Genomic DNA, 142,638 nt, shown 5'->3' with positions numbered 1-142,638 from the left:
CTATGTGACTGTCTGTGCTGAGCCCATGTGCCATTGTTACTGGCAGATGGAGCTGGAGACGGCCCAGTCCCAGAGCTCTCTGGTGGGCCAGCAGAACGAGCTGCTGCGGGAGCGGCTGGAGAGCATGAGCGACTACCCGTGCTAAGGAGGGAGAGGGTGGAGCTGCAGGCACAGGTGCGCCTGCTCACGCAGCAGGTGGAGGAGGCCCAGGAGGACAACCGACACCTGCGCCAAGGTGAGACGCGACCGCCAACAGCATGTCCCCTCTTCCTGGCTGGATGCAGTTCAGAGGTAGCTCTGGCACAGATGCAGTTAAGAGTTCGGGCACGCCGCCACTGTCTCTGAGAAAGTAATCTGCATCGACCAGAGAGGGTGCTGGAGCATCTACTCAGGATTACGGCACCAGAGGTGAACTTAGACAAGGAAGTTAAAATGTCAAATCTGCTTAAAGCTAGGCTTTGCAGCTCAATTCTTTCTTTTTCTTATTGCTTTACAATGTTACTGGAACTTTCAAGTCTAAGATGACACAGCTGGAGTCTGTCTTAAGTATTTAGTTTGTTTGTTGTTTTTCCATGCCTCCATGTGAAGCTTTTCACAGTCGCTTGCACAGATATTGGTCCACAAGGGGCAAACTGGGACAGGGCACGACTCCCCCCTTTAAAAAAACAAAACAAAAGAAAAAAAGCTCCTTTTGGATGCACATTGCCTGTCAATGCTGGGCTTCTTGGCTGTGTTTGCAGCCCAACACTAGTCCTGGGAAAGGGAGCGAAGGCAGGAGGAGGGGGTCCGGGGGCCCGAGGGGCCACTGGAGAGAAACACAGAGGCCCCTTCTCTGGCGAGGGCCCTGAGCCAAGGCCACCCTCCCCTCCGAGGGGCACAATGCTCTTCCTGTCCGCAGAGAGCCGGAGGGGATCAGTAGGCACATCAACACTGGCAGCGTGGTTCATTAAGCAGAAGACACAGAGCGCCCAGCACAATGACCACCCTCTGCCTCCCCCTCCCTCTCGCTCTGGGACCCACTGGACCTGAGATGACCAAACACTCACGACTCCTCATACCTCACTAATTACATATTATTCAACACTGTAACGGAGGCCTCCTGTTGTTTGTGTCCGGAGTCTTGCCGTGCAGGCGTGCATTTTTCACATTTCTGCATGTCCTCCGGTGCAGTGCATATCTATTTTACAGGTTACTCCCGCTGTTCTCCCAAATGCATGTACCATCACATCCCACTCTGAATCATGCACCACATTCTCAAGTGTGTGTGTGAAGGGCTACAGCTCCCAGTCACAGGGGTCGGGGATGGTCTGGGGACTTGGGTTGTGTTGTGGATGTGCTGATGGGTGTGTTGTGTTGTGGATGTGCTGATGGGATGTGCTGATGGGTTGTGGATGTGCTGTTGTGTGTGCTGTGTTGTGGTTGTGTTGTGGATGTGCTGTGTTGTGGTTGTGTTGTGGATGTGCTGATGGGTGTGCTGTGTTGTGGTTGTGTTGTGGATGTGCTGATGGGTGTGCTGTGTTGTGGTTGTGTTGTGGATGTGCTGATGGGTGTGCTGTGTTGTGGTTGTGTTGTGGATGTGCTGATGGGTGTGCTGTGTTGTGGTTGTGTTGTGGATGTGCTGATGGGTGTGCTGTGTTGTGGTTGTGTTGTGGATGTGCTGTGTTGTGGATGTGCTGATGGGTGTGCTGTGTGGTTGTGTTGTGGATGTGCTGATGGGTGTGCTGTGTTGTGGTTGTGTTGTGGATGTGCTGATGGGTGTGCTGTGTTGTGGATGTGCTGATGGGTGTGCTGTGTTGTGGTTGGTGTTGTGGATGTGCTGATGGGTGTGCTGTGTTGTGGTTGTGTTGTGGTTGTGGATGTGCTGTGTTGTGTTGTTGTGCTGATGGATGTGCTGATGGGTGTGCTGTGTTGTGGTTGTGGTTGTGGATGTGCTGATGGGTGTGCTGTGTTGTGGATGTGCTGTGGGTGTGCTGTGTGTGTTGTGGATGTGCTGATGGGTGTGCTGTGTTGTGGTTGTGTTGTGGATGTGCTGATGGGTTGTGGTTGTGTTGATGGGTGTGCTGTTGTGTTGTGGTTGTGTTGTGGATGCTGATGGCTGCTGGTTGTGGTTGTGTTGTGGGTTGTGTTGTGGATGTGCTGATGTGGTGTGTTGTGGATGTGCTGATGTGTGCTGTGTTGTGGATGTGCTGATGGGTGTGCTGTGTTGTGGATGTGCTGATGGGTGTGCTGTGTTGTGGTTGTGTTGTGGATGTGCTGATGGGTGTGCTGTGTTGTGGATGTGCTGATGGGTGTGCTGTGTTGTGGATGTGCTGATGGGTGTGCTGTGTTGTGGTTGTGTTGTGGATGTGCTGATGGGTGTGCTGTGTTGTGGTTGTGTTGTGGATGTGCTGTGGGTGTGTTTTGTGTGTGTGGATGTGCTGATGGGTGTGCTGTGTTGTGGTTGTGTTGTGGATGTGCTGATGGGTGTGCTGTGTTGTGGTTGTGTTGTGTTGTGGATGTGCTGTGTTGTGGTTGTGTTGTGGATGTGCTGATGGGTGTGCTGTGTTGTGGTTGTGTTGTGGATGTGCTGTGTTGTGGTTGTGTTGTGGATGTGCTGTTGGTTGTGTTGTGTTGTGGATGTGCTGATGGGTGTGCTGATGGGTGTGCTGTGTTGTGTTGTGTTGTGGATGTGCTGTGGGATGTGCTGATGGGTGTGCTGATGGGTGTGCTGTGTTGTGGATGTGCTGATGGGTGTGCTGTGTTGTGGATGTTGTGTTGTGGATGTGCTGTGTTGTGGTTGTGTTGTGGATGTGCTGATGGGTGTGCTGATGGGTGTGCTGTGTTGTGGTTGTGTTGTGGATGTGCTGATGGGTGTGCTGTTGTGGTTGTGTTGGATGTGCTGATGGGTGTGCTGTGTTGTGGATGTGCTGATGGGTGTGCTGTGTTGTGGTTGTGTTGTGGATGTGCTGTGTTTGTGCTGTGTTGTGGATGTGCTGATGGGTGTGCTGTGTTGTGGTTGTGTTGTGGATGTGCTGATGGGTGTGCTGTGTTGTGGTTGTGTTGTGGATGTGCTGATGGGTGTGCTGTGTTGTGGTTGTGTTGTGGATGTGCTGATGGGTGTGCTGTGTTGTGGTTGTGTTGTGGATGTGCTGATGTGTGGTTGTGTTGTGGATGTGCTGATGGGTGTGCTGTGTTGTGGTTGTGTTGTGGATGTGCTGATGGGTGTGCTGTGTTGTGGTTGTGTTGTGGATGTGCTGATGGGTGTGTGTGCTGTGTTGTGGCTGTTTGTTGGATGTGCTGATGGGTGTGCTGTGTTGTGGTTGTGTTGTGGATGTGCTGATGGGTGGCTGTGTTGTGGTTGTGTTGTGGATGTGCTGATGGGTGTGCTGTGTTGTGGTTGTGTTGTGGATGTGCTGATGGGTGTGCTGTGTGTGTGTTGTGTTGTGGATGTTGTGCTGATGGGTGTGCTGTGTTGCTGATGGATGTGCTGATGGGTGTGCTGTGTTGTGGATTTGTGTTGTGGATGTGCTGATGGGTGTGCTGTGTTGTGGTTGTGTTGTGGATGTGCTGATGGGTGTGCTGTGTTGTGGATGTGCTGATGGGTGTGCTGTGTTGTGGATGTGCTGATGGGTGTGCTGATGGGTGTGCTGATGGGTGTGCTGTGTTGTGGATGTGCTGATGGGTGTGCTGTGTTGTGGTTGTGTTGTGGATGTGCTGATGGGTGTGCTGTGTTGTGGTTGTGTTGTGGATGTGCTGATGGGTGTGCTGTGTTGTGGATGTGCTGATGGATGTGCTGTGTTGTGGTTGTGTTGTGGATGTGCTGATGGGTGTGCTGTGTTGTGGTTGTGTTGTGGATGTGCTGATGGGTGTGCTGTGTTGTGGTTGTGTTGTGGATGTGCTGATGGGTGTGCTGTGTTGTGGTTGTGTTGTGGATGTGCTGATGGGTGTGTTGTGTTGTGGATGTGCTGATGGGTGTGCTGTGTGTTGTGGTTGTGTTGTGGATGTGCTGATGGGTGTGCTGTGTTGTGGTTGTGTTGTGGATGTGTTGTGGATGTGCTGATGGGTGTGTTGTGTTGTGGATGTGCTGATGGGTGTGCTGTGTTGTGGTTGTGTTGTGGATGTGCTGATGGGTGTGCTGTGTTGTGGTTGTGTTGTGGATGTGCTGATGGGTGTGGTTGTGTTGTGGATGTGCTGTGTTTGTGTTGTGTTGTGGATGTGCTGATGGGTGTGCTGTGTTGTGGTTGTGTTGTGGCTGTGTTGTGGCTGTGTTGTGGATGTGTGATGGGTGTGCTGTGTTGTGGTTGTGTTGTGGATGTGCTGTGGGTGTTGTGGCTGTGTTGTGGCTGTGTTGTGGCTGTGTTGTGGTTGTGTTGTGGATGTGCTGATGGGTGTGCTGTGTTGTGGTTGTGTTGTGGATGTGCTGATGGGTGTGCTGTGTTGTGGATGTGCTGATGGGTGTGCTGTGTTGTGGATTTGTATTGTGTTGTGCTGATGGGTGTGCTGTGTTGTGGATGTGCTGATGGGTGTGCTGTGTTGTGGTTGTGTTGTGGATGTGCTGATGGCTGGATGTGTTGTGGTTGTGTTTGTGGATGTGCTGTGGGTAACAATGTTAGCTGTGCTGTGTTGTGGTTGTGTTGTGGATGTGCTGATGGGTGTGCTGTGTTGTGGTTGTGTTGTGGATGTGCTGATGGGTGTGCTGTGTTGTGGTTGTGTTTGGTTGTGTTGTGGCTGTGTTGTGGCTGTGTTGTGGCTGTGTTGTGGATGTGCTGATGGGTGTGCTGTGTTGTGCCGTGCAGCTCTCAGCCAGCCGTCGGCGGAGCAGCTGGCCCTGTGCACGGAGCTCAGGAGGCTGGAGGCGGCCAAGAGGCTGCAGGAGGAGGAGCACGATAGCCAGAGGCAGGTGCTGCACGCCCAGCTGCAGCAGGAGGTCAGTCACCTCGCACACACACACACACTCACACACACACACTCTTACACACACTCTTACACACACACACACACACACACTCACATACACACTCTCACACACTCACACTCACACACTCTCACACACTCTCACACACACTCACACTCACATACACACTCACACTCACACTCACACACACGCTCCCCCAGAGCCTGCTTCAGGATGTGACCTCATGACTGGAGTGCTTGGGTAATGATGCTGATGATGACGACCCTGGCGTTGTTGTTGTTGTTGTTGTTGTTGTTCTTCTTCTTCTTCTTCTTCTTCTTCTTCTTCTTCTTCTTCTTCCTGGTGAGTGTGTGGAGTGTTTAAGTGGCGCTGGGCTGTGCTACAGGTGGAGCGTGTGGCCCAGCTGAAGAGCCAGCTGCTGGAGTGTGAGGAGAGGAGCCAGTGGATGGCCACCCACGCCGAGGACATCAAGATGCAGCTGCGCCAAGCTCAGCTAGGTACACGGGTACCCTGGGGGGGGAGCGCGTTGGCCGTCACTGGGCTCAGTGGGAATCCACTTGTAGTTAGTCTGTAGCAATCAGTTGTGAAATCCTCTTGTAGTTATCAGATTTCATCTTTAATTCCATCTAGAGGTCTACTAGAGTTTCTTTGCAAAGAAACATCTGTCTTTTGGTGGCGGGCCATTGACCCTTCCTGCATCCTCAACCTCTCTTTTTCCCTCCTTTTCACTCTGTTCCCCCTCTCCCCTCCATCCTGTCTTTGCACGGTGTGATGTGTGTGTGTGTGTGTGTGTGCATCCGGTCCAGCCTTGGAGAATGAGGTTCTCCGTAATCCCAAGCCGTTCCTGGTGGACCGCACGGTGCTGGAGCTGAATGCTGACCGGCTGCTTCCCCCCGACATGTATGTAGACAGGGACGTGCTGCGGGCGCAGGCGGGCGGGGGTGTGCGGGGGGGCGGCTGGCGGGACCGCAGCGTCTCTCCGGACTCGGACCTGGAGCTGGTGGCTGGGGCCAAGGCCCGCATCCGCGAGCTGGAGAAGGAGGCGGAGACCCTGGAGGAAGCCTACCGCAGCTACCAGCAGAGGGCGCTACATGCCGCCGTCTCCCACGCGCTTCCACAGAGAGCCCAGTCGCCCACGCGGCACAAGCCCACCGCGCTCCACCACCAACACGCCAAGGCCCTGTCACTGGCGCACCAACGGGTGACCTTCGCCTCTGACCTGCCGGCCCCACGAGTCGACGTGCGTCCCCCAGTCAGAGAGTCGGACCTGCAGCCCGTCAGCTACGGCCGAGCCCCACTAGCGGGAGAGGTGACCCCTCCGCAGCAGAGCCTCTCTCCCGCACCTCGACGCCTCTCCTCCACACCGGTCTCCATCGCTAAACATCAGCCAAGACGAGAACTGCTGGAAGGTACTGACCCACAACAGAGTTGATTCACTCATAACCCCTACAACACAGTCATCAGTCATGTGTTGGATACATGACATTACAGGGGAGATTCATGATGAATAGAGAAAAGCCTTTCTTACATTACACAGTTGCATCATGACATTACAGTGACACTAACAGTGAAGTGGATTGTATTGGATGTTGTTCTTCATCCCAATAAATCAGTTGTAATATATTAGATATCACACTTCTCAGGTCAATGTTTTAGATTCTTAAGCAAGACTTTGACCTCTTAGTTACTTCTGTTTACTCCATGTGGTTCTACAGTACTCTGCCATTGGACGGTTTGTTTGAGTATGTGTGTAACCTGTCTGTCCTGTGCCGTATGGGCGGGCCCACACAGAGGCTTTGCCAGTGCCCCTGGCCGGCAGCACGTCCCCAACCCGGCAGCTGTCCCCCATCCCAGCAGCAGTCCGGCGGTCAGGGGACTTCAGTCCCATGCTCAGTGACCCCAGCAGCCCCCAGCTTAAGAGCACCAGCCACCAGCACTCCAGGTACCCTCCACACAATCAGTCCACTCACTGTGTCCTGTCATCTGAACACTGGGTCCTCTCATCTGGACAGGGTATTGATGCTCACTGGGTCCTCTCATCTGGACAGGGTATTGATGTGTTTGATTGATCACTGTATTCTTTCCCTTAGTCCCCCAAATGTTGCTCAAGAGGTCTCAAGTTCAGAGTCCTCTTCTCCACAACCTGCAGAAATAGCCATTGATGACCTGACCGAACCTTCACCAGGTAAAACCTCCACCCACTTTTGGCCTGAAACGTAACCAAACCAGTGACCCTGAGGGTCATTTTAGCTGCTGACCCATCCTAGCCCTACTCCCAAATTACAGACCATGGAACTGTATGCTTGCTCAGTCTGTCTGTGGATTTATACTGTACTTTGTTTGCTGCAACTAAATTCTATTTTGTTCAATCTGGAACTATCATACTTAGAAGAACCTGTTGGTGATTCTAAAGTGAGAATGATATGACATACCAGGCACTGATGCTGTCTGTTTAGATACAGACTACAGATGCATTGCCATTCTGTATTTGTTGTTTCTGTGGTTGGCATTCTGTTCTGCCTGAAACAGGTCTGTGGTGCTCTTGCCATCGACAAACAAGCCCAGGGCCGGGGCCAATGCACTGCAATGTCTAATACTTATGCAATTTACTGTGTAAAAGGCTTCTTCAGTCATTTTTTGACAATGTTAGGGAAATCATACAAGCACTATTCAAGCTTTCTGTCTTGTAATGCATTTGATACAAATGTGCGATGAAAACAGTATTGGCATGTAGCCTCTCCAGACTATTTGCCAAAATGATCTCAAATGAAATGCCCTTGAGTTGCTTCCCACCACTCTGTGAGGCGTCTGTTTTTAATTAACATGCAACTGATCAATAAAAATGTCCTTTCACCCTCCACTGAGAAGCCCACAATGGCAGAGGTGATTATGTATGCGGCGCGGGTGCGCTGCACTCTAGGCTGCACTGAAAGAGCCTCTTTGTGCCTTTTTTTCTTCTACTTCTTCCTTTCTGTCTATCTCTCTCTCCCCCCTCTCTCTCCCCTCTCTCCCCTCTCTCTCCCTCTCTCTCAATCTCTCTCTCCTCAATCTGTCTTTCTCTCTCACCTTCTTTCACTCTCCCCTCTCCCTCCCTCTCTCTCTCTCTCTCTCTCTCTCTCTCTCTCTCTCTCTCTCTCTCAGAGCCCAGTCACATTCCAGAGCTTCTCCAAGAGGAGGGCATCCGTGTCAGTGAGGAGGCCCCTGAGGGGCACGACGCCTCCCCCCCTGTACCCACCCAGCCCAGTGAGTGCCCCCAGTCCTACACATGTGCCCCTCATCCTGCATCCTGCCCACGGTCTCTATAGTAGTCTTACCCAAATTCCTGGACGTTGGGTTTGTGACCTGTTCATCAGCTACGCCACTGACACCACTGGTTACCTGTCGGACCCACAGGTGCAGCTCAGGCCAATGTGGAGGCAGCCAGACAGGAGGAGGAGGAGGAGGAGGAGGAGCTGCGCTGGGAGATGGGGAGGAAGAGGCGAGAGGAAGAGGAGGCAGAGGGAGCAACGCCAGGCCCAGGAGAGGGAGCTAAGGGAGCTGGAGAGACTAGAACAGGAGAGGGTGTGTGTGTGTGTGTGTGTGTAGGAGGGTGGGTGTCGGGGAGTCCCGAAGAGTATTGCCAGACAGCAAACATCCCTGCACCACTAACCACAGCACCACCGCTGTCTCCTCCCCTCTTGCCCCTTTATCTCCAGCTCCTGCAGGAGGCGCAGTATGAGAGCCAAGAGGCGGAGGTGGAGCGAGGAGGTGCAGAGAAGAGGGGCCAGGGGCAGGAGGTGGAGGGCCTTTCCCAGGAAGAGCAGAGGGAGCAGGTGGAGGCCAGCCAACAGCTGGAGCCCGAGAGGGGCCCTGCGTCTGACCCGGCCGACCCGCTGCAGACTTACATGAGGATGGTCATGCAGGGAGGAGAGAGTGAGCGTCAACAGGTGCACGCACGCATACACACACGGACTCACACACACACACACACACACACACAGAGCACTAAATCTCACATTTCTCCATGCCACTGGCTGCTTCCCCTTTAGCGGAGGAGAGTGAGTGGATAGTTTGTGGGGTTTGTCTGGTGCAGCTGTCTGTTCAGTGGAGTGAATGTGTGAAATGGATTTTACAGAGTCCAAAGAAGGAGGAGGCTGAGCGCAGAAGCCCAGAGCTGGACATCTTATCTGATAAAGACAACAGGTAACACACAGTCTGCAAGGCCTGGGAAAATGGGGTGGGTGGGTGTTGGGGTACAGATTGTGTGTCTGTGTTCATGTCTGTATGCAGATCTGACTAAAGGTTCAGTGGAAGTTCTGATGACAATCAAACTAAACATCTACTCAGGATACTGTATGTTTGTCAAACTTCTCAAAATGTTAATTTTTTTTGTAGTGTTACTGCTTTCTCACATGAAGAGGCAGATGAAGACTTCTGGTGAAATGGAACTCCATGAACTACATGAACTACATGATGCAGTTTACAAATCATTTGAAAAATATTTTTGTACACTTGTTTATATTTGTTCAGCTTTCAGATTGTATGGCGTGTTTTGGTTTATGTCAATAAAGTGACTTTGGATCAAATCTGTTTGTATCTGTATTTTCTACAATGCAATACGATGCCATACAATGTAATCTTCCTGAGATTTGAAATGCTTTCAGTTGGGGGAAAGGTGTAGAGCTGGCAAAAGGAAAACATGAACACATGGAAGATGTCTGAATTTAGTGGCTTTATTTTCATGTCATAAAAACAAGTACCAGGCTGGTTGGCAAATGTCCAATGGTATCACTTGCAAAATAAGATAGTGGACATAGTTGCCTTTCTGTGAGGGAGTGGAAGATGGTGGACATAGTTGCCTTTCTGTGAGGGAGTGTGGGAGATGTCCTCCAGACTCACTGGGCAGTGGGAAGCTTTTTAAAATAATTTTTTGATTAGTTGCTTGATTAGGTTGTTCTCTTTAAATGTTCCGCATCATGTTTTTGTCCTTTAAAGCTCAAAAACACTTAAATAATGAAGATACACTCATACGCAACTACACATTTGAGACTACCCCTTCCCAATATTCATAAAAGATTAAAACACAATTTGGTCAAAGATTAAATCAAAGTCCAGAGGACTAAACAATCACTGTACATGGTAGTATCCATGTAACATTCTGGGCCAGATTGCCTCATTTGTCTCAATTAAACTAGGAGTAAACTTTGTAATAACCAATGGATGCCATCATAGAAATTAATTTGATAACAAAGTACTGTTTTACATCAATATAATACATGTAATTAAAAGTAAAAATCTCAAGAAAGCCCTCAACATTTTTAGAAAATAAGGATACACTATTGGGTTAAAAATCAGTACTATACAAGAGTCATAATGATGAAATCAACAATAAAAAATATGACTTCAAGTCAGCTATAACTAGTATACCTTTGACATATAATGGATTATTTGTCATTGTTAACAATAATAAAGGGAAAGATGAGGACTTGGGCACACACTGCCTACCATAGATGTCAGTACAAATGACTACACATCACCTGTATTACTGCAAAAACACTTGTTTCCTTCATGCAATAAAGAGTAAACATCAGAACAATAGCATCCCTGTAAATCTCCTCTAGCTAGCAGAAAACAGATAGTACATCAGTCATTTTGTCAGTTAACAATTGCCCATCAAAAGCATACTGAAATGCAATCGAGGATTTTTTTTTTTTTTTTTTTTTTCATTTTTTTTTTTTTTCAGTAAAAAAACACTACATAAACAAAAAATACTGACGTCATATATCTTAACATTGTCATGTCCATAAAATGGTCCACAACCTGACTTTCAGCTCACCTAGGTCTGGCTGCAGGTGTCAACATTCTCACATTTCTTAAAAGCACCTTCTCTATTTTTTCCATTCTTATTTGTTTCGTTCAGGCTTATTACGCAACTCTCTGGAAGGAAGACATAGTGTCACAGCTGCGTAGGACATTTCATCTAAATTAGTAACAGTTTCAGTGCAACCAGTCAATCTAACCACATGACTGCAGCTTGATGTCCTTCCAAAATGCAAATCCTCTCCATCTCAGCTACCCAGTGGAACTGCTCAGATTGGCAATGGCAAAGTGGTCAATGCTACTATTTTTTGTTATTTCCAATAATTTGGTCAGTGTGGAAAGCTTTATTCTTCCATAGTGGTTTCCTGTGAACTACAATTGGATTTTTTATTATGGTTTTGATGACTTTATTTTTCTTAAAAAGCTATGGTGCTATAGCTACATTGCTTTCAGACTACAGTAATGTAGTATATGAGCAAAGTATTAATCTATAGTTAAAAATTATTCTACATGAGCTCACATCAGTACACCTGAGGTAGTTTTTTCTTCTTCAGGGGATCAGTCATTCACATAATTTCCCTCAGGGCTAAACGATGGAACTGTGAAATTTGACTTGGGCTGCCTACTGTCAAAGGAAACTGTCGATGCAGGAAACTTGCATTATAATTATGCATTCAGTGGAAGCCCCAAAATACTATCTTCTTTTCAGTATGTTTTGTTTTTGTGCAGCAAGGCAACAGAGGGTGTGTCCTAGGAAGCCAAACACATACATATTCATACACAGCAGTGGAGAGCCATGCTGGGCATGCTGTGTGGCCCACCACTGCCCACAGACACAATATTTAGAGAGCCAAGACCAAACATATCAAAGTGTTTGTGCAAGTTCAAACACCCCCACATTGCACTAGTTTGTTTTGTTCATCTGTGATTTAGTAAGGCGTACAGTATGATGTACTATGTATCATAATCAAAATGGCATCTTTGACAAGGGAACAAATTATTCTGTATTCCCTCGTTAATGGGCTAACTGGTCTGCCCTATAACCTAACTGCTCCCGATAGAACAAGTAGTGCAATGTTTCAAGCTTCTCTAGCAATGACTGGCTAGAGTTATAGACAGGGCTACAGCAAAAGTAAGAAAAGAACAGAGTGTCCCAACAGATATATTTCAACATGATGAAAAGCAAAACAATGTTTGAAATGGTTTATCAAACAAAGAGTTCCAACAAACTGCTCTGAGAGTTAGTGCAGAAGCGACACGAATGCATTAGTTTGTTAGGAGCCAGGTTAGTGCTGTGCTGTGTTGTACTGTGTGTAGACAGTAGGCAGATATTTGGAGCAGTGTTTTCTCCTGGTCCGACCCCTAGGAGCTGGCCTTGGCAGTGGGGTTGTGAGGGGTTGGGGTGGGGGCTGGGGCCGTGCTGTGTAATCCTTAAGAGTAGGAATTGAGGCATTCCTTTGAGCGCGACTGGATGTCTTGCAGCTCCCGCTCTTCCTTCATTTTGATGTCTTGGTACGCATGCATATGACTTGCGTCCTTAAGGTAGGCCCAATTTGCTGCGAGAATCATGAGGAAGTGGATCTGGAAAAGAAGGGTGAGGTGGATGGCCAGTGAGCATGTCAGAGATGCAAAGCAAGCTACACGAGTGTGGCTATGTCACAACAACAAACAGTTAAACACAGGAGACACCTGCCCTGTATACAACTGAACAACTTTATCATCATTATTAATATTATACAACAAAACACTTCTAGGTCAGGGACATGTTAGAAGCAGTGAGGAAAGGGAAAGGCAGTGAGGGAGTTGAAGGGGGATTCTGCAGAGCATGCAAGCTGTGAAATGGATGTTAGTAACATAACATGGAGGAGAGAGTGGCATTCATGTGTGGCTCCTGTCCTGTCAATGCTCAATCTCAAAGAGACTGAACACAATAATAAAAAAGACCATTGGTATTTTGTACACAAAGCATGTTTATTTTGTATAGAAAGAGAAAATAATAACTACAGTCTCAAAATCTTAGGAAAAAATTAAATATTCATGAAATATGTAATATCAGTATTCATAAACATTAAGGAATTGAGGAAAATAAGCATGCAGGCTCTGTGTTAAAACAAAATAATTTGAGCACTTGGCACAATTGAATGGAAATTTCTGGATGAGTAAAAAGAAAATGATGGAACAAAACATGAACCTATCATCAGCTGAGGCAATCAAGGCAGAATAAGGTCCCATAAAAATGGCATTAGAATAGAGGGGAGACTATTCTCATATAGTATACACTTGGCACTGGCCCAAACCTTCACCACTGTGAAGGAATGTCTGTTTTTCTGCTTTTAACTTGTTTTATACTATATTGTAAAAGCATTGCTCTTGGTTTTAAGGTAGTTTTACCATAATACTGACGACTGTAATACTTAATACTTAACCAGCTTCAAAAAATAGTAATGGCACAAGATGGGAGGAACGTAAACATTTATGGGGAAAGGCACTGTGCCACGGCAGGCTGGGTCTCAGAGCACAAATTTACACTAGGAACAAAGAACTCTTTTCCCAAAACTTAGGAAACACTACTACCAAATGTTGACATATACACTGAAGCCTAAAAAACAACCTTCCGAAGGACTCCTGATTATCACTCTCCCTTATCCTTCCATAGATGTTGTATGCTATTTCTTTTTCCTCTCTTTATGTATTCTAGAAATGGAAAAAAAAACTTTCCTCATCCTAGTGGTTGTACTCCAGAATGGGAAAGAACACCATTTTTCCTAATCCCACCCTTAAGACAACGCTAACAAGGGGGTCCCTCCAGCCAAACCTGTCCCTGGGTCTAAAACACTAAAGAATGCATACAATCTGCTATTTACACATTATGTCAATAGAAATGGAACACGGTTTTCTCTCTATTTTCTTTTTTTTTTTTTTTTAGTCCGTATTGTCAGTGGCTGCTTTCTCTACTCAGTGCAGTGGCATAAACTGTACTGTGCTCTTAAAACTTAGTGCAGCAGTCTTCTCGACTCTTAAACTTCAACACAGCAAAGTTATAAGTGGTAGCCATCATGTAGATCAGCTGGTGGAAGAGAACAGAATAAAATGGAGTGAGACAACAATCTGGAGACTGGGAAGCCACCCCCATACTCACTGCTGCACACACCTACGCTGACTAGCAGCTCCTTGCAGCTTTTTTGGGGCCTTTTCCTAATTCATATCCTGATTACATATGAGATGTATATTTATACAAGTATGATTGCGAGACATGAATAAAAACACATCATATCGTATCGTATCGTTAAGATTGAAAGGTTGAGGTTTTGAACACTGATTGAGAAGATGTTCATGTGAAGCAATGAGGGTGAAAAGACACCATGCTCAAAATCTAATGCAAGGGACAGAATTAGTAGAGAAAGGCATACTGTATGTCCTGTAAGATAACAAACACATATTCATGAGCCACCTGTGGATAGGAAATAATAAGATCTGCATCCTTCCTGTGGCAAGGGCAAAATGAGAATGATAGCATCTGTGATGTACAAAGGCCACGGCCACTGAATGAGGACACGTCACCTCACTCCTGTCTGTTCATTTAAAAAGTGAGGCAGTGGCCTTGAAGCAGATGGTGTGCAGCGAATGACATTGCTAATGAGGAGAGGTAAGTCTGCACTCTGTCTCACTGCATGGGAAATGGACTCAGGTGGGGGAGCACTTCACATTGCGTTCTAGATAGACACCAGGTAAATGGGATTCACTGATTAGAGACAATGAGGGTCGAGGGAAACTTACCAGAGCAATGACGGTGGCTCCTGCTCCAGCGCAAGCTACAATGTACAGGTGGTAGGACAGGTAGAACTGAGAGGAGAAACAGACAGATCAGATCCTTACTATTCCAACAGAGGACTTGTACACATCACTGATAAGGATGCTGCCTGCCATTTAGATTCCGTTTCACTAAAGGTTGTTGGTATTTGTGCCCTCTACCACCCCACACCTTCATCTACAGTAGAGTTGAATTTCTACATACCTCACTGGTATTACAGATGTCGCTTAGTGTGATCCCACAAGCCTTTCCTGGAGTTGCATTCCATGGAATAATTCCTTCAGAGAAAAAAAGAACAAGTTAGTATCACAATAGTAATTGACAGCAGACCCAATACAAAGCTTGACAAACTATTACACTCTCATTCCATTGATAATCCATAAAGAGGTAATTAATGGGCCACCGAACAGTAAGGCTCACTCATCTAAAATTAACATTTCACAGAGAAACACAGTCCCTCTCTTTAGCCTTACCATACTGTCGGACGTCAACACAGATGGAGTCCACAGAGGTAAGGTTGGCCACAGGTGACCTCATGGCTGCACAGGTGGACCACATGTTGTAGAAGAGGAACACGGGAACTGCCGAGAACCCAAACACCCCAAGCCAGGCCACGCCCAGGATGTAAGTAAGGAACACAAACTGCAACAACCAGCAAAGACAAACCCCATTAGAACCAGCAGAGACCCACCCCATTAGAACCAGCAGAGACCAACCCCATTAGAACCAGCAGAGACCAACCCCATTAGAACCATTAGAACCAGCAGAGACCAACCCCATTAGAACCAGTAGAGACCAACCCCATTAGAACCAGCAGAGACCAACCCCATTAGAACCAGCAGAAACACAGCTGAGTGGTCCAGGTCTCAACTTTAAATGTGTATGAAGAACATAACTGCGTTCAACTGGTCATTGAGCGCATGTGCCACAAGCCAGTGGTGTAGCATGGGGCTGGAGTGAGGGGAACCCACCATTCCACTGATGCAGCGGCCACAGATGGTGGTCTTGAACTCGCTGTGCAGCTCCTTGACGGCACTGGTGGTGTAGAAGCCCTCGGCCAGCAGGATGATCCCGTACAGGAAGAAAAAGGAGGCGATGCCATAGATGACGTACTGCATGAGCTGGATTCTGTAGCACAGTGAGAGCCAAACACGTCCCATTCAATTAACCTGATCTGAATACACTAAAAAATAAATGAAATAAAAAAATAAAAATATACTGAAAATACCCAGTATCAGTGGGTTTGTGTTACAGGAGTGTCAGTGTGACCTTAGTGTTTGACTCGTGACTCACTTGCTGAGAGGCTGAAAGTGAGAGATAAGTGTGTTTGTAAATTACAAGCAGATGTCAAAGGGACTGACAAATGCATGACCCAACTCCAGAGGCGTTGAGAAGTGCAAACCCAAACAAGTCAAGAATAGATACTCGCTGATGTATTTCTTGTGGAGGATCTGTTTAATGGAAAACGACACTGTTCAGCCTTGTAAAATAAACAGTGCTCTAATGAAGCGTCTCCAAAGGGCCTTAAAGAATCCACATTATGTCACTTGCTAGATGACAACTAGAATTCCTTGAAGACACCCATTTTAGGAAATGTATTTTTTTTCCGACATAGGCAGTAGGAATCACCATCTTATCATAGAAAAGATGAAATCTGACCCACTCAATGCAGAGATAACTAAACACAATGTAAAGACAATGTAAAGACAACTGATTACATAATGAAAGATAAATTAGTCCATTGTCTACCCAAGCCCCGTCCCTGTAACTCGCTGTGTATGCTCATACTCACACATCTGTGAGCATGGCGTGGTCGCTGGTGATCTTGGAGAAGTGGTTCTCCAGGATGGTGACGGTGCCAGTGAGGGCCACATGGCCGCAGCCACAGAAGAGGGCCACTCCTGAGAAGCAGAGGATGGTGGCCACCAGAGAGGCGTACGGGACGCCGCCCAGACACTTGATACAGCACTCAAAGCAACCTGCACACAGAACACAGCCCAGGGAGGAGCTCAGTTAATCATGTTCTCCACACACACACTCATACACACACACACACACACACACACACACACACACACACACACACACACACACACACTCTTAAAACGAATGTGTTGTCCCTATCTGGACACAGAAATGTGTTAAAAATGCGTTGCTTTCAATGCAAGTTGTGTTATTTTCAACACATATTGGGTAACAAATAAAAAAAGGAAACAACACAAACTGTGTTGTCCCTATCTGGACACAGAGATGTGTTAAAAACAACACAAGTTGTGTTGTTTTCAACACATTAGTTTTAAGAGTGCACACACACACACACACACACACACACACACACACACACACACACACACACACACACACACACACACATCAAAAATATTAAACCATACTATCAAAGATATTAAACCATACTACTACTATCTATGAAACCATACAATACAAGTATTTTCAGGGGCTTGACAAATAAGTTTTATCTGCTGTCCAAACATATTTGCTGTAAAATTGCTTGATATGCTATAGGACAGCAGTAAACACACATCATAGTGTTTCCTTCCTGACAGCATGAGCTGAGTGATTGTTTTAGGGAACGATGAGAAGAAAAACCTCTCACTGACCGCTTTTAGATGTGTGGACACAGATGAATGCTTGGAATGCCCCGCTTAAAACAGTGGCTATTCCCCTTTCTCCTTAGACAACATTTATAACAATGACCATCAGTGACCCGCACAGACAGTACAGATCAGCTATTCAGTGTGACTTAACAAGTCTCAGCTAAGCATCTCAGCTAAGCATTACAAAACATGACATATGATACATTCTGATATGTTCCAGGGAGCAATGAACTCAGAAAACAACAGAGCAGTGGTGGACAGTGAGTTACAACACAAATCACAGCCTGCGCTAGGTTGGTGCAAAACATTAAAAACTTGTGATTTTACTGAGAAACAAATTACACTAGAATGGCCTTTGGGTGAAAGATAGGACTTTGCAAAACAGAGCACAAACAATGTTGTTCACAGCACAGCATAAGGGAATCCTTTGCCTAAGCCAGGGCAGCTTACACCCATTTCTGTGAGCCATCCCCACACTGGAGGCAAGTGGGAAGTGCAGTCCTGTGGGCTAGCCTGTGATGGCTGCTGAGCTTTGCTGTCTGTCAGCTGAATAAAAGCACACTAACGGGAGCCAGGCAGGTCAGGGGGACGAGTGCCAGCCAGCCCCCTAATGGAAATCAATGCCAATTCATAATGGATAAATTAACTGACCCAGATGGGCAAAGCCCAGTGTCTTGCTTCAATGTATATTACTCTAGAGCATAGTGTGTGACGATGTATGCAGTTTACATAGACATCAGCAGGTCTAAAATCATCTGTCTTTATAGAATCTATAATGTCCACAACTATAAACACAAAGAATTCAAATTCCCTGTATGTTCAGCAGAGACATTCAACCTGAGAGTTCTGAATCTACTCTTGTTCTGCATGCCAGTGTGTGAAGTGAGAGAACAGATATCAACAGAACAGCTTATCTAAATTAAAGCCCCTTGAGCGCAGCTGAAATCCTGAAAGTTCGATTGTGCTCTTTCTCTTTGGGAGACAAAGGAAATTAAAACATATATTAACAGCCGAATGCGCCTTTGAATGGAGTCACTGTCAGAAAGTTCATGCCGACCTTTTGTGTGGTACAGACACATAAAAACATTTTTGTCCCTGGGCTGGTGAATAGCAGTTGCCATGGTAGCACGTTAACCACAATTCAGTGAGTGTGCCCGCGGCTGAGTCCATTACACTACCCACATTTTACACAAACAGACACTCTCACACACACACGCACACAAGAGGACAGACAGCCAGAGAGAGAGAAAGAGAGAGAGAGAGAGAGAGAGAGAGCGGACACAGGTTGGGCAGCACTTTGTGTCAGGAAATTGAACACAGCCACACTAAATGGAAAGCTCCGAGCGGATGGCTGCTCTACATGGAGCTCAGTCCGAGCGAGCCAGTCACTCATCTCAGGGGAAATATGCTCACTGTCACTCTGTGCTTTACACACAGTCTGTCCTCCAGAAGAAACCCCCACTATGTGATTACACACCCTCATGGCTAAAACCAAAGTGGGAGTCCAACCCTGAGGCTGTGGCCACTGTGTATTTAGAGGCTTAATCAATGCCACTGCTTCCACATAGATGAGTAGTGAATAACAGGGATCAGTGCCTGCACCATGTTCACAACTTCTCACTCTCTGCTGGGACATCCATCCCCCTCTCTTCATATACATGCCTCCCCTCCAGGACAGGCTCTGGTTTAGCTCACGTGAGACCTCAGACCTTGGAGAACCTGGGTTTGGGATTTTATCCAAGTAAGACCTCCTGCCACAGAGGAGGTTCAGCTGTGGATGTCATCACCGATCATGCTCCTCAGACGAAACCCAGCTTCAAAAGCCACTCTAATCGTCTGGAGGTGCCACCCTTTCCCCCCAGTGTCCCCTGTATATTGGCCTGTGTTGCGCTCGTTGAGTCCCTATCCAGACCTCTGGGCGTGTTGTACTTCTCAGGTTAAACCAAGAGAGCGCGGCGCTCACTGAACTCTTGATCCCATCCTGTTTTACTTTTAACACACTGATGGTATTACACAGGCGGCACGTGCAGCAGAAATCCCACCTTGTTAAAACCGAGTGGCGAACAAAGATCTTTATTCTCCAGCTCTGGGGTTGAAGTGGCGCTGAGGCTCAGCTAACGTGTTGTCTTAAATAACTCTTTAAAACCCGCACCGCTGTTTGTTCAGCTGGAGAGGAGACGTGGGAGCCAACACTATGTGCAACGCCGGGGCCCAAGCACATATTTGAGCCACTCATCACGCGAACCAGCACAACTCCTTCACAAGGCACATGGAGTTAACACAGTTATACAGTTAACTCAGCGGCTTTCCACTGCTTTCACAAGAATTACGGCCCCCGCTGAGTAGCATGTTCTCATTCTGCAGGCCCAGGTAACAGTGACTGGGGATTGTGGAGAGCCAAGAACCACAGGCAGTCACCTGATGTGTGGGAGTCCAGAGAGAAGGAAAGCACATGGCCATACTTACTCAGAGGGTTACAGTGCCATCCGAGTGGATTAGGGAGATTCATTATGAGAGACTGTCACTACTAAGAAGAGAGGTGGTGACAATTCTTGGGACCTTCATTTGAAAGTTCTGTAAATAGATGGTTGAAATGACTGAATGGGCGATGACATTTATTTGCAAAACTTTTGGCCACACCCATGATGTGAGACAACACCAGCCATGTAGGCTTTTTAAGCACACACACGCCCCTTTATAAAAGGACCAAATAATATCAATTCTACTCCAAAAAGAGCAGGCACCAAAGATGACGACTAAACCTCATAAACACACAGATAATCAATGGACCATTGATTGATAAAGCACTAAGGATGCCTGAGGATGTGTCTGAGGTGATGACAACACCTAGTATATTGGCTTTCAATACCCAATGGATTTCACCACCACAAACTGTATGGGTTCTCCCCATCCCCACATGAACCTGTAGATTCATATTTATTTATACCACAGTGGCTCATTCATCTCCTTTGTTAGCAAGGCAGCTTTCTGTTCTGCAGCTGTGTCTCGAGCGATGTCTCGAGTTATTTGCCATGCAGATAACATGGCCACACACACGTATGCACACATCGTAGAAAACACAGTACGCAGAGAGAGAGGACTGCCGCAGGGCAAACCACAAGCGCTAAATGAAAATCACATTGGCAATGTTTCCCTTGATGACTTTCACATGCTCTTGCGCCCTGATGGATCCCCTGGCTGAAGCACAGACAAAACCCCCCTTTCACTCAGACTTCTCCTCCTGCACTGGGGAGCGAGGCGGGCAGAGGCATAATGACCGCGGCCAGCTGCAGAGACACACTGCCAAACTGTCGTCCTCTCATTACTGAGAGTCATAGCATAACTGCACCACACTAAAGGAGAGGAAGACAGTAAGGATGCTTCTCAATGGACACAAAGCGTCCAGTGTGCAAGCTGGGCGTTTGGTCAAGCCGGGGTCTCGGTGGGGAGAGCTATTCAGAGAAGCGGTGACCCAGGCGAGCGGTCTTCCGCTCTCTTATGCAAAGCTGGAGCAGAGGGCATCCTGCCCCTCACACACACACACACACACACACACTCACACACACACCCCAGCACACCCCACCACATCCCATCATATCCCAACACTCACTTCACACTCCAGCAGCTTCCTCTTGGCCTATTTACTGATCATATCTGTTCTCTCTGAAATGACTCTCTCACACACACAATTTTCATACACACACACATACTCACAGAGAGAGAGAGAGAGAGAGGGAGAGAGAGAATAATATCCAATTATTACAGCGGGTGAAATCTAGTGTTTAGGACGGATTACCAAAGGGCTTGTTGTAAATGACATCAGTTCTGGGTAAGTAAGGCAATCCCCAGGAGTCTCTAATCTCTACTATTGGCTCTAATACAGTATAGTGTCCACCTTTCTCTGCCAAACCTGATCAACGTGCCATTTCATGCAATCACACACACACACGCACACGCACACGCACACACACACGCACACACACACACACACACACACACACACACACACACATACGCACACACACACACACACACACACACACACACACACACGCACACACACTAAAGATAAACAGACACATAGCAGCCAGGAAATTACAGCAACTCAGTGGAAGAGTGAATGTGAGTCACAGAAAGTCCTCCCCAACAGAGTGACCCCTCATGACACCCCACATCCACATCACCGCCCACTCCAGTCCACTCCATCCCGCTGCAGCCACAGCTTCTTCCCTCTCTCTCTCTCTCTCCCTGTCTTCCCTCCCTCCCTCCAGACTACCTCCTAGCATGTGACTCCAGTCTGTCAACAGCACACAGCCTCCAGCCAGATGGGTCCCGTCTGAAGAGCCACGGGAACCACTTCAAACAGGCACACGCTCTCCTCCCTGGGCTTCTCCCAATTAGAGGCAGCTCTTTAACAATAACAGAGACTGAGGCAGGAGCCCTGATGAGGCGCCTTTGTTACAGTGTCTACAAATAGACACCGAGACATATGGGAGGTGATGTGTCTTTCACACAGCATCATTGCTCACTGTGAGTGATTACAGGTAATTATGGTCTGTATGGAGTATATGATTTTCCATCTTCCATTTCTCCTGGGTAATTGTGGCGTGCTTCTGAGGCAGGTAATCATGAAGGACTGTCTCCATCAGCAGCATGTTGCACGCACCTAATGTGGGCTTTCTGTCTGTCAAACAAGCCATGCAATGGTTTACATGAGGAAGTGAAGAATTCTCCTCTCTCTCTCTCACACGCACACATGCACACACATGCACACTCTCTCTTACACATGCTGAAACACACACACACACACACACACACACACACACACACACACACACATACACAGTGTGCTTGTCATTATTTGGGAAAGTCATCTCCATGATAATACTAACTACTAGTTATTGAAAAGTGATCTGTATATTCTGTAGCACCCCTACTGAGTCAGTGCACAGCAGAAGTGAGTTAAGACCTGGCCGTTTCCAACTTCCACTCAGGGAAACTCTTCTACTGATGAGGAGGAGGCGTTGTGTGCTAGCAAAACAAGAGCCTGGTGTGGCAGCTAAATTTCTTTCCAAAAATGTAGCTGCATGTGCTATTTGCCTGCTCTAGCTTGTGTATCAGCCTTCCATTTCATGAAAACATATGAAACATACAGTATTAGTTAGTATTTCATGATTATTGTAAAGCATTCAGCAAAAAAGGGAAAATTACATTGATGTCCACCACAGACACGCAGAGAAACCTATCCCCTGTCACTGTGTGTGGATGAGACATGACCCACATCAAGGATGTGACCGAGGATGTGACCTCTCTCCCAAGCACCTTGACCCAGGCATTGATCTTGCTGCACTGTCTGCATCATCCACCCCAACACAGCCACGCAGCCATCCTGTCTGCAATGCATCCCACAACAACAGCAGATGTTTTCTGTTGAAGTTCAGGACCAAAGCAGGCAGTTTTACTCCCGGGGCATGCGGCCAAGGCGCCGTTTACGAGATGCATTCTCATTTTCCGCTGCTCTCCTTTGCCCAGTGTGGTGGGAACTGTTATCAACAAAACAATCTAATTACACCATCTCTGACCTAAGCACCAACTCTTGCTCCATTTTTAGCATTGAGCAGGGTCATTTTATATAGCACAGCAGGAGCACAACAAGGCAGTATTTCTGTTGTCATAACTGTCTACTCCCCTTGGCTGCACTACAGAGTGTGTTATCCTGCACAGGTGAGGTGTGAGGAGTGGAAGTGTCCAGTGGGCTGCGGCCATGACCCCTCTCACACAAAGGCGCTGACAGACAGGACACGTCTGCCTCTGCTGTCCGCCCTGAGCGCCAGATCTCATCAGTCCAGGAGCGTCAGCCAAAAACATCCCAGGTGTCCTGTGTGCCAAAGTCCAGACTCCACAGCCCCCCATGTGATTGCTGGAAAAGCTCCGCTGCTCTCGCCCATGATATCATCAACAACAAAAGCACCACCAGCTGTGGTGAATGTCACCTCTAAAAAACAACACCTCCCCCCTCCCTCTTCCAAGGGAGACAATAGAAAGTCAAAGAAATCAATGGGCTCCTGGAGCAGTGGAGACTGATTGGCTACTGTGTGCTTGTGCTGTGTGCGAGTGTGCTCGCCAGGAGGTGGGGGTGGGATGAGGGACTGCCGCTGCTTCTGACCGATTAATCCCGAGTGGCATGTCTCCGTGCTGATGATGTGCTTGTCTTTGTGTTGATCTCTCTCAACATCAACATGGCTTTAATATCAAACAACTCCCACCCCGCCTCAACCACTGTCCACTCACTGGCCATCACCATCACTATCATCACGCTTCTCACTGCAAGACCCCACTGTGCACTAGGCATTAATAGCATCACTGGCAGCAGTGGGGGTGTAAATATGGATAATAACCAGGACTGGGACATCAGCAGGGACACCATACAAAAGTGAATCTTGCAGCGACCCATGTTCCCCCTGCACCCGAGAGCCGGGGCGAAGAGAGTGAGCGAGCGACAGTGAACACATGGCACACATCCCGCTCGGCTCACCAGCCAACAACAAATCCCACATGGAGCACGGAATCCCCAGTCCACCCCCCGCGCGTCCCCACACTCCGAGCAAATCAAAGACTCATGCCCACTAGTCCACACAAGTACAACAATTACACGCCAACGAGCGCCCTATCCATCCCACGGACTCCTCTCACACGCTACAGACAAAAGAGTGATGCTGGAGTGAGTCTGCTCTATCTGAAAGCCACATGACCGAATAGCTACTCGTCCGAGTGGAGGCTAGCCCTCTATTGTGTGGCACGAACCACAGCAGTCTCAAGTAGTTTAAAGCCTTAGTAAACAAGAGGGTGGAAAGCCCCCCTTGGGGCTCACTGGTACCTTTGTTGTCCTGGCTCTGCTCTAGGTTCTCCTCTGATGTAGTTTCCATGGCTGTTTTTATCCCATCCAACAAAAATGCTTCCCCCTTCTGCAACTGCAAACACTTTTCTCTTTACTGTCTGCCTGTGTCCCTACCTCTCTCCCCACACTCTCCTTCTCCCTCCCCTCCCTCTCCTCCCCTCCTCTCTCTCCCTCTCTCTCTCCCTCTCTTTCTCCAGTGGCCCTGATAAACTAAAACAGAGCTCCTATGCACTATATAGCCCAATTCTTTTCCATGGTGCTGATCTTGTCATATTGGGTTTTGGTCAGCTTTCTCATCCTCACAGCACCCTCCAGGCTCCAACTCGAGCCATCTGTCACTTGCAATCAACGTTTTGAAGGGGAAAATATTTTTTTAGCCAAATGGATTTGTTTTATTATTTAATCTCATTATTGTACATTTACATTTTCCACAGCATCCCAAGACTCTTGCAGGGTAAAAATCACTTGATCCGCACTCCCACGGCAACAAAGCCTCCGTCTCCCCCCTCAGCGTTCCCCACTCGGGGCACTCCCCACTCTGAGAAGCCTTCGGTTCTCTCACTCTGTCTTGAGAGGAGTCACACCATGAATGACAATCAGAGGCGGCCACTTAAGAATGGAGTCATTCCATCAGTGGAGGGGATGTGTGTGGGAGACAGGGCAGGGCCGACAGGGGGTCTGAAAGCCCCCTCTATGCGCTGTGTGTTGTGAGGGTCCTGGGGTGGCGGGGGTGGCGGGGGGGGGGGTTGTATGCCACCACACAATCACTGGCTTCTCTTTCCCAGCGCTGCACAAAGAGTGGAGGGGGGAGGGCAGGCGGCGACTGCGGTGGCTGCTTCTTATTCTGATTTGCACCATATGCCCCTTGCTCCCGCAGCATACATTAGCATCCACTGACCACTGCCTCCCCCCATCTGCTGACCGCCCCCCTGAGAGAGAGAGAGAGAGAGGAAAAGACACAAGACAAGGGGGAAGATCCTGTCTCACAAAAACAAACAAATGTGTGTGTGTGTGTGTGTGTGTGTGCGCGCGCGTGTGCGTGTGTGTGTGCTTGTGTGTGTGTGTGTGTGTGTGTGTGTGTGTGTGTGTGTGTGTGTGTGTGTGTGTGTGAGGTGAGTGTCTTTCCATTTATGACTGTGTCTGTCTGTCTGTGAGTTTGCGTGTATTTACTTGTGTGTGAGGGAAGGAACAGACTAAAACAAAGGACAAAGAAAAGACAGACAGAGAAGTGGAAAAAGAGAAGCAAGAAAGCGAACAAAAAAAACAAGGCACGCCAAAGAGAGAGAGAGAGAGAGAGAGACAAACATCTACACAGAGAGAGGGGAGAGAGAGAGAGAGAGAGAGAGAGAGAGAGAGAAAGAGAAACATCTACACAGAGAGAGGGGAGAGAGAGAGAGAGAGAGAGAGAGACAAACATCTACACAGAGAGAGAGAGAGAGAGAGAGAGAGAGAGAGAGAGAGAAAGAGACAAACATCTACACAGAGAGAGGGAGAGAGAGAGAGAGAGAGAGAGAGAGAGAGAAAGAGAAACATCTACACAGAGAGAGGGAGAGAGAGAGAGAGAGAGAGAGAGAGAGAGAGAAAGAGACAAACATCTACACAGAGAGAGAGAGAGAGAGAGAGAGAGAGAAAGAGAAACATCTACACAGAGAGAGGGAGAGAGAGAGAGAGAGAGAGAGAGAGAGAGACAAACATCTACACAGAGAGGGAGAGAGAGAGAGAGAGAGAGAGAAAGAGAGAGAGACAAACATCTACACAGAGAGAGGGAGAGAGAGAGAGAGAGAGAGAGAGAGAGAGAGAGAGGCCGTGGAGGCATACTAATGAGAGTGTGGGTTTCAGTGGGAAGCAGTGGGGTACTGGGGACTTCTCACGGATATGAAACCACAGACAGGACAAAAGCAACAGGGAGGGCCTGAGGCTCCAGCCACCCCTGCACACACGCACATGCACACACATCTCTACTTTTTACATGCACACACATCTCTACTTTATTTTCAGTTTGTTGCTTATAAGCAAAGCCCTATAGGGTTACATTGTAGCCTACACATGCAGTTGCATTGCTTTGCTTATTTCTTCTAAATATGGAATATGTGCACAAAGTGACATCATTCCTAGAGAATTCGTAGTGAGTGTCGGATTTGCTCTTACTTAGCACAATGAAACTAAATACTTGTCCAGTTCAATGGATTGTAAGAATTCAAGTAAAGACATGTAAGTGACGATAACTCTCTCATCGTTCACGGGAGTTACTGAAAGCACTGAGTTACTGTCTGTTCACAGGGGACTCAATATTTGTCTTCCTTTTCCATTTTAAGGGACAAGGATTTATGGAGAATGGAAGAATGAAAAAGCGTATGCAGACGTATTTGATGTTCTTTAGAAATCTTCTGGACGCTCCTGAAGTCGATTTTTCATATTGTCCTGCTTCCTACAAAGGGCCATAGCTATTTATCATTCAGGGGTGCTGGACAGAGAAAAAAGGGTCACTCACTAGACTTTGACACTGATGCTAAGCACACCACCCTCAAGAGGCAGTACAAGATAGCAGTTGAAGTTTTATGCTATTTTATGCCTTTTATTTACCACTGTTTGCATCCAAAACACTCCTCACTTTCACGGGAAACACATTTTCTTGTGGCATATCCCGAGGCTCTCAGTTCAAACGTCCATTCAGAGAAGACAGCAGAGAAGTTGCCACCAGCTCGCACTGCAGGGCCCATTCAGAGGGTTTCCCATTAGTGAAGGGGTTCCAGCCCCCTTGTCAGGGCTAAAGTCTGAATGATGATGAAGCACAGTAGAATGCAGGGAGTGGCACTGGGGGGTTGGTCATTATGCCGAGAGACTCGGCCTGAATAGCCTGTGAGCGCTCGCTCACCCGTGAAGACCTGTGGCCTGTCTGTCCTATAGAAACGATGGCTGTTCTCATGGGCATCACTTAGCCTATAGCCCTGAAGCCTATACTCTCCAATCACTGGCAGGGGCATTGCCCTCCTCAGGCAAACTCCTTCAGTCACTCAAAGAGACGAGAGAGCAAAGGAAAGAAAGAGTTCGACGGAGATTCCCACCAGACTGCTGGGGATGGAGATGCCATGGAGGAGAGGAGAAAGAGGGGAATAAAAAATGTCTGGTGATGAAGTTCATCCAAGGTTTAGTGAATGCATTTGGAAGGAACATTCATTAGTCCTGGATGAGAACATGAGAGACATTGTGTTCCTAATGTTTCCTTAAAGAGAAAGCCAGTGGATCGCATAATGAAATGGCTACAAATACTAACTGGACCAAGTTGAACCTAGTAGCTACTAATATAAAACTCTTGTTTTCAGCACTTAAAACATGTACATTACATTACATTACATTACATTTGGCTGGAGCTTTTTAGCCAAAGCGACTAACAACATAGTAAACAGTTTAAGTTTTAGAGCAGTTCTCAACAATTTTAGGACAATTTAAAAACATTAGAGTACAGTAAGAATAAGTGCAGCCTACATGTATCAACCTAATATGCACATTAACCTGATGAAGACATAATTCCTGTAAGCTTAGCTTATGTGATACTCTGCTAAGCCCATGTGCATTAAGCATCCTCTGGTATACATGGCCGATGTGATGTCCCAACATCCTATTGTGGAAAACCTTAGTTTTCACCATTGCGTCAATACTCCAGATAAAACAATGTATTTACCGATTGGGTTGACCTAGTTCATATTATTTACTACGCACACTACATTTCTGAGAGTACCATTGATATTTTATTGATTTACACATCCAACAGTGGGCCAACAGTTTCATACCTCTACTGACCTAGTTACAGTAATAGTGATGTGAGAAAAGCACCAAAGCGACTGAGAAAAACTGTAACAAAAGCTTGAGGATGACATTACTGCATGATGATAATGATGTATCTAGGTGTCAAACGATTGTGTTGAGGATTGATCTGGAGAAATTATTGTGTTTTCAGGCTCAATGGCATATCAAACATTAGAGCTATTTTGAGAAGTCCACAATCTCAACTAAATGACATCAACTTTAGATAGATAGATAGATAGATAGATAGATAGATAGATAGATAGATAGATAGATAGATAGATAGATAGATAGATAGATAGATAGATAGATAGATACTTTATTGATCCCCAGGGGAAATTCAAGATTTTTTTTATATGCAACAGGCTCATTCTGAAGTTTCAGCTCTCTGCAAGCAGCAATGAAGTTTGTTTTGGTTGACATTGTCAAAATAAGCCATCTAAATATGTATACGTCAAATACAAGCCATGTGTTTCTAAACTCAGTCAGCCAGTTATTCTTTGAGGTGAATATGGGAGAAAGGGACCTCTGGCAGACAAAGAGCACCGTAGGACTCTGTAACTTTTTCCTCAAGGAAATTCTGGCTTTTTTACTGCTAACAATGAGACTGAGAGCCCATTAAAAAACAGCCAACCTCGTTCATTAGACAGTAATCCATGGGGAGAGAGGAGGAGCCCAAAGGGTCCGTCCAGTAATGGGACAGTTCCTGCTCCTCTGCAGCATGTCACATGAAGAGGAATGGGGTCAGGAACCAGGCTAGCCTGCCTCTGACCATCAAAACAACAGACCATTATGATTTGAAATATTTGCTATGTCTCTAAATTCAGAGTGCTCAAATGGGCCAAGACAGCAAAGTTATTTACCATTCCTCACATGACACTCTCTAGCTTTCTACACTTTCCACTTGTACTATCAAACAGGCCAAGATGAGGGTATGGAATATATTTCACTACTCTCCTTTAAAGAAAGACAGGGGAAAAAGAATGAATCACACAATGTTTTTTTCATGTCACTATTCTGGAGGACAGCATTGACACAATAAAGCACTCTGCTGAGGCTCAAACAGCGCAGATGTCAAGATACCACTATGTCCACCTTGTGAATGGTTATACCATGAATATACCATGGATCCGAATCACAAGTTATGTAAGAAGCTACAGCCATTACGGCTAATGTAAACAGCACGTCAAATAAATCATTGCCACCCCTTGCAAAGAATGTCTTTGCTAAAAGAGGTCAGTAGCAAGCACTGGATTTCACTGAAAATAATCCCTTTGGTTTTCTGGTTTGATTTCGGACGCACATCATTCCTTAAAATGCTTCAGGAGGGCTTTGTTCAGATTTAAGACAAACCCTCAGCGACCCGTAATTGCTGCTGTTCGACCACGTAATCTCCAGCGCCTCTGACTCAGCACATCTGTAATTGCATGTTTGCGTTGGTGTGTGTCGTTACACGTCTGGAAGGAAAACGCAGCACTCTGGGTGCACTGGCAGCTCTGGTTCGGTGCTCATGTGATTTCACACTCCCAGCACTTGGCATCTCTGCAGGGACTGAGCTCCTGGCTGAGATGGGGCTGGGGAGAAGAGAGAGGAGAGGAGGAGGAGGAGGAGGAGGAAGAGTAGGAGGAGACAGGAGAGAGGACTGAACCCCAGATGCTTCATATTACCCGGCTTCCTGTTTCACCATGGAAATTACCACCAGTCTGTGGCAGATCTGATGAAGCTCAGCGGTGAAGGGGGATGAAGCAGGCAGGGTTCCCCGTGTCATGACCCAAGTAATGAGGGCCAAATCATTTAAGGAGAACACTGCAGCGTTCACTAGACTTTTTTCTACAATGGGCTAATTGCTAATTACCACATGTTTGTGTTTTTAAGCCTTGTGATCTGAGCTCCTGCTATTTCTGCTCTGAGGTTACATGGAACATTCTGGATTTTAGATTCTGGATCTGGATTGAAATTCTTGACTGCAATCTTTAGAATATGGTTTTTAAAAGTGGAGGCAGGGAGGGCATTTAACTGCTCTCGGGTTTGGCACTGGGGTCTTTAGTCTCCTTGTGGTGAACCACATTTATCAAATACCACTCACAGAAAAGGGATGTGAGGGTTTTCCAACTCAGTTGATCATGTTTATGCTATAGGTTTACTGAGGCATGTGAAGAATTCAGATGATTATAGTTTTGACAAAAGTTTTGACAAAACCACTGACATATTGCTCACATGAGCATTCTGTATGAAGTGAATTCATATGCAAACTGGGAGAAGGTGGGATCTGCGCCAGTTTAGGCCCAGAGACATGCAGCGCTAGCTGCCATCTGGAAGGAGATCTCCCTTCAAACGAGCGCTGCAGAGAGATTTTCCACTCCACAGGTGGCTACAGGAATGAGACTCTTGCTTGTCCAATAAACTCTACTATATATTTTCTCCCATTTTCTGCCTGTAATCTGTACAGTTGTTTCCATAAAAGCGAAGTTAAGAGATTTGCTAATCCAATCAGTTTATCTTGCACTGCCGAGACATTCATGTAAACAGTTCACTCTAGATTTATTTCTCCTCAGAGTTCAGTAACAAAAGGAAATCATCAACACTAGTCTTAAATCAGATCAGATATTAAGAAAAGGAACAAAACCTACAGATGTTAATTGCTCTATTATCTTTGCATTACTGGCATAGTAAAACATTCTACATAATCAAAATGTGATATTGAGATGCATGAGACTTCTGAGATGGATCTTAGAAGATCAGGGGAATCTTTGCAGTGGTGTCATTCCAAAGGTTATGGCTGAAGCCTTGAAATAGGCTAAAGCTTTGGGAAGCGACAGTTGAAGATGAAGTTACGGTTCTGGCCTCTGTGAGTGAAGCTTCTCTCATGCTGGATGCATAGCCTGGACAGAGACTACTGCAGATTCTGCCATCAACACACTTTATAAGACTTCTATTGACAGTTCCATTAATAAACTACCTATAGCACCATAAGCTTGCATGGACTGAGAGTCTCATGATCATATCAATTAATGAAAACAAGGCATTCGACATCTATCGCCTTGTAGTACTCATAGGCGTTTTTGCTGTTACTCTCACAATGAGTTTCAATGGTGGGGTTTTACAGTTAGTTTTAAAAGGCTAATTCTACATCATCTAAGCACTGATAAGCTCTTAAAATTAGATGGTATTTTGAACCCATCATCCTTCCACTAGACTGAACTTGTACGTCTTAATTCATGTAAATTTGCTCTTGGCAAATTCATACACAAACTTGACACCGTTGTTCAACCATGTGAATAGCATCGAACTTGAGAAACCAACTGTGTCACAGGCATGAATATGCATGACCACTAACAGCTGCCCCATTGAATTGATTATAAATGGGGGTGAATTGAATAGCTAACTCCTGCATTGTGTGGCTATGTATGAACACGGAAGGAGTGGTGTGTTCACAGCGTAGCCTCAAGAGATTCACAGTTGGCAATGTGCATGTTGGTTGCATTTGCCTGTGGGTGAACTTTACATTTGATTCAAAAGGGGTACCAGAATGCTGAAGGCAAATTCTCCAGCAGTAAAAAACAGACTTTGACCTTTCACCCATCTGACAGGTTTTTGAAATGAACAATGTCAAATGAATGAGAAAGGAATGGCCACTGCCATGTGCTGTGTAACACTGTTCAGATGATCACCCTACAGACAACATCTTCTGAGGTGGTAGTGTGAATGGAAACATCTGTGTGAGTATCTCCTGATCCCTCACCCTTTGCCCTGTACCCACACGAGTGTGTGTGAGACCACAGCCCAGCCGAGCTGGAGAGCACAAAGAGTGTCAGACCGCGCAGGACTCTAGCCCAGTGAGTTTCCCATGACCACAGGTTCACACAGCTCCAGCTGCAGAGCGACCTCTCTTTGAGCTGACGCATCAGCAGCTCTTTTGTTCTGGCGCCGATACTGCCAACCTCTCACCCCTGACCCCCAGAGTTTAGTCTGCCTGCTCCGTCTGTCTATACGTCCAGCCCTGTGATCAGCAGCAGTCTGGCGCAACAGAGCCTCACTCCCTCCTCCAGCCTGCTGAGAGCTCTTCACAGGCTCCGCAGACAAAAGAGAAGTGACAATTCATCCTCAGCACCATGACAACACAAGGGCTAACTACTAATGCCAATCCTCAATGTGCACTGACATCTATATGGTGAGGATGCAGCATGGTGATTCATAGTAATGATTCAACCTGAACTTGGCTTTCTGTACACACTGAGGCAGATAAAGAAAACATGTATGTATTAAATACCATTTCATTACAGTGCCATTTAATGTGGGATCAGCAGGGAACACCTTAAGTGACTTAATACTAAAGATAAATAAACCTGAGAATATTATGCTGGAATCCAGCACTAATACTGATCAAATGTTGAATCTGATCTTGTAGCCTCAGTTTATGATTGACATGTATGGAATGTTAAATGTGTGATGTAAATGTATGAAGTACTTTAGGATGGTATGGAAAATACAACACATACTGCTTTCTATGGTCATGCTCACGGATAAGCTTTTCTGCCCATCACGGAACAGTCAGTTTCGAGCTGTGTCCTAAAATTAGCTCCATTTTTGGTTTTGACAGTGATCACAGTAATGTGTCCTGAAGCCATGCTAGTTCCAATTAGATACACTTCCATCTCATCCTGAATTATGGACTAAATTATAATGCAGGGGCTACCAAAAATGGCAAATGACTGAAGAGATGCATTAATCAGTGTATCTCTGACCATAATATGGGTTGTGGATTTGATTTTCCAAACACCATACATATGAATAATAAACTTCAAACTAGTTTTTAAAAGCCAAAAATGTAGTCCATTTCAGGGTTGAAGCAAATGGTTCCTGCTTGAGAGTAAACTGATTCAGTTAATGAATTGGTGGAGGGAAACTCTGAATCACTCTCTGGCTTGCACTTGCGGGAGAACCATGATTCATGCATGGGGTGGTTTAACAAAACTAGCAGAATTGGCACTCAACATGCACTTATGTGTGTCATGTCAGACTTATGTTGCTCTAACCCGTATGAGATTCTGTTTCAGCCGAGGCTCTTCAGTCAGTTTATTTACTAACTATTCATTTTCACTGACTACAGGTCAGTAGTTACAATGCTTTATAAGACCTTACAGTGGTTTGGAGAGCTCTCAGCAGAATTCTCAAGTGTGAGTAAATGAAGTTGTTTTAGCCAAATGGAGCATCCGAGATCTTAGCTTGCCTTGAGGTGGTTTCTGTCTATTATTCTGTCTGTTGGAGTGCCATAGACATTCCAGCAGTTGTGGATGTGTTATATTATTTGTCTGTTGAGAACCCAACAGGCTGAACATAGCTGACTAACAACTGTTCAGGGTGGCTTCCAGCACAACACATGGCCAGCCCTATACATACAGCATATACACACTGCGTAGCTGTATAGAATGGCAACAGATGGACTTCACTAAACAATTTCTCAGAGTGCTGTAAGCTGGGATATGGATGATTCACGTGTTCCGTTTGTTTCTGCAGTCCAGTATATTGAGGACGGTTTTCCCACAATCTGTCCTTTAAATGGCCAACACAGAAGGATTAAGCAATTACATACACCATACTCCTGAGAGTGATGGGAAATTTTGCCTTTTTGTTTAACTGCGGTGTCTCCATTCCCAAGAAGCCCAAGCTGCACTCTCCCCCGACACACTGGCTATTGGGTTTCCTGCAGCTGTCGCTCCATCCATAGAGAACCTCAACTATTCCACAAATTCTCATCTGTTGGTCTCTTTTGCTGTTATGCCTATTATACTGTCATTCACGTGTGCACAGTTGATCGTATAAAGAGAGGATAGTGTAAGTGGGAATTATCATCAAACAAGAGCCAGAACTCCATCCCATCAGGGAAAACCTGCACAGCACTGTGACCAACATGGTCAATGCCGTTGGAAAACAAATTCCACAGTCACATGCGTTTGAATCACCATGACCTGAGTGAAGATGAATCATGAACACACCATGCACAATTCCCAAGACAGGCGCAAACTGCTGAAAGATGTTCACCACATATTAAGAAAGGCATTTTAAGTGGCTATGTAAAATGATGCAGCTGGAAGATCTTTGATATGTTACAGGTGTTGAATTTAAACAAATTATTAATTTGGTTTGAGGTCTCAAATAATGTGATTAAGTTGCTTCCTGAAAGTTTGTGCATGCTATGTAGATGACTGGTCCTCCAAGTTTGTATCTCCATTTATACCTGAAGACAAGAAATGTGCAAGTTGTTAACATACAACTAATGCTTCTGTTATTTTTTTATCTCCAACATCCCCATAAACTTCCAAGTGAATGAGTTTGGATTGATGTACAGTAGTGGGACTGTTTATGCAGTCAGTACTCTTGCAGTGTCTCTCTGGGGAGGCGCAAATGCTTCTGTGTTCTGTCTCAGCAGAAGTAGTGGCAACAGCAGCTCCAGATGAACTGGGCACAAAGAGCTATCTGTGAAGTGGTGAATGTGCTTCACAGGCAAGTTGCCAAGAGCTGCATCCTACTGATGCCTTTTAAAGCAACTTTAAGCCTACGCTCTCACATCGCAGAGGCGGCCTAATCACAATAGCACACATTTACACACACACACACACACACACACACAGAGAGAGAGAGAAAGAGAGAGAGAGAGAGAGAGCCCATACACACATACATCTCCACTCCCTCCTTAAACACTATATAGTCATTGTTGAATCACTCGCAGTATAGAATAGCTTCAGAGGGGCATTTCAGCCCAATCTGAGTGTAGAAATCAGTTTAGAGCGAAGCAAATTGGGGATGCGGGCTAATGAGCGATACTCTACACAGGGTCACAGAAATCACATTAACAGCCAAGAACTGCTTTCAACCTGGCCAACAGAAACAGCAGGAGGGCTCATACTGATACAAGCACTGGCGGCGGCCTGTTCAAGGCTACATTCCATAAGAAATAAGGATGAGCTCTCCTTGAACTTCAGCACAGAAAAAAACTCATATCTACAGAAAGCCTCAACTGACATCAAAAACATTCATATTTATTGTGTTTTTGTTTTTAATTAGCCACCTCCAGCATATTTACACTTGGAAGCCAGGGCCTGTTACCTGAGCATCCAAAAGCAGACATGACTGCACCACTGATGTGCATGCTTTAAGGAGGAATAGAAACTAAATGGAGGTCAAAGCCTCAAACCAAAATGGAGAAAGGCATCTTGGTGTTTCCTTCACTGAGGTGACGTGACGTGATCCCACCCCCACCTCCCAGCTGACAAGCACTAATCCTCTGGACAAGATCCTGGGCTGGGCCATGGGGTGCGGCTCCTGCTTTACAGCGCACGGTCATGTCATCCCCCAGCGCTGACATGGTCCACAGTCCTGCCATTTCCATCTGAGCGTCAAACACGCCTACAGCCACTCACCCAACCCGTGGCCTTGAGGAATAAAGCAAGTTCATGAACTACATCAGATGTCAACATTTACATTTACAAGATGACAATGGACATACTGTATGACCTGTTAAATGCCATAGCCCGGTTAAGTAGAAATAATAAGGTCAATCTGGAAAAACAGATTGATTTTTCTCATCGATAAGGCCTCTCTACAATTCACTCAGAATGAGTGTTAAGCAGTAAGTGGAGTTTCGGTGTCATGGAAAATGTGTGCTGCTCAGACTTGTGTAATTTGATTTGGTCAGAAACAGAGCATGGGCTTCTGCTTAGTGCGGACGCAAATATGTGTGGACTGCCCTGTTCCATCTGCACGTAAAATCCATTATTTCACTCCCGCGGAAACACATCCTCTGCAAAACAAAACACGCAAATGTGGTACTCATAAACTCATGTTCAGAGGTGATGTTATGAATCTGTCTCATCTATGTTTTGTAATGTAATTGCTCCAACTCAAGAAAACCATAACCAAAGCCTTCACAGTCTGTGTTGTGTTACTTAAATTCAACAACTTAATCAATGTGACACGCTTTCAACACCATACAGCCCAAGATTGATAACTTGATTACTTGGCTGAAAGATGTATTTTGATCTACTTCCATGGCGACCAACTATTTTTCCATTAAAAATTAATGATCAGTGCACTCATGCCACATTCACACCCAGTCCACATTTCCATCCTCACATCATCACCATGCCATCATCAGGCAGTGTAACAATCTCCTAACGAGGACGACCTCCAAAAATGCAGGCGGTGAAACAACCCCACCACCACCACCACCACCACCACCACCACCCCTACCGGCCCCCGTCTGCTAACCCCCAATCTGGCCTCCCCAGCCTGGGCCTCTCAATGGCCCTTTTAATGAAAGTGAGGGGAATTGGCCATGCTTGAGCAAGCACTCCCACTAAGGAACTATTCCTATCATTTCATGTCACAATTAACAATGTCTCTCTTTGTCAGCACAGCACTTATTGAGCCACAAATGAATATGGCCATTTTTCCAGAGCCCTAATGGAGGTGGCGGGCCACTGGGGCAAGAGAATGGAGAATAGGTGTGAAAGAGAGCAAGAGAAAAAAAAGGGAAAGTGGAGGTAGCAGAGGAGCAGACTGTGCAGGAGGTGAAGTGGACTGGATGAGTGAGAGTGTGAAAGAGGTACTCACAGAAGCACAAGAGGAACTAGAAAAGGGTAAAGAGCTGAGGGGGTGAGCTCCAATAGGCTCCCTCATTTCCATCACATCTCCAAAAGGTCTTGTCTGCAGTTTAATTGCTGACGGGGTCCATTCAGATCTTGTGCCAAACGGAAACAGAATGGGAGTAGGGACAGCCTGATTATAAATCAAATACCCAATTAACACAAACGTGGCTTTGTTGGTTGAAGAAATTGAATTCATACATTCAGAGATTTTCTCTGAAGTCTCTTAGCCTAGGACTAGGCTTGATCCATGTACCAGCATCATAACTGGTACTTAAAATGGCAAAGCAGTGGGTAACATGACAAGCCATAAAGCAAAATCAAACTAAACTGTACAGAGTGACATCACCATTGATCACCAAGATGTATTGGATTGTTGACATCCCTGCCTCTGACACACAACATTTCAGTAGTCCCAGTAGAGGCCTCTAACTCAAGAACCCCAGGAAGTGAAAACCCCAAAGCAGTCACATCCTCTGAGTTTCAGCTGACCGTTGCTCATTGCCCAACAGCTGTGTTCTCCAACAAATGACCTTTGCCTGTGTGACCCACACACAGTTGCAGAGGAACCATTATCACATGTCATGTGTTGCTGTTGCTATTGCAAACAGTTCATCAAGGTTCCAATGTCCGCCACATCCACACTGTTTCCTCTCAAGGTCTCTTTCTACATTGAAGGCCAAAAGGCCTCCAGTGACCCTCAGCACACTGTCAAAACAAATGCCCTACATTAAGAGTTTATCCATATCTGTGACTGATTGTGATCAGAGAACAAATTAATTATTTAAACAATAAGCTTGTCAAAGACAAATGTTAGTCTACCACAATAAACAATATCCTAACATCTGGTTAGATACGCTCAAAAACCATGAGAAAAACATTTTACACAAAGTTATTGTCGAGGCTAAATCTAAACAATCTAAATTGACTATGACTCATATAAGATTATCAAATCACAAAAATAATTCTCAGTTAATTTAAACTTCTGTTTTCCTGAATCAAATAATTCATAATGTCTCCAGATGAAAAATGATTTCCATGGATCAGTCAGTGCTATAAACAATGCTGAACATTTTTTTAATGGTTGGAATAAACCATTCCTGGAGTCAGAGATGAACAAAACTTTCCAGCAGCAGCTGAATGCACTGAAAACCCTGTTGAAAACTGACTGTAAACATAAAAGGTATTTTGAGAGGAAGAGTTCCAGAGTTTCCATCAGGAAAAACAATTTCTCTCTCCTTGGTTATCAAGGTCTGGGTTTAAGAGAACATAGCAAAACTATTCACAGTCCTATCCATAATTCGCAGAATTTGATTATTCTAACTCTCATAGTCACAAGACAGCCCTAACTCCTGCTACAATATGATTCAATTGTGTCATTGAGAGATAAATTGATAGGCTTGTAATTGTTTCAGCTTAGCCTTCAAGAACTTCAGAGTATTTTTAGAAGAAGTAAGCATTAAGGCTATTCATTAATCACAGACCTTCCTAAATCAACAACTTTGCTTGACACAATTTTGTAAATAGCATGGGTTGTATAGATGGGGTCTATAGTTCATCATCACAAAGCACATCTCCGTACATTTACACTGTGGGAAAATGGGAGTTGATGAGTGAGCAGGAGAACCCTCTGATGCTATCTGAGCAGGCAGGCCTCCAAAGCTGAACCTGTGCCTGATACTTCAAAAACACCAGTGCTCTGCAGGCTGATGGGTGTTTAGCGTCAAACTCTAGTTGTGATGGCTGGAGGTGTAGCTGCATGGAGCTAGGCCATTCCCATGTGGGCCAAATGAACAAATCAATCCCCACCACAGCCAAAGACAATTCGTACTTCTTTATTAGACATTTCTGAACAAGAGCACCAGTTTGCATGCGGCAGGCAGTCACAAATTGCTGCGAGGCATCCTGTCTAAACTTGGATCCACTGCCCCATGACACACACAAAACAATCCTGCAGTAATTTGAAACAGAATGCTGAGACACTATTTCCCATTAAACATGAAAGGGGGACATAAACCACATCTGCTTAGAAATGCTTGCCTTGGCTATCAGTTTAATCCTGAAACTACTCAGCAATACACGAGAACAGCATATTATCACTCAAGTTTCTCACTTGGAAACTTGCTCGCTTGCAGTGCAAGACACAAGTTGCCAAAAGATCAACAAGAATTTAAATTCAAGTCAAAATGAAATGGTCGCTGGTAGGAATTCTTTAATGGACTATTTGCATGTCTTTGAGTGTGAACAATAGACAATGGTCAATAGCATTTCAGCTCTGCATCTTTAAAGATGCGTGTCCACTGGCAACAACTCATGTTTTTTTTTTCCAGACTCTTCCCAACTTGCCATTGACTGAACTCACTTCTACATTAACAACGACTGACGAACTGCGCAAAGAAGTGAGGGCTAAATTAAGAGTACAAAGCCAGCACTGTGGGGGCCTTCAGAAGATCAATGAATGCTCGCACACATGCTCACACTGACAGTATTCTAGTCCTCTGTCAGCTGCAACCACCCATTTACACGGTCCCCACCAAAGCCAAGACATATGCTTCAGTTAAATCCACAAAAAGACAGTCCCCAGACTGTGACAGGATATAAAAGATAGCACAATATTAAGAAAAACACAGTTGAGTTCATATGTGAATATCTTCAATGAGGGGTTTGTATTCAACCTATATAGTTCAAGGGACAGGAACGAGTATCTACTCAGGGGTCTGGTGGAGGAGACAGCAGAGAGGTTCCCAACATGTGTACCCTGGTCCATCCCATCTGGCAAACAGGCTCAAAGTGCCTCAAAGCCCATAAGTCTGCTGGGAGCATTTAAGAAGTGATGAACATCCGTGGCATCAGCCCCTTGTTGCTCACATAGCGCCCTGAGGGTGGGGTACAGATAGGCAACACTTACATGGGCTGTGCCTCACAGTGCTCAGAGCTTCACAACAGGATCAGGCAGGCAACACTGTGGCATTTCTAACCTTCACTTTAACATCCAGCACCAGCACCCAGCTCAAGTTAAAAGGCAGTTATATTGAAGGCAGAATATTGTCAAACAAATTTCACTATATCAGAACATCAGAGACTACCCACTGTCATCAAAGATTTACCTACAAACACCTCAATTACCTGTAAACACCTCAATGCAAATGTCTTTGAATAATAAACGGTTTTATGTAAGAACATCGTTGTGAGAAAGATCTAGAAAGATTGGTCTGAGTGACATGCAGGGTAACTAAGCTTATTATAACACAGAGACACTAGCTATATCGACCTGAAATAGCCCCGACAGAACTTTGTCTGAGACAAAAGCGCGACTCAACAATAGCAATGGAAGACTGGAACCCTACAAACTGACCCCCGTACCAGTGAGCAAACCAACAGTATTGCCGTCTGACAGTAGGTAAATCCTTTTAGACTTAACTCTAATCGCGTTGTCTGAGTTACTCCATGCCTACCCGAAGCAAAACCAGGTCAGATAAAAATAAACTTTCTATAAAAGTTGTACACCGTTTCATAGTTTTCACATTAAAGCTGTCAATCTTGTCAATATTTACTTAGACGCTACTAAAGCAACTCTACGACGAACAGCACTATTGTAGCTGACAGTGAAACAATTTCGAACAGCAGTTCAGAAAAGTACCATTACCAGCGACACTTACCCATTGTTCTTCTCTCCCAAACTTCCCGAGGTTGGAGAATGTGTACAAGTTCAGCTTATGGGGATGTTGCGTCCAGGGATGCACAGCAAACGCTAAACTAGACCACTGAGTCGCTGCGCCTTGTCCCGTTTGGAGATGGGGTGGGTGACGTCACCACCAGGGATTACTGCTGGTAGGATGGGGCGCATTTGGCCCCTCGTTCCGTATTCAAGCAGAGGAAGCAAAAAGTTTGATAGGCATTCAGCACAATATACTTTGTACCGCAAACACTTATCCTGCAAGAAATAAAACTTCCGGTGGAGATAACAAGTGACCACGGAGGGTGATGTTGAGCAACAAAGCTGAGGAAAACGTTTTTGTCTTATTCTGGGGCTGTTAGAAACGATAGCCTAGCTGTTATAACCTACCTCAATATTATTTTTGAGGGTCTCAACGTTTGTTTAGTTTTCTCTATATTATGAAGTGGATTTCTACTCACAAAAAACGTAAAATGAGGTTTATGGCATCTCTTCAAACATAGCCTATAGTAGAAGACAGTTGATATTAAAAAGCCTAGAATAAATTCCCACCCATGTAGTATGATTCATCGTGGGAGATTTTGTTTTGCCTTACACAGAATGATTTTAGATTCTGCCAGCAATGTTTGTGTCACACTGTTTATACCCCAAAAGTGGAGGTGAACTCCCACCATATCTGAATTCCACCCACGTAGGGCTGTGGGGCCGGGATAAAGGGCCAACAACACCCTGCTCCAGACAGACAGAGACTGTGGATGGATTATGTCATGCTTTTAGATGTACTAGCTAGAGACTTGTTTTAATGAATATATTGCTGAATATGAGGTAATGTTCTGTTTCTGAACCATGAATGCATGAGGTGATGTTTTGTTTCAGAACCAAAATATAATTTTTCTGAACCCTGTTGAGAAACTAAAACCAGAACAGAAACACTGTCATGGTCTCATAATCTCAACTGTCATAATTGTCTTATTAGGCACTAGGAAATGTTATACCACATCTGGTTTAAAGACAAAAAATGTCTGATTCACTTGAGACTGATCTGACTCAAGACTGATCAGACTGATCTGACTTTTGTCACTTGGACAGTGAAATCTAACTGTGGAGATCATCTTTCCACATGTAACTGCTTTCATGAAACTTTCACTTCCTCCAGAACGATGTAAGGAAAGTTATGGTTTTACTCTGAATCCCAGAGAAAAGTAAGACGGTTATAATTAGAGGCTGCTCGGAGCGAGGTGCTGAGAAGCCTGCTTTATGTGAGGGGAATGCTTGAGTAGGCCCAGGACGTATCCATGGAGATGTGGACAGCTCATTTTAATTAGACCCACTCAGAGACTTCAACAAGTAGCCAAGTCCCAGAGAAAATCAAACATGTTACTTATATGGACTTCTGCATGATGAATGCCGCTGTAATCTAGGTTGAAGACGTTGTTGTGTCACTTTATGTGAAAAGACTGCTGATATTATTGTAACAAACACAAATTAGTAGTATAACACTGTAAAGTAGGATGTGTTGACAATCAATAGTGTTGTAAGAGCAACCTTGCTTGTAAAAGCATTTGTCCTGTTGTTGTGGTTGTTAGTCAGGACCCCCATAAACTGGAACAGTATAGCTTCTGGAACAGACAGATCACTGAAAAAAGCCATCTTGTGAAGATCACCAGTCAATTCAAAAATAAAATATGTACAAGAAGAAAAGCTGTATAGAAGACAAATGCATGAATTGGAAAAAGGTTCAGTACATGCTTGGTTTAACCCAAACGAAGGCCAGTTTAATTGGCATGCTGATCCCATACTCCAAATGAAAGAAGTCAGCTAAGACCAAGTTGCCATTGTGGCAGGAGTTTTCTCCTCTGAATAGGTGGTCTGCAGTGTGTGGAGTGGCTACAAGCAAGCCGTGGCTGGAGCAGAGAGTTATGCTGTTTAAATATGGTTACTGACATACAATCTGAAAGACTGAAACAGTGGTTGTGCATTTGGTAGCATGTGGCGTGCAGAACAACAGCTGACCTACTGTTGTTATACTGAGTTGTTCTGCTTTCAGCTCTGTATTGATAAATGGTGACGGGGGGAGGTCACACATCAATTTCCAGTTTGAATGAAATGTGCAGATACTAGACATAAGCGTAGCGGTATGAGTAGACTTACAGACCAGCCAAAGGGATGTCACAGTTGGTGGAGACCCACTGGCACCACTAGCTAGGTTTTCTCAGGCACAGAAATCTGGTCTGTTATAGCCAACACATATTGTGAAATAAAACATATTTTATTTTTTAAAACAATGTTTTTATGTTTAAAAAGGAACATCTTTTCCATTGGAAGGTTTTCTCCTCATTGGAAGGACACTCCTCATGGACACCCAGTTGTAAAGGCACATTCACATAGCCAAAACAACAGACATTGTGGCTCCACATGTATGGGTGGACCTTGGTTACATGCCTCTGCTGGCAGCGTGACCTTAGTGCTGATTTACATCAGAGTGCCCTTTCTAGAGATGTGGCTCCTCATTATCACCCAGACCTCTTCATCACCTCCACACTGACACATTCAGCTGATGACTCCTCTTGCCTTTTCAACTGTGGATCATGGAACACTCATTATTACCAAGATAAATAGCAAAGTTCACTGATATCATGGACAGTAGGTCTACAATCTCCCCGTTTTTATGAAAATCACCCATTTCATGTCCGGATATTATAGGAATAGAGAATGCAGATAAAGGACATACATGGATTGGTCATTTTAGAGTGTAGCGTTGTACATGCAGCATGAGAGGAGCGTCACTATGAAACAGTGGAAAGAAAACTTTGACCTAGTTTTGAAGTCAACATTATGAGGGAGACTCGCAAGCATAAACATCTGTTATATAATTTTAGATCCTATGGAAAGGCAGAATTTCCACCATAGTTTTACTACTTACAGTTTGTGCAAGTCTAGAGAATATATACTGCATCCACTCATAAAAATAACATGCATCCAAAGATAGAAACACTATGGAAATAAATGTTTTTGTCTATTCAGCATCTGGAGCAATGTAAAATGTTGTGTCTCTGGTGGAAGATACCAATCGGATACGCAGGATTGTTTACATTGCTTACAAATATATTTTGAACAAGATAACATATTGTGGCGCATGACATTACATCAGCCCTATATACACCGATCTTTGAGCCCAAATCATTCTGTCCCCTAACTCTGAAGAGAAGTGTCTGCTATGACATCGCTGCTTCTCTGTGCCTCAGCCTTTGGTCCCCTGTAAAGTGAAGAATGTGTGAAGCTGTGTGTTTAAACAGTGTAAAAGAAAAATGTGGATGAATCTGTCCTGTAAATGAGAACAAAAGAGACATTGTTATATCTGATGATGCGATATCCAGACAACCCCCTGATATTCATCTCAGCGCAATACCAGTGTGTCTCATAATTATAAACATACTATACAGAATTCAATATGTGTGAATAACAGTGCATAGAGATAGGAACAGCACTGGCCACATTCTGAATTCTGAACTGGAAAGTCAAAGCTGTTTCCTTCTGAAAGAAAATCAGGGGGGAAATGAAGTTCCTCCAAATATTGGGCATGGATTGCAATGGCTTCACCAGAGCAAGATGATGGGAGAATTTCCAGTTTGCTTCGGGAAACAACTTCTTCAGCATGAATGGCAACCCAGAGCGTCCCGAGGAGGCGGTAACGTTGGTGAGGAGGTCAGGGGAAGAGCCTTGACTGTGGAGCAGAGCAGAGTAGTAGAACACTGCTCATGTAATCTACCACAGCCATGCCCCCAGGGAGAGGAGCACACAAAATGGCCTCATGGAAAGAGGGGATGAGAGGTGGGGGCGAAGGAACAAGAGAGGAAGCAATATCTGCATTTATCTCTGCAAAGCCCCAAGTTACAGAGGGGAATATGAAAGCAGGAGTTTAATGAAGTCTGAGGATGAGCTTGGATTGTTCCAGAGTTTATGAGATGGTAGTACTGTGGGCTGGTTATTCTGCTGGTCATCAGAGAAGGCCAATACAAACATTATTTTCTTGACCATGAAAAATTGCAAGACCCACAGCCACCACTACAAAATCAACAGTTAAGCTAATAACAACAATTGCAGCAATTGCTCTGTAAGCCTTTTGAAAGGGATGCATGTGAAGTGGCATTGAACATTTCAGTTTTGCATGTGGCTGCCCTGCTGAACAGGCTGTTGCAGGTCCTCTCTCTCTCACACACACACACACACACACACACACACACACACACACACACACACACACACACACACACACACAGTTTGGCCAGACCACCTGGGCTGCACACTGCCCAAAATCTCTGAGGGCGAACTGTGACAAATGGAACTGGAGTGCATGAGATCCAGTAAGGGGACTAGGGTGAGAACAGAGCCAGGCAGTAAGCGATGTGACAGCAGAACACATCCTGTCACATCTGATGCCACCTCATTTCTTTGTTGTACTAGTTTTCGGGAATATGGAAGACGTGTCCAGTGGTTTCATTCAAAAAGTATCTGACAGCCTTATTTTTAAGCACAAAGAATGGATAACCAATGAGACAGAGGCATGTGACTGTGACAAAGCTACAGTAATTGGGTCACGGTAGCGCCACCAAGCTCCAGAGGAGATAGTGGATCATGAACAGCAAGGAGGGCTTGATTCACTTTTGGGGAATGCACAGAGAGAGGGCCGGCCACTCATACTGAGAATGAAAAAGAAAAGAAATATCCGAGATGTTAGCAAGTCAATTGTTTGTAGAAAGTAAAAAAGTGCATCTTGTGTATGTGGGATTCCTTCAAATGCCCCTGAGACATAAGCATTGACAGCTGTGAACGTCACAATAATGTTGCCTGGCATTCATGAGAACATATTTGTTGTGTTGACTGACATGTCTCCCATCAGTCTAAGGGCCTGAAAATCCACTGAGCGCAGAGAGCCCACAAGCTCACATGATAACACCTGCCATTGTGGTTGAGATTCATGGAAGGCCTAGACGTAGACATCTGAAATATTAAGTAAAGTTGCATAATCAAATGTCAAGGCAATTATGAGAATAAAATAAAGTCAGACAGTCATGCAGTTGAAACAGAGGATTAACTTATTTTACTAAGTACATTTAGTAAATTGAATGCCCACATGTAACCTAGGTCGTCCTTTATGCAGTAGTTTTCAAGTCTGGAAATAGCCTGAAAGAGACGTAATTCTGTAATACAGCCTAGATAATTGCTTCTTAATTGCACAAATATTTTCAATATGAATACTTCTTGGAGATTATCATCTGAATAATTTTTCCATGTTTCCATCAAATTCCTTGGGTAATATATGAAAGTTGAACACAGTTGCTTCCTGCACATTTTTCAAGACTTTACTGCCATCTAGTGATTACAAATAACATCAACACACAGTCTTGTTTTTTCTGTGTAGGCTATGGAAAGACTTTTGACAGACTGCTATAAAACATGTTGTTTTTTCATTTTCATTTCATTAAATATTTTCATTGGAAAAGCCTGATGATAATGTTGTTGTCATAGGTTTGGTTTTGAGAATGACCATTTTCCAAGCTAACATTTTGCCTATTTAAAACAGTGCATAGGTGATATACCAGTACCAGCCTGCTAGCTACAGTATGTATGGAGAGTGTCTGAATCATTCTGCACATCATATAAGACATTCTTCCAATAAAGCTGACAAGATCATCATTCCTGGGCAGGAATAAGATTTCCAATAAAACCTATACTTTTATCCCGCACACATCCTGAATTTCATGTGACCCTGAGGAAATGTGAAGCGCTTGCGCTTATTGCCAACAAGTGAGAGTGATTTTTTTCTACTTTAAATGTTGCAATTCAGGACTGGCATTTATCTTGAGCTTGGCTGCAACGGCTGGGGACAGATTAATAAACATGCACTTTTACCACACCTCAGGGAAATCATGAGCATATTGGCATGTGGAGGACTTGCGCTCTGTGAATGGTATCACCTCCATGCAGCTGCTCTCCCTGTGTGTCAATCCCTACTCTCTTGGGTCTTTTGGCCTGTGAGCAGGGAAGATGGGCTGGCCTCGAGTGAGTTTGTGGTCAGCACCGGACTGTGGGAACAGCAGAATTTTGACACAGTGCCTCAGTACCCCCGCCTGAATAACCATGCAGAGATTCAGTGATCTTGTTCTAAAATGGAATAGGCTTGCCATTTTCATTTTAAAAATACATGTATGTATGATTCAGGTGTGATTCTATTCTAATAGACAGTACATAATACACAAAACATTTTGTGTCTTGTGATGATGTTAAAAACGTAGACCTAATGCGTGTGTGTGTGTGTGTGTGTGTGTGTGTGTGTGTGTGTGTGTGTGTGTGTGTGTGTGTGTGTGTGTGTGTGTGTGTGTGTGTGTGTGTAGTCATTTAGATTGATTCATGGATAGATTGATTGATTTATGTAATGCTTTTTAAATGGTTTCTTCATTTATTCATATTCACTATCCTCAGTCAGCACTGGGACATTCATTACAGTCTTGGAGAATGAGGATAACAAACACTTGATCATGTGGGTATTATGTTCAGGCCAGCCTGTCTCACCTCTTCCTCCTCCTCCCTCACCTGGACACTGCCTGGTCCAGCTGTCTCCCCCCTCTCTGGCTCTGCACTAGTGACCGCATGGCTCAGCACGGGCCCATCCTCCCACCCACACAGCTTATCGGCGAGATGGATGATAGTCTACAGCAGGTGTCACCATGGCTCTGAGATCTCGCCATAAAGCAAGAAGAATATTGTTACCATCCACTCAATACTATAACACTCATCCAGCACCACAAGGCTCATAAAGTGCTTGGAGATCTTTTATGAAAATAAAAGTGCAACATGAGTAAGCTATTTACCAGACCATTTTCCAGTCAGTCTCTTATCCTACCAGAACTCATAACTTTGCAAATTGGCTAAAAAATATCTTAAGTGGGCTTACTTCATGCATCATACTGACAACATTGGTCTGCCAAATGCTGGGTCCCACTCTCCCTGTCTTAATGCAGTTGTACAGTATGAGCTCATAATTATGCATTTACTCAACATTTCATTCCACAGTGGCTTCATTCCAGAACACTTGTGTTTTATTAGGTTTAATTACAGCACATTGCTCACATGGCGCCTTTAAATGAATTCAGACTGACATTTCCTTTGTGGGACATTGTTGTCAGGTGATTAGTATCTCAATATGTAATTCAAAAAATGATTTCCCTTTGTTCTGGTATCATCTCTTATTATGCGTTTTTCAAAAAAGATCTTTAACCCATTCGCGCTGGATGCTGCATGACGCAACATTGACCCTCCCGCTGGATGCTGCGTAGCGCAGCATGCTTTTTATTTCATGTTTGTAGGTGCTACAGAGGCTTAGATATTAAATTTTGGTAGAAGTTGACAATTTTTAGTATGTTTTCAGAAAACCCTCAGGAAATAAGGTTATTTAGTCTAGAATGCCATAGTGGGTTAAGCCTATGGCATGCTAAATGGGTTAAGCCTTTTGTTTTTAATAATAATTACAATAATGTATCATGTTGCTAAAGAAATAATACAAAAAGTTTTTCTCTTCCAACAACACTGCACCCAATGGGCCCAATAATGTCAATATGAAAAATGTTCCCATTATGTATTGTTTCAGCCCTGCAAAATGCTTCAGAGTCTGTCACTGTCAAATTCAATTACGACATTTTCACAATTCGCCGAAAGAGGCATTCATATTTATCTGAGTATTGAACGATTGGCACAGGTTAACTGGAATGGCCTACATCTCACGGCAGTCAAAACAGAAGGGGGAAATAAATCCTGATTCTTTTCCAGCTTTATGAAAGATTCATCAGCTTGTCTCATTTGAGAGTATCTCACACTTCTGTCTCCTTTGCAAAACACTCTCACTGAAAATGAGACTCTTATCTAGAGCAAGGGAGTGTGCAATATAGCCCAAATGAATCCTATCTTGTTGCGCTGGGCTCCTGACTGGTGGTGACACTGACTCCATCTTGTCTGAGAACAATCGGCTTCATCTGCACTCTGGACATCTGTTCCTGGACCTGCTGCTGTTCTATTTCTAACGCCTGCTTCAGTCCAGGAGTAATCTCACGCCTGCATCTCACACACATGGTGGACGTGATGGCAAACAGCCATACCAGACATAAAACCACGTCACTTGGAGTCACATCAGGAGTCGAGCGAAGCTCTATGTGTGGAGTGCTGCGTGAGACAACACTATTTAGGGGAATGTTATTGTCTTGGCCCACCGTGATTGTCTTTAAGGTTAAGTTCTGGCGGCACTGGGGGTGTGATGCATTAGAGTGAAAGTGCGCCATGCTGTCTTGGCTTTGTGCACCACATGGCACTCCTTTTGTTCCCTCATTGTCAGGTGCCAGTATGTCATCGTTTCCTCTCCGGGCTGAGTTTAATTAGAAAACAGAAACACATCAGGCTGCCAACAGGGAATGATGAATGTGTTCATCACAAAGACTGGGTAACACCACTCTCACTCTCCACAGCAAAGGGCAAAAAGCCTGCACAGAGAAGAGTGTGTGTCTGTGTGTCTTGTCTTTATGTGTGTGTGTGTGTGTGTGTGTGTGTGTGTGTGTAGTTACATTGAATAGGTTATATGTTGAATGAACTCATACTGCTGTATTCAGTATTTAATATTTTCTCAAAATGGCCTTTTTATACAGAGTTGTATATAATAATATCATATACATATACTATCAATTATGAATGACATCATGTAAAAAAAGGATGATTTGAAGTTTAAGAAAAAAAAAGCCTATTCCAAACGCAGTTCCTGTACCTTTTCCTGCCACCTTAAAGTGGATAAAAGCAAGTGGAGGTTCTTTTTTAGGTCACTGCTCTTTACGTCCTGTGTATCTCCCTTAGGAGACTCAAAAATCACAGAGGTAGCCATGCTTGTGTCCAGAAAAGCCTCTTCCAGCTTTATAGAGCGACAGAGAGGAGAGTACAGCTTATCCCTCAAAGTCCCAGCTAAGACCTGTATGTATGAGGACAGGATGTATAAAACAAATGCTATATTGATTTGTCCTCTACTACAACATTACTGCTTGCATTATTAATAACTCAAGAGAAGCTCACTTTCTTGCAACCCTGTAGTTCTTTTAGTGAACAAATGTGTTTTGAGTGACTCTGGATGGTTAGGTTTTTAAGCTCTGGGAACATGCACATGTTTCCCAGGTCACTGATAAATTATACAAAATTGCTGTTCTTGTCTAACTTTCGAATATCTATTACTTGCCATCCTTAAAATACGAAAGTATTTTACACACATTTGCAAAACCAAAACAATATGGTTTTGAGCATATCGGCTGAAATGGTTGCATGGCAACCACCAAATGTCAAGCTGCATAGTGATTTTGGTCTGGTTTGGTCCCCAAAAACCAGAGACTCTGGGACTTATCATTGATAACAGTACTACAAGGCTTTTGGCCCACATCCAATGCCATTGGCCAGTAACTCACTCTCTATATAACACGTATAACTCTCTCTATATATAACATGACTTCTATACATGAAGGTGTATAAGCGCAAAATACTGGAAGTCTGCTCAAAAGTGAGGATTAGGTCTACTCTACGGTTTTAGTTATAGATAAATAGAGATAAATCTGGTCCATCAGATATGTAAAGATATTGTGAATCTATTGGAAAGTCTTACCATCATCCTTGTAAAGAATTATTTTGACTATAAGTTGACCAATTACTAAACTAAATTTCTCCAATTTAGTCTACAATTTATTTGTATTCAGGAGCTCTTTCCTGACAGTATGTTGAAGACAACCCAATTTCTCAGACATGAGATATTTGTTAGCCATGCATCACAGACAAAAAAGACATTCCTCCACTTGTGTAGATCTTGCTTGCTGCTTTCATTGGCTCCAGTTAATTGTGCTCACCAGCTGGAGCACACTCGGCTCTGAGGATCCATTTGTCATCAGAGGAGCGCAGAGCACCAATCCGCTTATCAATGTGTGTCTTGGTGATGTTGCCATGGAAACGCTGTTTACAGCCAGGCAGTGTTCTATAAACGGTAGTGAAATGATATTGGTGCCAGGCCTATGTGCGGTAAAGGATGGAATTCATAGCTCGCAAATGCAATTTGGTGTAACCTACTCACAGCATATGTGTAGTGTTATTTAACAAAGGACACGCCAAAAATGGTGTGTTAATGGCAAAAACGGCAAATGGAAAAAATTGCAAAAATGGCGTGTCAAAATATGACAGTGTTAATTATATACCATTGTCTATGGGCAAATAATTAACACTGTCATATTTTGATGTCTTCATATGGATTGATGTACTGTGGGGAATGAGAGCACCACTGCCCTTTCAGCAATCGGGAAAATATAAAAGCCATTGAAAGCTAGGAGGGCTGGGGAGTGTCTGGGAGACAGCCAATTTAGATAGAGGCAAATGAGAAATTAAAGTTGACCTTGTGCTAGAAGACTATTAACGTGGCGCACAAATTGTCAAAATTAAAGAGTTTGAAATGCCATTATTTCCCACTTCTTTCCTGACATTGTGGATTTCTCTGGTCCATTATTCAAATCACAGCTCTCTCTCCACCCCCCTCTTTCTCTCTCTCTATCTACATTACTGGCACTGGAAAAATATTGTCGTCATTATAATTGTTAGATTTCACAGAAGGTCCCTGACCTTTCCACAGCTGGATTTTTTTTTTTACCAGTTTGAGGTAACACTTCACAGATGGATAACCTTAGAGCAATGAGTCTCACCTAAAGAAAAGGACTAGTATTTTGCAAAGATGCTTTTGAAAGTAGAGATTCTGACATGTGGGACAATGAACTGTGCAATGAATACCTAAATATGACCACAACACAATGAAAAAATTTATGTGAAAATGATTCACTGTCATTCACTGTCACTTACCTGTTTATTTAGTTGACCTACATTTAATAGGGCAGCCGTGGCCTACTGGTTAGCGCTTCAGACTTGTAACCAGTTCGAACCCCGACCAGTAGGCACGGCTGAAGTGCCCTTGAGCAAGGCACCTAACCCCTCACTACTCACCGAGCGCCGCTGTTTGTTGCAAGCAGCTCACTGCGCTGGGATTAGTGTGTGCTTCACCTCACTGTGTGTTCACTGTGTGCTGAGTGTGTTTCACTAATTCATGGATTGGGATAAATGCAGAGACCAAATTTCCCTCACGGGATCAAAAGAGTATATATACTTATACCAGGCTTGTGCAAAATTCCAGAATTGAATTGAAACTGGCTCTTAAATTCCATTCTTGAATTTCACATGCATTTCAATTAAGGTAGCAAACAGGAAGCAGAATTGCAATTCGAATTGTGCACAACCCTGACTTATACTTATACTCATACTTAATCAGTAGTGTAGTATTATAGCACAGAGCCACTTGAGTCAAGCAAACTTAGGAGTATGTTAAAGATAACATACTAAAAGTTTAAAATATACACCCAAAATAATTTCAAAATCAAATGTTGAAATTGTGCTTTATTTACTGTACAGTACTGTGGGCTATTCTTACATAATGCTCTAAATTGCACAATATTTTCAGAGGAATATATATTGCCATAGAAAAAGGAAAATTAAAAAAATGTTGGTGGAATCCTCATACCCTCACCTCTCTCTCTCTCTCTCTCTCTCTCTCAGCCTCTCTCCTCTCTCTCCCACACACCCGTTACAGCAGTCACTCTTCAGTCACAGCACCAAAATGCGTTTGATGTGCCCAGAAATGCAGAACCTTTTCCTAGAATATGCAATGAACAAAATATATGGTCAGGTCTTTTAAGAAAGACAGTAATAATTTATAATAACCAAAAACCAGAAAATATATCCTAAAATGCCTCTAGCAGTTTTCTAAGAAATGTGTAGAAAAACAGAGTGTTCACATAAAAGCCTAAGCTTTAAGATTCTTTGAAGGGTTATTTTAAGTTCAGTCTTCAAGCACATTGTGAAACATTTCAGATTTACAAGCAATTGTCTGTTATATAGTGAAGCAGCACTAATTCTCTCTCCCATTTTTACCTTTAGGGCCAGTCCTCCTATGGTAATTTCTTCAAGAGTAGGCTATAAATAAAGATATTAAAGGAAAATTTAGCACTTTGAGTCCCTTTTCTGGTTTGTTTTGGATGAACTACAGTGGTGGACACCGAAATTTTGATGATTGGTCCTGTCTCGACTTTTCTGACTCTTTTGACTCGCCTTTGACTAGTCAGAGTGGCTGCCTACAGGCATGCTCAAACATGTCCTAAAACAACCCTTTAACGTTCGTTTTCAAAACTGTGCAACTCACCGAGTGGTTAGTGGTGTTCGTTGATTATTAAATATATCGGCGCAATGTATGATTTCCAGCCGTCTTATTTGCTATAGTGGAACTATTTTTTCAGACACCTCACAACCGCGTATAAACTTCCGCTCAATATTTGAGCCTGAAGCATAGAGGGTGGCGCAGTAATATCAACGTGCAATGAGTCTTCCAACAGAAATCAATGAGATTTTACAAAATGGCAAATAAAACACGACAGAAACTGTACTTCGCTACGCTACTTGTTTTGGAACATCAACGAACACCACTAACCACTCGGTGAGTTGCAGTTTTGAAAACAAATGTTAAGGGTTGTTTTAGGACATGTTTGAGCATGCCTGTAGGCAGCCACTCTGACTAGTCAAAGGCGATTCAAAACAAGTCAGAAAAGTCGAGATAGGACCAATCGTCAAAATTTCGGTGTCCACCACTCTAGTTCATCCAAAACAAACCAGAAAAGGGACTCAAAGTGCTAAATACCGGAATTTTCCTTTAATAGGTAAGGCTTCCTTTTACAATCCCCTAATTACTATTTACTAGTAACTACTACATAGTTTATTGTACATTACTGGACAATTAACACAGGTAACATGAAGGTATACAGAGAAACATGAAATACTTGGAAACATCTCTCAACTATTACCAATAAATTATATAGCATTATTGGGTACCGACTACAGGTAATATGTACATAAATACAGGGAAACTACAGTGCAATACCATTAAAAAACCTCCACTATTACCTATCAACTCAACTAAGAGCCACATAGTTGTGAGTCGTTTAGGATGATAGTTACCCCTCAGTTCCGGTTACAATTGCAATCCAAGGTTTATGTTGGTAACAGCCCAAGTTTAATCATGTTCAACCTAACAATTAAGATAGAACTTTATAATGAGTTCATTTAATTTAGCAACATCTACAAGAAAAAATCCATCAAGGTACATCTGGGTCATTGTTTTGCAGATGTTCTTACAATTGAGTAACTTTGTATACTGTTTCCATACTGTCTTACCTGGGTTTTTCCATATCATCTGTTAGAGAAGTTTCCCTTTCCAATGCAATCAACACAAACTTTTATCATGTATATTACCAAGTTTTACCAAGTGCAAGTATCAAGTAAACATGACAATTGTCTGATTAAATAACGTGAAACTGTGATGTAAAAGGAAGCCATGTGTGTTTCTGTAGTAATCTGCTATCTACCATTCCTAACAGTGTACTCTCTTACATTCAGTCCAACAAACAGTCAGAGACAGTGTTTTTGATTGTTTATTTGTTTAATAATTAAATGTAAAAGAGTAGACAATAGACAATAGGCTATGGTAAGTTGGTGATTTAATTACAGGATAAGTGTGTATATTGATAGGGGGGCGGAGCAAGAGATTACGGACTTGTCTCATGAGCTGATGGATGAGATCAATACGCTGACAGACAAGTTACCTGATAGACATGGGACTCTGTGGTGGCCCTCATGAGGTTCAGATGCACCACTTCCACATGCACACAGGAAGCACCAGGAGAACCGTCCTAGAGGAATCTGCCTCCTAAGCCACCAGTGGTGTAAAAATGACCCTGTAGACTTATATCATTGTGGGAGGACAAATAACTTCTGTTCATTTCTGAATCTAGACAACATGGCATTCATACTTCTGAAAGGGTGAGGAGAACATTGAATGAATGGAGCCCGATCAGCTCAGCAAAGTTTTGGGGTGTTTCCATGGCAACCCTTATCTATCTTTTTTCAGCAGTTAAATTTGTTTCATTCTTGCACTGCTGTGATAATTCAGTCAATTAAGTCGACGACAGTTCAAACTCACAACTATAATGCTGGGAAGAAATTAACAAAGCTTGTTTTGTTATGGGAGCAGTAATCATCTCAATCTCTGTGCAGGTGCTAGGCCTGCAGTTGTGAATGCTGGTATCTTGGCTTCTCGTTCTCTTAAGTGATCTTTTATGTTCCACTCTAGCAAAAGGCTATGATCTCCTGCAGTTCACATAATGAGAAAAGTATAAACTAATTTCAATATTTCAGTTTTATGTTGTACAACATGCAGTGGTATACTCTCAATTTAACTACTGTACAATTCAGTGTATGCCTGAGCATCTGCTGGCATCCTGTTCTTCGAGTCTTCTGTGGTTACCCTGTTAATACAATTTTTTCATATAGATTATATATAGCAAAAAATTATCAACCCTGCAGCATGAGCTGGCTCGTTGTTTGAGAGTTCCCCTCTCTTCCTTGAAATAGCCTGACAGCAACTATCAAGGGAGGAATTTCCCGGCTTCCTCTGACAGACCGATGCGGATGTAACAATCAGTTGCATCAGCCAACATAGCTCACTGCTGGGAATCACTCTCTGAAATCACACAGAATGAGACAGGTACGTTTGGAATTTCCACTGAAAACTGCTTATTGTCTATTGAATCACAGTGTCGACCAGATGTCGCATTCACCAGAGCGCCCTCTTAGAGGAATTACAATAATTGATTTCTGATGGCCACCACCGTTATTAATCATGACATGCTTCCAGGCTTGTCTAGGAAGAGACAAAGTACACAGCGGCTAAGTGATCAGAATTATGTTCCATCTGAGATCTCCTCTTTCATTATGTTGACAGCTGCTTCAGTTCGGCGACATTTCTTACTGAGCCCATCCGCCTTCGGTGTGCAGACATTGACCAAAGCAGTCTTAAGTCTCAGTCTGAATTACTAAACAGATGCCTTGACTCAGACACACAAAGAAACCAGACAGCATGTGTGGGTGCACTGGAACACAGGAGTGCAAATGTCAATAGAAACCAATAGGTGCCCTGCAAGGATTCCTATGGTCCCTTGGCTGTCCCATGGTATTTGTGTCCACAGTGGACACTCTGACAAGGCCAGGTCGAGCATCTCTGTCTCCAGAGCGCGAATCTCATGAATGTTGAGCGCATCTGTCTGGGCTGGAGTTGCTGAGCAGCCATGGAGAAAGTGCCGGTGCCTCAGTGAGGGGAAGGAGAGGGGAGAGGAGGGGGAGTCTTTGATTGACAAGCGAGTTCTACAGGAGACTCATATCTTTTCCTACTGACCCTCCCTCAGGCGCTGGGTAGGGTTACTCACCCAGAGTGCAATGACGGCATACGCTTCCAGCTGCCACCCCACATGTGGGCAAACACAATGTGAGACATCCTGAAAAGGGAGACTTCTGATGAGGATGTAGGGGAGAAGAGCTTGCTAGATGGTGGGAGACTTCTGATGAGGATGTAGGGGAGAAGGGCTTGCTAGATGGTGGGAGACTTCTGATGAGGATGTAGGGGAGAAGGGCTTGCTAGATGGTGGTCATTAAAGGCATGCTATTATACACAGCTTCACTGGAGAGTTATGTAATGACAACGACATTTGTTGGCCCATTCAAATGCCATCAACAGCAAGTGGGATGCGTCATCTTTGTTGCCCAGGCGATTCATATTATCCGCTGCAGCTGACCACAAGAGGCAAAGCCTCCTGCCTCCTCCTCACATTAGAATCGTTGGAATGAAGAGAGGCAGGTGGAGGAGAATCGTTAAGCAGGATGAAAATGCAGGCGATCGATGGTGCAATGGATACCCCCCACCCCCAACATTTGATTTGGCCAGCTCCACTGCACATGAGCATCGGTGGGGCTCAGTCTTGCAGAACCCGACATGTTTCCAGGTGAGCTCATCCGCTCTGGGTTTATCGTGCCTCTGCTCCTCCATCCCCCGGGACCGAGGAGGGAGATCAATAGAACAGAAGCTTCCTCTGACTGGGGAAATGAATTAGGGCTTTCAACAGGTGGCTGCCTCAAGTATGTTTCACTCCCGAGATCATGTCTTGTTGGTTTAAAGTCACACCAATCAAGTGGCTATTTCCCACTGTGAAAGATTGTTGCCCCTTGACCACCCACCTGTCTGAGCATCACACAGCAGATCCTTATATTAACCAGGCTGACACCTTTCAGGCCTCCTCTGACAGTAATTTCTTCACCTCAGAGATTCAAGGGAGAGAGCGGAGTTCCTCTGTAGGCTCAGCTGTGAAGATGGTCGTCACAGACATACAGTGCTGCTTGGAAGTATTTGAACCCCTTGAGCTGTTTGGAGTTTTCTGTTGTTTTATCATGATTTTTTATTATTTTATCATCACCAGTGTTTAAATATGAACTGCGTGTGTATACTTGCAAATGCATAGACTTGTTTAGAGGAAATTGTGTGAGAAGGCAAAAAATCATGAAACATGGAATTAATGTATGTACAAAAGTAAGTGAACCCCCAGCTGCATTGGTAAAGTCAAGTAGGTAATTGATTAATGTAAAGCATTTGGGTACTGAAATTTAAGCATACTAATGAAACAGATGTCCTTTGGAAAGGGTTTGAGCAGCCATGATAGAGGGAGGACATACGGAAGAGAGTAGTGACAGCCCATCGGTCTGGGGAAAGCTACAAGACCCTCTCTAAAAGCCCTTCGGTCTGGGGAAAGCTGCAACACCCTCTCTAAAAGCCCATCGGTCTGGGGAAAGCTACAAGACCCTCTCTAAAAGATTCCACCTCTATTTTTCCACTGTAAGAGAAATTTATTTGCAAATGGAGGGCATTCAACATCACAGCAACATTTCTTAGAAGTGGATGCCCATCAGAAGTATGACCATGATGCACCTGAAAGATAATAAATAGGTAAAAGCCAACCCACACATCATCTCTAGAGAGTTACAGACCTCGATGGCAGCATCTGGAATAAATCTACATGCATCTACAATCAGACGAAACTGGGACAGATACAACGTTCATGGGAGGGTTGCTAGAAGGAAGCCTCTGCTCTCAAGAAAGAACCAAACTGCTCGATTCAACTTTCAGAGGCCTTCTGGAAGTCCTGGACAGGTAAGTCCAAAATAGAATTATCTGGTCACAATCCAAATCGTCTTGTTTGGAGGAAAGCCAATACTGTATCAAGAAATACCCCCTCTCAACAGAAGCATGGTGGTGGAAATGTGGAGGTGGGGATGCTTTTCTGTCTTCAGAAAACCATGAATTCTCAGGCCTATCAACAAATTATTGATCTGAACCTCATGTCAGTCAGGGAGATGAAGGAGGAAATAGATTTTACAACAGAACAATAAGCATTTAAGCAAAATGACCAATGAATGGCTTTAGATAAAGACAATTCATTGGCCTAGTCAAAGTCCAGACATCAATGTTTTGGCTAGATCTGAAGCGAGCAGTACACAGGCCAGGTATCTCTCCAACCTCTCTCGACTGGCTCAGTTCTGCAAGGAGAAGTGGGCGAAAAGTCCCAGAACCAGATGTGAGAAACTGGTTAATGGACACAGAAGACGTCTGGTTGAAGTAGTGGTGCAAAATGACACGCTACAAAAAATTAACTACATGGGTTCACATACTTTTGCACATGTCATATTTGGACATTCTAAACCATTTTTGTTGAATTTATAATGAAAATATATCATTTATATTATATATCAGGTCAGCTCATTTATATTATATATCAGGTCAGCTTTACAAATTGGGGTTTGGATGTGCATTAAATAAGGTTATTTTAATATTTTTGCAAAAAACAACTGACTATGTCTGAGGTTTCAGAAACTTTCAAGGAGCACGACAAAGGGCTTTTCATAGCAGTTCCACAAAAGGTGAGCACCCTTTACGGTCTTCATTAACAAACAGCCAGACCCAGCATTGGACTGCTTTATGTTTCTTACTTTAATTACCCAGAGTCTGAAGATCTCAGATTTTCATTTTCCCCAAATGAATTATCAAAGTGCATCTCATAACATCCTACAGTTGAAAAGAGGTTGGCCATCTGTTTTGATTTGCTCAGAATGGGTGGAAAGGGTGAGTTTGAGAGCAATTACAAAAGAGAGGTCTATTTTCATGACAGAGAATAATAAGGACACATCATATCCAGTATGACATGGAAGGCCAACTCTCAGCTTTAATTACCATACCCCTGGTTCAAATGTCATCACTCATGCCTTTAATGACCACCTAAGCCAGGTCTTCTAGATGTTAAGGTTTTAAGGCCAATTTTAGCTGTCTACTGGGAAACTATGGATTCAAAGACGACTCCAACCCTTTCCCTCAGCCCTCCACAGCCTCATCACCCAGTTGTATCTGTGTATTTAATGAGAAGGGAGATTTCTTTGTGTCTGACTCGAGAGAACACACACTCTGTATAGGTGACTTCACGGAGGTGTGAAAATGATCTCTTCTCAGATGAGGGAGGTGATTAAAGATTTTAGGCTATATATTCTTAACAGAAACACTAATCTGTCTTTTAAACATCAACTCAATTCCACGATAAATTTAAACGAATCTTCCTGACGTGTTATACTTTAGCCTAAATAATAATAAAAAACACGGAGAGAGAAAGATACATACTGTGGAATGTGAATTGTGGTTGCTCCAAATATGAACTACAGCGGCAACTAACTTTAAACATGGGCCAGTAACACGGCCCATCTGTTGAATGGGTGTGAAAGTGTCCATCCAAACTGAAATCGACGAAACCGTGGACGTGCACACAGATGTCAAACTGAGAGTATAAATGATGGAGGGACTTTTTCTGAGTTTAGTGCGCCAGTCGGCGCGCAGTCACTTGAAGCGCTCAGCGCCCAAAGGTGATGTAAGTTAAATACCATGTTGATGCCAATTAAATGTTTTCGTGCAACCACAACCACAACATCCAAAAATTCTCTCTGGTTCACCTTCATAATTATATGTGAACCGGCTAATCAGTCTGTGACCGTTGGGTAGAGCCGGTTGCGTCGTTTGGGTTTGGGATTAATTTTAGGGTGATGACTGGTAACGACATCCATGTCTGTCAGCATCCCTGATCTCGCATCAGCTCGGCAACCTTTCAGCATTTTCAATCATGTGATCAGCAATACCGTTTCCAGGGCAACCATGGGTGCCAAATATATTCCGAAAGGCATGCTGGTGTGGCTTTGTTTGTTGTATTAATATACAGTGGACAATTTTCCCATTATGTTTATTTTGTGGGGATTATTTTAAGACCCTATAACTGATTGATAAAGCTAAATAAATAAAACCAGAGATGAGCACAGTTCATAAACACGTAATTAAATTGCATTTGTCACTTCATTGTTTATTCATAGCAATATGTATAGTGACATCTATGTTGGAGCTGTTATTTGGTTTCAAATATTCCAAACAGACTATGATAGATTATACCGTGATTTATGTTACAGTTGCACACGAACTAGGCAATGCTATTACGTAGGCAGTATTACGTTTCTTTCTCAATATTTATTATGTTGTTTTTTAAGAAGAGGAATGCTTTTAGACTGATTATTCTGACTACTTACGCACAGACAACTACACTCTAAGAGTTGTATTGGTTTGCCTACAAATGGTGGGCTAATGTAGGATATGTCAGTTAGCAGTGATATGGGCTATAGATGTACGAGGGTGAAATTATACAACTGAGCGTTTCCCTTTTGGCTTTTTGCTGGTGCGTAAATAGTGAAAAAAGTAAAAAAAATCAAACTTGTTGCAATCTAAATTTTCCTCTTTAAATTCCACATCTTTGTGGTTCATTTCTCACATTGAAAACCTACTCACGTCTTCCACTTTGGAACGGTTGCGCTTGCGCGCATTGGAACCTGGAGCTCTCCAAAGAAGGGTATTAGAAAGGTTCGACTTGCCGGTGCCAACGTAAGATTTGACACCAATGGTTAACTTAACATACGTCAATCTGGTCCCGCCTACACCGTGCATGACGTTCCCTACGCCTTTAGGCAAGTCTAACCATTCCATTGCCAACCGCTGCCCGAGTGTTGATTCCGAACCGAGCGCATCTTCAGCTCCAACCCTTTTACGGGTAGAATTTCCATTACTTGAAGTCTTTTTCAATACTGTCGTCCCTGCTATGCATTTCCAGTCGGTGGGAAACACTGAATAACGATTTTACGCCTACTGGCACATTGCAGGTTACTTTGTTGCCTTGCCAACTACGCGTTCCGGACATAATTAATATTTGGTAGTAACAAGTCACCAGATGTTTTGGCATACATCGCCCACAGTTCAACTGGGTCGGGGAATCTGTGCTCCACCAAATTAAACAATGTCTCTATGGATTGGAATACATGTCATCTATTTTCTCTTCTCCACAAAAACATCTTGCGCTTTGGTGAGAAAAAAAGCTGTCGTAGGTTTTACCACCATTTCCATATGGAAGAAATAAATAAGTGATTACATATCTACACCAAGAGGAATGAGTCGCCTTTTTACAAACATCTTTACGGCCTTAATTGCATCTTTAATTGGGACGGTCAACTACAGGTATGTAGCCTACCGTATGGTTACATACCACGGGGGTCATTGTGTTTACTAAATTGTACTTGGGAAAAGTTATGAGGGATGTTTGCTGTATTACTGCATTAAAAAAAGTCTCCTTTCACATATTGCAAGAACATCAAAAACGTGTAAACTCCAGTTGTATGAAATCATGCACGGTAACATTTACTTTAAATGGAAACATCACATGGCGTTCGCGGCAATTTTATCGCTAGTCGCTACAAACTGATATTGTCAAAATAGGCAGCCGTTTTTCTGTCATATGTTGTTGCATTGTTTTGCACCCAGTGGCATGTTGCGAGGCTGTGATTCGTGAAATGACATTGGAGAAACGCATTCATCAAAGGACAGTGAAGCATGTTTTCCATTCATATCGTTATTACCAATTACTTCAGTTTTAAACTGAACAGAAATGATATCTGCTGGACCACTTTAAATTTCAATTCAACCACTATGTCAGGCTCAATAGTTCAATTCTTCGTTGTATAACTTAATATTGGCAAAGTATAGCCTAAGACGACGTCAGACGTTTATCCGGAGGGCCAGTAATCATGACACAGTTACATCAAGGTGGGCGTTGTCAAGGCAATAACATATGTAAAAAATTGTACGTGAGAGGGAGGGGGAGAAAGTGCAAGGTATCTATTAGCCACAATCAAACTTCCTGTTGTTACTCTGTTCTACTGTCTACTAATTATATTGTCTGTCATTGAAAGCAATATATCTTATGTTAATATGTTGTAACATGCACTTGCTTCATCTTATCCTTTTCCTTTCTTAGGATGACAGATGCAAAGGAGTATGACTCCAGATCCTCAGGAAGAGGCTCAACTAAGCTGATGTCCCCATCTGACTTCTTGGATAAACTGATGGGCAGAACATCAGGTTATGATGCTAGGATCAGACCCAATTTTAAAGGTATGCCAAATGATCACAGCCCACAAGTTAATTGCACTAGCAGACCATTTTTGGGGAAAAACCCTGTGAGGACCCATCAGATGAATTTCTCCTCTTTGCTTCATGATGATGGACTTCATGCCTTGTGTTTTTTTTACCATTTAAATGTGTGTGAATGTCATTGAGCTGCAAAAAGATTAATAATCCACTTAATTGCTACCAGCCACTTATTGATTAACTCCAACATTGGCAAACATCTTATCTGCGATCTCATCTATCCCTTAGCGGCCTCCTCTCTGCACTATATTTTCACAACACAGGCTGACTAGCACATCAACATTGACATTTAATAATTCACTAGAAAATATGCCATGCATTACACTCCTGTCAAGGCACAGGAACACAGAAGGCACAAAGGATGTTACGAGCACAGACTGCGGGCTGTGAGGCTTCAGACCTCTGGTGGGTTAAGGCTTCTTGTGGGTTTCAATACAGAGATGAGAGGGAGAGAGAGAGAGATAGAGAGAAAGAGAGAGAGAGAGAGAGTCAGCATTACCAAAGTTGAGAGCTGACTCTCTGTGAAACAAGCAACGGGCACTTGACCTCCTAGTCATATCGACAGGAGACTAAGGGTCAAATGAGCACAGAGCCAGAGTGAACTCGGCCAGAGCAGGCCCCCACAAACAGAGCACAGTAAACACACTGTCAGATTGGTCAACAGCAGCGCAGGGTGCTGTGACTGCCTGTGCTGGACCACAGCTCTCTTTTCTTATGAGGGAGAGGGAGGAAAAAAGGCATGCAGACAGCGTCTGAAAGAGACGCTAGTTGAAAGGACCTCAAGTTTCTTTTTGTGCAGGCTGGCATTCTGAAAAAGCGAGAGATGAAAACGCATACGCTATTCTTATCAGCAAAGGAGGCTTGGTAGAGTTGGATTTGACACTGTTAAGTGATAAGAACTAATGGATTATTTTAACGGCTTCAGTATAGGTTTCTAACAGAAGAGTGGTTGCTTACAATGCTTTCGGTGTGGAAATATACAGTACCAGAGCTGAATACCGAGGTGCCAATTTAATGACACACATGTATATCTTGTCAGTGTAACATCATGCACACTCTTAGAATGTAGTAGTAGGTACGGATATAGTGACTAGATATCACTTTCTAGGAGCAAGAGATAAAGCATGAATTTCTTGAGTTACCATTTTTTCCCCCTTTTAACATGATGCTCATTCACCCACCCTACCTTTCTCTTCAACATTACAGCTCTGACCTACATTGATCCACCTGGTTTCTCGTGTGGGCAGTATTTCACTGCAACTGCTGTTGAGTGGCATTGCTTCACAGCTCCGATGAATATTAGCAACACCAAGTCCCATGCAATATTGATAGAGCATGTAGAAGAGCAGTGAACTCACAAGTAGACATCACACACTGCAGGGATTGCAGCTGCTTTAATCGCTGAAAATGGTCTCTGCAGACTTGAACATCACACTTCACAAGAAACTGATTAAACAAAGTAAGAAAGGATTTAGCGCTGCTTACGAGAAGTGTATCCAACTATAAGGCCCTTTAAGGCCCTGTCTTTTCTCTGCTGACTCTGTGATGGACTCCCACTGAGAACATAGCAAAGTGACATTCAGAAACAGACTGTCCTATACAGTACTTAGGAGCTTTACATTAGTATTGTGAGAACTGGCTCATTTGTTCAGCCTAGAGTCCATCTGATTCCTGTCTGATTACACATTTAGATTGACATTATTCTGCTATGTGTTTCAGGGATGAAGGGATGATTTTCTGTTTTCTTTAAGACTAGATGTTCCTGTTAGCAACATTGAGCTGTAGGAGTGATGTTATTCTTGACCAATGATTGATGATGACAGATGATGCTTATATACAGGTTTAGGTAACATTTTGCAGACTGCTCCTACTGAAATGCTTCAATAGTGCAATGGAAAGGTCTTTAAATGGAAATCTGCCATTATAATGTGAAAAATGTTAGTCATGTCTCAAAGTGTTAATCTCATAATTAAATAAGATTAGTTTGAAGATTACATAAATGAGAAGATCTCCTATCTTTATTCAATGTCATTGTTTAAGACTCAGACTGCTTTTTCTTGGTGTATTCTGTGTAAAGCATTTTGTGATCGTGCGATGGCTTACTATAACTCTTTGATCACAAAACAAAATACCATGATCAACCAAATGGACACTCAGGTGTGAAGTATTCAGCCTGCCTGTGTCCATCCAATCATTGCTACATCCATGCCCCTTTAATTGAACTAATTACCCAAACACTTGATGGATTGTTGGCTCCAAGCTATGCCTATGCAATGTATTTGTCAATAATGTGTCAACCAATTGAGAACACACACATCAGTGTGCTAGTGATGGGGGAAAGTGTTGAATGATTATGTTATTGATTTACCTTTGTGGAAAGACATCACAACAGGAAAGTATTGTTTGCTCTCAAATATCTCATTTACCCAAGCAATAGATTTTTATGGTACTGATTAACTTAAATATGTTTACCCATTGTGTTTTACTAAATGTATCTTTATTCAACTGCAAAACTATGTTATGTTATATTATCATCTCACTCTCATTCCATTTCACAGGTCCTCCTGTAAATGTTACATGCAATATTTTTATCAACAGTTTCGGCTCTGTCACAGAGACCACAATGGTAAGTCCACAGACATCTTGACCTCTCTGCCTCACTGAAAGATATGCCCATGTGTGATTTATCGCCCAACCTGCAGGTCCCCCAGTAAATGTTACCTGCAACATATTTATCAACAGCTTTGGCTCAATAGCTGAAACCACAATGGTGAGTTGGGTAATGCGAGACGCTGCACCATGTCCAGCCTTGCTTCCTACTCTTCCATCAGCCATCAGACAGCATTTTCCCCCCCCAAATACAACTGAGTGAATGTAATCCTGAAAGTCTATTGGCAGGACTAGGACCCATTAAGAGCCCATTTGATGGCATAACTTTCCAACAGTACTTAAGGCAAAATCTAATTGAAATTCCCAGTGCGCTGCAAGAGCATGTGTTAAATTAGTTTTGTTTTAATAATTCAGAGAATGCCAATGAATGATTCACTTTAATTGCATCCAATGCCAGAGGGCATGATGGCTGTAGGCTTGTGATCCAAACAGATTGATTGGTGCAGTGCCTGGATGTAGTCAACTGCTAAAGGGGTAAACAATTTTAGACCTTCTATTCAGCTTAGCGGTTTCATAAGAGATATAACTGAATGTGTGCGATCAACTACACTTCAACAAATACAAATTAAGCGGAGGGATTTAGAAGTCTAATTTTTTACATTTTTTTATTAGTCAATATCAACCCAAGTATAAAGCAATAAATTGCCCATATAGCTTTCAGTGCTGGCTCAGCACAATATGGAACTGCCAATAAACTTATTTATATAAATAACAATGTAAAATCCTGTTTACTTTAAAGGTACTCTCTGTAAATGATCATGTAGTTTTATCATGTGCCATTCATCTGAATTGTGTTTGAAATATTTCAATCATTTACTTTCTACAGTCACAACCAGCAGATTGATATACTGGCTTTATGATGTAGAACACATACAGCATTTGCCACAACTGTTTATCAGCCTAATGGACTTTATTGTTCTGCCATCAGTGCCCAGAGTTGGCCTTTAGGCTGAACAGCATATCTGCTACTGCTTATGCCATGCATGATTCAATACTAACTGCATCTCAAAATGTAAACCATACCCAGTGGCTTACATCTGCCATTCACCCAGCATTGTCTAGTGTGATCATGAGGCAAATAAACAACAACTTAACAGTGGAGATAACAAGAGAAGCATGTTCTCATAGATCTACTCCAGCATATATACATCCAGAGTATAGAATAGAATATAACAGACATATTCATCAGTTATGAATTGGAAGATTTTGCTCTGCTCATTGTTCAGGGATATCCTCAAACTTTTAAAACGTTTTTTTCTTCAAATTGAACCCCTGGAGTAATTACTTCACCTGTCCCTTCCCTGAACATTAAGTGCTGTTATATTACCAATGGCCCTCAGTGAAGGATCACAACCATTTTCATACTAACCAAAACATGATCACTTTAGATGTCAAGGGAAAGGATTCTCATTGGCACTTTCTCTGCAGGACTACAGAGTAAACATCTTCTTGCGTCAGAATTGGAATGACCCACGGCTCGCCTACAGCGAGTTTCCAGACTCCTCCCTGGACCTAGACCCTTCCATGTTGGACTCGATTTGGAAGCCTGATCTATTCTTTGCCAATGAGAAGGGTGCGAATTTCCATGATGTTACCACTGACAACAAACTTCTGAGAATCTTCAAAGATGGAACGGTCCTTTACAGTATCAGGTTTGTACAGGGTTGATTTTAAACCAACTTAAAAAGATTCTTAAACACAGGGTGATAACATATGGTATTTGGTATTTGATGAAGTTACATGCAGTGTATTGTGAGCAGGAAAATGATGACCAATTAGTACAAATGATTTCGTTTGTGCTCAAATGATGATAGGGACATCAAATATAGCCCAGCTTTCCACTCAATTCTGTGAGTATTTTCAAGGTAATTATTTCAGAGAATCAGTCCTAATGGATGTCTGTCTGGAGTGTGCGGTTGTGTATCTCTGAGTCATGCTAATTTATCAATGAAAACCCACTTAAAAATCACTCAAAACACAGAGCAACCCTTCGAAGAACCCAGTAATGATTGAAATCCAGTGATGTACCACATTAAGTGAGTCTGTGGTCTATACTATTGGTGTGGTAACACTCCAGGACCTGATTTATCATGCAACATGATTTTGATCTGTGACCATCATTTCCACATTGCCACATTGCCTTCCTTCACACACACACACACACACACAGTATGTCTAAATGCATTTTATTGCCATTCTATTCTGCTTATATTGTTGGCATGGTGAAATTGGAATTGGCCTAGTTTTTATAAATACTCTCCATTTTCAATAACTCACCAGAATGCCACAGCCTAAAACCATCAAATGCATTTCCACTTCTATCTATTCCTTTCCATTTCCCACCCCCACAAATTCGTTTCTATACTGTAGTATCTCGAAGACACAAATGAATGAAGGCAGCTCAGACATAGGCTAGGCACTTTTATCTATGGTGTATCTGCAGGGCTGACTTAAAGAGATGACTGTGTACCCAGGTGTGGTCTGTCAAGCGGCGGGTAAAAGTGGCGAGGAGACGTGGTTAGCTGCGCTCTCGCTTCATCAAAGGGCTGGGAGTGAGCGGCAGGGCCTCCGAGTACAGCATCTCACAGACAATAACGGGGCGCTAATGAAAGTGTGATAAGCCCTGGCTGAGGGGAGCCCTACACTCTGTGTGGGAGGACCCTTCAGAGACAGAGATGGCGAAAATATGAGGCCAATAACGGGGCTGTGCTCACCGTGCGCTGAGAGGCACAGGCTCATGTGTGAACACTCCAGATCAGCCCTCTTCCTCTGGGAGGAATAGCAGTCCTCTCTACCAGGTTGTATATTAATGCAACCAAAAATGATTAACAAACACCCTTAGTGCACACGATGAGCACTGGCCAGATAGCCATTCTAATCCTGTCCCAGTAAATGAGATATTTAGTTGGGCAGAGAAACTGGCTCGTTTTTCTTGGACCTAATTACAATTTTTTTTATATCTCATGCTGGTTGTTTCTATTCATTGCTGCTTTGCTCAGATGTGGGTTAATGAATTATTTGCTTTATCGCAGGCTGACTTTAATCCTGTCTTGTCCAATGGATTTGAAAAACTTCCCTATGGATGTGCAGACATGCACCATGCAGCTGGAAAGCTGTAAGTACCATCTCCTTGACGGCCATTTTTACTTTGGAAAAAAAGTGTCATTAAATGGATGTATCCATTGTTCAATGTGATGGTTTGCAGTTGGCTACACCATGAACGACTTGATATTTGAATGGAAGGATGATAGTCCTGTGCAGGTTGCAGATGGTCTGACCCTACCACAGTTCATCTTAAAAGATGAAAAAGAACTGGGATACTGCACCAAACATTACAACACAGGTGAGTGCTGTATTTTGGTTCAGTGCAAAAGGCTAGAAGTAATACTTCACAGTAGGGCACTTTGGCAAAAAGCACTAGATGAAAAGACGATAAAATCTTCATGAGGCCTCAGTATTCATTCATGATAACAGATAGTCCAGATCAATAAACAATGTGTTGTGTTCTCAATAGTCCAACTTATTTATCCATCAATGCACACATGGAACTCTAGGAAAAGTAAACCATCTTACATATTGATTCAACTAAAATAGTTTTTAGTTTTGCCGGCCACATATAGTTCTGTATTATCATAAAATTGTCCGAAATTATATCCACCTCGAGCAGTTCCTATTCCAATTTCTGTGTGCCCCCCCCCCAGGTAAATTCACCTGCATTGAGGTGAACTTCCATCTGGAGAGACAGATGGGCTACTACCTGATCCAGATGTACATTCCCAGTCTTCTCATCGTCATCCTGTCCTGGGTGTCCTTCTGGATCAACATGGACGCCGCACCTGCCAGAGTGGCACTGGGCATCACCACAGTGCTCACCATGACAACACAGAGTTCAGGCTCGCGCGCATCTCTGCCAAAAGTAAGATTCTCTCTGAAAAAATAAATAGGCGTACTGTCATAAACCTGTAGTTTCTCAGTTTTAGCTTCTGTACTGCACAATGTTCTGTCTTTGTCATGTGTGCATGTACCCAATACATATACTTTTATATAATATTACCTCTAGAGGGGAAAACAAAGCATCTGTACCAACACCTAATTCCCCTATGATGAAACAGACTATCCCATTCCAAATAATACATTCCCAAAACAAATCAAAGTCACATACATTCAATGATAATAATATTTCATGGACCATGTTTGTGTAGCTTCTCTCCTGTTGATGAATGGGGTAATGCATTGTAGCTCATTATTTTGTATTCCGTGTTGTGGCAAAGCACCTCTTCTGACACATAGCTGGCTCATATTCCTGGGGATAGGGAATTGTTCCTCACATCTTTGAGTCTTCAGGAGCACATGCAGAGTGAGTCATCCAGCGATGCTCAATCAAGCCTCCCCCTCATTGGACGGCATATGACCCACGAGCGCCATGCAGAGCCGGCATGAAAGAAAGGCACACTGTTAAATATTTAGAGAGGCCTCTCACAGCACAAGTTCTCAAACAACAAAAGCTCAATATGCAGGAAGTGTACTTAACAGACTCGGCTGTTTTTCCCTCTCTCTCCTCACAATGCAAATGATCTGTCGCCTGGCAAGACACAAGAGCTGTCTTTGTGAGATGAAATGATGGGTGCTCAGAGCTGGAGGCTTTGTCTCCCTTTTTATCAGACAGTGAGCTAGATAAAGACCCACAGCGCCAGATCTACCTAGAGCTTTGAATCATGCACCGAGGCTAGCTAATTAGTTTACCCTTGAACTTGTAATGTACCCATGTTTGGTCCCTGTAATCATTCAATCTGATATGAACATTATCATTGTGAACTGGAGGCAGTCATTATCCCAACAATTCCTAATTGTGATTATTCATTTGTAATAGCCAGAATCACACACAGGAATTAATAGGAGACTGTGGGGGGGTTTCTGTGGGGGAAATGCTGTTTTTGGGGGTTGATGGAGGTGTATTTTCAAAAATAACATCTATTATTGGTCCATGTCCTATAGTGATCACTCTTGTTCAAGCAAAACATGTTCCACATGATTTGATGTACATTTAGAGAGCCATAATTGAATATTATTCTGATATAATTTGCATTTTAATGGACTACTTGGTAATGTAAAGGTCTACCTGCTAATATGAGATACTGTAATGAAATTCATGATTTTATAATTATGAATAATACAATATGCATGATACAATACAACCTTATACATGACACATGCCAAAAAATGATTGATGTGTCTATTAAAACATAGATGTTTCCTCTGATTCTGGTGTATAAGATATAGAGGTAGCCTAATCTAAAATACTGGATGACTTAAAAAAAAAACATGACTTGATATCCTGAAGTGATGTTAAGTGACAGAAAAATAATAAGCACAATTTAGAATGAAATACAGTGTCTGTGGTGTCCCCTGTTCATTATTGCACATTTCTGTCTTCTCTTTATTGGCAGGTCTCCTATGTGAAGGCCATAGATATCTGGATGGCGGTGTGCCTCTTGTTCGTATTTGCTGCCCTGCTGGAGTATGCAGGAGTAAACTTTGTCTCCCGGCAACAGAAGGAGTTTCTGCGCTTAAAGCGAAGACAGAGAAGAAACAAGGTTGCACCAGTTACTTTCTACATTTAAGCTGCAGAAGTAGAAATGCACAGAAGTTTCTTGAAAGAGCTGTCTCGTCTTGTCACTCAGAGAGAAATAGTATGTGAGAATAGCTTCCTTGTCAGGGAAATGTGGATTTGGCAGGTGCTCAATTGGTTGTTGTTCAAGAAGGAAGTCAACCGTAGCAAGCTAAAAGGATTAGCATTATTGCTACAGACAGAGAGGCATTAGCTTCATCACACACAATTTATGCAACAAGAAGTCTGTACCTTAATGATTATGTATTTCTCTAAAGTCCTACACATTGTTAGAATTTCTGACAAATCTGTTCTCCTTTGATGCCATGTGACATCATTGTCCTTACAGACACAATTGCATAGGACTTGTGGTATCAACTATATAGGCCCACCAATTAAACACAGCCATACAGTAGTAGTGAGCATGAGACACACTTGCCAAAACGCATGCTGCTACCTCAGGCCACTCTGCATGTTAGCTCAGTTAATGAGGGCCTTTCAGCTGTGTGCCCAGAGCCCATTCTCATCAGCCTCAGTGTGAGGGCCACAACACCTGAGACACAGGCCAGTTAATTGAAAATTAAAGACTTGGCTGCTGGCAACTCATTACGGGGAAATGTGGGTACCGTGGAAGTTCATGTTGGAATGTGCTGTTGTTCATAAATTAAAATCGCATGCCTCTCAGTGATAACTGAGAATGTGAAATGGTGTTTTAGTTTCATGTTATGGAACTCTTTTTTTTCTACCTGTTGCCACTGTTTAGTTTGTCTGCATGGGATCAGTAATGTTATCTAATGTTTTTATCTTGACTTTCCAGGATGACGAGGGTCGTTTGAACTTTTCGGGCTACACCATGGGCCCCTGTCTGCAGATGAAGGATGGTAACGCCATCAAAAGTGCGACGCCGAATGCAGTGCAGGTGGGCCCCACACAGCGGGAGACGGATATCATAAAGAAGAAGTTTGTGGACAGGGCCAAGAGGATTGACACGGTGTCTCGAGCTGCCTTTCCCCTCGCCTTCCTCATTTTCAACATCTTTTACTGGATTACGTACAAAATCATCAGACATGAGGACGTCCACAAAAAGTAGCGCTACCAACCAAGGGGATCTGCCAAAAAAGGTAGCGGCTATTGGTTGTCAGTTTCTCTAGGGGGAGGATCGTGTCTGGGACAGGTCGCCAGTGGACCTCTACATAGAGGGGAGCAGTGATGTGAAATTTGTTTTCTCTCTGGGATAACAAATCTGGGTTTAGCTTTCTGAAGAAATGGACAGAGTCCCACACAGTGCAGTGTTTCTGATGAGATGTGATAAGCGTTCAGGAGCCATGGTCTCCAGGATGGTTAAACTGTTTCAACTACTGATGGGCCAAATGTTGTGTGAGATCACCACCATTGTATTATTATTGCATTGAAATGACCAACATTCCGAGAGTTTGTATGAGCAAAACCTAAGATCAGGAAGGTTTGCTTTTTAACGTGAGGTTTCCTATAGTGGATGACTACACCGTTTTCTACAGCTGCACAACAACTGTTTTTACAGACTGATCAGTAAGGCCTAATTTGTCCATTCACAATAGTGAAATACTGCTGTCATTTCTATTAGAAACCTAAAGCCTTAGATATTATAACGCAAGATCAAACTGTATGCTTCCTTCCTGATTTTGTCTTACAGAATGTATTTATTTTTTAAATGTATTTATTATTATTTAATATATGTATTTATTTACTATTTGTCTATTTATTTATGTGCTCATTCATTCATTCATTCATTTATGCACTTTCTTTAAGTTGCACTGTTTGAGCACAATTTCGTGTAATAGTAAACAAAGCTTCCAATATCTCTGGGTTGTATGAATGTTGACGTTCAACAGAGTGTGAGATGTGAATCTATGATAAAATCACACTAAAGGCTTCTGTTTCACTGATTCTTTTCTATCCACGAAAGTAAACTAGCCACTTGTTTTGTCTGCTTTTTGGCATGTGCTGAAATGCTACCATATACGTAAACACCAAGTCAATTAGAATATTCACAAACCTGTCAGCGGCATTGGACAGTTGTACAACAACACCACAGAACAATTTTATAAAAAGGATATCGCTCTGAAAGAAATAAGCAAGAATAACATCACACTATACAGTAATAGTATTGTCACCACCTTTAAGGGACGAAACTAAAAAGGCTTGATCAGGAGATTGGATTGTTACAGAGATCGTCACAGCATGTATGGTTCACAGAGGTACTTTCCATTTCAAAGTTGAATCATTTTACTTTTGAAATTATATTGATAGTAATGTTGAGTATGTGCATAGCAACTATTTAAGTGTCTCTGAGAAGGCAACCTGCAGAGGACGAGTTAAAGAAAACCTGAGGTATCTCAATAAATTGAGTTAATAATCCAGGAATAAATGTATGTTAATAAACTCTCAGACAAATAAGTTTAATGACCTGCGATTTCAGATGCTTAATTTTGCTACAGATATTCAAGAATTGGTAAAGAATCCTTGTGTTCAAACACAGCCATCAGCACCACGATCTGACTGGCTGGAAAGAAAGTGAGAGATGGTCAAACTGCCTGCTGTCTGATCCTCTTACCTGGCCAATGAATCTCGCCTCGCTGGCGTATGGGGCTGCTGGGGGTCAGCACAAGTGACATGGACGTGAGGCGACATGGAGAGAAGGCTAATATTGGATAATGGGCTTCACAGCTGGCCACAGTGATCCAGCAGCAGGGAGCATTTACCTGCATGGACACCACCTGAATGGAAAATGCCAGAATGGCTTCAGCGAGACGAGACAGCGATTCTGTCAGACACACACAGAACAAGATAACTGGTAACTCCTCCAAAGTGGGCCCCTGCAGTAATTACACATCAGTGGCCTCTTTGGGTTTTCTCTTTTTTTTTAACCTTCTCTCGTAGGCTACTGCTTTTTTCTGTTTAAAGTTCTATTCCAGATACCTCATTCTACTTGTATAAGGCTACACCAAGCAAACTAAATCCAAATGATGTTTACTCACTCTAATGTAGACCAAAATGTGTTGTATTTTTCCCTCTTATGCCGTATAGTTGATCAATAAAAAATATATTGAAATGAACCAAAAGGTATATTTCCTTACCTGTGCCTATCTTCATTCTGCAAGTCTGAAGACCATAGTACAATTATATCACATGCAAAAGACAATACAGTTATGCTTTAGATGTATATATGGCAGCATAGAAGTTTGCTGTCAAACTGTACATACCACCAGTATTCTCTTTAATACCTTAAAAGAAAAAGGATATGCACATATCCTAATCCTAAACAAGGTTTCTGTTAGCAAGGTTTCTTGCTAAAGGACAAATGAAAAGAGCAGTAATGTTTCTCATATGTAAGGCTAAAAGGCTAATACATGCTTAAAAGGCTATTACAATCCTCAAGAGGACATGAAGGTATGTTTCCCAAGGAGAGAAACCTACATGACAAAGCATCATTTTAACAAGGTCAAGTTCATCCTCATATGTGCAGACATGCTATTTCAGAGGGAAAGCACACAGTACTTGTCATGCTTGCCCTTTACAAATGCCTCTTTTCAATTTATTAGGTATGTGGTCAATATCTAGAAGAAATACATATAAAGTCAAATTAGGGAGTTTTAGGTGTGCATAATATTAAAACCATCTTATTTAGACTAAATTTTATATGAAGTAAAAATTCTTTCACTTATTTCAATTCTCAGCATCAACACACTAAGCTCTTCTTGCTTATTTGAAAAGCACACTTGTGTTTTAAATGAGTTTGACCTATAGGCCTACTGCCATCAAAAGAGACATTCAACTAAGCTTAAAGAGTCAGTGACCCAGAGACTACAACTGTATCCATAGAGACTACTTCTATACCACTGCTTATGTCACTCAGCATCTGTGTTACTCATAAGCTGCTGGATACATTTTTATTCATGTTCACCACTGCTTCTGCTAAATGAACATGGGCAAGGTTGCTTTGCCGTAGCTTTGGCTCAGCAGCAAAAATAGTACCCTACATGCATTACATTAAATATTCCTTAGGTAAAAAGAAAAGCACAGCAAGTTGAGCAGCAATGAGAGCAACGACCACCTTACAAAAATAAAACAATAAAGAGGTCTGAGTAAGCAGACACAGGCTGTGAAACAGCTCTTTTCTGCAGATAAGAAATAATACATTTATGTCAGTAAGTAAGTTCCCTGATATTACTGAAACTATTTTTGTGGATGGTTCCTGCAATTTAGACAGTCTGCTCAAATGTAAAGGAAAATAGCACATCAATGCAATGAAAAATGGATGGATGCGTGAAAAAAGATGACGTAGTAGTAACAATCTCAGAACGCTGCTGAAGAGGTTCTAATGCATGGCTATTTTGTTTGTTCTACAAAAGAAAGCCTTTTGTACATGAAGTTCCTGAGGCGTCATGTGAAATGCTTGAACCAGTGGAACAACAAGCAAGCAATGCTGAGATAACATCGGTTTCTGAGATAACATTTATATCTATAAACTAATATAAACTTTAACTCAAAACTGTCTAAATGGCCCAGCCCAACAGAGGCAGACCATTAAGTCTGGAAAAAATGATAATGAAGGCATTTCACACTTAAGTTTGGTTGGTGCTGGCATCGGAGTGCCATAGCTAGACTATATTTAGTGATGTCTTTAGCATGCACAGTATTATTCAAGGTCTCCCCAATATGCTGTGAGGTCTGATTGTAGTGTTCATGTTCAAATGGACCCAGCCCATTTCCATCTGACCAGTGTTTCAGAGCCCAATGGGGCCCATTACCTGACAGAGGCATTGGCAGTGTGCTGGCGACGGAGGAGGGAGTTTATCTCCGACAGGACCAAGTGGCACAGACAGATGGAGACACAGCAGCTCCTGGCTTAGTCGCAACACAGCCTCACACACACACACACACACACCAAAACGCAACACAGCCTCACACACACACACACACACACACCCTGGGCTAACTTCTCAAAGCAGGGGCCAAAACCACATATGAAAGAACACCCACCCACACAAACATTCATACACATTCAGACTCACACACACACACACACACACACACACACACACACACACACTCATGTGCACACACACAAAACACACACACACACACACACCTCTCCTACATTCTCCTTGCACTACTTTTTCATCACACAACACAAGTATAATTGTATAGGAAAAAGCATTATTGATGAGATGCGCTTTAGCAACACCATAACCACCATCAAAGGCAGATTGCCTTTTCTACCACAGGTGTTGAGCCAGAAGCATATTGCTGATGAAAATCATTGAAATGTGGATCCAGAACATCTTCCAGAGAGAGAGAGAAGGGCCTGAGACAAAGCACAGAGCACCAAAGCTTTATTCTAAAACACAAGGCAGAGACAAAGGAGCTAGCGCTGCTTATGAAAGGAACAGTGGCGTTCCCAGAGGGCTTCACACAAACACACACAAGCCATCTGCAGATGCCAGAGGGCTGGGGCGAGGGAGTGTGGCTGACGAATGTCACCAAAATGTTAGAGGTGTGAACCCCATGAGAAGTTCATCAGAGGGGGCGACAACAGCAGTGCATTAGTCTGGCTCCCCAGGGGCGGCCTGTCTGCAGAGAGCTCTTCCAGGTGAATGTCACCACCGCAAACATCCCCCCCCACCAGGTTGGACGGAGTACCAGGAGAATACCCAGCATTCACTCAAGATCACATGAAGGGGCCAAAGAGACTTTTCTGAAAGGATTCGGACAAACAGCACCACAGTGGCTGAGCTCTCTCTCTCTCTCTCTACTGCGTCCCAGTTAAACGGAGTAAAAGTGCTGCCGTGTGGAGTACAGGACAGTTCATGCCGTTGTTTGTGTGAGAAACCTCAAAATCATCAGTAAGAGGGCGACACTATGAAGCGAATACAGATCTGGCCTCTGATCCCAGGAGCACGTCTACGTCCACCTGCTTCTGAACCTGAAGCACACTCTCGACCAACGAGCAATAGCGCTCCATCACCACAAGGGGGCCCACCCTCCTCTTGCTCCCCTCAATGTCCCTGTGCCACTCCTCTCGCCGTCTCTGGAGCTCGTCCACCGCTGGCGGAGCCGGGGCTGGGGCTGCTCCTTCTCCTCCTGGCCCCCCGCTGCTCCCCCTCCTCTGGCAGGCAGTGAGGAGGCTGGACAGTCCATCCCTCAGGGCCAGCGCCTCATTCTCCAGGGAGCAGCCCACATCCTGAGCCCGCACCCCTGATCGGTCCTTCCTCAGGGGCTGGATGTGGTAGGAGGCTGGGAGGAAGTCACACAGAGAGTGCAGAAATCTGAGCAGAGCAAACTGGCCTCTGGAGGGAGAGAGGAAGGAGATAGAAAAGCAGGCACAGCACACCCGCAGTTAGAAAGGCAATCTAGAGAGGATTGCATCAGATGCAGTCACTGGTGCTGTACTGACTTCTTGGGATGTATTTCAGAACCAGACCAGATATTTTTTTAAGAAATATTCTATAACACTCTCACTGTACCAGATCACTCAATTAGAAAGTTGCACCTGCAATAGATGACCAGTTCTCCCAAGAAGGGGCTCGTCTGTTGCCAGTGAAAGACCAGAGCAGCAGATGGTCCTGCTGGGTTGGACAGAAGGTACTGGGGACTTCTCTCCACTTTCTCACACCCCAATGCTTCCTGCAACCACTGGCTCACATCACACAGGGTGTGGTCTGGGGAGTAGATCTGGAAGGACCATGAGTCCAAGAATGCCAAGAGGCTTAGAAGGTCCTCTCTAGATTCATCTAAAACACAAAATAAGACATCATGCACTGTAATTGTTGTTTTTGCTATAGTATTGCTATAAAGATATTAGTTTTCCCCCATTTGGTCATGAAAAAACAGCACAGAATCCAATGTTCATACAACTGGTACAAGTAGTAAGCTTCCCTATTTCATAAAGATGGTAACAGCACTTACGCCACAGTTAGGGGCATGCCTCAACAAGACATCCCACTTGTATGTACATGTAAATGTAAATGTAAATGTGCAGTGTGCTGCTATACCTCTGTGGGCTGCAGCGTGCAGCGGGCTGGGCTGGAACACGTCTGTCATGCTGAGGGAGATCTGTCCACACTGGAGTCCCTTTGGACCCTGGGGCCTGACACAAGCTGGTGACACCTCTTTGAGGACGTAATGGAGCATGACAGGGCATTTGACAGGACCACAGGTCAGAAGAGGGGTCAGCTCACAGACGGCGGTCAGCGCCAGCTTCTTCAGCATGCCTCCACCGCCACTCCAGCTGCTGCCCTCCGCCTGGTCCGGCCTCCTCCTCTTGGCCACAGGCTCGGGAGGAGACGAGGGGTGGGTGGCAGGGACCCAGTGGGCACGACTCTGGGTCTGGATAACTGTGGCAGCCTGGCCCTGAGCGGTCTCCAGTAGTAGGGAGATGGAGGCACTCTCAAGCAATCTGGCAAAAATAAACATCCAAAAGTCTTTAGCACAGTTAAGTAGTACATAAGCTTTCCAACAGGCTGCCTGATGCTGGAGAGCTCCTCCATCACAACACGGGTAAAGGTGAAACTGACACGGTCCTCAGCGTTAGTGGAGAGTCACAGTGAGACTTGCTGGTCCTCATCACATGACAAGCTCCCGACAGCTCAGGACGCCTCTTGATGTGATTGCGGAGGCAAAGCAAGGCAGGACTATGATTGTACCACAGCTGAAGCCTCAAAAGAATTCAGAAATAAAGAAATAAATACAAGAGCTCTGAGGGGAGACACTGTTGCCATGGCAACGAGGTGGGCATGCTGTAGTAGAGCCTTTTTTGGGATATTTTTTTTTTGCCTTGAAGACAGCCTTCATTTATATGTTCACATCCACGTGAAGTGGCCACAAACTTGCCATGAGAGATATTTGTGCATCTCTAAATAAGGTTTACCCACTTCCAGCAAAAACATCAATAATTTTGACTGATAATTGTAAAATCAGCGGAAACTAATTTAGTTTTGTCTTGATGGCCTGTTCATCCACTCTACACAGGTGATTAAACAAAGCCCATTGCACATTATACATACATTACATTCTTTCAATATCTATATTAAATAAAAAACATAGTCAACTAAACTGTAAAAGAATATGTGTGCGGTTCATTATGGAACAGGGGAGCTATGCTCTCATTAGTTTTTTTCAAATGGATAACATCAAAGTGTAGTAAAGAACAAATGAAAAGTTTTGTAAAAACATCAAAACAGTCCGTAAGCACATTGCTGATGATTACTGTCTGCTGCTGGAAGCATTTCCAACAATAGACAAAAGTATTTCTAATTCTATAAAAGAAACAAAAGAAACTTTAAAATCTTTGAAAATTTTACTTCTCTCATATAACACCTCTTGCAGGATAGAATCACACTAACTCTGTCCAACTCTGTTGGCAGAAGAACAAGCAACTCTGTTGCTGTCAAAGAAGCAGTCAGAAGTCTCCAGCCCCTTCTAAAATGTGAATGCTTTCTGACCTCAAGCAGAAGGCGACAGCAGAGCCGAAGAGCCGAAAAACTGACAGCTGGCGGATAACATTGATAGGAGCCACGCATGATTGGACACAATTAGCAGAGTCTGTATCATTATCACAGAGTCAAGGCCAGTGTTCTGGTACAGATCAAGCTAATGATTCACACTGTTTGCTAAACGGAGAGAAAATGGAGTCGAGTCAAGCTAATTACTACCAAGTGATTTGGAATGAGACATTCCACAAGGCTTCTAGCTCAGGCTTAATTTGATATTTGGCCCGCAATGCTCATAAAGAATGGAAAACAGGCTGCAAGATCTGAGCCTTGTCTGATTGGGGTGTAAACATTAGAAACAAAAAGAGTGTGTGTGTGTGTGTGTGTGTGTGTGTGTGTGTGAGTGAGAGAAAGAGAGAGAGAGAAAGAGAGAGAGAGAAAGATCATTAGAGGACAAGGAACCTACATGGCATCTTCTTTTGTTAAGAGCACTCCTACAACCAGGCAGTCTTCAATGACTCGGTGCCAGAGTTTCTCCACCAGAAAGGGCTGCTGCTCTGACTCAGGCTGCATCCTCTCCTCCTGCAGCGCCTCCTCTCCCTCATCAGCATCTTCCCACAGCGACACCAAACCTTCCTATGCCCCCCCACACACACACACATACAGACACACACACGTCCAATACAGCACTACATATGCCATGCTCAGCAAATCACAGCCCATAAAAGCTATGTGTTTTCAAGTGAACAAAAAAACTGACATTTTATATGCCTTAGACAGAATACTGCTGTGCTGAACAGAATTGTAATGTTGCCCAGGGTGGAACAAAGAATGAGGAGTTTAAAAAAAGGTTGCGAAACATATTGGAACATGAGACATGAAAGAGCAGGTTCACTGAAGAGCAACCTAACCTGTTCTGTCTTTGATATGATGTGCTCTCTTCCAGACACCAAATCTGCCAGAGCATCAGTGGACTGCAGAAGCACCCTCTCTTTGACATCAACATCTCTCTGAAGGTCTTGGAGCAAGGTCAGGCCACTCTAAGGATCAAAGAAAAACACAGGGCAGGTGTGTGGGAAAAGGCATGCACTGGGTAGAGGTTTCAACACTGCTGAGGGGACTTTGAACAGAAAGAGTGAAAACCTTACTCTATTAATCATGATCTAATGGAACATGTTTGCTTTACATTGTTTTGTTGCTCTATGGGCCGTAATAAATTATGATCCTTTACATATACATTTACATACAGGTGTGGCTTTTGACGAATTGTTATGAACTATACATTACATTATAGTTCACTTTTAAAATATGTAGAAATGACCTGATAGAACTCGACAGAGCTTACCTGTAGTCTGGATTCTAATGCTTGTATGGTGCAAAGGTAGTTTCCTTGAGCAGCATCTGAAGTTTCAGATTCCTCACTGATCTCGCCACGGCCACACTAAACACAGAATGCACTCACATTAGCATTCAGCAGGGAAAACAATAGAAAGAGACGGCTTAGAGCAATCTAAACTCACAGAGTACATTGTGCCACAGAGGTCTGTCATAATGAAGTTTGTTACGGTGTCAGCGTGATTCTGGTCATGAAACACCAGGAGGATCTGGTCAGTCCCATAGCCAACAAAGTCATCAATGAGTACTGAACTCACGCCAGACCAGCAGGCCGCAACCTGAGGAAAACAACCCATAAAAACACAATCATCCATAACTGGTACTAATACCATGACCGGTTTATACGTCAGCATTTTTTTTTGTTGAGAGGAAAGGCAGTGGAGGTAGGACAGTGAGTTGTCATTTTTTTGGGCACAGTTCTTAGGAGTGCAGGTGTGCATTACAAGGTTTTCACTAAATGTCTTCAGAAGGTACACTCAGCGGATGTGTTCATAATAGCAAAAACACTTTGCTACATCTGTGGTTATACCCAAGTGCGTTAGAGTGCATCCAAAACAAACAAGTGCAAAAAGTCTACTAAAAGGTACTGTGCAATTTTCCATTCGAGGTTAGGGTTAGTAAAAAAACATTCACAAAAGGTTTTGGAGTCCATTCTTCAAATACACAGTGTTATATACAAGAAAGAAAAAAAAAAAAACATAATGCTCTTATCAAGTACCTTTTGACTCGTCAAACTTCACAGTTACTCATTTAGCAGACGCTTTTATCCAAAGTGACTTACAAAATGAGGAATAACATTCAAGTTTCACTGCAAAGGAGACCTTAGGTAAAAACACATATGAATGGGCCAAAGGTTCCATCGACTTCACTACTAACTTGACCACAATTGCACATGAAATAAGACAACAGAGATTCATAATCGTAAAAAGTAGTGCAAGCTGTGCAACAGTACCTGAAATGTGTCTTTCCAAACAGCACACACATTTCCTTGGTTGAAAGAGACAACGAACACTAGCCCACTGTTCCCAATGGTGGCCATCTTGATGCATTCAGGTTCTTCAAATGGCAATTGGCAGACTTCTTTGAGTTTTCCATTCTCAAAACAGACCAACTGTTTTTTATTTGTGGCTACCACCATGTTCACTTTCATGTGCCCTTTGACCTCCTCTGCAGAAACCACCAGAGAACACTGTACGACAGAACTGTATGTATTTGGAATAATGCATGTTCCGTTGATCACCTTTCCATCCTCAACTGAGTAACCAACTATTTTGTTATCTTTACAAACACTGATTTGACCATTCACTTCTTCCTTTGAATGTATTTGTGAGCCTAATACAATCACATCACTGCATAACTCTCCCAAAAAAACAACAGACATCTGAACAGCAATACTTCTGACTTTGCTGGTCTGTGCTGATGCATAATGTACTATGTTCTCATGTGTCCATAGAACAGTGGGGCCTTGGAATATTGTGACACCATCTTGCAGTTCATACTGGGAGTTAAATTCCACATGGAGCTCTGCTTTAGTAGGGCTTGTCAATGTGATGAGTTTATACTTGTAACAAGACAATTTTGGCTTCCATAGTCTTAGCAAAAGGCAAGGCACCACAATTTTCTTTCTCACATCTAAAGCTGTGGAGCAACAAACTACATCTACATCTGCAGAGCTGTCCTTGTATATAGGTGTGTCACCATGCCGTGACGTAAAACAGTTTGTTTCCTTTGTGAATGACAACCTCAGACATGTGAGCTCTGATTTCTTCCGACTGTCGCCATCTTGATGGGAGTTTCTGCACCGAAATGAAAGGATGTCACCATTAAAGGTGATCAGCTTTGTGTATTGCTTTCCTTGAGTCATCACAAGTCTTAAAAGAGCCAACAGCAGTTCCACTGATTGGCCATCTTTGTGTGATCCACCATCTGAAAGAGACAGTACTTATGTTTAAGAATTGATACCATTAAAGAGTAGATGTGATTGCTAGGAAATCTCGTCAGAATATATGCACTTGTTTTGGTTTGTTTCCCATTGATTTCGTAGGCTACGTGTTTTTTAGGTCAGTGTTTTTCAAACGTTTTTGTGCCACGGCACACTTTTGACATTTAAAATGTCCCACGGCACACTAACATCCTGTTTGAATAAAAAATAAACATACTATAGATTAAAATTTCAAATAATACACAGATATGGCCTTATTATGGCTTCTATGCAAGACCTGCTCAATAAAACAAGCGCCCTCTGTTTCATTTCTAGGTGATTATATCTAATTTAATTGTTGTTATGAACTGGATATGTAATGATTCTGTGAATACTGGATATGGGGCCCCCGTTGTACAATGCCTGCATACCACAAATAGTGCAATCATACAATCAATGAGAGCATGTGGTTATAAATTCTTTGATGCAACAGTTGCTTTTCTGGACCAGTGAGTGACATTTGGGTAATTTTCTGCGGAACACCTGATGATCTCTCACGGCACACTAGTGTGCCCCGGCACAGTGGTTGAAAAACACTGTTTTAGGTCATTAGACGAGGGTGATGATTAGCTAACTTGTGAACCACTGGCAAGGGATGGAGGCGAACAGTTTTCAGTAATGGGGAATGGGATGTCCAGATAAAGAAATTGGGAAACAGACGTGGTGACATGCTAGTATGCAGCAACCATAGACTGTAGCCTATATATAGTCTATGGCAGCAACTATCTTATTAGCCATCACGATTTTAGCTTGTTAGCTAGTTAGCTATGTGCTCATGCAGTTATAGTGTATGCAACGAGGTTAACACACATTAATGTAAACGTAATAGCCATATTTAAAACAAAACTCACCAGAGCCAAGTTGTGATTTCTAGTTACTGAAACTCTTCTACGTGATCGTACTACGCTGTAACATACGTACTACAACTTAGTAGTACTAACTTAATTTCCATCACAAGCGACAGAGCTCTACCACTCAAAGCAGCGCGCCACAATCTGTCAGTGGGCTGAACTTTTTTACTGTGGGCTGAGCCGAAAGTGCTTTGTGGGTGAAAATCCAGATTCTCCAACATAAATATAGAAGCTAGGTCTAGCACACGGAGAATTGCCTAGTAGCAGTTGTACTACAATAGCCGCTCACATCAATTACATGGTTTTTATTTATTTATTTGTTTATTAACTTAAGTTAACAAGGTTTTCACTGAGTGTTTTTTCTCCGGCTTTAACGTTAACTGATTCACTTTTAGAGTTCCACTTTGGTTATTAGTGGACGCTGAATTTGATGTGCAAAGGGAAGAAATAAGGAACTTGCTCTAGTTTCAAACAGACCGCTTTAACTAAATACAAGCAAACGTTACTTGTGACAGTCAGTTCAAGCAACAAACATGGCGGAAGTGGGTCAGCCTGAATCAGAGCAGGTAGCGAACGTTAGCCTGACAACTCAAACTCATCATTAAGATATGTCTCCGTAAATAGTGTGATAAATATTCTCTTTTGTTAACAGAATGAAAGCAAGATCGAAGAGACGAGACAAAGGTTCAAGAGTGAATATGTTCAAGGTAAGAACGTTTGCCAGCTGGACTTGCTTGCTAGCTAACGGTAGCTAGCTAGCTAGCTAGTATATCTTACCTGTCACTGATGTTTTGACAAAGTGTGTACTAATTTCACAGGCTTTACGATGCAAGTACCGTAACGTTACAGTAGAATGCACAATTTCATCGTGAACCTTGAGTGACTAATGTAATGTTACACCTGACATTGTGTTCACGCTTGTGGACTTTGAAACTGTTTGCGTTTGTCTGAAATATCAGCTAAGTTGACAGAACTAGGAGCCCTTATTAAAATAACACCTGACATACATTACAAGAAAGTCTAGGTACAGGTTAGGTCACGTTAACATTGCTTTATCAGAATGTCATCACCCATGTGCAGTCACTCAGAGGGGCAAAGGCCAGAGGGTTCTAATATCAGATTTATTGCTCAAATAGTTTTATATGTGGGTCTTTTTCTATGTTCTTCCAGATTCGTCAGACAAATATGATTCCAGAGATGTGGAGCGACTCATGAAGGATGATAGTTGGGTTGAAGCCTATTTGACATGGCGACAGAATGTTGTAGACGACGCACTGAAAATGATTGATGAAAGTTTTCAGTGGCGAAAAGAATACACCCTGAATGGTTGGTTTTACTTATAAGTAAATAAATGTGGGTCAGATCATGAACGTATTTGTATGGCAATTACCTAATCATGCATTCAAAATAATCGTGGCTCATTAGGTGAAGATGATCTGTTTTATTTTAATATAGTAACTTGAGCTGTAAGACTTTGGTTTGTATGTCTAGTGTAGTTTTGAAAACACAAGGCATGATTTTCTGACAGCAGAACATTCTGCCTACATTTGCCCTTGGGTGATTTCTTGTTTTTCTCACAGAGAGCATCAGTTCCTGGATTTCCCCAGTTCTCTTTGACTCTGTGTTCCTTTCAGAGCCCTATGTGTTATTCTAAGCCACAGAATCCATTTCTGAGCTGTGTAAATGAACTAATGACTACACTGACTGACCTGTGTACGAAGTGTAACAGATGTGGTACACTTAACAATGATGTATTTTTGGGTGCATAACCTGAATTTGCCTTTTCCCTCTTAATAGACCTCACGGAAAGTAGTGTTCCCAAGTGGATGTTTGAGAGTGGTGCTGTCTTCCTCCATGGCTATGACAAAGAGGGCAACAAACTGTGTATGTATTTCACTGTCATATTGTAGATATTTGACTTGACTTATTGAAGTTAAATACCTCACCCTTTAAACATGTTGCTTTCATTCATAACCTATACGATTGTGTATGATCTTATTAATTTTAGGGCAAAAGTGGATTCTTGTTTTGTTTTCTTGGGCACCGTTGAGAAACTCATTGCTTAGGGGTGTTGCTCTTTTTGTATGAAGTAGGATGACTCCTTGCAGAGAGACTGCTACACAAAATGTCATAATTTTAAGAACATGCCTTGCCACTGTAACCACAAGCTTGCTCTTGAGATTTGGATATTAATTTCTGTAACGTCATTGGCGCACAAGGCTGGTAAAATGTCTAAAGAGATTATTTTTGAAAGGATGAGATTGCTGGCCCTACTTAATTCTTTGTGTCTGTTGTATTTCCTAGTCTGGTTCAAGGTCAAGCTTCATGTGAAAGATGCAAAGACATTCCAGGATAAGAAGAAGTATGTGGCCTTCTGGCTGGAGCGCTATGCCAAGCGTGAGCCAGGGATGCCTCTTACTGTGGTGTTCGACATGACGGAGTCAGGCCTTAGCAACATTGTAAGCCAGCATTTCAATAATTGCTTCCATGCTTTTGGGTGTGTGTGCTTCCCTTATTTACATTACAGCATCCACAAAACATTGATTAGTTGCCAACCACTGAATTAATCACCAACTATTTTGATAATCGATTAAATGGCTTGAGTAACTTTTTATGTAAAGATGGGTTAAGGTTTATTCTAACTTCTTATGTTGATATATATTTTGCCTCAATACATACTGACATTTTTAACTAATTGAAATTAATAAAAAAATAAATAATGGACAGATTAATTGACTATGAAAAGTATTATTTGCAGCTCCAATGGATATACTTGGATATAACTGTGCTCAGGACAATGTTAAATAATTGACAATTATATACATTAATGTTTGTGTTTGACGTCTATATAGGCAAAATTGACATAATGCTTTGATTCACATCATTTTTGCTTTGAGACAATGACGGGATTCTGCAGTGTCTAAATTGCAGTACACACATGTTCAGTGTGTCGCCAAGAACAAATAGCTTTTCTGGAGTTTTCAACTTCTCTATCTCTGTTTCCATCGCTATCTCTGCCTTTGTCTTTCTCCCTCTTTCTGTCTCCTACACATACACATAGATCATATTCTCCAAACCCATTTCTCCCAGAAAATTATTCCCAAATTGGAAGCGAGAACGTTAAAGAGACTTACCTTTTTTCTTTATTTGCCAGTGTATTAGTTTATTGGGCTAATTATTTAGTAGTCCAATAAAAACAATGTTTTCTTTTGAACATTTGACTATTTGAATATTTTTTGGGCTCATTTTTAGACTATTTAATACTTTTTTTACCATTTGACTATGTACTCACTATTGTACATGTGTAAATACATATAACTAGTATTTATTATCATGCCTTTGTGTGCCCTTATTGGCTGGGCTGTGCATCCTAATATCTCTCGCTGTTTGAATGCAGGCTTGAAAGGATTGTTGTTGTTCAATGGTTTAACACGTTGGAGATTAAAGTGACCTTTAAATCCGTTTGGTCAATCCAACTTGCCTGTCTAATCCATAAACTGACTTGTTTCAGTTCCTCCTCCCTACAGGAGCAAACCTTTTCTCCTTCTCGTTTGTCAGGACCTAGTCACACTTTGTTTATTTGCTTTTCTCTCTTCCTATCTCTTTCATTCTCTTCTCTTTTCATCTTTTCTTCTTTGTGTCAGTCTCTGTCCATGTCTCTACTGTCTCATCCACTTTGAAATGGCCTACTTAAGAAAAGCAGGCACAGTGAAAAAAAAAATCACCATTCTAATCATACTATGGACTAGTATGGAATGAACAGATTAGTAGACATCTGTAAAATCTTTTTAAGATGCATAATACACATGGATCCTTCTTCCGTGACTTAATTTTTTAAAATCTTTTTTTGTGCAAAACTAAATTTGGTCTCTTTTTACATAAATCTTGCTTATTGTCTCTAGATTTTAACTGCTTCTTGAAACTGTCTTGTCTCTAGATTGATAACAGTTTTAATTTTTATAACAGTTTATTGATGAAATATGTTGAAATATGTGTCTTGTTCTTCACTGAAAACATGTAAAGGAGGATTTTGCAGGTAACTCTTAGGTTTTTTTTTCTCTGATGAATTTGGGCTCTAGTTCTGGACTCTGACTCTGTCTTTACCACATTTCTGTGTTTGCATGATTACATAGCATGCCTCTCTCTGGTTTAGGTGTCTACACACATACTTTATGTGTTTTGGGGATAATATGTGTTCTCCACAAGTTACCAGAGGAAAAAAAGTTATTGTTTTACAGGATAGCCATGAAAAATGATAGGATACACAGTGAGAAGTTGCTCATTCACCATTTATATAATTTAGTTATTGGGATCGATCTATATTTGTGCCCAAACTGGTTGTTTTTAAGCATTTTTGACATTTGATGGTGATATGGAGAACACATTTGTAGCAACAGCCTACAGAGATCATGGTTGCTTATTCTCTGCAGTAAACAAGGAGATTGTGTAACACCTTTAGTAAATGAATGACTCAGTATAGCAACATGTATCTCTTGTTTGGATCTTGCATGGTGTGCTTACTTGGCAGTGGAGACATTTTTATTTTACTGACAAACTGGTATTCCTGGAGCTGAGGAGAGAGCGGGTGGCCGGAAGTAAAAAATGGATTAACAACAGTGCACTGCAGAACTTGTGACAAAGTTTCAGTCTTTATGAAGTGGGTCATTTCCCAGCTTGGGGCAGTAAATATCTCAGCCTGTGCAAAGGCTGTGCCTGAGCTTATGAAATTCTGAAATTTATGAAATGTATGGTTGAACTCTGCTTTGAGCCTGTGTATGTGATTCATGCCACTCATCTCCTCTCTCTCTCCCTCTCTGTCTCCTCTCTGTCCCCTCTCTGTCTCTCTCTCTCTCTCTCTCTCTCTCTCTCTCTGTCTCTGTCTCTGTCTCTGTCTCTGTCTCTGTCTTCAGGATATGGAGTTTGTGAAATATATCATTAATTGCTTCAAAGTATTCTACCCAAAATTCCTCTGTAAGTACATTCCTAATTGTAAGTCTATAAATATTTTTTTTCTTCTCCAATTAACAAAAGCCAATTCAGTTCACTTCTGTGTCTCCCAGAAAATAGTTGCTGAACAGATCCCACTCAACTGGCCTATTTAGTTTGTCATACATACTATATGTGAGCACATAGGGGCACTCAATGTTCGAGTACTCCTTTATGAGCTGTATGATCTGCTTAAGTCGATAACTATTTTAAGAATAGAGTTGTTTTAAACAGTTGGTCTTTTGACACAAGCTGTAATCTATAATTGATTTCTTTGTGACTGCTCATATTTCAGCCAAGATGATCATGTACGAGATGCCTTGGATCATGAATGGTGAGTATTTCTTTCCTCAGGCACAGTAGTTTGTTGTCATTAGCGTAATAGACTGATTCTATCAGCCAAGTCGGCCGTCTCCATCAACCTCTTGTTTGTTGTCCCCATGCTAGCTGCCTGGAAGATTGTGAAGACATGGCTTGGACCAGAGGCTATCAGCAAACTGAAGTTTGTTAACAAAAGTGAGATGCAGACCTACATCAGCCCAGAACACCTTCCCCCGCACATGGGAGGAACGGTACGTACTAATGGTGTTGTTTTGAGGAAACACCTCAAACAGGAGACCTGTACTAGTCTGAACATGTTTGCTGATAAGAAATGACATAACATTTAGATTGTCTGTGTGTAGCAATGTGGGTGCTCTGACTGATAATGTCATTTTAGCAACGATTCAGCATATAGATGTTTGATAAGAGAAGTAGTATGGTGCTGGTTTTTCAGGATTCCTTCCAGTACACCTATCCTCCCCTGCCTGACGATGACTTCCAGTCTCCTGTCTCTGAGAACGGACCAATTGTCAGCGAGGATGAGAGTGAGTGTAAGGACCCAGAAGTGGACTGTAAGGAGAGCTTGGAGTCCAGCTACAGCTCAGAGGTGGTCGCCAAGCCCAGAAAGGTATGATAGTACTGGAACAGACACATACACGGCCAAAAACAGTATGTGGTGTTGAATTGTAAACAACAGCAAAAAAACAAAAACATTTTCACCTCCCTTTCAAAACGTACAGTGTTTGCAGTTTGTTAAAAAGCCCTTGATTCTCTGATTACACCTCTCAGGGTCATTTGTCAGATTCTTGTCCTGAGCCAGCCACTAGTATCCTCATTAGTCATTAATGTATGGTAAAGCGCCCACAGTGTGCTGAATAATTTATTAATAACAGCACTAGCCTCACTATCGTTCCTGATTATATGAAGGCACAGTGTGCAGGGTTTTGTGAGGTTGTCTCTACTCCTTTGATGTTTTATTTATTTATATTTGGTCCATATATTTTGTTCTTGGAGATTACACCTGTTTAGTTCCTCTGAGGAAGGACTGAATTAGCTGGTGCTAAAGCTCTGATTGGGCAGCAGGGCTCCTATTGTCTGCTCTGTAAGGCTTAATCCGTAGCACTGTACCTGCTTATCCAGCCATATCCCCCAGAGACGTGCATTTTCTCACGACCTCAGGATTGTGAAGGTGCCTTAAAGCCCAGAGCGGAGTCTTGTCCCATGCTTTAGAGGAAGTCATTTTATCAAGGGTGGTCCAGTATCTTTTAAAAAACGGTCTGTGGCCCCTGCCTACAAGACTCCTTTTATGTCCATTTCGTGGCTTGTGTTTGACCTTGCTTGTAGCTGGGGTGCTATGCTCTGTGGGAGCCTGTTATTCTGTACTCTGGGGCGGTCTCGTCTGGTGGGCTCAGAATCCCTGAGGAGAGGATGGTGTGATTGCAGCCTGCAGTTCAGTTCTTGGCTCACACCCGTCCACATCTGACGCTGGTCACACAGTCCTGCTATCATTAGCCAGGGTCCTGACCAATCCGCAGGCAGGGCACCGGCACACTGTGCTCATTCACCCGCTCCGTGTTGTGATTCAGGCGAGCTGTTTGAACTCCTGACACCGCTCAAACAAAGGTGGATCTGGCATGATGCAAGTAGCTGCAGTAAGGCTCACACCACGAGTAGTAAGTGCGTCAAAGAGGCCAGAAATCATTCATTTGCAGTCTGTGCCAACGCTTCTGTGGCGAGCAGTGGCATTACTGTTGCCGGCGGTTTGCCAGTTGCTGTCTTGGGCATCGTGAATGTTAGAAGTTTAAGTGCAGGCAACCACATTAGACTAGATGTGCATCAGTTCTGAGAAGTATTTGAACTTGAGCTCCAAACTTGTGTTCCTTTTACTGTGTGTGTGTGTGGGGGGGGGGGGGGGGGCGTGTGGGAAATCACAAAATCACAAAAATGAATGAAAAGTGTCCAAAACTGTTGTGTTTACTGTTGCTGAATGTGTTGCATGAGTTAGTTGTCAATAGCTACTTGGATTACACTTTGGGAGGTATGGTTTTAAGCAAGTGAGGCCCACTAGCATCAGGGGTTGGCAGCAGGGTAGCCTGTGTGAATTTTCATGCTCTCCCTGCCCACAATGTAAAGCTATGGTTGGACGTCACAGATGTGAACATCTTGGAACAGATGTGGTAAAGCTAAAAGTTCCAAGGGAGAGCAGAAGGAGAGCTACGTGCCTGGGAGAGGGACATGTGGCATGAGTGGCATGTGGATTTGGTCTGCTACATCATTGTTAAGTAAATAGCAAAGACATCTTGTTTCACTTTTAAACAACCAGTCATTTCATTTCATCTCAATCCAGAAACACCAGTATCTCTGACAAACAACTAGGCTATGTACCGCTTCAGATTCCACCAAAAAGTGTGTGTGTGTGTGTGTGTGTGTGTGTATACATACAGTGCAGTGCTTACTTTCTCTGCTGCAACAGAGGTGGGAATCATAATGCTATTGCCACCTGAGGCTACTGAGGCTTTCCACTGGCCAACTAATTTCCTGTCTTTCTTTTTTGAACCAAGGGCTGGTGGTGGTAAGACATTGTGCGTGGTTAAGGTGCTGCGCAAGGAGCTGTTTGTCCGGATGCTCTGTCCCGTCTCTGACGACGGGCCTAAACTGTCACACACTGTTCCCAGAAACTCCTCCTCCAGGCTGCCCTGTGCCTCAAAACTGTGTTCTTGGCGCTCAAATAGTCTGCTCTCAGTAGTAGTTCTTACTTTGTCATGTTGTTTTTCAAATGACTACCTGATGTGATTTAGTTTTGTATTTTTTTTAATCAAAATTAACATGCATTTCTATAAGAGAGTGCAGACCTAACAAAATGCTCACTGGTTTTGGCCCAACATGTCATTCTGGAGTGCTCTGTAGAGGATATTTATAGCCTACTAGGGGCTCACCTAGTCTTTAGCCAATGTGGCTAATTGGCCTAACAGCAAGGATGACGTTATCAACTGTTGTTACCTCACTCTATCTTCTTAAGTGTACCTTTGCCATAGTCTACATTTTAACAAGCCAGTCTGATCCATTAATGAATGGTTAATTCATTTCAGAAAAAAATATATGAAAAAGACAAATTTAACCTGTTGAACTTTTTTTTAATGCTTTATTAATTTTTAGAAGCTAGTTATAAGCAGTGTTTATGAAACAGAGGCATTGTGAAATCTCAGGGCCACTTTATCTAGTCACTCCATCAGCCCATGCTGCATTGTTCTGTTGCCTAATGAACATGTCAACATACTTACATATTCAAAAGACTGCGGCTGCTACTAAAGACACACTCCTAATCAGAAGGGTTCTTATAAGAAGGGTTAAGGTTGATTTTAAGATAATCAAAACACAATTATTGCGCTTTTTTTGACCATACAGCTCAAGTATTTGGTTCTTTCATTTCATATAATGGTTGCATTGCCGAGTCATTTTGCAGATGGATCTCTCCATATCTTTTTCTGTATTTTTCCATATGGTGTAACATTTTGAAGTGGCCATGACTACAACACTACAATATATTAGGTGTCATTGAGGCCTGGTGCTTCAAGTGCAATGTCATCATGCCGTTAAGAATCACTCCCTATGCCTTTCTCCAACCCTGAATCTTGAACTTGGACATCAGCCTGAGAGCCACTTATCTGACTAAAAATGGTCTACATTTCAGAAGAGACTGCTTTTTTCATGGGTTGCACTTGAGTATCTAAGGATTTTCTATTCATTCATGCTAGTATTGCAATCACAGATATGTGAGCATTTCTCTAGTTAATAAGTCATCTTTATCTCTGATGAGTCCTTATTGTCTTTACACTAACATTGTTATTCAGGTGACTTTTATCAAGTACTGTAACTTTTCTTGGCACACTCAGACAGCGAGTCATATTGAATGGATGGGTCAAATTGGGTTCATACTGTAGGTTGTTTTGCCAAAGCCAATAAATCTTTCTGTGTGCAGAGTTGAGCAGATACAGTATCACTGTACTGCCTGATATAAACAGATACATTGTGCCTGGACTGCTCACATGTTAAGACTGTAATTGATTTTACTAATGCATTATCGTTCATTTCACTTGATTTCTATTGATCAATAAAACACATTTCAAGAACAAAATGGGCTCTCTATTTCTTTATTATTAACACATACAAAACATTTGACACACATTTAATTTACACCAACCATCTGACTTCGTGATGTTTTCACAATGATCACGTGCAGTCACCTTTGACCTCCTCTGGGTTTCATGTCTGTTTTTCCATTCTCCCCCCCAGCTGCTTGTAGCAGCTTGAGTCCAGAAGGCTGGTTTCACTGATAAACAAATGGGTGTCCGCATGCTGTGCCCACTGACCGGTGGTTACGTGGCGTCTCATTTTGCAGACCTTGCACAAAGCATGTGGGTTCTCAGCAGTTTTGGGTGGTCACCTAATGTGCCAGTGTATGTGGGTGATGTGGATATGAGGCGGAAGTTTCTGGAAGGGTTTCTGGAGCGGTCAGCATTTACTTTCTGCAAAGCCAAAACAGATTGTACTGAGAATGGTGCGGGTTGTCATGAGACTTGAGTTGGCTAATTTGAGGTCCTTATATTCTGTTGGGCTAAGTTGAGAGCAATATTTCAGCTGGCCTCCGCTGACAGACAGAAACCACTAGTGGACGCCTCACATTATGGAAGTTTTTTTTTAATTAATAAGCGCAATCCCATAGAAGTAATTCTGGCTGTTTCCTCTAGCTTCTAGTCACATGTTCTATATTTAGTTCCTGTGAAATAAAGGAAGTCAATTTGCTGATTTGGGATTGTGCTTGTGCTTAGTTTGACCTAGAAGGGCTTTGACCTTTTGACAAATGGCCCAGATTGGCTTTCATTTAAAAAAAAAAAAAAAAAAAATGTCTCCCTCTAGATCATCTGTCTCTTACCTTGTTGCTCTTTTTTTGGCCATAGGTGAATTTCTCTGAGGACAGCTTGAAGCCTGATGAACTGGACAAAGGGGATGGGTATGGTCGACTGAAAGGAATTCGGAAGCCTCTGACCACATTTAAAGGCACACTACTGCATATCAGGTAGGCCTATAGTATGGAGCTGATGGAAATTCTCCCCTTCTATGGCTTCCTCCAGTCAGAAATCCAAGTAAACTGAATTCAAGAAATGAACCATTTCTGCTAGAACGAAAAGATTGGGTTGTTTATGACCTCTTTCACAACTACAGTAGGTAAATTGCCAGACAACACTGACTTCCAGTTTGTAATCTGGAGCACAGTAATTATTCAAAGGGGCAGACTCATTTTCCCAAGCCCTATTTGGAAGTCTGCCTGTGGAAGTGGAGGCTCTCATTTTGATGTTTCCTCAGCTGACTTAAGGCCATGATTAAAAGCGATAAACTGATTGTGCCTATCCTTAGTCCACAAGGAAGTTTTTCAGTAAAGGATGCAAGGAAGGAAATGGGTTGGAAGAGCCTTTGATGGTTCATTGTTATCGTCAGGGGTGTTCTTTTCCTCCCCTGTGTAGAGACGGCAGAACTCCCTATGACCTCAGGCATTTGCTCCTGTGCTGTACTGTGCTGTGCAGATCACAGTGAAGCCCTCCAGAATTCAGAGCCAGGGAACAACAACTGGAGACGCTGGGCAGGAATCTTAATCCTTTAGGAGGGTTTAGTGCTTTTAAGGAGTAATTGCAGTCACACTCTGTACTGTACTGATATTGTGTTGGTGGAATCTGAAGCGGTACATAGCCTAGTTGTTTATCAGGGATACTGGTGTTTCTGGATTGAGATGAAATGAAATGACATTGGTCGTTTAAAAGTGAAATGGCCTTGATCTAAAGAGGCCAGAGCAAATTGACATGCCTTTTTGGTGGGCAGGTTAAAAAAATTAAACATGCCGTTATGATCATGTGGAACCTTACCACACAGTGTCCTGGCTAAGCTTCTCTAGTCTGTTACTGCAGATTCTGGGTTGACCATTTAATGTCATTCTGTGTAAACATCAAATTTACAACCCTTAAGAAGTTTGTTTGAATTTTTATCAAGTTGTGATTTTTCTTTGTTTTTAGTCCAGCGGAAGAATTGAGCTTTGGCTCCAAAGAATCTGAGAAGAAATGCCTCATTATCCTCAACAACATTACGAAAACCCAGGTGGCTTTCAAGGTAAATGGAACACAGCCCTTATCTATGTTCTGCATGGTTCTAGTAAGAACAATAGGAAGTGTCTGTGACTGATAGAATGTGCTTTCTGCAGGTTCGGACTACAGCACCAGAGAAATACCGCGTGAAGCCCAGCAACAGTAGCTGTGAACCCGGAGCCTCCATGGATATCGTGGTGTCCTTGCATGGAGGTACTGTGCAGCGCAGCACTTATCTGGGCTCTCTCTCACACACTTCCCAGATGTTTCCACCACAAAGACTCTTGGGTGATCAAAAAAAAGTCTTGTCTGTTAACTCTGGGGAAAGTGCTGACAAAGTGCAGCTTTCTCTCTGTTTTTCCCTGACATACATATTTTAGCAGTGATAAAATAATCATCCGTTATCTCCCCAAAACTGTGCCTTCAGAAATCTCTGGGAGGAGTAAATAAAGAGGTTCTGGGGAGGCAGTCAGACAGCGGGCTATCGTCCTGTGAGGCTGCAGCCCCCAAAGGTTTTTCCCTTCAACCAATTTCCTGCAGGCCAGTGTGGGCGTCTCATGCAAAGACTTTTAGCGATAAGACGTTCAAAGGCCTCCATGCGTTGAAGTGTTAGTCAAAGCTCAAGATGTGCCAAGGCTAGCTTAAAAAAAATAATAAAAAAATGGCAATATTCCAAAAATTTGTCTCCTCGGCTATTCAACCTGATTAATTCATTTCTGCTCAGAAAGAGCAGGCCAATCTGTCGCCTCAATCCTCTCAATCAGTTATTCCCTGAGTGGATAAGAAGCAGGTTGTGCTGCTGTGGTGGTGACAGGCGCGTGATGTGCTCTCGGCAGGTTTCCAGGCGTCACCACAGGACCGGTTCCTGGTCATGGCCGCTGAGATGGAGCAGAGCGCCGGGACTGGTTCCCCAGAGCTCGCCCAGTTCTGGAAGGAGGTTCCTAAAGCCAAAGTAATGGAGCACAGGTGAGTGTGCTGTGAAAAATCCATCGATGAGACGCCTGTGTGACGCCGCCCTGTCTCAAATTGGTGATGAGGCCATGATGTGAAGTGTCTTGACCTTTGGTATTGTCATGTCTTCCCCCACCAGACTGCGCTGTCATGTTCTGGAGAGTGTTAAACCAATCCTCAGCTCAGCAAGTGAGAGTCCACTGGCTTCAGGCACCAATGGGCATCAGGACCTCCAAACTACAGTAAGTCCCCTGCAAATGGTGCTCATGATGGATTCAGTTCTGTAGTTTGACTGATACAGTGTACTGTGTGTACAGTGCATAGGGGCCGCAGACAGTTTGTCCAACGACCCACATGCACTGAATTCAAGCCACAGTACACTGAAGACAGTAAAGCATGGTGGTGCACAATTCATGTTATCGCACACCAGAAATCATCAGTTTCAATACATCAAAATATTTGAAGAGGTCATGTTGTCTTATGCTGAAGAGGAAATGCCTTTGAAATGGGTGTTTCAACAAGACAATGACCCAAAACACACCAGTAAGCGAGCAAAGTATTGGTTCCAGACTATAAAGATTGGCGTTATGGAGTGGCCAGCCCGATCCCCAGACCTCAATCCTATAGAAAACTTGTGAGGTGACATCAAAAATGCTGTTTCTGAGGCAAAACCCAGAAATGCAGAGGAATTGTGGAATGTAGTTCAATCGTCCATGCACTCCATGCAACACAAATGTGAAGCAATTCTCAGAAATAATGGTAATACAACTAGATATTAGTGCAGTGATTCAAAGTAAAGCAACATTTTAAGACATTTTTCAATTTATACAGTAAATGTTAAAGTTTGTAAAGAAAAATGCAAACACTGCAATTTTTTTTAACAGTGCCAGAACCTTTTTCTTCACTTTCTGTAAAGATATAACACAAACTTGATCAATTTTGGTCATGTTTTGATTTGAAATTGAATGTGCAGTGTTCCCAATGCATTGATATTATGGAATTAAGGATTTTGAGCTTCATTCAATATTTTAAAACGCACTGCTCTTATTCTGCACATACTGTAACTGTATATGCATGGTCTTGATGTCCTTTTTCATTTAGAGATGCGGTTTAGAACAGACCATTGTTTTCTTTCCCTGAGTGAGATGAAGTGTTCATGTGTCCACGCATGTGGGGCTGATTCCTCCGTCCTCTCTCTGCAGCTCGTACGGCTCATGGCCATTAATTCCAGGCTGGAGCAGAAGCTGGACTCGTGTCTCTCGACCCAGAGGCTTCTGACGGTCCTGGTTTCGGTCCTGATGGCTTTCAGCTTCTCCACCATGTACTTAATATGGACCTCCTATTCTTAGCCTCTTCAGACTCCTCTTTTTGACCCTACTCATAGAATCCTTTGGCCACTTCTTTGACCAAAGGAAACTTCTTATGAAACACAATGACCAAAACAAGAAAAGGTTTTTCCATGGAGAAACTTTCCCACTGTTGCGAGTGAATCATGTGGGACTCATGTGGTAATCATGTGGTCAGGATCTGCTCTCTCAGAGAACTGTGTTTGAGATGAACAAAGGTGTAAGAGCCATAGAGGATGACCATGTGGTTTCAAAATGTAGGTATTTTTATTACTCATGATGAAATAAATATATAATTTATACTAGATGTCCTATAGATAATGTGGAGATTAACTTTAACTGATTATGTGTACAGTATGTCATTATAATATACTGTGTATATGCAACATCAAAACAATTAAACAGTTTTGTTACATCTGTAATTTTTTTTTGTGACAAACATTTAATTTAACCATATTGTTATGCTCAAAACTGCCTCATTCATTCATTCATTCATTTATTCATTCATTCATTCGACCAGTTTCTCATGCCAGTTTCCTGTTTAAATGCACATCTACTCTCTGTCCGGCCATGGTGAGCGTTCTGGCCCTCTCCGCCAGAGTGACCTGCTCTCTCCGGAGGCTCCTTAGATGCTGATAAGGAATGGAGCTCCTCATCACAGACCAGGTCAATAATTAGAACACCAAGGGAAATGTGCCCCGACGTCTCCTCTCGCACTCACCCCACAAGACTGGCAAGACACTGGGTGTTTTCTGACTGCCCTCATGTCTATTTGTTTAATTACCCAGCATGCAACTATAAATATCAGAGCAATTACTGCTGTGTTAGATATGTGAGCGGAATCCAATCAGAGGGCTCAGCAGGAGGTCAGGGTATCTATGAAGAGATCCGGCTCAGAGTGGTCATGCACAGGGCCACTGGCCACGGGGGAACCGCACACAGGCAGACATACATGAGTAGTGAACAAGCAGGCAGACATCATACATGAGTAGTGAACAAGCAGGCAGACATCATACATGTGAAGTGAACAAGCAGGCAGACATCATACATGAGTAGTGAACAAGCAGGCAGACATCATACATGTGTAGTGAACAAGCAGGCAGACATCATACATGTGAAGTGAACAAGCAGGGGGTTAAAGTGAGGCTGTGCAGTGTATTGGTACCTTATTGGTAAGACTTTGTAGCTTATGGCAGGTCATGCATGCTTTTGTGTTATTTGTATCAGTTCCTCTGCTATAGACCCAAAGGTTTCCAGTCAAAACTGGCAGTGAAAGTTTCTCCTCCTTTCGTTAATGGTTTTGGCTTGGGCTTTTGTTTTTTTTGCAAATAAGTGCATCCAGGTGAAAAGTGTGCATTATTTGCTGTTAGCGCTCATTGAAAAGCAGTGCTGCTGCTTGAGTGCTAAGTGCTGCTGTATTTGGCAGTGAATGGATGGAAGTGAAATGTTAGGCCTCATGGGGGGATGTAATGTAAAAGCTTTAGTTGGGAGGATGTGAGGCTAGCTCTAAAGTGCTACCAGGCCATGGGGTGGCAGGCTGATGGTTGGAACCCAGCCCAACTTGAGCTGATATTGCTGGGCATGAGACTATAACTACTGTGGGTGCTTACTGCGTCACTTCAAATGGCTCATTGACTGTTGGAGCATAGAGGAGCTATGATTTGATTGGCCCTATCGTTAATTACAGCGAGATGCTCTGTACCAGTGCTCACATGCCAGTGATCTGCAACCACTAAATCAACTGGACATCGAACCCAGATGAAGTGAAGCAGAGATCAGGGCATTTCTGTATGGAGGGGAAGCATGTTTGTGTCAGAGGTTAATGATTTACCTTCAGGAACAAATTGGGAAAAGGAATCAATGAGGGTTGGTGAGTTACAAATAATTCCACCGCTACTCCACAATTGCTTTTGAGGACAATACAGCAGAGAACAGCTTCCATGTTGTATGGAGGGCAGTTCTCTATTTACCTGATTCTGACCTGGCCTTATTTACAGAACCTGTCAGATCCTTTTGCATCACATTTGGCTGCATTCAGTCTGTATCTTTAATTACTCTTTTTAATTTAGACTGGTCCTTAAATGCCACAGCCTCTAGTAAAATGCCTTGACAGCTGTCACTGTACCCATTGCCTCTGTCTTTGTTTTGTTGTACTAAAGTCCAATGCCAAAGCTGTTACAGCTTCAAGTCAGAAACACTTAAACCGTTAGACCTGATCCAGGGCCATGGCATGATCTGTCCATACCCATTAACATCCCCTTGGATGGCGCCAGACGACTGGTTTCACTCAATCCACTGAAACTGATGAAATTGATGCATTTGTATTGTGCCAGGTAGGATGAAGATTACAAAAACAACTTTTTTTTGTAAACATTTGGTATGGTAGAAAACAATGTGTGCCTGCATGTGTGTGCATGTGTCTTTATGTGTGTGTGTGTGTGTGTGCGTAGTGTACAGTCACTAAATGTACACATCAATTCATTTATTGAATGGCTCCCCTTGAACAGAATTCCACGAAACTTGGCATGCATTCAGAGGGTGTCATAATGATCCTACCTCCAATTTCATGCAGTTTTGACCATATCAGCCAGAGATGTATGCGATTACAACACCTGTTTTTTGCTAGCTAGGTGGGGCTATACATCAATACATCAAATCAGTGGTTATGGGATGGGTTGACATGTCCCCTTGAGACCAACATTCAAAAAAGGGTCATCCTAGGCCCTACAGTTCTTAAGATATTCACAGAAAACTGTGTCTGCTCTACCCTCCTTTTGGGGGTCCGGTGCGGTGGATGGACAACGGATCAAAAATACGGAAAAAAAAAACTCTTAAACTCTAAAAAAAGTTATATAAAATAGTGCTGACTGGTTTTTATTTGAGTATTCATTATCTGAAGCATATTTTAATGAAGAGTGGCCTTGGTGTTTTGGGGTTATGTTGTTTTACAATATTTAGTTCGGTAACACAACACACATTTGCCTAGTTGCATCAATACAAACTCATAAGCAATAATTTAACTTAAAAATGCAGTGTCTTGAGATTGAAAGAATGATCAAATTCAAATGTAAACTCATGGCATCTTAGGTGTTCATCCATGATGCTGGTGTTACTATGCTCCCTAGTGGTAACTGTGATATGTACATCTTACAATTAAAAAACATACAGTGCATGCATATGCATGCACTGTATGTTTTTTAATTGTAAGATGTATATATATATAGATATACATATATATATATATATATTTTTTAGAGAGAGTGGTAATGTATTAGTTTACAAACCAGGGACTGGGGTTGCAAATTAGCCAATTGGATAGAAACATTTTATGCAACACATATCATATTGTTATGGCTTTGACTGTGATAATTATGTATGTAATAATGGGTGCTGCATTGTCCCTGACAAATAAACTAATAAATAAACATATAACGTCTTTTACCTGCATATAATGTGTTTTTTTACATGTCTTTTAAACAAACAGTGTTAAAAGTGGACAAATGATGAAACAATATCACTTTAATGCTTCTTAACATGAAATTGTGAAGTATTTGGGGAGTTCAAACACATATAGTACATAATCTACAGTACATACTATCATTAAAATATTCAGAGAATCTGAAGAAAAATATTGGATGGCTGTGGTCTTTTGGACCTCAAATGGCACTGCATTAAAATGAGACCTGTTTCTGTAAAGAAAATCATTGTATCACATTCACATCACATGAATGAAGAAATAGTAAACATTTTTATTTTCAACATTTGATCTATGTCTATGTCTTTTTTGCTGCTAAATATGGGATTTACGAGACTTGCATATTATCATATTCTGTTTTTATTTGCATTTTACACAACGTCCCAACTTTTTCTGATTTGGAGTTGTAAATTATTTTTTTCCTTTCCTTTTATGTTCTCCCACCTACATCTTGTGAAAAGGTGGCTGACAGGAGGGCATGTGACAGGTCCTGCAGGTTATAAATGCCATTACAGTAAAGTCACTAATGACTCGAGAAAAAATTAAATGCTGCTGCCAGTGGTCTGTTTGAGCAGATTCACTACAGCACTGTTGGTGGGGGCAATGTCCACAGGCTGTTTGCCTACTTTGTTCTTGGCCTTGTGGTCAGCTCCATGGTCCAGCAGAGTCTTGACAAGCTCAGGATTAGACAGCTGGGCAGCAATGTGCAGTGGAGAGTCTCCGTCCTTACTGCAGTTAACACTGGCACCTGTAGAGACACAGTTGTTGTTGCCAGAAATCATGGGGATGTACACAGACCTCAGAATGATTTTGGTGATAATAATGTACAGGTAGATCACAACAACATATCAGAATGTGATTTGGTTGTATTCCTGATAGGTGTGTGTGTGTGTGTGTGCGTGCGTGCGTGCGTGCGCGTGTGTCTCTGACATTGTCAATGCATTCCAGAATGCTTGATATTGCACTGTGTGTGTGTCTCTGACATTGTGAATGCATTCCAGAATGCTTGATATTGCACTGTTACGCTGTTGGTCAGGTATGATCATGACACCGTTAGCTAAATGGTGTTATATTGGGCATAAAGGTGATACATGGGACAACTTTTTGAGCAATGTTGCAGGGCTACCACATAACCGGTCTTAAGTGTTCTGATTGGATGATCATGTTAATGTGCCTACTAATGATTCAAGTTCCCAAGAATAAGTTGCCCAATAAAATAAAATAAGTTGCCATCAAAGAGAACATGGCAGAATACTCAGGAGCATTGCCCAGCAACATTGCTCAAAAAGTTGTCCCATATATCACCTAAAGAAACAATGACACATTTATGTGTGCATCATCAACTTTGGAGAACACAGATACATCACTGTCAAAGCTGTTCCAAAGTTCTACAAAAAACAGGCAACTTGAATACGTGTATTATAAATGCTGCCCATCCCTGTTTGTGTGTGTGAGCGTGTGTGTGTGTGTGTCATTTCCTGCATTTTGAAGCTTTTCTGTGTAAAGTAATTCATAGGATAGATATGAAAGAGAAATGGTTCTACCTAGTTGTAGCAGTCTCCTCACTGTGCTGAGGTGCTGGTTGGAACAGGCTGTGTAGAGAGGAGAACCAGCCTGATCTGTGCTCTGGTCAATATCCACACCATACTTCAGCAAACTCTCAATACATTCTGTGTGCCCTACAGCAAGGACAAACATTTCCCTTTAGCAGGACAGTCCAGAAGCAGGGTCAATATTGTTGTTATTTTTTGCTTCAGGTTCATGCCTCAGTGTCCAGACAATTATTGACTTGAGCAGAAGGGACAACTTGTGATATGAGTTGGGAATCAAATAATTGCCCTTTGACCTTTGGCGGCTGCCTGGTGAATAGGGGAGGCGATGGTGCTGCCACCCTGAGGTGAGGCCCCATGCTGGAGGAGCAGATTGACACAGGCTGCACTCCCACAGCCACATGCGTCTGAGAGGGCCGTGCTCCCGTTTACAGAGGAAATATTCCCCTGCGTGCACACACAAAGCCTGGTTCGCCAGTCTGGCACACACTACACTGAGTTCTATGCATTTCAGAAACTTTGAAGCAATGGGTTGTTATTTTACAAGTCTAGTATAAAGCAAGACAGCAGCTTTAACTTCAGGGAAATAAGCTGATTGTCCTGATTTAACATGTGCCTTCTTGTCTTGCCTTAGGGGGTGGGACTCCAATGTGAACACAGAGAGGGTATTGTTTGTCACAAAAATATACCAAATATTGGTAGCAAAAACACATGACAATGAATTTCATCAAAGTGCAGTTAGGCCATACTTACATCTGCCCCATGCTCCAGCAGAGTTTTAGCGCATGCTGTGTGTCCCTGCAGGCAGGCCACATGCAGGGGAGAGACCTGGTCAAGTGTGACCAAGTTAACACTGGCTCCCTAAATACAGAATTGAAATGTTAAACTCATTTCATCATTTTACCTTGAGGGTAATTTCTTGAATGTTGCATTTATTTCTGCACTGCAGAACACTACCCAACAGTTAGCATAACAAAATAGCCGGAAGACCGCAACACCAACCAGACAGGACATGCCAGGGTGTTAGGCAATGTCTTAAAAAGTACATGAGAACATGTTTACCTGTTCAATAATACGACTCAATGTCAGAAGTCTTCCATTGTATGCAGCATCATGAATAGGAGACCAATCAGATTCTGTTTCTAAAAAAAATAATAGTAGATGGAAATGGATACAACATACTGTACAACACCATTTCTTCTATATACTGCCACTTACCTGCCAGCAGTGGATTTGAGAAGAACACCGTTTGCCCAGCTTGTTGTGCTTGTTTTTTCTGGATATTCCCAATTCCTTCAGGCACAGCCATTCTTCATAGGGCAGTGGTATTCTGTAATGTCAGAAGCTGATCTTTGCCCCTGTGCTAATGTTTAACTGTCTAATATTTAATCGAGAGACTCCACTCATCACAGGCAGCTGAAGTGCAGCTCTGCTGGGCTACTATTCCTCTCTCTCTCTGTCATTAGGTAGCAGGTATTTAGGATGTGTGTGTCTGGTATTTAGGGCTGTTTCCAGACACACATACACACACAAGATATTACAGTCAGTAGAAAGTCACTGTTAGGGCAGAAAGATGTTGAGCAGGTTTGAAATCTGACACTAGCATTGTCGACACACATACATCATCTCCTGCTTGAAACAAGGAAAGGAAAAGGGGGTGGAGGAAGAGGAAGGGAGGAAAAGTAGCACAAAAACGAGGAAACTTTGTTTTGTTTTTAAAAGAATGCCAAACATGCTTTTTGGCATGCTAAAGAGGTTGCACATGAGAGCGACAGTATGGCATAACCAGGCGTGTAATGCAGGCCAGACATGAAGTCAATAAAAGGTATGTGCAAAGACGCTGCAAATTATGGCACAGATTTTCCGTTGCTTTCGGACATTTTTGTGGTATTGAGATTGCATTGATGTTCTAAATCAGCTCATCAGTTCTAGCTGAAGCTGATAGCTGAAATATCACAGCATGCTATTTGAGCCAAAGGATTTTTGCAACACTGGATTCCCAGCAATTATTCCTGATTCCACTCCGTTACACACAAGGCATCTCTGAGATCATTTGCATGCAGCCAACACAGAGTAAACCTACACTGTTAAAGTTAATATTCACAGTATGTTTCCTCCATGGAAACTTTTAAATATTTAAACCGTTTGAGTAGTGTGTGACTATATTTTTCTTCTATGTGTAGGATTAAGTATCTTATGTACATCAAACAACTGCCCTGTGTACTGTAATACCTTGTCTTCTCAACTCAAACTCGGGGTCTAGACCAAGGTATGCTGGCAACTCTCAATCTAATCCACTAATCTATCACGTTTCAGTAACCCAGCACATTTTCCAGCATCTCAACTAGGGCAAGCCTTCTTACACTGCAAGGATTAGCCCAAAAGTCTGTGCCATGAATATACAATGCACATTCTATTGTCAGTGCTTTCATTTACACCTAAAAGTAGCCTACAGTGCAAGAAAACTGCTTAGGCCTACAATACCAAAGAAATTCAAGATAGCAAAGCATCTCTTGGTAAGACTTGTCCTATGTCTAGTCAAGAATGAACCAACCACTAGATGGCAATAAAGACATACTAGCCTACCTTTCTTTTGACTCAGAGCATCTTTATCTTAATAGGCCTATCTTCACAGAAGCTTGGATGACCTTTTGGAAACTGTAGCCACATTAACAGTGAAGGTCTTTACCATAAGGTATTTGTTTTTTATGAATTCAAACATATTTGCCTTGTATGGTCTTTGTATAATCGGATGTTTCCTCTAAGGAGCTATACTTCGTGTTTCACATATCCAAGTGGAGCGGGAAAATAATATTGTTACTATTTGCTTACTGACGCTATTTGACACTATGTGTTAACATTTTGGTCAACTGAGTTTCAACTGACCAAATAACTCATGTATTTTGAAAGTATAGTATTAAAATAGCGGACATCCCATGCGACATGGGCTTGGTATAATAAACTTATTTCCATGCCCATTAGCCAAGATGCCTAGGGCCTACGTGCAGTTGTAGTTGCAGTTGTTGATTGTGATTGTTGTATTGTTGTTATAAAAATATCTGTATGTTTCCTTTTGTCTGTTTAGACTACTGGTAACTTACCTTACTACTGGCTTGCCAAATATTACTGAATTTCTTTTCCCTCTCGACTCCAACCAAAGTGACGCGGTTCAAACCTGACTGGAGGGATTAAGGAGAGGCACATGATGGCTCAACCCGTGATTTCACTGGGAACTCGGGCCAGCCTTAATGAATGAATTTCCTTTTCTCTCTCTCTTGACACTGTGCTCAGGCACAATCTACACATAATGGCATCTCCTCGACTCGAGACATTTTGCTGTCCGAATCGAGATGCTTCAACTGAATTTGTCATCAATTTCCAGCCTCTCTTCTTCGGTGCCATCTGCATAGGTAGCGCTGCTGTCAGTCTCATATTTTCTATCATACAAATTTTACCAAAACGAAGAGGATACCGTCGCCTTGGACAATATCCACTACCAAAACCTGCTTCGTCGTCCAGGATATTATTCATTATCAGCGTGTGTGATATTTTAGGATGCTTAGGTAAGGCCCACTTTCCTTTCCTCCTCATCTCAAACCCAATCTGTGAAAGGGTTCTCTTCTCTGGCACACGTTGCTGGCACAGGTCTAGCGTGGTCTCAGACGACCCTGTATGTTTCAGAAACAACAAAGTAGCCTAGCTATAGTAGACTTAAATAAAATAATAATAATAAAAAACAATAAACCTTCATCTTGAGTTAACATGTAAACGTGGTGTGGTCGGTCTTCATCTGTGAAGTTGCAACAATAGGGCCTAGGCTACTTAAATGATGACGCATCGATAGAAATTATTCGTTGGTCTGGTAAATTATAAAATAAAAAGTAAATAAAAAGTGATAGGCCTATATTCTTTGGCAAAGGAGTGGGCTGTCGTGGCATTTATGATGATAAATTCAAGTTAGTGTGTAGCCTGACAGTGACATGATGTAGGCAACTAAGAATCAGGCCATAGAGTCAGGCTTAGGCTACCGCATCAAAACTCATGCCCTTATGATATGCTATTGCTCTCTGCCCTCCCAGTTTTCTTTCTAAAAGCACCATGAGAATAAAGAGAGATTGTGTTCTGAGGAGAGATATCACATTAGTTTAAAATAGCTTCTTCCATCACTATCCATAGCCTACTCAAGGTAAATTATCTCCACTATAGTGTATGCATGTCTCATTTAACCCAGATACTAAACCTACTAATCATTACATAGACTATACCCTGTAGGTAGCCTACAACTCCATTCGGTGAATTGATTCATGGGTGTGTAGAACACCGAAAGATATTGAGGCTGGAATGGAGGGGAGTCCTACAATGCATCTCCAATGTGGTTATCAGCAGTAAAGCAAAGGTTCTATTACAAATTCTATTAAGGGCTCTCCCGCCTGTTTATGTAAGGGACCTTTTCTTCTTGTTTCTTGTCTGGGATTTGGGATACATTTATTTAATTTAGGTTATTCTATTTAGCAGTGGTTTAATTGCAATACTTTCAGACAATAGAGTTTGACAAAGACAATGTATTAATTAAACCATTTTTGAATCTCCCCAGGGATCATTCTGAGATCATCCATCTGGCTGGGCTTGCCAAACTTTATCAGCCAAATCTCTGTTACCAATAACAGCAATGTGTGGCCAGAGGTGTTCTGTGTGGGCAGTGCGGTGCGTACTCTATACAACCCCCTCATTCACTTTAACATGTAAATCTGATGTTATGTAGAGTAACAGAGAAAATACATTCTATGGCATTATTATGAGGTTGAGAACCAAATTTAACAGTCCACATGTTGAAGTAGGCCATGACATGTAGTGGTGAACCACCCCCTACGGCATGATAACATTGTGATACATTGATAATTGATAGCATCAAGATTCTGCAATACTGCATAATAATAAGAATGCATTGCAATATATCTGTCTATGATCATAGATATTTGACGTACCAATAATGTATTGCTAGCAGAAATATTGCAATGTATCAATGTTTCATCCCACCCTTTAAGGAAAGTGGGAGCTGAAAGCTCTGTTGTTGTGCAGCTCAGAGTAAACTGAGTAAACCTTGCCCCCAGCAGGACGCCACACAGAATAGGGAAAGAGACTTTATTTAGAACAAGACATTCTCTCTATAAGTGAATCACTCTGTTGGTATTTGGTTGTGTGTAACATTTTTGTCCCAGTGCTCCTTAGTGTTATTTTGGGAAACAACTGGTGGGAGATTAAACGTAGATCTACTCCTGCAGCTGAATTCGATTGTAGGACTATTGTAGGATGTCGTCGCCATCACAATGACTCATTTAGAGGAATTTGCTTTGTGTGTTATATAATGGCTCTGTTACTGTGGCCCTGACAGATGTGGATCCAGTTGTTTTTTAGTGCATCGTTTTGGTGGACTTTCTGCTATGCTGTAGACGTGTTCTTGGTGGTGAAAAGGTCTGCAGGTATCAGGTATGCTGCTTCTGCCCTGTGAACCCCCCAATTGGGAGCTCTGCAGACTATTTTAAAATATACTTGCATGTATGTATGTTTTCTGGGTTACATCATGTTGAGCTATCTAACCCATCATGTTGAACTCCCTTTGGCAGCACCATTGTGTTATATCACATGATCACATGGGGCCTGGCTGTGCTGCTGTGTGTGGAGGGGGTAGCCATGCTCTATTACCCCTCGATCTCCAGGTGTGTTACACAAGCAGGCTAGCTCAATAGAACCGTGTCTAACAGATGTGGTGTTATTGGGAGTTTTTATTTGACATGCCTTCCAGTTTAGTATGTCTAAAGCTTAACAATAATATCTAAAAGGTGAACTTGTCAGGAATGTATATTCTGTTGGCTTTTTAAGTTTGTGAGTTGATGTGGGTGTGTTCCTTGCTGTCTCTTCACTCCAGCTGTGAGAATGGCCTTCAGCATGCCATCCCCCACTACATCACCACCTACGCCCCCATGCTGCTGGTCCTTATAGTGAACCCCGTTCTCTTCTCTCGCACTGTGTCAGCTGGTAAGTGTGTCCCTACTGGCTGTAGAATAATCGATTCAATCACATTCATTTTAGTTTAGAATTGTATTTAACCCAGTAACATACTGTTTTTACAACAATATGTGTACTTTATTTCTAGAATCATAGTGTAGTCAACATTAATCATCATTGGGGAAGACCATTGGAAACAATGCATAGCCTACTCTACTTTGACTGTAATCTCCCACCTTAATCAGGACTTTTTATGAAATACTAAAAATTCTATCATGGACAAGAGTTTGATGATCAGCTATTTCTGAGATCAATTCATTCATATCACAGCCCCACCCTGTTTTTCTTTTCACTCTCTCAGACCAAAGTTATTAAATATCACAACAAATTTTATCAGAAACTGGACTACGGCTATTTTAATGAAACTCATAGATGGGAGCGTTGCTATTTAACCAGGTACAAAGTTCATCCATGTCCATCCCTTAGAGCTGACCATGACTTACTTTTGACCCTTTCTTTGCAGTTACGTCCTTATTGAAGGGCCGGCAAGGAATCTACACAGAAAATGAGAGGCGCCTTGGAACAGAGATTAAAATACGCTTTTTCAAAATTATGCTGGTGTTTTTTATATGGTAAGATATCCTTTGGATTTGTAACGTATGTTTAAAATTCAGTGCACATAATTTTTGTCATTTTTTTTCAGGGAAAATGCAGGATTAGCTAATGTATCCTTGAATTTGCTTTTTAAGCTCACTCCAAGGACATTATTCTTATATCTCAAAGCCATATGAAATAATTGATGTCTTTTAACATGTTGCCATAACAAAGCCATGTTTAAATAAAAGCTCTTGTATGAAGAGTGCCATGGATTTTTTTTATCTTTTCCATATCAAAATAGTTCCATGCTGATCTGATGCAATCTGAATGAGTTGCTTTTTACATCAAGTTAAAGCTCTGCACTGAATGGAAACATGGCTGGGCCATCTGCAGAATTACAGACAAATCTTCTCACTATTTCATTTGTCATTCAGACATGATTTTTAATCTTTACATGCATGCATCTCTCATTACAAATACAGAAATATCTGTCAAAACCTAATCTGAGGCTTTGTTGTACTTTTAATAAAAAACAAACTGATATTCCTCACAATAGTGTTCATTTCTTTGATACTTTTTTTTTTCTAAAAGTAAAGGGAACTGTCTTATTTGTTGTCTTCCTGCTTTTTAGCTGGCTGCCCAATCTCATCAACGAGAGCCTGCTCTTTTATCTGGAGATGCAGGAGGACATCGAAGCCAATAACCTGAAAAATATCAGAAATACTGTGCTCATCACATGGTTCATCATGGTGAGTGGAAGCATAGCATCAACACTACTGTGCCATGGTGGAGTTAAAATTGTAAACTTGCAATAATACAAAACCAAACTGAAAATGTGTTTTTACATTTGAATATTCCTTGGTGTTCTCCAGGCCATTTTGAACCCCATGCAAGGCTTTCTCAACACGCTGGCCTTCCATGGCTGGACGGGCTTTGACGTGGATCTGAGCCGACAGCGCCGCAGGGAGCTGGCCTGGGACTCAGCGTCCACCTCTGTGCCCGCGGCAGGGGGCTACAACCCTGTGGTGGGCTCCACGCTCTTTTACGAGGGCCACGTGCAGGAGGCCAAGAAGAGCATGTCCGGCAACGGTCAGCAGCAGCACCCCTCTGACGGCATCAGTGTCCTCTCAGAAGGTAATGGGCTGTGGCAGGGCAGCAAGGGCTCTCCAGTGTATCAGGGCTGGTGACAGACGCAGCACCAGGCCAGATACAGCCGACAAGATCATGAGGGCAGCAAAATGGTTCTTGTTGGACTAGGAGTGTGTGTTTGTCGTGTCTGCATGTTCTGCGTTGTTCCATGATGTGCTTGTCTTTAAGGAACGCGATGGCAGCTCTGACTGCTGTGGTTTGAGTGACTGATGAGGTGAACGGTTCAAAGGTTTACAGTACTTGCTATACGTGTTCAGAAAGAGTCTATTTTACATCTGAGGGGAAATATCGTTCAGGTGCTAGGTGACAATGTAGCTATTTTAATTTCTCCAAAGATTTTTTAGGATATTTTTGTCGTTATTGAGAGATAAGTTTGTACTTTTGAGGAGTAAAATTTGAGCTTTTATCAAATGTTTGTGTGATTTAGGTTTTTGGCCTACTGCAAACTGTAAACTAAATGTTTTATGTATAGTCCTAATTTAAAATTGATGAAATAAGGGTCGATACATTTTGATCTATCATTTTATTCCATCTCCTCACCATAAGACTAGTCCAGAATATATGAAACTCTAAGGGACATTTGTTGTTTCTGGTAGTGATGCTGTGCAAAACCTCAACTTTGTTGTCTTCCTTCTCCCATAAAAAAAATATCAGTAAAATATGTTATGCTGTCTTGTCCAATAAAAAGATCCTCACAAGTCATGTGTTTTCATTTAGTTAATGGATTAACCACTGGGTTAAATTGGAAGTGGAATTAATCACTAACTTTCTTTGTATGACCAGTGCATGTAAAGAAATTGACAATAAAGCCGACTTGACTTGACTAACTTACAATTCTGACATAATATAGTGGTTAATTTTTGTGGTCTTTATTACGCTTGTTGGCAGCAGTCACTGATTTTAACCTACCATCAGTAATTTGTCATAAATACTCTTGAGTAGGGCTGCACAATTTAGGAAAAATATCTAATTGTGATTTTTCTGACAAATATTGCGATTGTGATTTGTGATATGATTTTTGAATGTCAATGAATTGACTCAGTTCAATATTCCAAATATCTGTGCCACCCCTGATTGGTCAACACACCCAGTGCACAGCACCCCTGCCCGACTGTTGCTGAAGCTCACCAATCAGAATTTCTCTGGCCCTCATGCACTAGGAGGATGAAATTAATATAAAAGTCAGAAATGTGACAAAATTATCTATGCACGATTATTTGTAGCTTTTGCGATAATTGGGTAATTGTGTTGGTTCATATTGCAGTTACGGTCTGTGACCGCTGTAGGCACTTTACTTGCCAAAGGGAACATACCATAATTAACATGGTCATTTCCCCCATTTTGTCTTGCTAGGTTCAGAGTCTAGTACAATTGAAATCCACATTTCCAGTGAGCTGCGAGACTATGAGGATGTAGACGCTGATGGAGAGTCGCTGGAGAACTCCACAAAACGCTAGATGGGCCTCAAAGCTGACTCACCTACCAGCCTGTACGCTCTTTGTTGTCTAGGACTCTTCACTTCATTTTAGCAGTTGCTTTACATTCCTCCCGAGTACTCTGGCACTAACATTCCCTTTCAACTACATCTCACTTATTTTTAGATTTTCTTTCAAAGGATCCCACACACACAGACATGCAGTAATCTTAAATATTACATGCCAGTATTTGGACTTAGTCAGGACATTCACCATCACACACTGGACAGTAGAAAATGTGTTTTAGTACTCATCAGATATTATATACAAAAACAAATCATCTCTGGATACAGTGTTCAGTGAGCAATCATGATATTCTATAAAAGATGGCACAACATTGGTAAAAAAACCTTGTTGCTTAGGGTAGTTAATTTTACATGAGAAACTGTTTTCATTGTGAATGTTTTTGTACTTGTTTTATTAAAGATTAATATAAATGACTCATTTCAAAGCTTTTTATTATAAAGAAATGTATTGTATTTCACAGAAAATCGAGTCAACTGTGAGCTGTGCTGAGTAAAGAATCCAGCTGATAAAGAAACAGGAACACGGTGTGTTCTAATATCAAAATAAAGTGATTTATTTGAAACATCGAATGTGACTTCATTTTCATCTTGGAAACAGATGCCCTCCCCCTAGACTGGGGAGAGGTGTAGCCATCACAGCACTTGCTTAGCTCCAGGTCTCTCAGCGTGCCCAGTTGGCAACCAACCACAATTCCATTCTCAGTCTGACACAGACAATAACAGCTCTTGGCAAGGAATGAAATCAGAAAAAAAGTGAACCATCAACCAATGTCGGTATGTTGTGTTAAAAAATGCCATAAAACAATGGTCTTCCTCTTTTAGCAGAAAAATGAAAACAAAGGCTGACCCTTCTGTCTGAAAAAGTGCACTTCACATTTCTTCTAAATAAACTTGCTGCACTGAACCAAAAGAGGGACCCCCAAAAAACAAGACTGGTACAGTATGTGAAAAATGTGGTTTCTTAGTCAAGACACAGAATCCTGTGTTATAAAAATCCAAAAAATCACAATCAAATGCACAATACAAAAATTAAAGCTAGACTCATTGCATGCATTTCAGCAAGGTCAATTCTGGTTCCAGCTGGTGTTTTGCCTTTTTCTCATATCTGTGTTTTGGGAGGATACATCCACCATAGCTCTCAGAAACCATGGTCAAATTACCAAGACTAACCCATTATAGCTACAGCAGGACTTTTGCTTGACTGGCAAGAGGCTGTTTATCGTCCAGTCCAGAATGTCCACCTGGTGTGGGGTGGAAGAGGGCCGGGGACAGATGGAGAAGCTCAGAGCGCAGACCTCAGCAGCGTGATGAGTCTCTCACCAGGCTGTTATTTTGCACCTCGCTGACTAGGCAGCACCAGGACCATGGGGCCCCTTAAAAAAGAAAAAAAAAAGAAAAAAAAAAAAAAAAAAAAAAAAACACTTTCCTAGCGCCCTTTAAAGATGCACAAGTTCACTAAAGCATGACCCATTACAGGTGGGGGCCGCATGTGCTGCTCACACATCCCCATCACACAGACAGCGCAGGGGATGTGATCATAGAACACGTGTAGAATGGAACTTAAAGGAATGGCATGTTTAACATGCTTCAGATGAAAACGAGCAAAGCAAGAATCCAAGGAAAGTAAACAAGCCATGAGCTTCTGGAGCATTACATTTGAGTGGACTGTACATACGCATATATACACAGTATATAAATCTGTGTACTTACCTATTTTACATATGTTTACATTCATTACATTTACATCCAGTGGGGACAACGTACATAATATGAACCCCCTCAACTAGCTGTCCGCAGATGCCCATGGAGGTCTTAGTCAACCAAGGGAATAAAACGTATTGATAAAACCTTTAGCCTCAGCAGATTCAATTCTTCAAAGACACGGTCAGACTGGATACAGCACATTATCATCATCAAAATATATTTTTCCCGACCTCCACAACTCAACTCTAGTAAATTGATTGAGTAGCATTTAGTTATGCCCATCCCACTGCATGAAGGAGAGCGCTCCTTAACAAGAGAAAGAAAAGACATTAACATTGTGTGAGAAGGCCAGTGCTGACACTACCCCTCCACTTCTTAACAGTTAGAATAGTGCATGCTGAGACCGACTACAGTCTCTCCCAACACCAGCACATAAAAGCACTGGCCAGCCCCGACTCATCTGTCTCTTAACTCTAATCCCCTTGATGATCGTTCTGACCGCAGTCCCAGTTTCCCCGTCCAAATCTGTATCTTTGCGCTTGAAGTTTTTCCCCCTCGGATACAGCCAGCCAGTGGATGATATCCAGCCCAGTGGCAGGGTTTCTGCGCAGCTCTTCCACACACCCTCCCATCTGAGACAGCAGTGTTTCACAGCTGACCATGACGCTCTGGGAACGGAACCAATGACATATTCAGGGGCAGTCCGGCCATTTCTTTTGGTTTTTGTCTGAGACAGGCATTCATTTCTCTCATATTTATATTTTTCAAATGTTCCGTCCTCATCCGGCACAACCCCCTTAGTCCGCATGATGTTCCTGCCTCCTGTCCAATCAGACCCTCCAGTCAGCCACTCAAATACAGAGAGGGCATGGTTGCTGATGCCCCAACCATCCTCAACTCAGAAAGGCATCAAGCCACAGGTGTTCAGTGTCCCATATTGTCCACGTGTGCGACTACTTTCGAAGATCAATAACACACACCTGTACAAAGACAAAAAGAGCAAGTAATTTAAAGACCTCGCAAAATAGTTCAGAAGAAGATACACAAAATGTATCATCATCACCATACAACTGAACCAGACTGTGACTTACGGAGCCATCTGAAGCACTTGCTCCAACTTTGTCTCCTGTGCTGTTCCAGCAAACTTCAAAGATGCCTCCTGTTCCCCTGTAGCTGTGCACCAGTGCACCACTCTGGGAAGACAAAATCAGTCAGGTCAACGTGATTCAGCTAGCAGTGGCCTGCAGTTATACAACATTCGAGTCACCAGGATTTGTCTCAGGACTTGACCACTCACCATGGTGTTCCAAATATGGACGCATTTGTCAAAGGAGCCGCTGGCCAAGTACTTCCCATCTGGGCTGAAGGCCACGCTGTAGACAGGCTCCTGATGTTTGGTCAGAGTGTGGATGCAGTTCCCCCTCTCTACATCCCACAGACGCACAGTGGAGTCAAACGACGCACTGCAGGGAGAAAAGACAAGGATGAGCGTTAAGGGCCTCTGGTATGATGGGACATTAGATTTTATATAGTACATCAGACTTTCAAGATAATTACACATAACCCATACATGCACCCATTTTATTTAAGTAGCAAAGTTAAGTTTGAAGATTAAAAAGGCGTTAGAGCATGATACACTTGTGACAGGATGATAAAGGCATTTATAGCACTGGTGTTAATTGCAATACTGGTGTTAAATCATATGAGAATTCAGACAGCTTTTTCCATCATACCGCTAACATGAGGTGAGCCAAATGTATTCTGGGCTCCTTTACTCAAGAGAATGTTGGAAGGAGTGGGCTGGAATTATGTTCAAGGGATATTGAATAGATGATAGCCAGTGAGCTTTTCAAGGGGCAGCGACTGGGTGTGAGGTTGTTAGTAGAGTAATTAGTCTTGTGGTTAGCAGAGAACCCTTGAGAGATCAAGGGCCACAGTGACTGTCTACAGGGGGGAGAATATCAAGTCTTGTCTGGGGCGTTTTTATTTCTGATTCAGTTCTGCGGCTGTATTGGGAGTGATCACATGCTGAGGAGCATGGTATCCAACATACTGTAAATCAAAGTAAGAAACGATGCACTCTAGAAAGTCATCCCCTCATCTAGTCCTATGCAGAGCCAAGCCTTTAGGTCCTCTAGCCTCTTCTCTGCACATGTGATGCATCACCTGGCCAGCATGATGTTGGAGTTGGGGTTATTGGTGCCAGGGCCCGTGGGGCTCCATTTGATGGTGTAGATCTCCTTGCTGTGAGCTTGGAGGTCGTGAACACAGGAGTCCTGCTTCATACTCCAGATCTGAAAGAGGAAGATATATAGGTCAGAAGGATGGTCAGATTTTGCCATTTCAGTTTGGCTCTCAGTGTTGCATTTGACAGTTACAGCTGGACAGGCTGGGAAATTGAGTAGGACTTTCTGGTGCAGTCCAAGTTTAGGCCTTATTGAGGTGGCCAGAGTTACTGGCAACTGTGAATCCGATAGAGTGGCCATGACCTCTTATGTTCAATCTTTATATGCTACCTTTGGGCCCGAATTCTACACATCATTGATCACCACAGTTATGCAGATGATACAGATATACTGTACCTGTTTCACTCATCAGATGGCACCAGCCTGAGACTCACTCTGTCAATGTTTTGATATGTAGCTGATCCAAACTTTTACTAGGTATTTACACGAACATTTTGTTTCAATTATTCTATATTATGTTCTTAATGATATTTACTTACTTTTAATAATTTCTTTATGTTTTCTTGATCTGTTCTTTTGGCTTTTAAATGTATATTGTACACATTGAGTTATCTGTGTGAAGCATGCTAAAAATATGAAATTCCCTTGCCATACAATTTCATATTGTTGCATATTTGTCTATGTGCATATTTCTTGACCTACTGCCTCCATCTTACCTTCAAAGTCATGTCATCAGAGCAGGAGGCCAGTAACATCCCTGATGGGTCCCATTTAATGGCATTAACTTCATTCTGAAACACAGACCAGCCAACTTTATAGAAACTATAGAGCTGTTTCCCCTTTACTGGACTGCAGTGCAAAGGAAATGACTGAATCAGAATAAATTGCATCTCCACATAGGGAGCAACAATGGTGTTCTGCTTACCGTATGTCCCTGGAAGGTCTTCAGTGGTCGATCACTGCCCAGTCGGCATACATGGATGCACATATCTGTGCTGCACGATGCAAACGTTGTGTTATTCTGCCAGTCCACATCCAGTGCTGGTGCTAGAGGATGGAAGTATTAAGGCTTGTTAAATAAATTAAACATTTATTATAAAAAAGGTGTTCATTTCCATTTCTGCTGTTCCAATGGCTGAATGAGACAGGGGGGCTGGAAACGGCTGTCGTGTCTAGTCTGCTGTAGTACTGACCTGAGTGGAAAGGGAACTGCTGCTTAGCTTCACCCGTGTGTGCGTCCCAGATGATTGTCGTCTGTGGGGGAAATGCACACACATCATTATCTGGTTTGCTGCTTGTGAGGTTACAACAGGACACAAAACAGAAGTGCTGGCATTTGGATGGTCTACAAATCCCTGTAAACATTTGATTTGACTTTCAAGATGCTGGAATTCATCCCAGACAAGATTTTGTACCTTATCAACTCCAGCACTGAGGATGCAGTTCCCCTTCTTGTTCCATTTCAGTGCAAATATAGGCCCTTTATGCTGCCCCAAGGTGCTTGCTAGATTTCCTGTGGAGAATTTTCAATTTGTTTAAACTTCTGGCATTTACACATATTCAAGTACCGGTATATCCAAGTGCTCTGTGGTCCTGATGTTAAAGAATTTGAACATACCATCTTTTCTCCAAATTCTTGCAAAGCCGTCATAGGATCCAGTTGCCAGCAGAGTTCCATCACTCTATGTAGAAGATATAAAATTACCTGGCTGTTCTGTATATTTACAGGGAAAACATGTGAATATGACCTCAAAACACTTATGATGTGGTACAGGCTGTCAGATCAAAGATATTTTCCACAGCAGCCCCAGTGACATTCTAGCAGTCACACTCACATTCCAATCCAGAGAAGTGACGTCCTTATTGCTTGGGACATCCTGACCTCCCTCTCGGATGCAGTGCCTGAGTACCAGCTGTGTGGAGCTGCTGCTGTTGTTCTCATTCAGGTTCCATATCCTCGCCGTGGAGTCTCCCGACCTACAGCAACAAGCCCAAATCAAGACAGCTACGGTTAGAGCAAATGTGCTCAAACAGACAGACAGACAGACAGACAGATAAATAGATACTTTATTGATCCCCAAGGGGAAATTCAAGAAAGTGAAGAACACAAGTGTTTGTGTGTGTTTGTCTGGCCAGGGAGGTGGAGAAGTGAGCAGTCAGTCTCCAACTCCCAAACTTGCCCGTGCTGCTGTGGCCCGGTGACCTAGACACGTGACTCACCCTGAGGCCAGCAGGTCGCTGACTGGGTTCCAGGCGCAGATGAACACCTCAGACTCGTGGCCCCTCAGCACCGTGGCCTTGCTGGCGGGGATCTCCACCTCCCCATCGATCTCCATGGGCTCCGAGTGGTTATCTGCCAACACACAGCCAGCCCTCACTTACTAAAGGCTCGTTGGGCCGCCTCTCACCAGCCCTCACTTACTAAAGGCTCGTTGGGCCGCCTCTCACCAGTGTTTCTAAGCCTTCATATCATTTCTCAAAATTCTGACCATGTTACAAAAATGATCTGCTATGCGGACGTCCACTCCCTGTCCAGCTCTGAGAAATCCCATAGCATGGTCTGTTCAAATAGCGCTGATTCTAGGCTGCTGCCCAACTGCTCGCAGCCAAGGCCATCAAGGTGAACAAAAGACATCTCACATTCCCACCACCCAGACTCAACAGAAACCACAAGCCTTTTAAGGACATAGAGTACTGATACTGAAAGCCCACAGCGCCTCCCAGTCGCCCAGGTGGCAGATGTCCTTGTCCTTACTCAAGTTGTGGGTGCCATTCTCGTCCCCGTTGACCACCTCTCCGTTCTCTGGTGGTTTCTGCTGGATGCTGCCGCTGGTGGCTGCAGCGGGTCCAGCCGCCTGCTGCTGGACTGACAGCTTCTCCCTGAAGGCTTGCTGCCGCGTCTGCACGACGTCCGGCATCACCGCATCAATCAGAGATAGCGACTCGATAGGCCGTCCGTCAAAGACTGTACCATCCTGCACAGACAGAACCCAAATGTGTGTTCAAAACAACAAAATAATCAAACTACTACACAACCTCTTCAAAAAGATACTTTCATTTGATTGTTTTATGTATTACTAGTATCCCTGTGTTCAACTTAAAAATATAAGAACTGGCTTATTAGATTTATGTTTTATTAATCGTTAATACTGAAGTACCCATTGCAAGTTTCTTCCTTACTGAATTACAGTGTGTATATGTTTATTGTTATTATTCTGTTCTGTAAATACTACACCCCAATTCTATTAGGGTGTAGTATTTTTATGCTATTTGATTTTACTATAAACTGTTTATTTTCATGTTAAATTAATGTTTATTGATGTCATTGTAAGTTATTTTGGACAAAAGCATCTGCTACCATAATCAGCATAAGTGTTCATATAGACAGGCTGAGAGCTCTCTTTTAACAACCGTAACATACCAGTTTACTGAAATAAGATCTCAGTGGAGAGCAGTGTTAGACTTAAAAGCACGCCTGCAGTCCTCACCTCATTGATGCTGATCTCAGCCTCCACATACTGGAGGCCTTTCTGCAGGACCGAGATGAGGGCAGCAGGAGGCACTAGTGTTCCATTGATGTTGGACTGGCTGATGTGGCTCTCAATGCCAAAGGTGAATGCTGAGTGGGAGAAACCTGTGACCAAGCCACAACAGACCATTTATACAGGCTCGTTTATGTTACCACAAATGGAGGGCTCGCTACTACAGTGAAAAGGGTTACAAGTCTGCACTAACTGGGGACATTAAAAGCATCATGCTGTGCTCTTTCGTCTGCAACACCAGCTCAAAGTGTAAATAAACAAAACACGCAGCATATTCAAGACATGACCACAGAGCTATTTCGGTTTGGTGCGGTCAGAGTAGTCTTGATACTAAAGAAATAATCTAAAGGCTATGAGTGAGTGAGTGTGTGAGAGAGTGAGAGAGAGAGAGACACCAGACCTTCAAAACTTTAAGGATCTAAGTCTAAGAATAATATTAGGCGAGGAACAAAAGAGCGCAAGAGTCACAGCAAGATATATAGATGCTTGGGAGTCACTTCATCAGTGAAGCACACAAAAACTAAAATACACACACACTGCCGTTGCAGTAATGTATGATGTTTTGTTTTATGTCTTTACACACTACTACATACATAAAATAAATAAATAAATATATATATAGAGAGAGAGAGAGAGAGAGAGAGAGAGAGAGAGAGAGAGAGAGAGAGAGAGAGAGAGAGAGAGAGAGAGAGAGAGAGAGAGAGAGAGAGAGAGAGAGAGAGAGAGAGAGAGAGAGAGAGAGATAGATAGATAGATAGATAGATAGATAGATAGATAGATAGATAGATAGATAGATAGATAGATAGATAGATAGATAGATAGATAGAGATAGAGATAGAGATAGAGATAGAGAGAGAGAGAGGCATCTCTCAACAATGGAGAAATAAAAGCCAGGCAGCACAGCCTAAATAATTCATGTGCTCATCTCACTGAAAAATGGGTTAACATGAATGGCAGACTGACGCATGTTCATATCAGGACATGTGATATGCAGATAAAGCAGTGACTGATACGTGGACAGGGTTGAGCAAGTGCCCTGTTCAGTGGACAGTTGCCTTAGGTTTCCTCTTATCAATGAAATCCAATGCGTATAAGCAGGTAAACGTTAACAAAGCATGGCAATTAATAGGCAGTACTTTCCTATAAGCTTTTACTCAGACTTGGAGTGGCACTTCTCCCAAGAGTTATGTACAGCAAGTTGATAATAAATAAATATCATGAACCTACTGTAGACTGAAACATTTATTTATACATTCAGTGGCACAACAAGAAATAGCAAGAGTGACTAAAACCAGAAAGTGGTCACTGAAATATTGTTTTCAAGAAGACAACTATACGCTCTCAATGGATCTTTACATTTTGAGCAACAGTAATGTAACCGACTATGCACCAGCTAAAAGCCTGCATTCAAACAACAACTCCCATCCCGGTCTCTCAACGTCATTTCTACATTAATGCATAGACAACTTGCCATGACTTTCAGTTGGATTACTAATACGGTATAAGTGTGCCATCAGTGGCCACTCACTAAGTGCAGATCAGTGGCCATTCATCACTAAGGTGCAAGGCTGCTACTGAGCCCTTCATGAAAACAACAGAACACTAATGTCATCTTAACAGGAAAATATTCAAAGTAAATGTGTGAATGTGAAATGCTGATAATGAACACAGCTTACCGGATTCCTGTAAATATCTGTAGACCAAAAAGTTGACTTCATCACTTGTTATACTCATCTTAAGCAACCTCAAGGACAGGCCCACTCTGAAAGACAAAAAGAGGATTTAAAAAAAAAAAAAAAAACCCTCACTCACAATACATCTCAATCAAGTCAATCACCAGTACACTAATGACTTTACATCATAAACATTAACACATCAACCATTCAATCTAGTCACACAAATGACAAGTTGTCCCTTACACCCCCCACCATCAGCAAAACCAGCAACAATCCAACACCAATGTCCACTTGAATGCAAGGCCGTCACTGTTGTTTCCGATTATGGCACTAATGGCACTAATGACCACCAATGGCCCATTTTAAGGCACCCCTACCAAAACTGTTCTACATTCATGTCTATAATTCAAAAGCTAGTGGGACACCTAGTCTGCATTTTGCTCTCACTAGCACAGTAAGATGACCCTAAAGACAGTGGTCCTTAACTGGTCTAGCTTTGGGACCCACAATTACCCATGTTCATGAAGTCGCGACCCATATATTGTTTTAGCGTTCAAGCCAGCGGATACGGTGAGCTACGCAAGACATGCAAAGTGCCCGTAGGCCTACTTGTTTGGAACATGCTGATGTTTGGCATTACATTTGTGAAGTCTTCAACTCCTGTCACGTCACCTTTCAAAGTACTCGACAGGTTTGTCTTTGACAGGGGTGCTTTGTTTCCATGTGGCATTTTCGCTCACGAACACTGGGGTTTCGGTCCCATTTTGTCTCCATTGAAGTGAATCCATATCCTAGTACTTCAAATAGTCACGGTTGTAGCCTACTTGCGTTTACCGCTAAAATGATGTACAACATGACCTATTGCATAAACAAATAAAGGTCCAATATAATATTTGATATGGTAGCATTTTAATAGGCAATTTGTTTTTAGACCACAGGCTTTGCGACCCACTTTTGGGTCCCGACCCACCAGTTACGAAACACTGCACTAAGACACTTAGAGAAAATAACCAAAATCTTGAATAAATGAAGAGTTCTGTTGCATATAACAAATACTACAAATCCTGGATTAATACATATTTCCGCTCCGTATAAGGAATAGCCTACTACAAATGCACATCCGGGTCAGATACCTGTGTATAATTTTGGTGGTTTCTGGACTAGTGATCTCAAAACATGAACAACTCCTAGTAAACAGAATGCCAGAAGAGTATTTTTGGAATAAAGCAAACAGCATCGCTCTACCATCACACAATCTATTCTAAAAAAGATGGACATTCTTGATATTTGGTTACATATAACGGTAAGTCATAGAGCTGTAACTCCATATACTGTAGACTACACAGTGTAAATTAGACTGTACACACATCACACATGTTGGTAGACATTTCTGTTTCTGTTCCCTCATGTACAATGAGTTGTCTTTCCAAGACAGACACTTGACTGCAAAACAGAATTTCCATTAGCAGTGCACTGCAGTAGTTAAGAGACAGAACTAGCCCACTGCACATCTCCACACTGCACTAACCTAATTTCTGAATAATTAATTTCTTTAAACCCCTCCGAAAATGCTATTTTAAGTCTTTCGGTTCAACTGACTGAAGCTTTTCAATCCAGGACACACTAGTCACCTCGGCACTTCCTGAAACTCCAACAGCCAGGCTCAGAGCACCAGCAGCAGCAGCAGCAGCGGGTAGGCTACACCTCAAGTTTCATACCAAATACTTTCATAAGTCACACCAGAGTTCCCATGCAGTAGCATAGCAACGAGGAAAACCCACAAAATAGACAAGAAGCTATGCTGCCCCAATTACCACTGGGCAGTCTGCCAGCAGGCTTCAACATGCCCTTCCATATGAATAATTCACCCTAAACCTTGGGATATTCTTTCAGACGGACTTACACTTTATTGCAGAATACCAGACATTCTCAAGAGCTTAAGAACAGCCCCACACAGCCATTACATTTCTGTTAAAATGACTTCTGGGACAAAAATGCCACTGATGATCATACGAGTTTTACTTTCAAGTTTTGATAACAGGAACTGGATGAGGAATTGCTTCACATCTCAATCATCAAATATTAGCACATTAGCATTGACGCCATATCAATAAACATAATCCAAAATAAATGTGCAATTTCACATAAAACATGAAATACTCATGTTCATGCTCTTCTGATATGAATATATATTGCAGGCAACATTTTGGTATATTTAGTCAATACTTTAATTTGTATGTATTGTGACGCAACTGTGAAGAAAATATTGTGCAATGGGCCCTCCTCCACATCTTCATTTTAACCCGTCAAGGCCTCCACTTTGTTACCCATTTTCTACTTCAGTTTGAGCATATCTAATTCAGAGGATATGTCCTAACAAACTGCCTCTTCTTCCACACACCAGTTGTCTTCACATTGCCTGGGTGCCTTGAGGGGGCCCTCTTTCATTCTGTCACCTCTGTTGCAGCTCCCTTCGCTTAATTACGATACAAGAGAGGGCTGGGAGGGAGGCTATCTGCACAAAACCTGATGGCTGCTGTCATGATGTCTGCCACCAGTGCAAACCGAACAAAACAACTGCTAACATAATTAGCCAGCAGCCTGGAGGGAACCGTGTCCCAATGGAGGCAACTACCCTGCTAATCCATGTATCAGATGGGCTTCTGACTGCAACATCAATTACTCCAATCCCACAGCATTTAGGTTGCCTTCAACAAAACACTGCCTCTTGTAGGGAAATCAACACACGTATCAAAGGCATGTGCAAAAGGATTTATTGAATTAGGATTACAAATCAGGTCTGTTCTTGTCGATTTGATGATGGGTTGGCATCATATTAAATAGACTAGCAATACAACCATTGATCAGCATGAGCTAAAACTGAAAGATCTGGCCAATCACATCAGAGACAGTTATATAACTAATAAAAACAAATCAATTTTATCTGACACATTGATGTGAATCTTCAAAAAACATACTGACAAATGCTGGAATCTCACAGCAAAAACGGGGGTGCATGCCCAGTATTGCATGTGTGGTCAAGTAAGAAGGAAGATGTGATCAATATCACCAAGTGGGCAGAGCCAGCAGCCAGGTTGAAGTTATTTTGTGAAAGGTTTGGTTAAAGCCAACCAATAGCATTGTCAAGTAATACCTTTAAACTGAATGTGTCAAACAAGATTACAGTAGGATTTGATAAGCTAATATCGCTGTGGGCCTGGGCAGTTTTACAAAGAATAAAATGTAGCATTTCTTCTGCTGTTCTATTATATTTCAATTAATTAAAACATAGCTCGTCAAACCTTTTTAAATGCCACAACGCACCCTTTCAACCTGACCAAACATATACTCAATTTAAAGCCATACAACTTGTTCCATTTTGCTGCTGTGAGACCTCCAGCCACTTGGAACTTTGATAAGGTATATATAGTGTATCCTATACAGGCAAGGCAACACATGGGGGGAGACCTAACCTTTGTTACGTTTTCGCTTCTCATCTACACTACTCCAAAGCTTTTGAGTAGCGTCTGTAATGCAGTTGAATTCTGCATTTTACAATGCTGACAATTGCGCAAATGGTCATATGATTTGTGCGAATGGTAGGGGTGTAATGGTACACAATGTAGTCATGCTTCACTACCCATCTCGGTATTGAAGCCACAGTTTGGTTACAGTTTGGTTATTTTCGGTACAGTAAGCCTGTAAGCAGGGCTTAAAATTCATTTTTCAAAATGGGGGGGAATTCCCCCCTTAGGTTATTCATGTAGGGGGGATTTACACAATTTGGGGGGGGGTCGATTCTGATACCAAGTCAAGAATTGCGATTTCAATACTTCGATACTTTTTTTAAAAAAGTGTTTGATTTTGGGGCCCCCACCACCCTGACATCATCAGTAATATATACTGTAGTGGGATCATTCACAACAGTGGACATCCTAGATTCTGCTTGACTCTCTCCACACACACAAACACACACTGAAAATGATAGCTTATGTGATATGTTTCTATCATATATTTTTGAATTCATATAGAGTGTATTTATTTAATAATGCATTTTTTTAAAGTATAGCATTTTACTAGTAATTACTAGTAGCTAAACATATTTAGTAATTTGAATGCCTCATATTGACGTTTAACCTATAACACTTAGGCATATCTTTAATGTGGTGTGTAGGTCCAATTGAGTGCACATTGCTGATGAGTAGGTGTAATTGAGTGCCTGTCACTTTAAGAAAATACATTGAGATTAATTCTATGGAGTAATTAGCCCCCTTCAACCTGACGGTTTTAGGCTATAGTCGCTAGTGAATAAAAGTTGTGCACAGTGCGGTATGTGTATGCAAATCATTATGTTTTCTATGTCATTAGATATAATAAGTGTTGAAAAAACTAACATGTCGAAGACAATCTTTCTGGGATCAAGTGTTGACGTGACCTGACTGAGCTAGCAGGATAGTTACCAAGGAGCTCTTTCCAGATGTAAAAGTTTGCCATGGTAGCGTAGCCTATTTGCGTAAGGGCAAAGTGGTTCTCTCTCTCTCCGTGTGTGTGTGTGCGTCTGCATGAGGCTATGTTCATATCAACTCGGTAGTTGATCAGTCCGGTCAATAGCACCGCATTCACGCCACTTAATGATTAGGCTATATTAACGTCATCAGACAGGCTGTAAAAGTGTATGCGGGAATTTCTCGCATTATGATGGCTAGAGTTGCGGGACTTGAACAAATTATGCGCAATACCCGCAATCCCGCAGTGAAATTTAAGCCCTGTTATAAGTACTGCTAGCCATTCACTGACAATATTGCTGATACTCAACAAATAATAAGCAGGAATAGTAGACCTGTAAATCTTTTCAATGGATTTAATCTTCTAAAACAAACTTTTTTCTTTCAATGGATTTAATCTTTTAAAATTAACTACTTGTTTTTCTGTTGGCTCACAAACGTAAGATGTAGTGGTTCTAGTGTAGTGAGTCAGTACTGACTACAGGTTTTATACATTTGCCATTGGCCTGTCACCTGCCCACATTGTTATGTCCTTCACTGAGGGCCCGTCCACACGGAGACGCTTTTTAGGTTAAACGCAGAGGTTTCGCTTAGTCTTGGCGGAGCGTCCAAACGAATCCTGTAAACGCACTGCCCTAAACCGCACTTTTCTGAAACCTGGTCCCAGAGTGGAGAAATCTGAAACCATAGCCCGTTTGAATTCGTTTAGACAGCAAAACCGCACATCCTGCTTGCGTATCGATGATGTCATCGCCACACCTCAGCTGCCCTGGACTTGCACTTATAGTATTGCCTAACAATACTAGTTCACACATGACATTACCTACGATTACACTCCGTAAGATAAATATCACAACTGGTGCTGCGCAGCGCCGATAGCTTATGACTTGGTGGACTGAACACTGTTTTTTCCCGGTGTTTTTTAATGCATTCTAGCTACTGTCAGTGACGCGAGAGAACTTAAGTTATTAGGAAAGTGCGGTGTAAGTTTAGGCTACATTAATTTGTGCGCGATTTGATGCAGGCAAACATATTGACTGTTACTAATGAAGGTTTTATAGCAATATTATAAATGTGGCAACAGAATAGCCTAGAACTTGGGTAAGCCTTGCGTTTAGTAGCCTAATTGCGGTGATAGCCAAAACTAATGTGAATCACGGACTATCCTACAACCAAAGAAAGTAAAAGGTGATTAGTAGGCCTACCTGCGTTAGCCAAATAAAGGACGGGACTGCACCCTTCACAAACCGTAAAATAAAGTTTATTAGTTTTACAGTTGACAGTTCACCATCAGTCCACACAAACAATTCTGGTTTCCTTGCACTAGCCATTTCGTCATAGCCTATTCTGTCTGTTTGTAAAGCACAAACTTTGGTCAATTTCTGTAAAGAAACAGTGCCACCTATAGGCCTGGGGTATAAAGTAACGTGTTGAGATGGATCCGTTTGGACGCAAATATTCTTGATGCGGTTTCAGGGAAGACGGAGGAAAAAAAGATCGGTTTCGTACGTGTGGACTAGCCCTAAACAAATTGACCAGTCATTAAGAACAATGAGATCACAACCCCCACTGACAACCAATAACACTCAAGGTGGCTTGGGTTGGGTTAGAGTTACCTTTTCTACCCACTGGATATTTTACAATCTCAGAATCAGACCATTTTCAGGACAATTAAAGCAGTGGTTGAGTAAAAATAATCAGAGTTTATTCTACCCTCATCCCTAGACCCTTACCTGCTAAGCACACCACACCCAGTTTTAGGCACCGTGCCAGTCTACCTATCAAGCAAGGAATATCCATCTGTATGCTTGTCTCTCTGATCTTCGAATATCGTTCAACCTATTTGTCCGATGGTTTTCATACTTAACAGGTGTTCTGCTAAAGACATACTGTAAAGAGTGTGGTTTTAATTACATGGGCATGGCAAAATGATAAATTGATGTGTGAATAAAACAGATGCTAAAAAGATCACTAGTTGCCTTGATCACATGCCCTAATATATTCTATTTCAAAAATGCTAGTGCTGCATACATTGCAGAGGGAATGTATTTATTACAAAAGGTAGCACTTTCTTAATACTCTCTATTTGCATCAATGTTAATCATCTCTGTAGTGTTAAGATTAAATTAATCATAAAGTATCTCCAGTACTAATGCAATTCACAACATTAAAATTACATTGATAACTCCCAGAGCAAACAGCCACTTCAAAAGGGGCATTAGTAATGCAGCGCTCAGAATCCGATATTAATATCACTGTACACCCTGAGGACAGAGCAGCCTGCGTACAGGACCAGCTGCACCCATAAGGTCATGGAAGTCTGTGAAAAAAGAGGAAATCTCACACTCTAAGGCTCGATTCTGCTGGCTAATCTGCTCTAAAAATAGACCCAGATGGGTTGTAGCGTGGAACTCAAGGACAAGCCAGCATTGGTTTTACCAAAATCTATTCAACATTGAGCATGACTTAAAACAACAGAATAATAAGAGCTTAACATAGGCTGTAATGATAAACCAGATGCATTTACAATTCGACAAAGAATGTATATAAATATTATATGTGTTCCTATATTCATATTCATTGAGGATGTAAAAAGGCACACAGCATAATTATGGCAGTTGCAGTGATATGGGGGATAAAGATAGAGGAAACTCAATAATATGCAAATACTCCAAAGCTGTGTGCCCAAATCAGAGAACAGCATCAGAGTAAAGGAGCCGACAGAAGCTGTGAGGTTTAATGTGACTGATGGAGGAAAGCAGGACACCACAAAAACAGAGACAGGAGGAGAAATCAGTTAGGCTGTGTGTGTCAGAGAAATCAGTTAGGCTGTGTGTGTGAGAGAGAGAGAGAGAGAGAGAGAGAGAGAGAGAGAGAGAGAGAGAGAGAGAGAGAGAGAGAGAGAGAGAGAGAGAGAGAGAGAGAGAGAGAGAGAGAGAGACTCAACATGGTAAAAACCCAATTTTTTTTTCATGAGTAACCTCCTGATAGAAGTGCAAACAAGACCTGGAAACAGCAGCCATTTTCTCTTGAACTGCTCTGCTGACTAAACCTGCTTTGAAGCCTCTGGATGGACTGCAGTCTACACAGCTGGGAGGGGAGAGGGAATGCTGGATAAATACTGGGCCTTCCAACAGGTCGCCACAATGGCCATTTCTAGCAGTCTTAGCCCTGTTGCTCGATGACTGACTTGGCCTCCACAATCACAGCCAGACAGCCACAGGGAGGGGGGGGGGGGCAGGTGATGTGGGGGAAGGGCAGGGGAAATGGGGGATTCCCAGTGTCTTGGGGAAGCACTTGTTTTTCTACAGATTGGGGGGGGGGGGGGTTGTTGTCGTCTGTTTGCCTTCATCTTAAACAGCTAAATGGTACAAAAAGAGTTGACACCAAGCTCACAGTGAGACAAATCCAGCACACACTTGTCCGTATTAAAAAAAATAGGACATTTTTACAGCAAAACATTTACCACAAAAGGACATATCAAAATAATCCACAGACACGCTCTAGAGCCAAAAGGATACATTAAGAAATTAGTTCCATTACCACTGCGATGGAAAATTGGCAGTAGGATACTGAGCGCTCAGTCCAAATCCAACTAATGGTCTGTTTGGTCTGTTTTCACAGTCGGCGACTAAATTTCCAAAGTCGGACAGAAATCATGGGAGTTACTGGAATCGCGGCGCGCTCCCGTCAATTAGATCGCTAAGTCTAAGGTGCCAATCTTAGCGGTTTTTAAGTCAGTCGGAGTCAGTCCTTTTCTAGTTTTGCCGTTACGACAATATCAAACATGTTTGATATTATCGCAAGTCTTTCTAGTCGTAGCTCATGCAAACAGTGACGTGAACTATAAAAAACAATAGTCACCTCTCTCCAACACCAAACAGGAAGGGGCAAAGTAGGCGACAGCTGTTATTCTTATAATATTTGTCATTTCTTATACATATTTAGTCGGCTCTTCCACGTGACAGAACAACTCTATATCGGTTAGGGATGTCATGCATGAAACAATGCTGCAGAAACACGAAAATACGACTTTGAGTTTAGTAGGCCATCATTTCAGTTCGTGTTTATCTATTGCACAATGGGTAATAATTTAAAGGAATCTAGTTGCAGTCTTGTGAATAGTGACCCTGCAAGATCCATAGTCGTTGCAAAATCATAGTCTGTGACTTAAAACTCTACTACTCGTCTTTAGATGTGAAAGGGTCTTAGACTGTAGTCTTTCAAAAATCTTTTCCAAATCTTTCCAAAGTCTGTCAGTGTAAGGAGGGCTTAAGAGGATGAGAGCCTCCACTCTGAAGTCAAAGAGTCTGTTGCTAAGGTGTGTAAGGAGGCTATGGCAGTCTTGGGACCGCTCTGACTGATTGCTCAACTGACCTTTCTAGCTTTATTCAGGCAGTTTTGATTACGTCTCCCTCAGAAACCCAAACCCTGCCACTGCATCACAGGTGTGAATTGATTCAATGGGCATTTGTAAAAGCCTGTTAACGCTGCCTGGTGTCAACCTTTCTCAATTACTTGTTGTGCATTTCGTAATTCCAGTTATGCATCACTATAGATATTTGGCTCTAAGTTGCATCCTACAAAAGATGTTGTGAGGAGTAAAAATGCTACATAATGCTATGTATTTGAAAGGAAAGACAACAGGTTTATGTTTTATGGAAGTATGTTTTATGGCAGTAATGTTTTTTCTAATCGTCTAATGTTATATCAATGCTAGGACAATTTGACCATTACTGGGCTATTCTTACAGATATGCAGTTGTATAATGAAGATTATGGACACTGCCCAAAGACCACATGGTGCCAACTTCAAGTCATCTGTAAAAGACTACTGCATAAACTCTTCATAAAAGATGTTAACTGAATTATTTTTCAATCACAGCACAAGACACTCATTGTCACCGCAATACCTGAATTATCGAAATACATTACAGCTATGGGTCTGCCAATTAAGTCCCACTGGTTCAGGCAGTATGCTTGAGGACAAATATTGCTGAACATAACATTTTTATTTATTTAATTTATACATTTATTTAAATTTAACTTGATAAAATAAACAAACATCACTTTTACATCACTAAAATTGTGAAATAATATGCTTCCGTTTTCATACACCTTAATATATCTGGCAGGGGAAAAAGGCACCTAAGGCATAGGCTAGGCCTACAATGTTTTTCAAAGGCTACTGCAATCCACTCTAATGTTCTTAGTTAACGGCTCCCCAGGAATACTCAGAATTTTAACTTACTAACCGCATACTATACTTAAAGGATGACCAACATTAACCTAAACAGAGGTATATTTTCATTTAAAATGAAATGACTTGAGATTTCCCTCCTTTTCAGAGGCCAATGAGTAAGTGCTCTGTTGCCATAGTGATATGCAACACTGTGCATCTCTTGTCAACAGCTGTGAGTGTCACCCAGAAGCACCTCCCCATCCACTCTATTCACAGACACTCCTCGCCACCCCCTCCCCACACTCCATCTGACATGAAGGTCAGATGGGGAGAGATGGGAAGAGACGATTGAAATGTTTATCAGCATTCTTAGTCCTGAACAGGCTGAGCAGCCAGGCATCACATGTTTGAAAGGCACAGTACACAACAACAGAGACATAAGCTGTGCACAACAACCATAGGGGGGTATTCCATCAACCTCGCTAAAGGCCAAACCTGGCTTATTATTATTATTATTATTATTAGTCTCGCTAATTTTACTGAGAATTTGGTTCCATTAATGAGGTTAACGTGAATAACGTGAATGTTATAGGCTGTTCAGTGACTATAATATGCTTTGCCAGTGGGCTATATTATATCTGATGCAAGCCAAAGGATAATTCTGTAGCCTGTAGGCCTATATGCAGTTAATAATTAAAACTGCTTCATGTGTCGACGATTGTTCATGAATGTCAAATCAACTGTGTGCTACACAGATTAAATACTAGGCATAAATGACCAACTGAAAGCCATGCATTTCAGATAATTATATTTCAAACACTATAGGACTTATGGGAGACAACAGGCTATATACTAATTTATTTTATGACATAAAAGCTTTCAAACAAGCATAGGCTTACCAGCAGGTTTGAATGCAACCGTTTTAAGATTATCATCTCAATCACTGCTTTTGCTTCAGTTTGAGGGCATTCAACTGAACAGGCTAACATTCTGACAATTCACCAAATATTCTCAAAGCTCTGTTGAGCCAGTTGTTCCACATACCCGATTTTCTCTCGTTACGTATATACATCATGTAGCCCTTACTTTGAATTACACACGTTATGTAGGCCCAAGTGTTTCATCAGTGTCTAAATCATCCTCGGCCAGTGAAGTAGATTTCATTCTCAATCCAAATCAGGAGGCAGGGTTTCCCGCAGGAAATGTGCTAGTCAAGCTGGTAGGTCTTAGGCCCTGGGGGGGGGTTCTTGTATCGGTTGCCATCGGTGGGGGGGTGTGGGTGTTGGTGTCTTGTTTGTGTGATACACTACAGACTCTGTATATTTAACAATTTGTTATTAAACACTACATTAAATAAATAACCAGCTTCTCAAAATAACAGTTAACAAAGAACAAAGTAACAACACCAAACTATACAAATATTTCAAAATATGTGTAATTTGTGCAATTTTAACAAAGCCTATTACAAACTACCGAACAAGTGCAAAAGAAAGTGCAAAACAACAAAATGTGCAAATGTAATCAGTCACTACTTATGGCAGAGCTGACAACTAACATTGTTACAAGCCATCCTCCTTGGCTTTAAAAAGATAATTTCAAGGGCCCTTTGGTAATTGCACTGTTTTACTATTGGACCATTAATGCAGGCTAATCTTCATGCAGGCTGTCAGACTGTTGACCTGCAGCCTGTTCCGCAAGTCTGTCCTGATCTATACACCGAGAGTGAATGAAGTTTAGATCATTTTATAGTTTTGTGCAATATGGATGGAATTTGAGCGCGGAGCGTTTTTTAATTTAGAGGCCGGAGTGGCCGCTCCGTTTCGCTCCCATACCGCTCACACCACGAGTCTGAGGCATGCCCACTAATAAAACCAAGACCGTTAAATTTCAAAGATATTGGCCATATAGCCTAAGTTTGTTGATGGGGATGGAGTTAGCTAAATAATTTAGAAAGCATACGCGTAGGCATGGATGGGCCTGGACGGGCCTAGGCCCGTCTATTGTCAGTCTTGCGCGTCCGATTAGTCAACACTGTGCTGAGAGCAGGTGGCTGTTTACTCGGCCGCTTCTCTGGTCAAATTCGCGTCAGGTCAATTTAGCTCCCTGGTCCCAAAGAACTAAGAGCAACGACAATATATTTCACTCAGAACATTTATTTAAAAAGACTGCAACACTGATAGTGCAACAACAAACAAGCTTGGCAACGATAACTAAAGGGATCAGTCGGGATTAATTGCCAAAAGAACGAAAATGACAAATCACGCAGTCAGCTAAATATTTTAAACTTGCGCCAAACGGATGAACCCAGTATCGGTGCGTCACATAAATTAAAACACAAATTGAAGCAACAACTTGATCATTGGACAACCCTACCACTAAACCTTACCATAGGCCTGCAACGTTTGGAAAAGTGGAATATGAATTCATTTCATCACACCTGACCATTAAACAGAGCTGTGGCTGTTCGCGATTTGACTGATTCTTGAGAACGAGGAGCGAGATATTTGCACCGCTCAGCTCCGCTCACTAGCTCTGATTCGGAGGCATATCACATATGTAAAGATTATAAAATCTGATTATTTTTCGATTCATGACACGTTTCTTCTTATTTTTTAATGCGTTCTGCGGAGAAGGGAGATTGGCGTTGGTCACGGTTTGGAATGAAAGGGAAAAAACAGGACACTTTTTTTTTTTTTTGACAACGTCGTTAAGGCGGCAGGCTTGTTTTGCCAAGGCGGCCGCATTGACTGCAAAGTGCTGCAGTCAGCAATAACATCAAATAGGTTACAGTAGTATTGCAACACTAGCCTGGGTGCCATTCCGAACTTAGCCCTGCCCACAACATTTGAGGTCAGGAAGTTCGGTCTGGCATTGACCTCTCCAGAATAAGTCCCGCCTCCGTAACTTCCGTATCCATCCAACTTCCGGGCGTCGATTGTCTATGGGAAATAACATGGCGTTTCGAAATATCATACCGGTAAAACATCTGTAGGTAGCGAAGTAGAAAAAAATGGTGGGCAGATTGTGGGCACCGACAATCAAAAAATCCAGTGGAAACTAGATGGCAGAAGTGTGTAGGCCAATCTGCCCACCAGCTTCTTCTACTTTGTCATCTACAGAGTTTGACAGGTAAGATCTTTCAAAACGCCATGTTATTTCCCATAGACATTTGACGACCGAAGGTTGGATGGATACGGAAGTTAGGAGGCGGGACTTATTCTGGAGAGGTCAATGCCAGACCGAACTTCCCGACCTCAAATGTTGTGGGCTAGAATATTTTTAATCAGAGGATTTTAAATCAGTGGATAAATGGTTGAAAATGATAGCTCATGGAATGAATCGAAGTTAACATTACACAACTTGAGTCTCAGGATAGCTGTGCAATTCACACAACTTGCAGTCTTGTGATTTGAAGTCTTAACATCCTTGTGTTCATTCATACTACACTATTGGCAACTGGAGGGTCACACACACACACACACACACACACACACACACACAACGCTCACCAGGTGAAAACCCTAACTAGTTTGTCTGATTTTCTTGGGAAAAAACATGCAAGAAGTGACAGAGGGAAAGACATCCAGAGCATTGTAACTGGAGGAATGAGGCACATATTCTGCGTTATCTGGCAGGCTGACTTACTTAAATGGGAACTCCATAATGCTTTAACTTCAGCTATATTTTTAGATCTTTTTGGGTCTAACTATACCATCTAGGCAAAACAAAGAGAAATATGTCTGGTATGGAGGTAGAAATGCAACCACAAAACGGTGGTTGCAACTGCAAAGCGCCTAGGCCTACATTGTAATCCTATGGGGCAGTCATGCATATCGCAGTACCACTTCCACAAGGCTCAAAGTGTCATTAGTAGTGTCTGACAACATGGAAATGATCCCTACACAATCCGCAGTACAGATAGACCTGTCTTATTTATCTAAAGAACAATCAGTAGAAAATGTGTTGCTTTGCCTCTTGTCTTGATTTGGTGCCATCTTTGACTGTAGCTTGACTCCTGGAGATGTGTTGAAGAGCCCCTCAGATCTAGTCTTTGAGAAGTGATGGTGATATATAGAATGCTGATTTATCGGCAACATAAGTCTTTTGGCTGTGACTTCCAATACTCTTTAAAGTGACTAAAATCGGGCTTCAAATCATGAAGTGTGAACTAGCATTTAGCTTGTTAAGGATACACAAGTGACTATAACAGCTGCTATGGGGCATTGATTTAATTGAGTGTTAGCAACTTAGTAATCCTAATGTTAAGAAAATATCAGTTTAATGGTTTAATGTTGGTGAATCTGGCATTAGTCATATCATTAATATGTTATACTACTGCTATTGAAATACAATCAGAGCAAAACAACATGCTATGTTACTTGTAGGTTCGTAAAAAAACTGAAAGGCTGAATGAACCGAACTGATTAGGCTATTTTTTTAAATGTTCACACCACCAAGGAAGTTCCCTAAGTTCCTGCTGTGGAAAAGCGCCTAGTCTTACACAACATTGGTGTTTCAACAAAAGGCACACACTTGAAGGAGCCAAACATGAGACGAGTGGAACACTACATACTAGGTCAGTACCTGACTGTCTGGGCTTGTATATGATTTCTATATGAACTTCATCACCCACTGGGTTTTCCTCCTTGTTGTAATGGTTAACCACCATTGCAATACAGATTTGGTAATATGTTGGAATATCTGAAACAGAGAGATACTGATAAGCTTGTTTATCTATGCTTCTCAGACCAGTGCTTTTCAGAGAAGGATTGCTTTTAGGCTGGCAGGCAGAAGATGCCTACGACCTACTCATGACAATTGGTACATCATTGCTGCTCTAAAGCCAGATCTAACTGGCCATTTAAGTATGACTCATAAAAATCATAGTAAAATCTGTGTAGTTTCTGAACTGTAGCCTGCCAGTTGGCTGGTGGCCCATGTGAACTGTTTCTTGAGAATAACTCGTAGACTAGACAAATATTTAAAAATTAAAACATTGTTTAGGCACCTTGGATTCTGAATGCTGTGAGAACCTATGAGTGCAGATAATGAAAGAACACAACTCTGTCCCCAACAAAAACATCCAAACCTGGGACAGAAAACCTTTGCTGTGTCTGAGCCTCAGGTTACTGGTGTGAAACGAAGAGCAGATCATTTGTTTGTTAGTTCACAAGTTAAACTCAAAAAATCATGACAAGCCTTCCATGGTTATTCTCAAAGAAGAGTGAGGTAGAACAGCTTGTGAAACACAAAACTGTATGAAGGATTGAACCCAGTAGCCATGCATAACATATAATGCTTGTGTCTAAGATATGCTCAAGTAACCACAGTTTGGTTTTGGTGGCACAGAAGAGCTTGCATAAGAGTACTATAAACTATATCCACAAAACTGACCTCAGCTGGGCAGTATATTTAAACAATCTCAGGGGCCAAGCAGGGAAAGAGTATATTACCTCAACCAGAACTCACAAATGAAAAGACATAACTGTATGGTCCGATACAAGGCTAGTCATTTGGTGCATGGAAAAAAACAACCACCAACCCAAGCACACTTTAAATAGTACCTAAATAATTCCTAATATAAAATCAAATGAGATACTTGGCACCATGAGCTTGATCAACAGGTGAAGTGACTGTACAGGCTTATGGACCATGTGCTCAACTCTAACCTAGGCCTCATGAGCTTAGGATGGAAATGCATGGGTGCACTCTGAAGAAACACCAACTCCTCACTTCACTGCTTGCCATCTTTTACACTGCATATGCCTACCTTACATTTGTGTTGTATAAACAAAAGAGTTTCTCACACTTATGCTACACAGCACACACATATGATGATTACTTGATAAGACCAACAATACAATGAATGAAAGCTATCAGGGGGGTCTAATGGCTAAGACAGACTTTCGATCTATTTACTCCGCTGTCGGGTAAAAATGTAGGCCATCAATGCGGTGTCAAGGAAGCCAGCTACTAGAAGAAACAGTATCTGCTGTATTTCAATGTTGCAAACCTTCCCCTCCCCCACTCATGCGCTTCCGAAGTCTATTCATGGACCTTTTGCTTATTAACAAATATTTTAAGATAATTTCATTAGATATCCATGCAGTTCGCAAACAAAATCACTCCATGCCGATAATGTTATGAATACACCATACCCGAGGAACAATACACAGACTGCCAGTAGTAACCAAAGTAACCAAACGATGGTGCAGAGAGAGCACATGCTTTACAAGCTTTCTTTTTTATTGTTCGACGTCCGAATAACAGGCCCATACATTTGGGTTACAGTTAAAAGTGTGGACAATATTTAAAAACGTGTACGTTACCCGTATGTCATAACAATAAAGTATAAGGTAGGCTACTCACTTTAAAGCTCTACGGAGAGTTCAAAATAATGTACCGGTCGGTATACACCAAACACTTTGGGTAAACGTCTACGACTTAAAACTTCTCAAAACATCAAAAAAGGAAGAGAGAGAGCTTCTTACCTTTCAAAGAGCGAGTGAGCTCGTGGTACTCACGCCACCTCTTTCACTTCCACAAGGAAAGACCTTCTAACTTCAGTGCGCAAACCGCGACTTTCCACCCATTTTCGTCTTATTATTCAAACTCTGTCAACCGGGTTTCTCCCCAGCTGCTCTCCCGTGCCAGGAGAAGAGACAAATAATCGAGAATTGCGAAGTACCGGTGAGGTAGGATATTAAGCCAGTAACGTGTGCCTGGATCGGAAAATGAATTGAGTGGAGTTTTCGATGTTTCTGAGAATGGAGCTGTAAGACAGCGCCTTACACTCTCTGAGAGTGAGCGGGAGAGCGGGGGTGGGGGTGGGGGTGGGGGGCGTCAGTGACCCACAATGGAAAAATCAGCACCTGACCTTAAAACTGTTTATTTACTATTCTAGGCCTATATATTTTTTTTATTATCATTATTATTATTACAAATCTACATACATACGTCACATTCTAGCAATTCAGACAAATGAGGCAAATTATGTGAGCTTCCTTTGATCTGAGTATAGGGCCTACTTCTTTGTTCTTATGAGGCATATGCCTCTGCAGTTCATACATAGATTGTGATAGGTTATCTGATAGCCTACTGTAGGGACCGTAGGCCTACCCTAAGGCAAACAAAAAACAAACACCTGCAGATTACATTTCATTAGGCCTACATTATATAACATTATATTACATTACATTACAGGTATTTGTAAACTGTACTGATTGATGTTGCAGCCAGTTGTGATCACATTTGGCTGCATAATGATAATGACAGGCCTACATTGGTGATAAGACTAAATGAATCCCCAAATTTCCCTTGGGATGAAAAAAGTAGGCCATTCTATCTATCTATCTATCTATCTAAATGATAAACCCTTCTGTTCTTTAATTGTAAACAGGCTATCACACAGGCCTACATGTAATGTGCCAAAAGCCTACCATTCCCTGGACTACTTTCACTTTATTCATTTTCTCATCCAAGACTAAAACATAAAATCAAAGTGTCTGCATGATTAATGAAGTAAAATATTAGCAAAACCAGTGTTCATTCATTAGAAAGAAGAAATTGTGCTGTAACATCTCAGCGTGGTGCAACATTTCTGTATCGTTATATCTAGCCTATGAGTAGATTCCCCTCCCCCAAGTCTCCTTTTTTCCGCCTGCCGAGTCACATAGTGGTTGATTAATTCTCCTTTCGCCTTGCTCCGTCATTCAGATTTGGAAAGTAAATAACAAGTTGACATCATTACAGCTCTGCAGTGTGACACATTCCTCTGGGTGCCGTAAATAATATAATATCTGCGCATATTTCACCCAATTTCACAAGTTATGTAATTTCAATGCAGAGAAACAGTAGGCTACTGTTATTATAGACCAAATAACATAACCTATAATATCTCAACATTTCTGAATGGTTCAGAGGCGGTTCATATGGTCATGCAAAAAGTCCAACAATTTTAAATGTACAGATGACCCAGTTGGCATATGTAGTTTAACAATCATGTGTGTCTGTAAATTTGAGTAAAGATTTAACATAGATAAAGGTTAAATACTTAAAGCTCTCAGAAGCTACTAAAACCATAATAATTGCAATGGTATTTGAAAATAACTGTTTACCATGTGTGCATTAGTGGTTTAAACTGTACAAGAGAATGAAAACGTCAAATTCAGTCATTTAATAATAACATATACATTTGGTGTACACTGCAAATACAAAAAAGTAATGGTCATGGTTTTCATAGTAACCTCTATTAACGTGACTGTGGTAAGAGCTCTTCCTGCCATGAAGCTAGTGTTGACCTCCTAACAAAGAACAGGTTCAATCTGCTCCCCCTCCCCCACCCCTGGAGACTGATGAGGGTCACATGGCCTTTCTAGACAGCACAGCACAGAGCAGGGAGGGAAATATCTGGTTGTGGGGGATGGGATCTGTGTGTCACACAAGTCTCTCTCTCTCTCACACACTTTCTTTCTCTCTCGCTCTCATTTGGTGCGTGTGTCGGTGTGTGTGTGTGCTGCAACATTCATCGACGTATTGGACCTGATCCACATAGCCTTATTCATTATTCATTCATTCATTCATTCAGACAGTAAGCACCAGTCATGACCGAAGAATGAATCATCCATTTGAAGACTGTATGTTTGAGGACAGGCTTCACGTAAACAGTAACACTATACTGCCCATCCCCCATCGCCACCCATCCCCCACAGCAACCCTCAGATGGGAGGAGACACATTAAAGGGTTTTATGATGTTGTTATGTCATGCAACCTTGTTTTGCCATACACGGAACAGTGTGCAGAACAAATGTTCACTCACTGACTTATGTGAAAGCATGATATGGCACAAAGTATATGTCTGTCCTTTATAAGGCTTTGTTTTGAATCAGTTGAGCAGATGCTTCAGCTATGAATGCTTTTGGTAACAATTGTATATTTTAAGTCTTATTTAATGAAGAAAAGTATGGTCATTTAACAATGCTATGTTAAAAAGAATTAACAGTTAATAGGATTTTTCTCATAGTGCTGTGTCACTTGTAGGCAAGGGCGGGAAAGAGTGAACTGATGTCAAAGACTGAAATTAGAGGTCAATAGTTGGTGACCTTTCATGTCATGCATCTGTGTTACAGTTTATCTATATGTCAATATAGAAACATTTGTCTTACTTACTAGATTCGGTGTTGATAAAAAAATAATACTAAATGTATGTCCATGTGGCCGTGTATGTGTACGTGCTTTTTAATGGGGTATTGTCAGTGAAGATGTCAAACAAATTAGTATAGAGTTTTTTGTTTAATTCTATGAAATTATATGCCTGATGTTATCTTTATATAACTTATGCATTTGAATTAAACCAGTTGGCACCCCCCCCACACACACACAGTATTACTGGTTGATCAGCGAGCTTTCTTACTCTCTTCTTCCCACACATTTTCATGGTAATTCAAAAATGTTTGAGGATGTGAGTGTGTTATATTCAGAGCATGAATAAGATGGCTGAATCTGTCCTCTCGTCTTCTCTTTAGTGCTAGCCCAGTGACTTTATTATGAATGAGAAAATGAATGACTAAGCTGATAACACTGCTCTTCACTGAGAATACTATATTGAGTTAAATAACATAACCCAACTAAAACAGCAAATACGACCATTCCATAGTTGTCATTAAATGACAACATCTTGAAACCTTTAATAGTGTGTGTTCCCCTTGATAAGGAGAAGCCAACTGACAATCTTCTGTTGTAATAGACTTTCACAAAAATCTAACCAATTTCAGCAAAAAAGACAAAAAAAGCATTGATGAATAGGGCCTTCACACGGAATTTTCTCATTTTAAGTATTGAGTAAATTCGCCCAAGAGTGGATCTTTAATACCAATATTGACTATACATACAATATTCTGTAAGCTTCTTGGAAGAGGGAAGTCCCCTTTTGAAGCATGAGTATAGCTCAGTCAGTCTGATGCTCTGTCTGGCTGTGTTAGCGATATGGTGGCATAACAGGGCAGAGTTGGTCAATGACAAAATGAGTGTTGCATTCATGTCCCTGCTTGGCCTGGCACCTGCACCTGTACCTGATGGAGTATGCCAGAGATGACCACACAATCCTACCAAAAGGATGTCTGAGACAAAATAGGTCAGGATCAGAAGCTCTTTAAACTGACAGTTTATCATTTTAGTGCTTGGGTGGATTACAAATTAGAAAGTGGTAGGACGAGTTGGGATGTTGCAAACGACAACACTGCCATCTATTGGTTACATACTATATTTACCACAATTTGAGTCAGAATGAGCTTTTATCTGGGCAAGATTGGACATCAGACAGCATTAATTGTCCATTTCTGAAATGTGTTATATGTAATGTGTCACATTTGAAAATGTACTCAGTCAGAGTTCTTCAACATCTATTTTTTTAGGTAAACAGTGTGTTCATAGACGCGTCATTCTTAAAATTCATCCGGGAAAATGGAGCTTTCACTGCACTTTCACTGAAGCACTGACATCTGACAATGCCATTACTAATCTCATTCAGCAGACCACATTACTTTTGAAATGTTTACAGACCTTTTATATGCAGCACATCTCATCCGCTAACAAAATCCATGTTAGTCTAACCTATTGATCACAGTCAGTCACGGACAAACTACTTCTGGTTTGTTTGTGATCATACAATCAGTATAAAGACCTTACATTTGAGTGCAGGATGATTCCCTTATCATCTTGAAGGGCCATACACTGATACAAATAATCGGCCATAATCTATTTACCAATATTGCAGCCAAAAACAGATTTTTTTATATTCATATAGTTCCCCCTAGTGGTAAGTAAGAAAATTAGCAGCATTATTTTGGGGATTCACGAATATGATTTTTTGATATCAGATATGGCTATATTCAAAACACAGCTTGATTTCTTGACTTCTTTATATTTTAGGTTGTATTGACAGTCTTGTACAGGTCACATCTCATGATTGATACTGATGATTGATACTGAATTGTTTTTGAGACATCATAAGTTCCATTTATGTGTGCCCTTCCGTAATGTCAGGAGACCACAGTGATTCTCTGCTGGTGCTGCCTTAAGTAGTTTATTTATTGTTTTCTGTTTCTGCCCTTATTCCCAAGAGAAAGAGCAAAGGCTGAGGGGTTCAAAAGAATTCTTAACTCCTATCATTGTTTCCTCCATAAAACCTCACAGGTGTGCCTGACAATGGCTGCACCTGCAGTTTTGGGGATCAAAGACGGATGTCACAGACACGCTTATCTAAAGAAAAACCTCTTGCCTTCTAGCAGGAAAATAACAGAGGATGAAATAAGTCTGACACATTGCAGAATATTCCTTCATCTTCAAAACATTCTCTCTTGGGGAGGAACAGAGAATATTGAAACAAAAAAATAAACTATACTTTTAGAAATGTTATTGATTATACAAAGTGGTGTATCATTGTGGCTTCCTTTCCAGCAAGGCCAGCTACTTATATTCCAATACATGTAATACAGAAGACACTGAATACACATGCTTTTTAGTTCGTTTTTTGCTGGAACATCGAGGTCAGATACCCGCTCCCCATACACACACATCCTTACACCCGCCAGTACAATGGCAGATTTTGTGGAAAACAAAACAATATAGACCACAATTGATTTCACTACTGATTCATTGTTCATGCAAAAATAGTGTCTAGTGTATAGTGTCTATACTTTGAGAACACATTCAATAAAAGGTGATGGAGTGGAGAGATGTACATATAAATTTGTGGATGACCAGATGGATCACCCTGTAGCAGTAACATAGGTTGTCAATTAGACCTATGGAATACAGTTCTATCTGACAGATCTGACATTGTTTAAGAGTTTGATTTGTACCAAACAATCTCTAAAAGCTGCATTTTTTTTGCAGTAGGCCAGTTCTGAGGATGGGACGAGGCACAGAAATGGCATCTATCTAGCACAGTCTCTAGATATGATTTGAAGGTCAGAAATGAGGAATATAAATGAAGAGAATAGATGTTTATTTACGCATATAAACAGCAGTTGCCAATGGTAACCCGAGGTAATTAACATCCTAAATTGACTGTGTGACGTGTATAGTTGAAATGAAGTCCCCCCTCTGCCCAGATAAACACCTCTACAGCGCACAGTTTACAGGCTGAGTTCACAGTTGGCAGAAGCCATTCCCAGTCAATGAAACCATGCAGTCTAAAAGATGTGTGTCCTTCAGGCTGCAGGAGACATTAGGACCGCACACAGTCTGTGTGTTTCCTTCACCACTCACCATAAAACCCCTGCCACACATGGCTATAATAAGCCAACAAATTAAACCATTACACAATTTTTAAGGTACACAGACATCCGTGCTTAAAATATTTTAAGAGTAGCAGGGGATCTCTCCTTCTCCACAAATTCCATTGTGCTGGAAGACCACCAGGGAATTGACCTGTCAAATGCACTCAATGTACACACTTTGACATTGTGAAAACACAGATAGAAAACTGCTGCACGTCAAACATTTGAGTGATGCAGATGCTGATCTGTTCCATGGTACACGCAAGGATGGGCGTGCTTTCACTGGCTTACAAGTAAAAGATTGCATATAGTAATCACAGCCGATGTCTTAAACAAGTGGAAGTCCTGGCAAAATGGAGTGCCCATTTTTTCTCTGCTTTCCACTATGTACCTATCCACCGTGCTTTATTAACGTAGCAGTCTCATTACAGAGGGAAAGACTGAAATGCTTGGCACAGGCTGCAGAGCTGGCCCAGAGCAGCATGTATCCTGGCCAAATCTACTGACTATGGGAGCCTCTGTTTCAGTGCTATCCTGCATTGCTTGAAGGTAGGGACACACCTATAAATCCTCATTACATTAACACAGCGCTACTGGGGTGGAGCAGAGTAAAGTGCTCTGTAAGCAGCAAGGAATGAAGTACAAAACTACTCATAAAATATCTAAGGGAACTTTCTTATTCCACACTAAATTAAATGAAGAGGACTCCTATGACTCTTTTCCCACCAAAAATCATAATAGATATTCAAAATTCTGGAAAAAAATATGTATAATTTGTAATCATTATTATCTGTCATTTGAAAGGCTGATCCTAATACAGTAAAGCTAAT

The 142,638-nt window shown here is 42.4% G+C and overlaps 8 protein-coding genes across 16 annotated transcripts in view; 4 read left to right on the top strand and 4 right to left on the bottom strand.

The window, feature by feature from the left end:
* The window catches only part of ofd1 (OFD1 centriole and centriolar satellite protein), a 14,468-nt gene extending 5,130 nt beyond the window's left edge, over positions 1–9,338 (top strand). The window contains 13 exon segments of the mRNA XM_048239982.1: positions 47–134; positions 137–235; positions 4,776–4,906; positions 5,280–5,391; positions 5,701–6,303; positions 6,686–6,836; positions 6,985–7,079; positions 8,036–8,137; positions 8,288–8,378; positions 8,380–8,455; positions 8,590–8,820; positions 9,009–9,076; positions 9,269–9,338. Of these exon segments, the coding sequence (XP_048095939.1) occupies positions 47–134; positions 137–235; positions 4,776–4,906; positions 5,280–5,391; positions 5,701–6,303; positions 6,686–6,836; positions 6,985–7,079; positions 8,036–8,137; positions 8,288–8,378; positions 8,380–8,455; positions 8,590–8,820; positions 9,009–9,076; positions 9,269–9,314 (1,893 nt within the window). The 3' untranslated portion in view covers positions 9,315–9,338.
* Positions 9,339–9,585: 247 nt separating this feature from the next.
* Positions 9,586–40,716, bottom strand: gpm6bb (glycoprotein M6Bb). 3 transcript variants are annotated; one of them, XM_048239301.1, is made up of 7 exons: positions 40,126–40,716; positions 16,297–16,483; positions 15,476–15,632; positions 14,978–15,146; positions 14,709–14,782; positions 14,471–14,536; positions 9,586–12,274 (listed from the first exon to the last, which is right to left on the bottom strand). In XM_048239301.1, exons 1-7 carry the CDS (start codon positions 40,127–40,129, stop codon positions 12,125–12,127), a joined length of 807 nt encoding a protein of 268 aa, XP_048095258.1. In that variant the 5' UTR covers positions 40,130–40,716; the 3' UTR covers positions 9,586–12,124. The 3 variants fall into 3 exon arrangements, with proteins under 3 accessions (XP_048095258.1, XP_048095257.1, XP_048095259.1); XM_048239300.1 differs by lacking the exon at positions 40,126–40,716 and adding an exon at positions 23,997–24,137; XM_048239302.1 differs by lacking the exons at positions 9,586–12,274; positions 40,126–40,716 and adding exons at positions 12,646–13,760; positions 23,997–24,137.
* A 19,543-nt stretch (positions 40,717–60,259) lies between these two features.
* Positions 60,260–73,084, top strand: glra2 (glycine receptor, alpha 2). Of its 3 annotated transcripts, none has more exons than XM_048239984.1 (9): positions 60,260–60,771; positions 61,568–61,704; positions 64,443–64,510; positions 65,839–66,062; positions 67,443–67,525; positions 67,616–67,753; positions 68,112–68,326; positions 69,858–70,004; positions 70,836–73,084. In XM_048239984.1, exons 1-9 carry the CDS (start codon positions 60,704–60,706, stop codon positions 71,106–71,108), a joined length of 1,353 nt encoding a protein of 450 aa, XP_048095941.1. In that variant the 5' UTR covers positions 60,260–60,703; the 3' UTR covers positions 71,109–73,084. The 3 variants fall into 3 exon arrangements, with proteins under 3 accessions (XP_048095941.1, XP_048095942.1, XP_048095943.1); XM_048239985.1 differs by lacking the exon at positions 64,443–64,510 and adding an exon at positions 64,299–64,366; XM_048239986.1 differs by lacking the exons at positions 60,260–60,771; positions 64,443–64,510 and adding an exon at positions 64,339–64,366 and having other exon boundaries at positions 61,586–61,704.
* A 2,236-nt stretch (positions 73,085–75,320) lies between these two features.
* fancb (FA complementation group B) lies at positions 75,321–83,629 on the bottom strand. Of its 2 annotated transcripts, none has more exons than XM_048238838.1 (9): positions 83,494–83,629; positions 80,837–81,810; positions 80,010–80,162; positions 79,835–79,930; positions 79,401–79,529; positions 78,956–79,125; positions 77,053–77,456; positions 76,551–76,791; positions 75,321–76,347 (listed from the first exon to the last, which is right to left on the bottom strand). In XM_048238838.1, exons 2-9 carry the CDS (start codon positions 81,746–81,748, stop codon positions 75,918–75,920), a joined length of 2,535 nt encoding a protein of 844 aa, XP_048094795.1. In that variant the 5' UTR covers positions 81,749–81,810; positions 83,494–83,629; the 3' UTR covers positions 75,321–75,917. The 2 variants fall into 2 exon arrangements, with proteins under 2 accessions (XP_048094795.1, XP_048094794.1); XM_048238837.1 differs by lacking the exon at positions 83,494–83,629 and adding an exon at positions 82,717–82,851.
* On the top strand, positions 82,973–96,876 carry mospd2 (motile sperm domain containing 2). The gene is made up of 15 exons (XM_048238839.1): positions 82,973–83,282; positions 83,369–83,423; positions 83,887–84,042; positions 84,514–84,600; positions 85,021–85,175; positions 87,627–87,687; positions 87,998–88,036; positions 88,150–88,274; positions 88,478–88,651; positions 92,982–93,100; positions 94,089–94,182; positions 94,274–94,370; positions 94,994–95,123; positions 95,248–95,350; positions 96,311–96,876. The coding sequence occupies exons 1-15, from the start codon at positions 83,250–83,252 to the stop codon at positions 96,455–96,457; spliced, it is 1,575 nt and encodes a 524-aa protein (XP_048094796.1). The 5' UTR covers positions 82,973–83,249; the 3' UTR covers positions 96,458–96,876.
* A 3,079-nt stretch (positions 96,877–99,955) lies between these two features.
* On the bottom strand, positions 99,956–103,006 carry LOC125291882 (ankyrin repeat and SOCS box protein 9-like). The gene is made up of 6 exons (XM_048238840.1): positions 102,698–103,006; positions 102,542–102,621; positions 102,233–102,340; positions 101,776–101,926; positions 101,474–101,608; positions 99,956–100,677 (listed from the first exon to the last, which is right to left on the bottom strand). Exons 1-6 carry the CDS (start codon positions 102,786–102,788, stop codon positions 100,472–100,474), a joined length of 771 nt encoding a protein of 256 aa, XP_048094797.1. The 5' UTR covers positions 102,789–103,006; the 3' UTR covers positions 99,956–100,471.
* A 168-nt stretch (positions 103,007–103,174) lies between these two features.
* Positions 103,175–111,295, top strand: gpr143 (G protein-coupled receptor 143). Of its 3 annotated transcripts, XM_048239217.1 has the most exons (13): positions 103,175–103,304; positions 103,663–103,748; positions 104,101–104,174; positions 104,565–105,042; positions 106,074–106,183; positions 106,872–106,966; positions 107,104–107,196; positions 107,406–107,515; positions 108,009–108,117; positions 108,714–108,831; positions 108,955–109,216; positions 110,585–110,720; positions 111,194–111,295. In XM_048239217.1, the coding sequence occupies exons 4-12, from the start codon at positions 104,787–104,789 to the stop codon at positions 110,686–110,688; spliced, it is 1,257 nt and encodes a 418-aa protein (XP_048095174.1). In that variant the 5' UTR covers positions 103,175–103,304; positions 103,663–103,748; positions 104,101–104,174; positions 104,565–104,786; the 3' UTR covers positions 110,689–110,720; positions 111,194–111,295. The 3 variants fall into 3 exon arrangements, with proteins under 3 accessions (XP_048095174.1, XP_048095172.1, XP_048095173.1); XM_048239215.1 differs by having other exon boundaries at positions 110,585–111,295; XM_048239216.1 differs by lacking the exon at positions 103,663–103,748 and having other exon boundaries at positions 110,585–111,295.
* Positions 111,263–136,335, bottom strand: tbl1x (transducin beta like 1 X-linked). Of its 2 annotated transcripts, XM_048239213.1 has the most exons (15): positions 136,018–136,335; positions 119,841–119,926; positions 118,111–118,256; positions 117,378–117,597; positions 116,843–116,975; positions 116,458–116,599; positions 116,241–116,304; positions 116,038–116,135; positions 115,816–115,876; positions 115,548–115,669; positions 115,339–115,413; positions 114,603–114,730; positions 113,734–113,899; positions 113,528–113,629; positions 111,263–113,416 (listed from the first exon to the last, which is right to left on the bottom strand). In XM_048239213.1, the coding sequence occupies exons 2-15, from the start codon at positions 119,896–119,898 to the stop codon at positions 113,390–113,392; spliced, it is 1,542 nt and encodes a 513-aa protein (XP_048095170.1). In that variant the 5' UTR covers positions 119,899–119,926; positions 136,018–136,335; the 3' UTR covers positions 111,263–113,389. The 2 variants fall into 2 exon arrangements, with proteins under 2 accessions (XP_048095170.1, XP_048095171.1); XM_048239214.1 differs by lacking the exon at positions 119,841–119,926.
* Between the last annotated feature and the right edge of the window lie 6,303 nt (positions 136,336–142,638).

The sequence above is a fragment of the Alosa alosa genome, chromosome 3 (genome assembly GCF_017589495.1).
Source record: "Alosa alosa isolate M-15738 ecotype Scorff River chromosome 3, AALO_Geno_1.1, whole genome shotgun sequence".
NCBI classification, from domain to species: domain Eukaryota; kingdom Metazoa; phylum Chordata; class Actinopteri; order Clupeiformes; family Clupeidae; genus Alosa; species Alosa alosa.
Note: the sequence above shows the minus strand (reverse complement) of the source record. Positions and strands in the feature narration are given on the sequence as shown.

Bases quoted from the DNA above. Each gene is read 5' to 3' on its own strand.
- gpm6bb (XM_048239300.1), bottom strand. From the start codon at position 24,045: ATGGAAACTACATCAGAGGAGAACCTAGAGCAGAGCCAGGACAACAAA. The intron at 15,633-16,296 runs GTGAGTATGAGC...ACTGTGCTACAG, and splicing joins CACGCCATGCTCACAGATGT to AATCCAGCTCATGCAGTACG. The intron at 15,147-15,475 runs GTGGGTTCCCCT...TGGTTGTTGCAG, and splicing joins GCCGCTGCATCAGTGGAATG to TTTGTGTTCCTTACTTACAT.
- glra2 (XM_048239984.1), top strand. From the start codon at position 60,704: ATGAGTCGCCTTTTTACAAACATCTTTACGGCCTTAATTGCATCTTTA. The intron at 67,526-67,615 runs GTAAGTACCATC...GATGGTTTGCAG, and splicing joins CACCATGCAGCTGGAAAGCT to TTGGCTACACCATGAACGAC. The intron at 67,754-68,111 runs GTGAGTGCTGTA...CCCCCCCCCCAG, and splicing joins CACCAAACATTACAACACAG to GTAAATTCACCTGCATTGAG.
- fancb (XM_048238838.1), bottom strand. From the start codon at position 81,748: ATGACTCAAGGAAAGCAATACACAAAGCTGATCACCTTTAATGGTGAC. The intron at 80,163-80,836 runs GTACTGTTGCAC...TGTTTTCCTCAG, and splicing joins TTTGGAAAGACACATTTCAG to GTTGCGGCCTGCTGGTCTGG. The intron at 77,457-78,955 runs GTAGGTTCCTTG...TATTTTTGCCAG, and splicing joins TTAACAAAAGAAGATGCCAT to ATTGCTTGAGAGTGCCTCCA.
- mospd2 (XM_048238839.1), top strand. From the start codon at position 83,250: ATGGCGGAAGTGGGTCAGCCTGAATCAGAGCAG. The intron at 83,424-83,886 runs GTAAGAACGTTT...ATGTTCTTCCAG, and splicing joins CAAGAGTGAATATGTTCAAG to ATTCGTCAGACAAATATGAT. The intron at 85,176-87,626 runs GTAAGCCAGCAT...CTCTGTCTTCAG, and splicing joins AGTCAGGCCTTAGCAACATT to GATATGGAGTTTGTGAAATA.
- LOC125291882 (XM_048238840.1), bottom strand. From the start codon at position 102,788: ATGGCTGTGCCTGAAGGAATTGGGAATATCCAGAAAAAACAAGCACAA. The intron at 102,341-102,541 runs GTAAACATGTTC...TTCTGTATTTAG, and splicing joins TGAGTCGTATTATTGAACAG to GGAGCCAGTGTTAACTTGGT. The intron at 100,678-101,473 runs GTAGAACCATTT...GTGTCTCTACAG, and splicing joins GAGGAGACTGCTACAACTAG to GTGCCAGTGTTAACTGCAGT.
- gpr143 (XM_048239216.1), top strand. From the start codon at position 104,787: ATGGCATCTCCTCGACTCGAGACATTTTGCTGTCCGAATCGAGATGCT. The intron at 106,967-107,103 runs GTATGCTGCTTC...TCCCTTTGGCAG, and splicing joins AAAAGGTCTGCAGGTATCAG to CACCATTGTGTTATATCACA. The intron at 108,118-108,713 runs GTAAGATATCCT...CCTGCTTTTTAG, and splicing joins ATGCTGGTGTTTTTTATATG to CTGGCTGCCCAATCTCATCA.
- tbl1x (XM_048239213.1), bottom strand. From the start codon at position 119,898: ATGAGTATAACAAGTGATGAAGTCAACTTTTTGGTCTACAGATATTTA. The intron at 115,670-115,815 runs GTCAGTACTACA...TCCATCCTCTAG, and splicing joins GCAGTTCCCTTTCCACTCAG to CACCAGCACTGGATGTGGAC. The intron at 114,731-115,338 runs GTAAGATGGAGG...TTCCTCTTTCAG, and splicing joins CTGATGACATGACTTTGAAG to ATCTGGAGTATGAAGCAGGA.